Genomic DNA, 114885 nt, shown 5'->3' on the forward strand with positions numbered 1-114885 from the left:
GCGAGAAAATGCCACATGCTCTGAGAAGCTGACGTTAATTGACGATATTACGGTTCACCGAACACACGTTCCACGTGAAAACCGGACAGTGCGTGAAATACACATGCGGTGCGTCAGGCCGGCCAATAATAAACGCGTCACTTTCAAAGAATTCAATTAGTTTTAATATCCCAACGTCGGGCTGTCCCTGTCCACGAAACGTATCGACAGGGTCGAGCTCGAGCGACCGCTCGGGTGCGCCGATCCCGAACCGCATACGCGCTTGCAATCCGACACGGTGTTCCAAACCAGCAATAATCCATTCGCGGCACGGCTGGACAGAAATACTCGCCTTCGATTTATAGCGTCCGCTCGTGGCAGGATCAATGCCGATCGCGTCCGCCCACTCGAGCTCACTCCTTTGCCAACGAGCGTGCTCGAAAAGCTCGCGTCGAGCCGCGTTACGATGCTAGGGCTGAAATTGATGCCGGAAATGAAGTAGCTGTCAACGTTCTAGTAGCTCGCACCGCTCCACTCCAGCGAAGGCCGCTTTCCCAGGGCGCGCTACCGGAAATGTGCACCGGCTGGAACAAAGACAAAGTGGGCCCAGGTTGGACGGTGTTCAATTTCTTCCCCGGGGTCAAAGTTGTCCACATGTCAAACGCCAACGAAGGCTGGGCGCGGCATCCGTTTCAACTCTCGAGGCGTCCGATTTTCCGGCGCTACGCCTCGTGCTCAATCCGTTCGCTTGCCGCTAACCTGTCGAGGGAAGCCATTGGTGTGGGTGTATTTTTTTTTTGCAAAGAGACTAGAAAAAAAACACCCTCATCCCTTCGAGCCGAAAGAACCGGAAGAACAATCATCGACACGCGCTGGTTTCGAGTCCATCAACGGCAGCCAGGTACCGGTACGGGCCAATCTGATTTACAACGCCAGTCTCGTCCGATGGCAATTTATCAGAGGATTTAGTCGCACGAGAAGAGTGCGTGACACTGTTCCGGCTGACTGATGATGGCGATGACGACGTGCTAGCAGCTTTCGACGCCCGGCAAGCCGCAAGGCTCGCACCGTCCGGTTTTGCGCGTTGCGGCACCAAAAGCGCCCATCTTTGGGGGGGTCGGAAATGCGGTCCGATCGAGGGCAGAAGCTCGCGGTCGATAGCAGCGAACCGGTACGAAACTTCTTGACACTTTAACGATAAATAATAAATCGTTTGCGTACGCGCGCGGTAGGCTCTCCTTTGACGACGCATTTGGGACGACGCGTATCGCGGGTTGAGATCCTTGCGGCCAGGCTCGGAAAACGTCACCAGGAACGCAGGAACGAGCGCCGTCATTCCGGCGTACTCGCAGGCGATATGCCAGCGACAGAAAGCAATCACGATCACATAATGACGCGTAATGATATGATATGAAACCGTAATTACGTCAAATCTGTCAATTTATTTTGATTAATGCGACATGCCCGGCGTGGCGTGGGGGTCGTTGCTTCGACAGGAGCCCGCGATTTGCATGCGAAGTTTCGGTCCACGCGGGTTTTCTGCTTCGGGTTCCGGATTTTGCTCTTCTTGCGCTCAATTTCAATTGACGGTGATTATGGGCCGCAATTTGTGTTGCATGGTTCTGTAGCTAAGCTGTACATCCTTTCCCAGGCGGTGTCATATCCTTGCCCGTTGTCTACCAGCAATAGATCCGGCGTGGGAGATGAGGTTCGATCAATTTAAGTCCTCGTGCAGAAAACGACAAGGGAATTGCATGCCCTCACACCCAACGGGTCGTTCTGCTCGATAAGAAAGGGAAGCATTAGTCTTTCCGGGTTGATTGATCCGATTTGCCGATTTTCTACACAAAACCATCGAGTGGTGGGATTTTTATTCTCCTCCCAAAAAAAAAAACATTATTCTGGGGGTGATGGAGGGGTGATAAAACTATTTGTTTAAAATGTGTGGCTCAAACGTTATTCAGAACTGGCGAATTGAAGCGCAAATCAATCTGTTTGTGAAACAATATTCGCCTCGCAGCAAGTAAGTAATACTCCAGCGGGTTGCTAGACGGCCCTGTGATGGGGTGTTCCTTCGAGAACGCATCATTCCAGAATTTAATTCATCTAACACTCTGCTCGTGTTGCGGCGCACACAATATATTCATCCACCGTATGCCCACCACGGTGGCTAAGTGCTATTTCACTTTTCAGTCAATTAATTAAAATTGTCAGACACGTTGCCGGGGCTTCTGTAGCCGATAGGTTTACCATCCCAGCGCTACACTCCACACGTGCCTTCGCGGTGCCAAAGTTAATCCTACCATGCAAACGATCGTTCCGATCCGCAGCGCTGGCCAACATTCCAGGCTGGCTGCCACAAAACGCTTCCCGAGAGCCGAGCAACGGTCCCCGAAGCAATTTCTGTTCCGTTTCGAATTCAATTTTTAATTAAAATTAGAACATGGAGCTGCATGGTGCACCGGTGGTGCAAAACCCCCGTCGGGAAGCGAAGGAAACATATGCTGATGCTTTGTTTTTAACGGTTTTTTTTCTTCTTCCCGCGCCATGATCACTGCAAAATCCTGTGCTCGCGTTGCACGCGAACGCAGGGGACTTGTCAGTGGATACGGTGAGTAATATTTCCCTGGTGCTTCTAGCTGCGAAATGTTTCTGCCCATGCCGAGCTCGTGCTCGACCATCCGGCCACGGGGTGCATCTGTGCAGTAAACCCGAAACCCATAATTATGGTGCGCGAAAAGAGAGGCTGGGAAAGTGAAAACTGTACTGCCACTCACTGGGCCGCCACATTCAACCGGGAGAGCGATAAGGGTGCAGTGGAAAACCGATCCCTACGGCAACTGGTGATGGCGGCGGTGGGATTAGCAAAGACTTTTAATTTTGCAAACAGCTCTTTTACCGCTCGTTTTTTTTTTTATCCCTAAATTGGTGCCTAGCTGCAGCTGGACATAAGTGGCTGAAAAAGGGAGCGTATTCCTGCAGGAAATAATTCTTTTGAAGCGCTCAGGACCGCCAGAGGATAATCACACGTGGAACGTGTGTGTGCAGGAGCATGGCAAGCATTTTGTGCGAAATAAAAAAGCCACAATCAATTTATTTGATCACATCTAGAATGGGTTGATGAAAGTATGAAGAAGGTATAACAATTGCAGCACAATTGACAGTTAATTGATGGACATTATTGCAATAGTTTTATTGGCTGTTTTGTTCGTAAAATGCTTTATTTTCCGAATTCGTGGTAAAATGTGTTTTTATGCAAAATGTGCATAATTAAACGCTATTCATTAACCGTTGAGGTTATACCACGTATAAATGCTGGAGATGAGGAAACGTAAAAATTAAGCGGATATATTAACACGACCATCCACCTTTCCCACGCAACATCATTGACAGATGATGGACATTGACAGCTGATGGAGTCTTGTGGCGATGACATAAATGATGCCTGGTAAAGCCCTCGCAGCTGTTTGTGAACCGATGGCTACCGTTGGTCGAGTGAATTGATGGATATGCTTTTATTTGATTTCCGGTGATGTGCTTTAATTGACGAATACGCTTTGACGGCTCGGTTAAGCGTGATATTTTGTTTGCGTGAAGCTTTCGGTGCGTGAAACAACAGCAGTGGAAATGGAATGTAAATGCAGCTTGCAGTTTCAACGCCACTTTGTTATGCGTTCGACGGATGGATGAGTTGCAAAGACTGAGCAGCTTATCCATTCAAGGATGATTTCTCATGGTAAAGCGCCACAAACAGTTACTCCACACAGCAGTTGGGTGTAATTTAAAGCCGTCCTTCAACAGGCAGTGTGCAATGAAAAGTGATAAACACGCCACCACAAAGCGATGGAAATCATTCCATTCAGCAGCCGGCATTATATCGCGTGCATCTAGCGATCAATTGAACCCCATTCAATTGCCACACCACTGGCCGTACGAAGCAATCTTTCCCGTGAAGAAGAGAACAGATGACAACATCGCACAAAAGCAAAAGTAATTAACTGCCACACGTGTGGAGAAAACCCCGTTTGCATTCCGGAAGCGGCATCAGGCTCGCCGGCACCGGATGCGTCATGCATGTTTATTATATTTCATGAAGCCGCACATGGCCATCAGATGTTGCACCGCAGCCGCCCGAAACGCCGTGATGCCTTCTATCTCCACTTTAACGTTCCACTTGGCACGCTGGAAGCGCACTAACCAGCCACTGGGACCGTTTTGTCGGTTTCACCCTCTGCGAATAGCCATCCGAAGCCGAAAAACCCCCTTTCTGGTGGAGCTGCAACCGCATCCAGCGAGCTGGCTAATAATATTCTTGTCGCGACTGCGACCCGAGAACGGCACAAAGAATCGTTGCCACAATCGACCGGCAACCGGTCCAGGACCGTCATTGTCAGCCTGCGAGCAAGTGAATCCATCATCTCGCTGCTCGCTGATCAATTCTCACGATGATCCATTACCCACGAATTGGATTCGTGCCCGTTTTCGTGGGGTGGTCGGTTCTGGCGGAAAATTGTCTTCTTCCAACCGTCGCTCAGTTTTATGGCGCACGCCTTCGCCCAGAATGGAATAGGATTATTTAGTATCCGCTCTAAGCGTGCCCTTCGGTGGTGCGGGACTTCGACAAAATGACGTGAAGCTCGGTGGCCCAATCTGCGTGGTGAACCGGCGCACCGGCGCTCCGGCACCGGTACCGGTAAGGTTATTCGATATTTACTTGCGAAATTACCGTACTGTGACACTTGCGGCGGCTTACGCGGTCCGTTTCGGTAGGTTCAACGTTCGTTCGTCGCAGGTTTGATAGGCCGTCTGGCAGCTATGGAATGGACGGGGGTCGATTCACATAAAAAGGCACCCCTGGATCGATGAAGGACAGGCAGCTCAGGAAGCGGAGCAAACCCGGCCCAACCTTCCGACACATGCTTACGTAATCGAACGCTTTGCTTGTGTGGGGAGGGGGGTTGGGAGGTTTTGCATGACTTTGCGGACGCTTGGTTTCGATGGCACGCATCAATCATCTCAATAAAAACGGGGGAAAGCCTGACGCTGGGACGATAAAAAGTGGCAGAGAAAAATCCCGCTTCCATCCGGATGGCGTTCCGAAGATTGTCCCGCGGCAAATGGTTCGGGTGATGCAATCGATGGGGTCGCAGGGATGGTGGAAAACCTCCCACTTTAGCCTGGCCAAACGGTCCCGTTGGCGGGGGGGTGTGTTTAATTAATTTTTATTTATCATCAACAGTTGCGCGCGCGTCGCTCGCTAGCGCGATGCAAATATGACGTCTGACGGATCGTGTGGTGCGAAATTGAATCGAACACTCGATTGAGCACTGTTCCAGACATGGGGAGAACCGTGAAACCGGTGCATGCGGTTGTGATGCACCGCAGGATTCGCCGGGGGATGAAATTTAACTGGCTACTTAAGACTGCACCCAGTGCATCACCGCTTGCTGCAGCTGCTCGAAAGCGATGAAGCTGATGATTGGTAAAATATTGTTTTGACACTCCACTCGGTGCGAAGTGTCGATTGCATGTGTGTGTGTGTGTGTGCTGGGAGAGAGAGAGAGAGAGAGAGAGAGAGAGAGAGAGAGAGAACGAGAGAGCAAGCGAGTATGCGACCCAGATGCATTAATCACAATTTATGCGTATGCTGCCGAGCGCCCAGTCCCCAGGTCTCGCGGGTGGACATTCGCTTCGCGTCCTTTAACTCAATTACTGCCCACACTCACACCGAATGTTGGCGGTGTGAGGGTGGTTTCATAATTAAGCCAAACGCTTCTCAGTGTAGCCGGTAAATTAGCACAATAGAACCACACGGTTGACAACGGGCGTTCCGGGAAGCTTAAGGGCGTTTCATTACCATTGATGATGGTGACATCGTTTCGGGCGAAACTCCCCCATTGCGTTCAGCCTGCTTTCTTGACGCGTTTCATCTTAACGACGGGGACGGACGAGAAATAGGGCGAAATACCGCGAACGATCACGAAATATTTACACGGAATCCACGGGAGCGTTTTGTGCTAAATAAACGCAAATAATGGGTTTAATGCTTGTCAGGTCAGCAGCGACTCGAGTTTGCGCTTACATCCAGCACGATGCACCTGCATTCGATGCAGCGAGTTTCCTGAAGTTAACCGATTTGACAGTTCCTTTCTCGACTCGCCGCGGCACAGCAAAACCCAATGCTCCGATCGAATATGAACGCCGCATATAAATCCGCCACATCCGCCAAGCTCAAGTCGTTGGTCGGGGGATGATAATTTACCGTGCAAGTGCACAAGGAACCCCATCGTCGCTGGTGCATAGTGGCCCCCCTCAAGGAGCCGAACGCGTGCGTGTGTGTGTGCAATCCGAGTGGTACACGCGCGCCTTGCGGCATCATTTGTCATGGTGCATGAAACCGTCGCATGGGTTGAAAATTTGCGATGCATTTCCTTATTGCTTTTCAAATGGCTCAAAGGCTACCGTCGATCATTTGGTGCCGTTGAAACGATAAGCCCGGCAAGCGTTGGGTATCGGGCTTCGGTCGGAACGGTGGTGACGATGGATTGATATTACGGAGAGATCCGGTAGCGCATTTTGTTCGCTGATGCAGAAGTCCGCTTCTTGCTGGGCAGCTTGTTTGATTCAGTTCGCGCGCGGTGAGGTTCTTCGTTTGCTGAGCGAGCTGAGTACCGAGTAGTTGTCACGGACCGGCGACAAGTCGGCTGCGATCGGACTAATGCTATTTGCTAATTAAGAACATGCTTCCGCTATGGGAATACGATTTTTGGTGCTGTTTCATGTCTGCTGGTTGGGATGAAAGGTGTGCTAAATCAAATTGTACAGTGATACAGCTCACCAGCCGAATGATATGGGCATCTGAAATGGGGGTTTCGTTCTATGCTTATTTGTTACCGCTACTTTAGTACATTTAATCAACCGAGCTGGCTGTTTTTTTTTGTGTTACATTAAACGGTATTGCCTCCACTTTGACGGTGAGCATTCGAATTCCCATTACATAAGCACTCTCCAGCTGCGGACCTAACATTCCAGCTAGAGCGATCGATGCCAATTAAAATCTGACAGCCGGACAAATTGTGCACGTGCGTTCAAATTCGGCCATCGAGCCCTTTGCAACGGTCAGTGGGCACAAGCAAAAAAGGGTGCGAGGCTAAGCAAAACAACTAAACCCCAACGATCCGCAATGAAACAAGCATTCGCTACCCGTAACGGCTGTAAAATGGAGCGGGCGAACGAAAAGTCGCATTAACCCTTGCCCAAATTAACTTTTGTTCGGAAGGAGCAAACGAAAGAAAGCAAAAAAAAAACACACCAGCCTCTCCACCAAAAAAGCGGAAATGAGACTTTGATTACAATTTTTCCAATCAGATTGAAACCAGCTGAAGGCTGGGGAAAAAAACGCCAGCAAAAAATCGCAGGCAATAGCAACCTCGGCGTTTACCTGTGGAAAGCGCATACCCTGCAGGGAAAAGCCGGGTTTGATTCGGGGAGAAAGTTTCCGCTCGCTAATCAGTGTTGACTCGTGTCGAGCCGGGTGAAATAAGAGATGAAATAAATTCAATGTTTCGAAAATGTGAAGCGGGCGCCGGCGCTCGTGCTCGTGGTGGGTGTGGGGAGACAAAAAAAAACAGCGCGAAGAAAAGCAAACACACGAAAGCAAGAATTACAACCACGAGCCGGAGGAAAATTGCAAATGAAAGGGTTCTGTAATTAATCTGCCGACGTGCCGCTGGCTCCCGAGTGGGGTCGGCTTTCTTTGGGTACCTGAATGGGAAGTCATTTGCGCGATTGGAATTCTTGTGCCGAAAGTTCGGAACCGATAGGCGTATTGTTTTGCCGCTTTTCCGCTGGGTGAAAGGGCAGGGATTTTAATTATGTATTCTAGAGTGGTCGAATGCCAATGCCATCGCAACGAGACCATCAATGCCAGCGCCACTGGGCTGTGTGGGAAACGGTTTGCAAAGAACGTCCTTCAGTGCTGCGTGCTCTATTTCTTTGCCTACAGCGGAGCCTACATGCATCTGGAAGATATTTGCTAACAGTTTCTTACTGTTTCAAAGCGGCTTTCTGTTAGCAAGATGAGGCTCCCTTTTTTACTGCGGCGTGGTACGGAAGGCGATTGAATATTGCCATCAAAATAAAGTGATGATCTATAATTTCCTCCCATTCGTAATGGGCCTACACCATCTTGTAATGATGTGGCAGTTTCGCTATTCGCTTGGTCACGTTCGCTGACTGGGTAGCTTCGTGCCTATGACCCAATGCGCAATAATGCCTGGCTTTTTGTGAGGTTTCTTCCCCCGGCATCTGCGGTCATCGGAGCAGCAGCAGCAGCAGCAGCAGCAAAAAAACAAAAGGGATAGCAACTTCCCAAGCACCACTCGTTGTCCTCGCCCGTGTATACTCATCAACATGCGGAACAAAAAACGATCGTTATCCCTTAGAACAGGCGATGGCATTTCCGGCGCAAAATTCAGCCAATCGATATCTTGCTCCTTCCCTACCGCTGGCGAAGCGCAAACTAAATACGCTCGAGGGTTTTACGGGGCTGTGGCGCAGGTCACGGAATTGATCCCGGATGTCAAGGATGCCATACGACGAGCGGAACAATATCTGAATGCAAGGGAGAAGAAAGCACACGGAATTTCGGGCCCTCGGGCTACACTTTGGATGCCACATTTCGGGAGCAGCCCAAAGGTATCTGGGCCGAAAACAAATAGCTTCCGCACACGCTGGCTTCTTCTTGCTCGTGTGGCGCCAGCGTTTTCGTCATTCAACGCTGGCAAAGAGCGTTTTCGCAAACGGAGCGATTGCAAAATGTTGCTGGCCGCTCGGTTTGCTAGCGGAAAAATATGATTTTCCCACCCCAAACTGTCACGGCGTCCGGGAAAGTAGGTCGCTTGTGTCTCGTGATCGTCGATTTTGCAAAAAAAAAACCAGACGCGTTCTGCGAAACAGCGCGCCTAATGGGATGGGCTCTGGCGCCAGCTAAACGGGGACAAAATGTTAAATGAATCAAATTTACACCAATTATGCGGCCATCACCATTCGTCATCACCAGCGAGCGCGATGTTGCAAAACGGCAACGACCGCCACAACGTGCAGGGGGCTTTAAACCGTGCTCTTTAACCAGTGCTGTGGGTTGATATTGCAGATTACTTTTTTTTTTAAACATTTGTTGCCTGGTGTGGTTGAATAATGCTGCGCACCTGATGCAACGTTGATATTGACTCATGGAATATTTATCGGGCATCACGACATTTATTCACGTGCGCGTAGTATGTAGCTTATTTCCAGTTTACGATGAAAAAAAGGCAATTCGTTTGTTTTTGATATTTACCGTTATTCAGATTAACACAAATCATGAATGCAATCAACTAGAACAAAGAAAACACATTCCAACGCCACTGGTGTAGGAGTCTGAAATTTTACAAACGGGTTGGTAAAAAAGGACAAACATTTTTTGTTTGTTTAATGATGAAGTGCATCTTTGATTCAATTTCATCCCGATTAACAGATTTAAGCTCAATGCTTCTTGGGCTCGTAACGACGACAACATGACGAAAGCTCCACCCACAGCTACATTACTGTCAATCGCGCCTTCGGGGCTTCAGTTGACATCAATCTTAACCGCAAGACCGGTGTTCCGAGTGTCCTCGATTGCACGAGCCGATCCCAGAAACAGCCAGCTGTGGTGTACCGTGCGGCAACCGATCAAACGGAAACGCGACCGTTCACGGCACTTGCTCGCATTATTCCGAGATAGACATCAGCAATTCCAGGAACGGTTCTTTCTAATTTGTTTGTGAGAAACCTGTTTGTAAATAGCGTGGCGTGTTTTATCGGCCGCCCGGCAGCTGACGATAGAAATCATGGTTCCCGCTTCTCAGCCCTTAAAACCTTAGAGGCCATTTAACCTGTCGCGTGACAACCGCACTTCGTGATCGGGGCCCATTTCCCGCGTCGAGTGGTGCTGGGCCTTTCCCCAAGGTCCCAACCAAATCAACCCGTCAAGCTACCAATCCGCGTCATGCTAATGATTTCCTGATTCGATGTGTTTTTTCGGCTTTTCCTCTCGTTACAGGCGATGAGTCACCGGGCGTGCGCGCGGGTCAACCCCATGGAAACGCAACCATCACGCCGACGCGCGCCTGGAACCGCGCAACCAACCAACGGAAACTAACGCGTGGGTCTTCGCCGAAACGCGCCGGGAATTCAAATTTAAACACTCGCGCGCGCGCTAATGGTACCCGGTGCGGTGGTTCCCTTTCTTCTAAACGTGTGTTTTTTTTGTTTTAATTTTCTTTCGGGTGCTTGTTTGCGTTACGGACCATTAGCTGGTCCCCCGTTCGGCAACGGTTGTGAGCACGCGGCCTCCTTTAATTAGCGTGAACTCGGGTTATCCCTCGATTGCGTATCCACGTGCGATCCCCCTTGGGGTCCCTTTGGGGTCCGGTCTCAACACGGTCCCCGGTGGCGAGATGCAACTGGCAGCTGTTCCGATTTTATGGTTCACGACGTCGTTCCGCGATCACCGATCTCGCTTCCGTCGCCGGTGCGATGGATCCCTTGGGCGTGCCCCGCGATAGTGCGATCGTGTCCGTCCGTGGCCGTGGGTAGCTCCTCGCGCATCCTGTCCACCAGACCACCTGCCCGAGCGTGCCCAGGAGCGAGAAAAACGCGATGCGTTCGCTCCAGCGAACGGGCGAACGTGCGGCTAAACTGCGTGCCGGTGTCGGCGTGAGTGCTACCATAAATAAAATTAGAGCATAATCAAGCAGGATCGAAAAGTAACGATCTCGTGCGGTCTGTGTGTGTGTGTGAGTGTGTGCGCTTGAGTGTATTCGCTCCATCGGAGTAGGCCCAAAAAAAAAAGGAGCAAAAGAAAAAGAAAACAGTGAGGCGGAAAAATAGTTCGAGTCGTATCGGAATTTCGAAAGATCAAAGTGCTAAAAGCGGATCGTTCGGATCCCAAAGTGACAAAGGAGTGCGTGTGTGTGTGCATTGGTGAGGTGCGGAGTGTGTGGGCGTTAGAAGCAGGCGAAAAAGAAAAAAAAGAAAGGAAAATGTCACCCCCGGACCGGGATGCGCCCGGGTGCGGCTCGTTAAAATCCGATCCATCACGGTTGAAGATGTATCGATGTCACAAGCGGCTCGATTTACAGCAGCAGCACCACAAATGCAAAAGCTGGCGAAGAACGTTCCGAGCGCACGAGCGTGCGGCCGAGCCGATGCTCACCGTGGCGTCTTCCTGTGGCTTGCGGCTGGTGCAACCCGACCCGGTGCGATCTGACGATCCGCGGCCACGCAGCCGGTTGTGGCTGCCAGGACGCCCGGGCGTCTCGCGACAGCTATTCTGGACCGCGGCGTTGCTCCTGTGCGCGGGATTATGTACAAAAACCGGATGTGACGACACGGAGCAGTTCCAGAAAAACAGTAAGTAGCCGTAGGTGCTCGAGATGCTGGCAGATTCCCAGTTTGTTTTTTCCTTTCACGCTCTCTCTCTCTATCTCTCATTCTCTCTCTTGGGGCTCTTTCATTTCTGCTTTCGTCACCCGAGCCGGAGCAGAGATATTCGAAGAATTCCAATGACACCCGATGGCGTCGGTATTTCGATATAATCGGAAAATTGGATCCCTCTGGGGGGAGCTGTGCGTTGCAGCCGGTTACAGTACGGGCCCGGCGTAAGGACCGACGGTGTCATGTGGGGAAGGATTTATGGGGCTCGATTTAAATGCACACAGCCGCCGCCGGCTCTCCAGTTGCTCCCTGGAATGTGCGGTGCGTGCGTCCGGTCTGCTGGGTTCGCCTAGTTGAGAAATTTCAAACCAAAACCAACGCCCCCAGGGAACACCGAGCGAGTGAAATGCGATGATCCATATCGAGGACATTCCGCAAGCTTTCAATTAAATTGGAACGCGGCCCGCCGAAAAAAAAAAATTGGGAACCCTCGAACAATATCGAGTTGCAAATGTGCCGTTTTCGATGGGATGGGTCTCCAGTTCAGCGTTGTCGCCTTTAGGGGGTTCAGCTCGCTCAAGTTCTGTGTGGATGACATTTGAAAGGAGCGCCCGTAAGGTGACACGGCGTTAAGGCTGAAGGAGGATGCCGACGGGCGACGTCGACCAGCAAATGAATTCGGCACCGCGTCCGTCAGCCAGGCCGACATGTGCCAATGGCAAAGTCATCATTTGATTGATTTGACTGCCATTGATTTTGCCGGGCCCCGGTAGGGTCGGTTTCGTGGAACTTGAAGAGTTTGTTACGATGTTCTATTTTTCCGTTTTCCACCGGGTTGCTTTCCGCAATCAATCTGCTTGCGTGGTGGTGAGCAAAACCACAAAAAGGGCGCACGCACACTAAACATCGGTAAAATCGGGTTTTCTCCCCTTGTAATGGGTTCCCCTGGAGAAACCTTAAGGTCTAGGCGTCCCGGGACCATCGACCCATCGACCGATGCCACAACATTACGGTGCATTATGATGCGAGCACATGCTAATGTGTGTGGAATTAATGACCCTCGCGTTCGATGGTTCGGAAATGTCATTTTTCACTCGCTACTCCATCATCATTCTCCGGGTTTGGCGAAAAATCGCCGACAATACGTTACTCCGGTGCGGCGCGGTGAGACGGTTTCGGATCCGTTGGGTTTTCCCTAATGAATAACCCGAGGGAAAACGCTAGGCTATTCGGCGGAAAGCATATCCGGTTCCGAGAAAATCCCGCTCCAAGGCCGTGACAGCTGTCAAACGCACAGTCCGGCTCTTGCCGTTTGGAGCCACCCGAAAATCAGGCTCCTGTTGAACCGGGAAAGCCGGGAAACCCGGGCACATGAAGCCGTATTCAATCAATCCACCCGAACCGGGCTAATGCGCACCACGCACTTGGTCTTGGTCGGTATTATGCTTCGCGATCTGCTGGTCAGCGCGTGTGTGGTGCTGGTTGTGGGGATTTCGGAACCATAAATATGTAGATTTCAGCTAACGAGGGGCTCCCGTGGTTCGGTTCCACACCGACACACACATTAGTTCGGTGCGGTCTCGGATCCGGGCTCCACATCCGCGGTAGCGGGCATAAATCTCTCGTGCGCTATTTTTGAACCAACTTCCACAACAATTTAACGAGTTTTCGACGTGGCCCGCCCGGGCGTCTTTGTGCCCGCGGAACGGTCTGTGCTCCCGCCATCATCGTGCGTTCAGAATTTCTCGAGAAGCTCCTCGAGGAACCCCACCGGTGTAAACAGTAAATCTTGGATGGTACCTCCGAAGGGATGGTGCCAAAGGGCGGCCAGGACGCGGAATGAGCGAGCGCGCGCCCATCGAGCAGAAAGTTTATGATTTATGCCAACATATGCCGAGTAGCGTGCAAATCTTAACATTGAAATATTTCCCCCCCCCCTTCACACACACACACACCCAGAGCTTGTGGGCCGGCCTTTTGATGACTTCTTTTGCATTCGCTTGGGCTCGAATTCCTGGGCCAGCAGGTGCGGCCCTCACGGCCAGCCTGGGAGCTGCGGAGTGTATTTTGGTCTTTGGGAAAAGTTAAACATCGAGCTCGGGAAAAGGGCCAAAAATCGACCATCGGCCCATGAGTTTGTGTGCCAAGTGCCAAGAAATGGGGCCGCATCGTTTTTGATCTGCCATTCGCGGAAAGACAAATGTTACCTCCTGTGGGTGGGTGTGTGTGGGTGTGTGCGTGGGTGGATGAGTGTGGGAGCAACGGGTGCACGAGCAATGCCATTTCCATTCGCGTTCTACTTACACCCGCGCGGGGAAAGGTTGTGCCGGTTTGTGTGTCTTTGGGAGTGCGGCCTTCACAGTCACACGTTTTGTGACGACCTTTTCCAGCTTCCACAGGGCTGCCCACGGTATGCTACCAATAGCAGTGCATTTTGGTGCAACAATTCGTTCGCCATTCCGCTTTAGTCCCGTTTCCGGAAGGGCCTTTGGTTGGCAGCGTTCTACGGATGCACCGTACAACGAGAAATTTCGCGATGAACTGACGCCATTGCATCGGCCCACCGAAACCGCCGTAAATATGGCCCATTTGTGGGGAGATTGGGTTCTGGCAAGTAGCATATTTCCACGGTTTGGTCCATCGTTCATATCGCTTCTCTTTCCGTGCAAATTTTCCGCACACGGATCGCTTGCGACGAGAGCGCAACAGCACGCTGCGGTGCGAAAGTTTTCCATCCACTTGGTTACCACGGTGACGGGTGGCATAATTTTGGCCGGTCAAAGCAACCATCGAACCAACCAACGGGAGTGGTTGTCGACTAAAAAACAACATCCACACGCCCAGACGATTTCCTTGTTTATCGTCAAGGCTCAGAAAAAAGCTCGATCAATCTGCCATTGAAGGATAGGCCCGCGTGAGCGAATAAAGCAGAGCGAGACAGAGATGTTGCGCACGAGCGAAAACAAAGCGCTTTAGCGCAAAAAAGAGCGAAAGAGAAACCACTGCGCTTGGTAGGTTGGTGTGGAAACTTTTTCCCAGAAAAGGCTATTTTTTCCTGGCAGCAACAGGGCACCGCATGGAAAAACCGCAGAGCACCAGCTTAAATAATGAATGTTGCTTCGGGAGCGTTTGCGAATGGTGTGTGTGTGTAGGTGTGTGTGCGCGCACGGTCGCGAGTTTATATTTTCGCCACTTTCGTGCGATTTTCCCGAGCCGCCTGGTGCCGGTACGGTCGGTGAAATGCCCTCTGTTTTTGCGTTTGATAGCCCGGCGCTTCAGCGAATATATTGGTCGGTTCGGTGGTTTGGCGAGTGGTTTGCGCGCTGGTTGTTTAGCGAGACCGAGGCACGGATGCTGGGCGCATTCAGCGGGAAACGATGCACTGGAAGAAGTTCTGCCGGTCGGGTTGAACGGTAACCGAAACCCGTGCACCCGGGGGTTTTTACGTTATGTTGCAGAGCGCGGGCTCGGGCCACACGGGAAACTGGAACTCGTCGCACGGACGGCTTGTGAGCTATGAATTTCGCATTATGGTTTACTGCGCTGAATTATGATGACACGAAGCTCGCAGTAAACTTATTCCCAACTACCGACCGGAAACCCCTCTCGCAGTGGGTAGTAGTTCGAGCTCAAGTTTAGCTCAGCTTTAAGCACGCTCTTCATCAGCAAGTTAGAGCCCATGTTGAGAGCTGTTCTGGATGCGTTGATGTGCATACAGCAAAAAAACATAAGGCTTTTTCTTCGCAAAAGGTGAACCTGGTGAAAAACTATGAAAAAAAAGCAGGTGTACATGCTCGGAGTGTGAATAATGAGAAATGTGCTTTAATAACACTCGCTTTCTTTGAACTGCCAAGTGAGCGAATTCTTTCATTTCCTTCTAAATGCTGCGCTGCATTCGAAGCACGTGCTCAGTGTCGAGTGCAGACGACGACCATCGACCATGCGGACACTGTGCGGAAAAACGGCACAGCATAAGTAGGTCATAAGTTACTGCACCACTAACTTCATTTGAATATAATAAAAATCTACGGCCTTTCAATGTTTGACTGACTGTGGGTCGGCTCGAATCCTTTGCAGACTTTTTCGCTCATAAATCTCTACACCACCCTCGACCCTGGGGGGGTTTGGCTTTCACGGCTGGCTTCCGGATCGCGCTTGCAGTTTCCGTTGCGCTCGTTCTAGCGGCATCCGGATCCGCCTGCCGGCAAGCAGTCATCTGTGCGTTAGATAATGGTCCCCGGGGCCCGGATGGCCCCGTGGATGGTTGGCCATTATCTTTTCTGCAACCATCCAGTTTCATCGTTTAGCAGAGATCGAGCAAGCGAGCATAGAACCGGTTGGTGTCCCTTGGTTGGTGCATCGGGTCAGAGCAGCACAGACGGCTGGGTTTCACGGACGGCTCGGATAAGCTCGGATCTGATATTTGCCAGCACAAATCAATACCCGTCTGGTGAATCCCGCTCTAGTTTATTATGAAATACTGCCATCGGGAGCTCCAACGCGCACGCTGGAATGCATTAAGCAGCTACGGGTGACTCGCAGCCAAAAGGCACATGGATTCGTGCTACGTCTGTGAAATGAACTCTTTCCACAGAACCGGTTCGCTTGGTTCGCCGGGGACATCAGCTTGGGTGTGTCAATTGTGATCTATGCTTGTTTTGTTTCAGCGTTCGCTAACTGCAATTGAAGCTGCATTTTATGCAAACGGACGACCGCCGGGAGCTCATAAATTTCTATTGTGCTTGCATTTAGATTGCAAGGAAATGTACATTTCTGTCCGAGTAAAACGACGGTACAGCAGCATAATGATATCCCAATCTAAAGGAATCAAATAAAGTATACGAGAGATGTGAGGAATTTGGATGAATGTGCTCTAAAGTGGTCACCTATACCTTCAGCAGGCATTCCAAAATGGATTTCAAATTAACAGGCATTCCAAATATGTTCCTACTTGTGCAGGACCAAGAACTGGAGGCCTTAATAGGTGCAGGCAATAGCACCAGTTCCATGAAATTCTACCAATCAATGTGGTATGAATAAATTCCAACACATCACGGTTGTGTGTATCTCTAATCTATAAAACGCTGTCAACCGAATACTGTTTACGTTTGAACCACACACTTTTTGTTATCATACTAATACTTCCGCTTCGTCGGATCTAGCATGATCTGGACTTTCGATTCACTGGCCCCATTTGAATGCACTGATGATTGCACAAGCGGATTCAATCGCTCTCGTGCATTTCCGATAGGAAAAGTTTGCTATTTCCGGAGGTAATTTGTTTTGCTGCCGCCCGGTACAACCTGAAACAATGTTTTAACTGGTTCGCCGGACGGAAACTCGCCCATATACATTTCCATGCATTCAGCCTTGAGCTGAGGCTCGCTGGGAGAACCACAGCAAATACCAAAGGATACACTCCGGGGTTAACGAGCGTGCGCTACCACATCCAGCGGCACATAAATTAGTTATGAGCTCGAGAGTGAGGCTGCGGTCAGCAGCTCCGGCACCTATGCCCGGTGTAAGTTCCGTAGTTCATGACTTATGCAAAGCAATTCTTGCGCTTTGTCAAGCATTGTATCGGCTTTGTCCGTGCGGGCGGTGAAAGTCGTCCGTTTGCACGTCAATCCATTAGCTTCCATTAGTCGCCCTAATCGTCACGATGGGTTGGTGGCTGGTAAACTTTCGTCTGGCCGTGCATCTTTGAGAGCCGAGTCGAATCCGGTAGCTTGTAAACTCTTACCGTTACTGACGCATAAACAGCGGGGTGTGCTGTTCCGAACGAACGTTCTTTCGAGGAACACAGCTCAAAAGGAACTCCGTTAGGCTCGCAACCGAACGATCGGGTGACTCAAACGTGGTGAAAGTTATCTACGATATGCAAACTAATTTTACGCTCAAATGGCAGAGAGCACGGTTTCACAAGCAAACCCCCGGTCACCGAAGCGTCCTGTAGCGCAGATCAAACGATTCGGCCATTTTGAGGGCGCCCTTCGAGTTCCTTCTCAACAGGCGCCTGTTACCGACCGTAACCCTTGCTAGACCCGGGAGCTAAGCAAACTTTCATCACTTTGTGATATTCGGCCCGCGATAAGACTCGGGCCAAGGTTGGGCAGCTTCATAATAAAATCGACTTGTTTTCCGCTTCAAGATCAAATTGAATCTCCCAGCGTCGGACGCACATGGGCGCTAGAATCGGAAACGAGAATGCGAGCGCACATTCGACCGGCATGGGTGAAATGATGAAGTTAATCGAGAGACCATGGCGGACGATCATGGCACGCTTGCCAGCATTGACCTCACATTGCCAGGCCGAAAGGCATGAGCCACGAAGCCTAAGGGCTTTGATGTCGATTCGTACCATTAATTAAATACATACCTTGCGTGAAGAACTTTTTCCTGTTCCATATTTCAGCGATATGCTGCCTTTTGCCAGCTCACTAGTGGTTGGTTTTGAGCAGTGTTTTGAGCAGTTGTTCATTTGGGGAAAGAAATTTCGGAAATACTTCACGGCACGGCAGATTGGAGCATCTCACACTCACCGGTGATTGAAGACGAGATTGGATTTAGCTGGTCTACCTACCTCACAAAAGCTTTGTTATGGCTTTGCCAAACCCAGTAGTGAGCAAACCCAATGCGTTACTTCCAGCAGCAGAGTCTTAGTGTGGAAGAACAAACAGTAGCTCTAATTTTAATGCCCTGCCACTGCAATGACGGTTCGCTTCATGAACAAATTTCCAGAACGCTGTCGCTATTTGAGTTATACGTTTTCCTGCTGATACTGTTAATTAATTTATTGAAGCCATATTTCTTGGTGCGCACAGTGTAAGCGACGCTTCATCTCAGTCAGCATTAGCGTGCGTAAGGTTCTGCTGAATTTTGCTGCCGTTGAATCTCGGCTGGCACTGCTCGTTAAAGCCGCCGGCTATCTCCGGCTACTCCAGTTCTCGCAACTCTCTTCACGTTCAGGATATGAATTCCAAGAGGTCCTTGGAAAGCTTCAGGCTCGTGTGACGTTTTGTCGTGTTGTCGAGCCAGGGTGAATGATGTGCTGCGTGTTATTCGGTACGTATCATCATCGTCAAGGGGCGAAAGGCCTCCGCTTTGCTTCGAATCGCTCCAAGCGAACATGAATGGTGCCGGTTGGAACATTGCCGTATAGCAGCACGCGTCAGCTGCAGCAGCAACTTTCCAGTGCTATTAACATGATCAAAATGAAACCGTAGCCATTGTTTCTGGGCTCTTTCGAAGTCCTCCTGCCCGGTCCGAGCTTCCACCAACCAACCAAATCTTGCTTCTTTTGTGTGTGTGTTGCTTATTCCTCCCTAGCCCGCTTTCGTGTGTATGTGTGTGGCATTCACAGGCCAGGATCGTCAAGGAGCGATTTATCCGCGTTTTCTCGGATTCGTGTGCGCCTGTGCTCTCCTGTCCCGGTGCCGATGATGAGCACCCTTCAACAATGTTGCACGAGCCGGTGAAACTGCCTGCAATTACATACGCCTGTTGTTGAGAAGTTCGTCCACTTTTCGTCTACGGGCAGCTCGGTCCCGGCCCTGAGAAACGGAACGCTCTTTCATCGTTGTATGTCTGGGGGAACATGTCAAACGGGCTGCACGGGTGCAAAATGAATGTGGATGCGTTTCCGGTGGACAACGTGAAGCCTTTAAATACTGGCTACGGGGCCCTGGGAGCCTGGGTCTGGGAGCTTTGGGAGCTATAACACCGAGGACGCATTTCTCGGGTGTTACCGTAAACTAGCCATGCCAGCTGAGCTGGCTTATTAAGCAACCCGGCCAGGTCTGCTCATGGAAACCTGCTACGCTGCTAGGCCCCCACCGGTGAGGGTGGCGTATTTCACGAGCACGCTTTTCCCCGCTTGTGACACTCCATTAACAAAACGCTCCGAATGTTCACGGCTAGCCGAACTGTAGCGTCGCTGGGCAAGCAACAGGGCTGCTTTCGAGACACCCTAGCATGAGTCCTCCCCACGGAGGAAACCACTTTGAGCAATTTTTTATCGCGCTTAACGAGCCCCCGACGCGCATCCTGACGCGGGCAGGTGGTAGAATGAAACGTGTTGAAGGCTCCCCCACTCGTACTCAAAGTGGGGAAAACTTCCTGCAGGGCAAGGACGGCACGAGATAGGTAGTGACAGAAAAGGGAATATGGAACGAAATGAAAGGAGAGAGAGAAAAAAAATCAAACCAACACACCAACCTTGGCGCGTGGATGGCAGGGAAAAACAAAATGCGGCAAGAAAAACATCAGCACATAAACTAAATTGTTTGTGAAAATTACACGACCGTTTTGTTTAGCTTCATCTTACTTTTTACCGAGCCTCCGCCATCCTCGGCAAATCGGGGAAACCGACACGTCCTGAGAAGGCGGCACTGGTCGGAAGAGTAAGCAGCAAGCGGCGTGAAGAAGAGCGCACACGCCATTCGGTGGAAGCGAGTGAATGAAAATTTCGTCGCCTACTAAGAAAACCTTCCCGACGTGAAGGCACAAAACCTGTCGGCTTGGCAGCGCAAGTGTGCTAGGGCACCGGATTTCCCAGCCGCGCGTAGCTGGAAGGCTGGAAGTGAAAAAAAGAAATGAAGAAAAAAAAAATGCCCACAAACGAGCGAAAGAGTGTTCCGGCAAAAATAACCCCCGGTAGTGGGGTGCCCATTCCAAAGGGGTGCCAGTGCAGAAGGATATCAGGCCGCAAGCAAACGTAGCAGGCGGATCGGAGAAAAAAAAAGCGCACTGAATAATCATCCACCGAAAGGGCGGGATACCCGCGAGCCAAGTTCAAGGGGACAAACGTTCCGTGCCGAGACGGTGATAAAAAGATAAAACCGAAATGAAGCGAAATCTGCGCACCCAGCGGCGTCTCAGAGGTCCTGACGACGCTGGTGAAGACTCCGGGACGCCTGCGGATGCGGTTCCGGCCGGGTACGCGCGCGTGTTCAAACTTCAAACGTGCCCGCGTGTGCCGGTTTTTTGCCTCAAACGGGAACGGGATGCAGGAATTTGCGCTGGAACGGGAATGGAAAATTGGTCGGGCCGCTTCCGGAGGGTTGGGTGGAAAATCTGCGAGCAGAAAGTTTACCGTACAAACCGGATAGCGGGCGGTGCATGGAAACTTCGAAGAATGCGCGACGATATGAACGAACTTTGGTGGGCGTCGGTCGGAAAACTCGCACACTGGCCACTGAAAGTAGCATGGACGCGAGTGAATGGAAGCGTCTACATGTGAGTGAAGCCCGCTAGATTATTGGCTGCATGGGAACATGGGAATTGTTCTTCGGGATCTGGATTTTGAATGCCCTTTTCGCTGCGGACAAATTTCACGGCCGTGGTTTTCGTATCCGCTCGCAGGTAGTGGTACGTATCGTCGCAACGACGCAGGTTTACGTAACAGACCACATTATCTCCGGGCAAACTGTGGGAGCGATTGATGCAGTAGAACACCGCACACGAACGGTCGTTGCCGGACGTAACCACACATCGCGCCTGGCCGTTTAATGGACGATGGATTCTGTTCCGTGGTCGAACACGCTAGAAATCCTCGTTTGCCAGCGAAACCGCTAACGATTGGTTGTGCTTCTTGGCTTTCGATTGTGCTTGCGCAGGGGAATGAGCTCAAACTACGGAACTCCCTTTGGAAGCGTGCTTCGTGAGGTGATTGAGGTATTTCCGATATCACTCTCGCATCAACTTCAAGCTCCCGAAGCTGTTTCAGTCGCATTGATGCGATTGAGTACACGACTCGCTAACAATTATGCTGGATGTTGTAACGTTACTAAACGCTTTATGAAAGGTATTATTCGATCGTTTTTTCGAATGCCTTTGCCAACCATGAACGATGCTGAAACCGATCTGCAATGTTCTGCAAGCAACGTGGAAAGGGTTTGCTTAAGTTGTGGCTGGCCAAGCGGATAACCTTTATGAGCAACGAATTTGAAACTTATTCGCGAGCACTTTCGTACTATTTCTCGAACGATTTTTACGGCACAAAGCTGTACAGGAATACAACCGTTTGTGCAGGAAATGGCCGGCGTTGTTATGATTATAAATTCTACCCTTAGTCCCGATGGAAACCCTGCACTCGCTTAGCTTGGCGCCAGTTTCGTGCAGTTGTGGTTCCCACATTTACGCGGACGCCACAAGAATGTCGACCATCACGGACGGACGGACGGACGGACGGCAGCTTCAAGATGGTGCGAGTGACTCTCTAGCGCACACTGCAACCACCGATGGTTGGTTTGAGCTGCCAGGCAAACGGCCAGATTTTATAGCCGTCCGCAGAAACAACGAGCACAAGTCATTTCTCTCGCTCTCCGCCGGCATGAAGCCAAAGTAAAACAAAGAATTTTCCACCACCCGAATAACGATCCTATTCGCTCCGATCCCGCTCGACGTGACCACGGGCCTGAGGTCAGATCGGGTGGCTTCATGCGCCTGCCTGAAGCTCAAGCGAGTCGTTGCCTTCCATGAATATGACTTGGCGAAAACTCATTGCAAAAGCTATAATTGAACTTATAAAACCTCAACCATTAGACGCCGTGGCCGGTACCCGTGTGGCGCGGCACTCGAGAGGTTCCTGCACTTGAAGCAGGAAGGTACGTTGACCGACTCCGACGGCCATCTGGTGGTTGGGTGACGCTTTAAGAATGTGGACGCTTCCCGAACCACACTTCAATGGCGAGAGCATCGGTTCGGAGATTTTCCATCGATTGCACGTTTGCGTTTTCGCCAGCGTGAACGTCAGAGGCACGCTGCCTCGTAAGCATTTTCGAGTGATTTTAATTGACTCCCTTCGACGGCCAGCACTCGTTGCTGGTTGGAGTTTTATGAGCTCTTGTGTGCGTCTTTCGTGGAAAATCTATCTTCCGACGAAGCACCGAAGCCTGTCTATTCAAATTTACTCACCACACACAGTGGACCGGTGGTTGTTGTGATAAAAGTAGAATCTTTTAATACGACCATTGCCTTGCCAGGGCAGGGCATTATTATTTATTACGCGCTCTGTGCCACGCTCCCGCGCCCCTGGTGCTGGTGGGACAATGCGGCTCGGAAGCGATTCTGAAACTGTGCCGAAGGAGGCGCTGGAGCGTTCGGAAGTTTTCCGACAGCATCCTTTACAATTTCTTGCGAGATTCTTTTCATCGATTGTGTATCGCAGCATCTACCTTGGCAACGCAGGCAGCTGGCCGCTAAGGGGCCGAGCCGGCTTGCCGGGGAAATGTTCAAAAAGCTCAAACTCTACCGCCTGATAGCAGCACGTTGGGGCTTTATAAAACAGCTCGTAACAGCCGGGAGCAGCTTTTGCGCGTTGCACGGAAGCGCCTCTCGAGTTGATCTCGATAACGAGGAATTACTGTTGCCCGTGGAATGATGAACTGGGGGCGAGTGAGCAGCGAGCGGTCCGTAAATCATACCTCGACGTGATGTCGTGCGTAAAGAGGCATAAAAAATAATTACGCCATTCACCAGCAGCGCGCCCCGGTCATTACGCTCGGTCCGAGGCGGCGACCACAGAAAGGGATCACTTTTATGGTCCTGTGGGGTGTTTTATTCCGCGTGTGCTATTTTTTTTTTGCTTGTTTGTTTGTTTGGTTTATTTCAACGTACAGCGCATCCCTAGTGCTTTTCAGTGGAACGAAAAAGTTGGAACGGAAATAGAAAGGATGCAACCGAGCGTGGTGTCAATTGCGAGTCAAAAGTTTGCCTACACAGCAGCACACCACCGGTGGTTCGGGTTGGGGATATGGTTGTTAATTAAGCACGGACGTGATTTAACCGAGTAACGCTTGGACTAGAAGGGCCTTTGCTGCGTGTCATAATGGTGAGTGGGTGAGTTTCTGTTTTTTTTTATTCACCCCTGAGCCACGTGTTTGTGTTACTAACCGGGCGTGTTTTTTATCGCAATCGCAAAGTGTGACGGGAAATACAATTATCGAGGAGAGATTAAAAATGAATCCCGTGTCGTCATGCGTCACCAAAAAGCCCTGGCATTCATTATGCAACTGGGAAATGAAATAAAAAAGTGGATCGTTTATGTTGGTGATCTCTTTTTTTTCTCACTTCCACCATTCGCTACACACTAGGCAACACTTTGCAATCATACTACTTTGTTGATGTTTGTAGCTTGGCGTATTGATTCACTAGAATTTTATTCAACGTGCTGGTTATCATAGACTTCCGGTAATGAGATATGAAGGCACCAAGTTTTACAAATTAGAGCTTTGCTGTGCGACAGCTGTATGGACTGGATCCGGTACTACTGTAAATAAATCAAAAATCATACTACAGGTAGTAGATACAAGAATTTGCCAAATATGTGGTTTGATATTACTAACTCCGTACTTTATGTTCACGCAAAATTTATAAGTTTTCACTAGCTTCAAAGCAGTGTCACACAAGCAGCAGACACAAGAAGTCGTTAAACTATTCCATGGCTCCACTAGACAGGGTGCACTAGCATGAGCCAAGTATATTCGATTTATCCGGAGTGAAAATAAAAAAAATCTTCAAACTTGTCAAACACCTGCATCGTCTCTGATAGCTAGCAATTTTACATATAAGAAAGCAGTAACGAAAATTTTACAAATCAACAAACTAATACAAAGCATACGTTTTCGGTCGACCGACGATTGTAGATTGATATAGCTTCACTGCCAAGAACACCTGAGATCATCGAAGACAATCAACAAGCTAGCAGAAAGGATGTTCTCAAATCATTGCGCCAGAATCTTAAGTACGTGACGGGGATTTAGAAGTGTGTAGAGCCGGTTTTTTTTTTATCATCGTCCTTCACACGACCAAATCCTTTACATGCAATGGTGCACGTTTGAAACGATCCAAACACGACCACGATGGGTGCGACTTATACAAAGGGTGGTGTAGGAGAAAAGCTGGAATTTGTTCATCGAAACTTTCCCTTCGCTCTGTTTGAATTACGCGCAGCGTGTGTAGATGCCTGACAGGGCAGGAATACACGATGCAAGGGCAAAATCGGAGCTGTACAACGAAGGCTCTTCTAGGTACCAACATGATTTGCAGCGAATGACAAAGCTTTTTTGGCGTCTCTATTTTTTCTTCGCACACGCTGTAGCTACACGCTGTAGCTCCATAAACCGTTTGTGAATGCAGCTTTGCACCCGTTCGGCTGTGTGTGCGCGGACATCAGGCGAAGTTGTACATGTTGATCTTGCTAGTTATTAGTTTGCCCCTGGGCTGGTGTTAACGAGTTTGTTGAGAAGTTTTGAGCATGAGCAGAATTATTCGCTACTTTGCCCCAACATGGAGTGGTCTAGCGATTTGAATATGCTCCGGAAATAGCCGAGTACAATTGAAAGAAGTTTGTTATAAACCGTGTTTTTGCCCACCGACCTCGTACGGTTGAATAATTGTGCACGCTCCGCTCCGCTATTTGCACAGCAGTGCTCGAAACTGTCAAGTAACGAGTGCGCACCAAAGGAACCATGAGTGTTTTTTATTGTTCGTACATAAATTCGGTTGGCGCTACCATGCTGGCGAGGATGTTGTCTTTTTTTTTTATACCCATCTGTTGTGGAAAGTTCAGTTGATAAACGGCACAACTTTACGCACCTGCGATCGAATTGAAACTAAAAAAGCAAAGGTTAACGATGGTTTAGTGCTCTGCTATTTCGTGATGTTACAGTAAGAAACTTAACCAGGGCTTGGTACATAAATTGCTGATCATACTTTCTGAAATGTAACACAATTTAGCTGAGCTATACAAAAGGTACCAAGGGGTGCTCTCGAAGATGGCAGTCTATACACCACATTCTTATAAGGAAGAGTCACCGAAGTCCCGTGATTTTAGACGTCTTAAGGCGTAATGATACCTTTCTTGTTAAGCCTGTTTCAATGGTTTCCTGTTAAGTCTATCTTTTATTTGCAAAAGCTTAAATATAATTTTTGAGTACAAGAAGTTGCTGTGAGATTATTGCTGTGTTCAACAACTGCATTATTTTTCAAACACTATTCATGCAAGAAAGACTCTACAATCTGTTGAGTTTGCTATATTCCTGATCACTTCGGCTGGGGCATTAATCTCCGTGGCCTGCGTTTACAGAAATAAACTGAAGTCAACGCACCGTGCTAGCATACGACTGCAGCCGCCGTTGGTCACGCGAGTAACATATGTATATTGTTTTCTGCATTCTCTGCATCCATACCTAAGCAAACGTTCGTTATTCCTTCTTCTTTCACGTGCTGATCAGCGTACTGAATGAATACAACACTCGTCCGTTGCATCCTGGAGCTATTAGCCTCTTAGTTATAATGGCCTCTCGAGCAAATAGGTTGTTTTTCCAGCTGATTTTTTTCTGTGCATTTACTTCTCAATACCTGTCGTTCACGCGCGAAACTGTTGGCTTGGTAGCGATCATTGAGTGCTCGTGTTTTTCGCTTACCTGCACAATCCAACCAATGCAACGGATGGGTTATGCGTTCTCGGAACTCCTGCCCGCTTGGTGCAGAGCGTGAATCAGTCTTTTCCACCAAGCGACATCACACATATCGTAAACATTAGCAACGATGGGGAGGAAAACTGCACACGGGCCACGGTTCATAAACAAGTCCCAAGCAAACGGTTCCACGTAGCTGCGAGGATTATGGTTGCATGCTGGCACCCTCTCGTGAACGAGAAAAATGCATCGGAACCAGAGCACGCCGACCGTCGCAGGAAACAGAACATTAAGTGTATATTTATAGACGTCACAAATGTCTCTCCGTCCTTTTTGCTGTTCGCCTCGCTCAAGTGCCAGTTCGTGCCGTTGCTACATGAGCCACGACTTTTTGCTGTTCTGCCTCACGGTCGTACATGCTTCCGTCGGCTCGGCAAAATTGTCGCCCCGATTGGCTTGTCCGTAGGCCGACCGGGTCTGGTGCCCTGCTTACCAGAACTTCAACCCGGATGCTACAGTACGGGTCAACAGCAGAAGTTTGAAAATTAACCTAGATTACACATTTATGAGTATCAAATTTTGATTGGAGTATTTTTTTTATATTTCTCCACTTTAGGATTATTTTTTAAAAGAAACCTTCTTCAGTCAGAGTCCATTTTTCACTGCAAACTGTTTCCGCTTTCCATTCGACACGATCAACGCAAGTAAACGGCGGTTAAAGGGATGAGAAATGTGTGGCTCTGTCACACTCGTGGAAGGTTTGCTCCTACGAGTAATCGAATCACACGTTCAATGCTCGACACGTTAGGCTAGAGAAGAGAATGTAACCATCCCATCCCGAAAGGATAGTGTGGGGTTAAGACGAACGCTGCCCATCCAGAAGATATTGATAGCCGGTCGCTGCGGGCCGGCGTGAGAGTGAGAAGATATATATTTCAGTTAAGCTGGTGCCCCGGTGATAAAATTTTAATGACGTCGGAAATCAGCAAACTGTGTCTAATATTTATAGGATCAAGGCACATTAATTTAACGATGCAGACCGGTGCCAGCGCAGCGCGTGAGGCTCAGCGGTCGATTCCGCTCGACGTGAAGCGACCGTTGCATAGCTACGAAACCACCCGCCGTAAGGCACGGAAGGCACGGTCGTCGCAGTACCTTTCCATCCAGCCGCCGAGTAATCAATTGCATCAATGAAGAATTCATCGCTCGGTTTTAAGCACCGCTCGTAAAACCGGCCACTTGCCAAAGCGTTGCTTACTCGCCTTCCCAGACGTTCAGAGAGTAGATCGACAGGAGGCTTCACGATTTGTTTGGCCCTAATTGCGAATATACCGAAAAGTTCAAGCAGTTCCAAGGCGTGCGTCGATGCGTCTCATGCTAAACACTCGCACACGGAACACCGAAGCGCTACCTTCATTAGGCGGTGCGTGGTTTGGTGGAGCTGGACGGTTTCGAGCGGAACTTTAATGGGCTCGAATCCTTGCGCTTCACCGGCAGTGCGGTTTGAGTGCAGCAAAGATTTGGATCGGCCACAGGACCGGTCATGGGTTGGGCTTGATTATGGGGGAAAAGTTGAGCACATTTACGGAAAAACCGCTCCACCGCCCATCCGGGGCCGCCCAAAGGCACCGAAGCTCACTTTAATCGATCCTTTATGCTCTCGTCGGTGTCGAGTCTCAAATCTCATTAAGGGCTAAACTTTTGCGTAAATAAATAAAGTTGGACCATCGTGCGGTGCCCGGAATGCCAAACTGAAGCAGCATTGCACAAAATAAATTACTTTCCTGGCGCCCGGACAGCCGAAGCGAGTGTGGGCGGTGGTTCGCAAACCACCAGCGCTGGGTGAACGCGGTGTCGTGAACAAAAATTCACGATTTATCATGGTTTGCGCGTTTGCTGCAGTTTGTCCATGCTTCGGGCTGGATGCACCGCTCGTAGATGTGCAAGATACAGTTTCAGTGGAAATTAATTGTTCCATGCTTCATCTGTCACGGCACCGGAGAAATAAGATTGTGCTTGTGTTTAAATAACGTGTCATTTAATGTGAACGGGCTTAGAGTGGGTTTCAGCCCCGCGTTAATGCAGGACTAATGCGCAATGCGTGAATTTTCAGCGTAATTGTATGCGTAACTGGTAAGCATAATGGTGCCAGCCGTATATCATCCATTTATGCATAAATTTCTTTGAAATGCTCATAACGACACCCACAAGAATGATTGGTATTCGGCGGAAAAACTAGACTCGCATCGCTCTCCTGTAATGTTCCGGCGCTTATTGCTATGTACGAATTTTCGTGATGAGGCGCGGTTTTAATGCCACAGATTCAGATAAATATATGTGTGGTGCCCTTGAACAATGCTCGAGACAATACCGGTGGTACCAAATGCCAACAGCGAACCTTACCGATGCCATCTAAATGCCATCCAAATTGAACCGAGCGTCTACGATCGCCAAACGATACCAACGGCAAAGCAAAACCAGCTAGCTAGCGTAGCAGAGCACCAGAAAGTACAACGATGCTCAAGAAATAAAACGCTCGCCACCATTTACCTCACCCACCGGTGTGGGAATGGAAAACCAAAGCGTTGTGGGAATAATGGAGGCGCCCAGTGCCGGTCACGGTCGGCGAACGGTGCCGAACTGGTGGCGGTGGTGGTAGAGGTGATTACGGAGAAAAAAAGGGCACAAATGAAAACCGTCCACCCGCAGGAGTTTGTGCTTGCCTGCGACGAACGAGAGCCTCCCCGATGCCAACTATCTCATCACACTATCGGTAACTATTTACATAATAAGAGCCTCGAATCAGCATGAGCCGGTGAAGAATACGTCTATGCAAATTGAATTAGTTTCGATGCTATAATATGGCACCCCAGTGGCAACCGAGCTGAATTTGTGAAAAGGCTCAGACTTGACAGCAAAGAACTCAAAGGTGGAGTGTGGGAAGCGAGAAGCCCGTGGCCCAGGGGGTCGGGGTGCCACATGTGAGAGATGGATGGTCCGTGCTGGCATCTTGAGCTGCCAACGCGCAGAAGGGAAGCTATGTATGCATTCATCGTGCGACCGCACGGACGAGCGAACGTGTCACGGTGCCGTGCCGAGACGAGATGAAAACAGATTGGAAAAAAAAAACAGCAGCTTCCTTAACCGCGGAGCGATGCCAGCTGGCAGTGTGGCGGCCGAAGCCGAGCGCGGCAGGATTTTTCCCGCCCTTTTACTCTCGTGAAGAAATCCAGCAATGCAATAGCACCCGAGCGAACCAGAAGCAAACGAAAAAACAAAAAAACGAACAGCTTAACAATGTGCCAGAACAGGAAAGGGCCAAAGAACAAGAACGGCAAAATAGAGCAAAAGACAGAGAGTGAGAAAGAGAGATACATACACATATATACAGAGTAAGAGGAGCGAAACGAAAAGAAGATACACTTGCATGCCGCCGCAGCGTTCGCCAAGAATGGAGGTATGAATGCATTTGCTTAAAAAAGTCACGTCCCAGCACCAGACGCTGTCAGGGAGCTACCGTTGCGCTGAAGGCAGCAGAAAGAAAATGGCAAATTTCGCCGAACCAGCAACAGGAAGACGCCACACCGGAAGTGGCAAAAAAAGAAAAGAGTTCACTCCTTCATTTATTCATTTCTTTTTGCTATTTTCCTCCTCCCGGAGTGTTCCATCTCGCGCGATTCCTGGCAGGAGCACTGTGCAAAATGCATATTCCTCACCGGCGCAAGAAGGATGCTCACCAGCGACATCAAGCTGGGGGCTCTGAGTGCCGCAAACGAGCTCCGGACGGAACTGGGTTGCTTAATTTTACGCTGCCACAGTTTGCTAGCGCACCCTTTCAAGGCTGCATTTTTAGCCGCTCGCTCTGTCCGGTGGCGCTGGCTCCATGGGATAAAAGAAAAGAAAAAGTGGCCCAGCAAGGGCATGATTTGTATCGAAGAAACGCTTGGGTCTGTGAACCACCACCATGGGGCGTTGCGACTTGGAGCGTGAAGTGAAAAGTTGAGATAATTAGCATAGCGCCGTGCAAAATTACTTCGTTGTAATGAAAAATTGCCCGATTTTCATCACACACTCAAGTGGCGAGCGGCACTGAAAGGGATTATTGAAAATTTAAAAAGGCACGCTGTTGCATGATTTTCGACGCTCCCGGAGACAAAATTTTACTCGATGGAAGTACTCTTGACCGTCGTGAGAGTGTTGAGTAAGCTCATCAAATTTGAAGACAAAAAAGACCACAGCCCTTTAGCTCGTGAAATGTTAAACGGAGCTGACAATAATGAAGTGTGCTTTGAAAGCGCATGAAAAAGATGACTTGATCTGGTTGATGATTCGGAGACAGTTTAAATTATACTTCAATAGGGTACCGCCTAAACTGGTAGCTCCAGGAATTTCGAGAATAGATTTAGTTATTCATAGATCCCGTCTGAGCCTCCACCATTCGCAGGACTGACTATCAAGCTACGAGAAATTCCAAGTCGTAAAAAGCCTTAGTATAGCAAGGTAGGCCTTGACCGTACACTGGTTGCCGTGGTGCCAACTAAGAAGAAAAAGCAGAAGTTTCATAGATATTACATGAAATCATAAAAGGAAGAAAAAAAAACATAGGAAAAAACATCCGTGCCGATATTCTATCAAATATAGGATTCTTTGACCCGATGGATGATGGAATGATGGATAATCATAACAGTACCTAGTTATGCTTGGGTAACTTTCTAAACAGGCAACAACATAGCGTATCTGCTGAGTTTTTAGTAAACCATTCTAAGCTTCTCATTTCAATGTCGGATGGAAAACTGGTGTTTTTGTGTGTTGGTGGTTGCAAGAGGAAACGATATTTCCCAGGAGCAACACCACGACCATGAAAGCTGTGTCCATTTTGATTTCAAGAGGCAAATTGCTAGCAGGAAAACAGTTTCACACCGTGTAATAGCTTTTGAGATGGGTGCGGATCTACCGATGTAGCTGATTTTTGTGCCGAATCAGAATGGGGTGGCTTGATTCGGTTGCGCAAAGTTCGGGAAATATTGTATCCTTACGTCAGAAGCTTCCACCTTTCGATTACCTCAGCCACCACTCGGTTTCGAGGTAGGACACAAAAAACTCCCCTACCGGTCCAGCGTCGGGGTGGACCTTCATCAAACAAAATTGACAAGTCATTTAAATTGGTATCACCGGTGTGGAAATGTTCTTGTCAAAAGTTGAAGGATTTTTTGTGTGTGTGCTACAGGCCTACCTTTCGGTGATTTTGCGAGGAACGAAATGGCGGTTGAGATCAGGGTTTGGTCGTGAGATTTATGAATTTTCATACGGGTGATGGCACTTTGACAGGCTGCTTAGGAGGAAAAACGAAGCTAATAAATTCAGTGCCTTATCGGTGCAAAGAACGTGGCAAATAATTAAAAATAGCACTCGAGAGCAACCGGAAAAGGAACCTTTTTCAAGGCTCAATTTTGCACCACATTTTCGTTGATGGGGCAATGAAGGCTGGTTCATCATAAAATAGTAATCTTTTTGTTTTTTTTTTCTTACAACACTTTATTACCTTTTCCAACATAGTTTTTATGTTGCGATTTGCTAGAACTAACTGAAAAGCAAGCGACGGTCAATCCTATGGCTTCACGAGATATGACGCCATACAGAATTTCATTATTTTATTACTTTGGCTTCCATTTGATCTTTCTTGCATCCATCTAATCATCAAACGTGCCTAAAAATATTCAACGCTCTAAGAGGCAGCACACTTCCCAAGCACCGCCCGGCATGTCGAGGTGAAATGTTGAACTGCGCGTTTCCGAGCAGCTGCAGAGTGATCGAGTGCTAAATGGAGCAACCTTCCCGGTTGTCTAATTTTAGTTTTTAAAATACTGCAAACGATTTCTCCGCATGCCCGCGTCTATCGTCCAAAAGTCCAAACCCACCTATCCACCGGTTGAAACGTTGAAATGTGTGTCTCCATTCGAGCGTCCGTTCGGGGCTAAATACGGTGTTGGGTGCCAGAAACGTGCAGTCAAGGCCAATGGAACCAATGCATATGTCCGCGAGTTTTCTTAATTGATTTAGAAAAATAAATATCGCCATGGTTGCGCAGGGAAAAGCGTCGGGCAAGCATGGGGCAATATAGACATCTCGGTGGGTGGTATCTGGATGGTGACGGTAGTAGAACTGGACCGTGTATTCCATCGTGTTCACGGAGGAAAGAGAAACTGCCTCGAAATCGTTGAATCCACGCCACACTGAAAGCGTGAGCAATATTCCATCTGTGAGCAAAACTCCATCCGAATATCTTACAATGTTCTGTAAAATTGCTGAACAACTGAAAACAACACACCCTCTAAAAATCTAGCAGAGGAAGAACATCAATCTGCGTTTCGTTCAAGCACATCTATCATTATCTAACTTGAATCTCGTTAAGCACACCATCGTTCATTACTGTCTTTCCATGATCGCAATGAGTTATTATCCCACATACTCCACCGAACGTTGCAGTGTTTGCAGTTAGCCATCTGTCAGACAGATGAAACACTTGAAAAAATAATCTGGATCCATAAACAATTCCCCTTTCGACGATGTAATAAAAGTCGCATCATGATCGCCAACAGGCGATCGTTAGGCAGATTGATGAGCATCGCCCGCGTGTGTCTGTTTCAATAAAAGGTTACGTAAACATCCAATCGCTCCGATCCGATGGCGCGTTCCTATTCGGTACGACTGCTTCTCGTATCGCATAGCACACAAACACCCAGCCCGTACTTGGCAAACCATCGAGCCAGCCACCTATCGAGCGCATCGGGCGTGTTTATCCTGCCGCTGCTGTGGACGAGGCCCAGTAAATCCCGCAGAGGCCGCAGCGGCCCAAAGGCGGGCGGTAGTAATCTCAGCGTTTTCATCAATCAGATAAGCTTTTCTCTCAATTAATATTTGTTTTGTGGTGTATTTATAAGACTACTGGGACTACCGGCGCTGAAGTCAATGGCTCGGAGCAAAAGTTTGTAAAAAAAAAAATAAAAGAAAATCCACATCTGAAAACGAAACAACAACACATCTAGCGCTGGCCAGCGAAAGAGAGACGGTACGCTTTTGGAAAAGTGTGCGAAGCAAAAGAAGCCCGGTCCGGGCAGAGAGGCAGCGGCCGAATAACTTGTTTACGTTTGGCAAATGTTTCCTTTTTCCGCCAATGATTTCATACTGGGCTTGAGAGGGTGAGAAAAATTTATAGCTCTTGGGAAAATAAAACCGTTTTATTCTCTTTTAGAGCAGTGCTTTGCTCGCCTTTTTTTCTTTTGGTCAGGTCGTACCTAGGAAGGGGCACCGTCCGAGTACCATCGAAATGGCGAATGCCTGTGCGTTGCTTCCGTTTCCCGACACCGACTCCTATTCGGTCCGTCCCGACCGCGATAAGTGCGGGGTCGAATCAGTGCGAGTGGCCGGCCTCGGAAGCCAAAGCCGGGAAAAGTTGTTTATTTCACATTCGACGATTTCTATCGATAACTTAATTTAACTTCACTGATTGAATTCACCAGGGAAGGCGTGTTGGGGCGAAAAGAGGGCAACAAAAAAAAATGGTACATCTAGTAAAACTCGCACATTAAGTTTGATTTCGCTGAGGGTGAGCCCGAAAATCACCCGGGAATCAGCTGAGCGGCAGCAAAAAAAAAAGAACGGCCGATGAATGGATGAAAAATAGCGTGCCAAAAACGATAGAAAAAACACACTCCGGATAGCAGTGAAAATAAGCTGACTTTGCAGAAGCCAACTGCCAGCTGAACCAGCTGAAGTCGGCAGTCAAAGTTGCTAGCAGGAAACTCAATTTTTTCCAGCTCAAACAACTTCATCGCGGTTACACTGCGCATTGGTTGTTGGTCGTTGTTCGCCGTGTCCAGTCCAGAAGCGCCCACGCTCCGGCCAGTGAGAAGAAATGTCCCAGCAACTTTCTCGGCCATGTGCTATTTTTTCGGGCTCTGTTTCGAGGAAAACGAGTTGGCTCACGCGTTCAAGCGTTGGGTTTAAATCCCTGCGAGCGGAAATAAATAAATCAATTTACATCGAACAAACTGCAGTGCACGAAACTTTTACGTGAGCTTTTCGGAATGCAGTGGAAATGAAATGACTTTCTTTGCGTTCACAAACGTTGCTTGATTCAAAAATGTTTATGAAAAAATTTTAAGAGAATACAGACCTCCGCACAACCTGCGCTTGCATATGAATAATATAGCTTATGCTCGTGTTCCATTTGCTCTTGAACAAAGGAAAGGTGTTTTGCAGCAAGAAAATGACAAAACAACCATTCCATACCCAACTTTGTAGCACAGGATTAAAATGCCTTGAATGGGATAGCATTGTATTGCCTTGCATGAGAGGAACTAAATCATCTTTCGAGTTCGCTGATGCAAGACGGTGTCAACGACATATCGTACATGGCAAATCCTTTGTAGTGTTGGCTCCAAACCGTCGATCCAAAGAGTCTCAAACGATAGGTTACGGTCGTAATGCTCCCACAAAAAGCGGCCGCAAGAGCTTCCCTTAGTAGCAGGGGGCTGGTTGTCCTTTTTGTTTTCCCGCAAATCTTCTAGACCGTGTGTTGATCGGGACGAGAGGTATATAAAACAACGATGAAGCGCATATTGCAGCCGTTTCATGCATTTCTGTAGGCAGGGTGTATGGGACATCTCAGCTCTCTTCGTAGCAGAATGCAGGTGTTGATGTTCTAAACCGCCCCTGAAAGAGTGGTTTTATTGGAGCGAATCTTTTGCAACCACAGCAAGCCGAACCCGAATCAGTCTCTTTTATCCAGCTTAATCCGTGCAATGAAAATGCAGATTATTTTCCTGCTCAAACGGGCTTAGAGCCTGTTCTCTTTGTCTGTGTTTTGGTTTCAGTGAACGCTTGGAGAGCTAACCGACGCGATTTCTACTGCTACAGATCTTTCTTTCTTGTCATTACCGCTAGCGTTATGATAATTCATAAGACAATTACGGCAACGGGACGTGTGTCAGAATGAAAAGTTTAAATGACTTCTGTTGTTAGCATAACGTTCTGTCAAATAAAATTGCACAAACAATGTGGATTATTTTGGAAAAAAATTAAGCATGATGGATTGTGAAATAAATATGTACCAAGAGATCAGAACATACAGCCGTCATACTAGTACGTAATGTCCATTAAAAATTATACATCGATCTTGCACCACGCATCTCGAAATACAGGCATGGTTAATACCATATCTACATCAGGCAAGTTTTAGCTACCATTTTATTTAAGAAATTAAACAAAAAAACTAGAAGCAGAGCTAACTGAATTTTACAACCAGCGCATAATTTAATTCATATGTTTCTCCAAGCTGTTAGCGCCCGGATGAAATGGTTAAGAATAGGGACGGCTAAGCTAAAATTGATCGGTGCCATAATTGTAAAATCCGTTTCTCTCCGTTAATCAAGCGCTTGAGCTGTGTCTGCTTTACATCAGCAGCAGCAGCAGCAGCAGAAAAGCCGGCCAAAAGAAAAGCTTGTCTGCAAAATCCCATCCATGCGCTTTCCAACTCTCGGGTCCAATCATGGCCGCCTTTATTAACCACATAAATATGTCTAGCATGTTCGAGACGGAGCCATGTTCGCCATGGATTCATTTCCCTTTTGCTGCACTGAGACAGCGCGACACATGGCAGCGTGGTGTTCCGCATGGGGCGCGTTCTTTATGGAAATCCATTCCCTACCAGTTGACAGTACGTTTCCGGTGCCGACAGAGTGTCAAATGGTTTTCGTATCTCATGCTGCTCATGCTGCTCGTGCCACTGCTCCCAACATCACCGTTTGTCACCATCGTTGCCGTGCTACGCAATCAGCGTCGCTGGCAGGGTGCTATTTTAGATTGAATTTTGTGCACAGCAGTTTGTCCAACAATTTTTTTTTTGGTTCACACCAGCCCTAACCAGAAGCAGATGTAGTCTTCTGCTTGGCTGGTGCCACGAGCACCTCTCGAGCACTCGGCGTACTTATCAGGAATTTGCAAAATTTCAAACACTTGGCACACCAAAAATGGGGATATTTGGGTGTTTTGTTTTATATGTGGAATTCTAGGTTAGCAACTAATTCACAACTTTTTTTTTATTTTCAGGTAAGTCATCGTGCGAGTAGCAGCGTCTTGATGAATGGCCATTACAACACATTACTTTAGTTAATTTTTTTCCACACTTGTAAATATGTGTTTAACATTCCACAAATTACAGCTTTTGTTACTAATCATACTAATCACCTCGATTTGACATAACCATTTTCACCTTTACACAATCGCTCACCAGAAAACTAATGGTTACTTTGTAGATTAAATTTCGGTTCAACCGTTTAATATCAGCTTAATATTTAAGCGGGGATAACGTGTGTGTGTGTATAAGCATATCTTATACGTAAGCTTATTTAATGAACTCTTTCGCTGTTTGGGTTCATAATGAAGCAGAATTTTTAAACAAACATATAATACGACACATTGCAACTCATCATTCATAGTTAGTTTATTATAGGAAAATGGAAAATTGACATCTATCATAAAAAAAAACCAAAATATTGCAAAAATAAAATTAAAACTACCACTTTTTCATGGTTGAGTGATTAAAATTGTAACTTACATTGATTCATTTATAATTAAAAATGCAATTTTAAATCATAGCGTTTCGATATTTTGACTGAAGCGAAAAGTCGTCGAGGAGATGAAAAAAAAAATCGAAAACATGTGTTTACAATGCAGTGTCGCATCACGGATTGCAAACATACCACACGAACCGAAACATGGATTCCGCGAATCATGGATATTTGAAATGCCTTTCCCGCCTGTGAAGCATTTTTGGTTTTGTCATTTCCAGAGAAAAACGCCAACATCAAATGACAGATTTCTGATCGCGTATGTCACTGAAACACTTGGGTGGTCTGCATATCGCGCGATGCGTGAGACCAAATTTTTATCGACTATGGCTACACACCAACGTTCAACCGGTCTTTGTTGCAATAATATTGATTTCCGGGAAGGTAGAATCATAATACAACGCTTATGAAATCAAAGTGATGAACAGATAAACATTCATGAAAGTCTGAAGCAAATTTCATTTGAATTTAGTTTTTGTTACTTTTTTCGTACTACACCAGTAATAGAATCCAACGTTACATCTGTTCCTTAGTTTACTGCATGGATCTTACAATCCTTATGACTCATAAACACAGCACACGGCATTCAGTTGTGTCGAACGGGTTTGCAAAAATGTCTACAACACAGGACAGAATATTAGCATCAACCATTTGAACTGTAATTGTTTTTGATTTCAGGAAAATTTACACCAACTACCGCCACGGTTGACACGAGTACGTACGGCTCTGTAGAAATTATTTTCAAATGTAGTCGAGCTATGTTTAGTTCAGTAGTTTTAGATACTTTCAATGGTTCATTCTATGTTGTTCAATTCGGTGAATATTTTAGTAATCTATTGCTACTACTCATACTTACCATTTACTTCGAAAGTAGCTGATACCGTTTGAAACAGTCTGTTCAGCATGGTGTTAGATTCGTTTCCCTTTCCAAAAACTAGCTTAAAAAATCTAGCAGATTGAGTAATTTGTTTGTTAAAGTCCACAAATAGAGCAACATCCTATGCATAATTTAAATATATAATTTAAACCGGATACCATTAGTTATAATTTTTGAAAAGCTGTTTCCGATGTTTATGGTAATGGTTTTATTTTAAACGTTCATGTTCTCTTTAGGATTTCTTTATTTAAAGCTAAAGATTAACTTCGAATCGCAGCTCATTTGCATGGGGCTATTTCTGTCGAATTGTTCTTGAATTGCTTGCAAATTTGCTTAACGCGTTTGATATGGTATTTTTCACCCACGATCTTGAAACTCTCAGTTTTGGAGAGCACATGCCAACACCACGTGCGGGTCAGTAATGTTGACAGCAAAATAAAAAAAACTCTATGACCCGCGCAAGAAGTGGTGATTCTTCGCATGAAACGGCATGCAACAGAGGATAAACTCTTCCACACCAGCTGTGCTTAAGCCGTTAGGCAAACAGCCGCTGATCGTCTTATCGAAATGTACTTGTGAAAATGTATCCACCGGTGGATTGCGCCAGCCCCCATAGAGTTGCGGACACATGAAAGCACACACATCAGACCAGATGTAAGTGAGGGGCTTTTGTCGAAACCGTGCTCCATTTTTCCCATCCATCCAACCATCCGAGTGGAGCCGCTTGTGTGCTCTACATAATCTTCTAATCCTTTTTTTTACCATTCAACAACAAACAAAAAAATAAGTCCCCACAATATGCTGTCAGTGCTGTGATTTTATGCTCGCTTCCCTTTTCATGAAGCTTCATACGTTTGCAGAATTATTTTTTACAGCCCTGCGGAACACGAACGTGATGGTCCTTTCGTGCATCGTACTTAGGATGGCGAGTTTCCATCAGTTTAACTCCCTCCCAGGACATGGCACGGTTCGTGCAGGCGCTGACGGCTCCGGCTCAAGTCAACCTTTGCCGGTGGGCATTAGTGTGCGCTGGGGCATCTGGGCCCGGGGTCCGTTTCAGCAATGGCCGCAGCAAACCACGACCGGAGCATTTTCCCGACCGGACAAATAACAACAATTTTACGCTTATGTTGCAGCGATTCGTTTTCGTTTTTCGGCGCTTGCCTGTACTCGTGGCTCGTGTAGGGATTTCCCTGTGTGTTTTTTTCTCTCTCCTCTCATTCTATACTTGCTTCACCGTCAATTTTACACACGGCTTGGTCCCGCTTGCAATTTACACACCTGTACGGTCATCTTCAGCTCAAGAGGAAGTCCGACCGAAATGAAGCTGAGGGACGACTCCCGTGGGCTTCTCCGGTCCCGCCCGGCAAGGGCGACCACCAGCTCACCAGCAGCGTGCTTCGGTTGGGATTTATTTTTTACGAGTCTTTCGGGATAATGAGCAAAGTGCTTTCTCCACGTGGCGCCCCACCGGCCGTTGTTTGTGTGTACCCATGGCTTGTGAACACGACGATTGGCGTTACACTAACCACCGGTGGTCTGGAGAGAAATGTGGGCCCCCGGAGCGGTTCACCAAAAAACAGGTGTACGAGGGAGATTAAAAATTAATGAACCGGACTTAGGGACCGCAACACGCTCGCCTACGCAGAAGGCTCCCTCCCCGGCAACCATGTGAGCATATCGACGGCATCGAAATGCGGCGATGTTCGGTGAGGCGAGAACCGCACCTGAACCTGGACTGGTGGACCTAGTGGTTCGGTTGGAAGAAAAGTGGCTTAGTTTTGATACGATAATGTGAGCCGAACCTTTGCGCGCTTGGTTCCATGGGCAGCGATGGGCTATCACACATGTAGTAACTGCGTTTGCAATTATTTGCATTATTTAGTGGTTTTCCCCTCGGTAAGATATGTGGCAGCAGAAAATTGCACTGCCACGCGCGGAAGGTACGACCGGCTGGCGGCGGTGATGGTCGCGTTCGGTTCACGCTTGCACTACTTACGACTAATGCATTTGCGTTGGATTACACGGCCCTACAATCACGGTGGGCTACGTTGCACGCTGAAGCTGGCCAGCTGGCTGGAGATTAATATTTAATGCAATCGGAATGCGGATAGATGGAATTAGTTGTGCTGAGCTGAAATACCACGCCAATGGATTCGATAATGTTAGGCATAATATTTATTACCGTTCATGCTGAATGTACATCACACGAGGGAGATCGGATGGATCTAATCGGAAACGAAAGAGATACAATTACTGTACTATTGAGCCTCATTCCAACACAGCAGCTAGAATAAAGGCTTCAACTGACGAACAAAACATCGCTGATAGTAAAGTACAGTTATAGAGGATGAACATCGTACAGTCAAGAGATAATCGAATATAGTCTAAAACCATAAGCCTTTTTTTTAACATACATTTTGTGTCTTTGAAAGTGTACGTTTTTTTGTAAAAAAATCTTCATCAAACATGCCCTTAACTAACAACTAACTTAATGTGTTCCATTCAACACATACGATGGAATTGAAAAACAAAACTTGTTTGTTTATTTTTCAATGAAAATTTATTATTATTCAAATAATAAAAATAATCTTTAAAGTGTCACCATGTGAAAGGCATTAATAAGTTTCAATGCGTCCAAGTTTGCATGAGTATGTCAATGAGGCATGGGTATGTTACACAGAATAATGTAGCAAAATTCGTTCGCCATAACCTATAATATGTTTTCATTTGAAATTCGATGCGCAAAACCAAACACCTTACCCTTAGAATGCCAACATTGTTAGTTGCTCCATTGAATCTCTCGTAATCGTAGCAATTGCCAACCCCCTCAATTCAGTTCAACAAGCTTTTTATATATTAATTTTTTTACAAAGAATCACTGTTATATTGAACGGAAAATTGAAACCACTTTATTGATTCGCGCATTCCATACATTAGCAAGCAATTGAATGCAGCATGGAAACCAGATACCATTTGACTTGACCAACAATGTTGGCCGCATAATCGGATTGATTCTAAAGTCGCTCGCATCTCTCGTTACCGCTGCGTAGTTCCATTCATGCATTCCGGTACTTCCGCTTTTCTCTGTCATGCATTCTATGTGTGTTTTTTTTTTGTTGTTGCCCATTTTTCTACCTCACCCTCGAATGCTTCTGTTGCATGCAGTGGCGTGTAGCAATTGATGTTTTTTATTCATCCTGTAGCTTCTGTTTTCCTGTCTTGTGTCACTTTTTCACCGGTCTGTTTCTCATCCGACTTTGCATCGATCTGCTCTCACCCACCATGGTTTCCCTGCAGTTCCAGCACGCATTGTATGGGCTGCGATAGATCACGATGCGGAGCTACCGTGCGACATCACGGCACCGGCGGCGCAGGACGGCGTCAAGTTGGTCCTGTGGTTCAAGGATTCCACCGGAATTCCGCTGTACAGCTTGGACTCGCGCAGCGGCGTACCGATCTCGGCCGCCCAGCACTCCACCATCGCGAACGATCTGGGTCAGCGGTTGTTTTTCTCCGTCGGAGCGACGCCAAAGGAGGCCCGCCTGCAGATTCGCAACATCAAAACATCCGACGGGGGCGTCTACCGGTGCCGGGTGGACTACTTCAACTCACCCACGCGAAACTACCGAGTCAATTTGACGCTAGCCGGTAAGATGCCTTCGATTTTAAGTGTTTGAAAGCGTGCCATTCACCGCGACAGGTCGTTGGAAGGCGGAATGCGATGACGGTTTCTAAATTACACGCCTCGTTTCTGGAAAAGCTTGTTAGGAGGGAAAATTTCCAGCTCGCAAATTCTCGGCTAATATTTCTAGCCAACGGGTGGCTCTGGCTCTTCGCATTCGCCACTTGCGCACAGGTTTGGCTTGCTTTGAAACATGATGAAGCCATCGACATCCTTCAATCGATGGGACGCTTTTCTCTCTCTCTCTGGTTTCTCTCGTTCCTGACTAATGTCTCGTGTTTTCACACAGTTCCACCTGAAGAACCACGGATATTCGACGCGCAGGGTAAGGAGATTTCAACCGTCGCTGGACCGTTTCGAGAGGGACACGAGCTTTTTCTTTCCTGCCAAGTATCCGGCGGTAAGTAGCGGCATTCTAAAACTTCCCCGATGAATATTTATGCTACGAAACATCGAACCATCGAAACGTCACGCAGTTGCCGTTCGAGTGCGCAGCGAACTTATGAATCAAATCATCGTATATCACACGCCGATGGCTGTTGTTTGGCTATTGATTGTCACGAGGCAAAACGAGCCAAAGCTGAGCACAGGTTTTAGCTTACCCTGCATCTACTTGTGCCCGTTTTATCCTTGAGACTTTTTGATGGTGATAAATTTGCCCTCGAAAATTTGACTTTTTAAATCCATCCATCGGCCTGTCGTAAATAAAACAACGTATTGAACGATCAATAATCAACGCCTAATAGAATTCCACTAGCTTGGGTGGTAATTGTATGCACCTCTTGTTTCTCGTGTATGAACTGCTTGCAAGTGACTCAATTATATTCGCGACGATAAAAACACTGGCATTGAGATTCGTTTGCAGCGTTTACATACGTTTTTACTGCAAATCAAAAATTCCGATCATATGAAAGCTCTTCCATCTTCCATCAATCCTGTAGAGATGCATATCGATTCGCAGCTGTTTGAAGAATTAAAAGGCAAAAAAAAAGTTCAACTCCACTGGGCGTAAAACATAGGTGTTTGCTTCTAGCCGAGCTCAGCTGTTTGTTATGCTGGTAGCTCTATTTTTTCTCACATCACATCCGTTTAACCACCCAGAACAGTATGTGCTGCGAGGATCCCCGCATGTGGGACAAAAAAAAAGTCAATTTAACTCACGGCCCAGCCTGACCCGGTGCAGCCTTTCAGTTCACCGGCCCAGTTCGGTTCGCCCCGGGGAGAACCGGAGTCAGATTTCCAAAGTACACATCACGAAATCCGAGCCACGGTTTGATCGCAAGCCCTCCAGAGACCAAAAGGGGCAATGTTCAATGCTGGCAGACGGTGAACGGCGAAACGCTCGGAACATCGCAAGGATCCTTGAACCGAGCGCGAGCGAAGAGCCTGTCAACAATTGGCCCTCGGTTGCTCGGTGGTTCGTACTCATTCGGCCCCTGGTAAGCTTCGCCGATTGCTACTTGCTGTTCGAACGGGAAACCACACTAGTTCGCTGGTTCCGCGTTGGTGGTGGTGATAGGATTTTTCACTATTTTATGGCAGCTGACGACCGGAAAGTGGGCTGCTTTTCGCCATCGAAAGTTCACCCGGCCACCGGTCGGTGGGGAAAGCAAAGTAAAATAAAAATAAATAAATTTCCGTAACGGGCTTCCTTTCGGCAATCCGCGCCAATGCCGATGCGATGATGGCGCAATGGCGATGATAGCGCTGATAGCGAAACCGAAGCGAGCCGGGCCATGGCGTGGGCGCTCGTAAAAAGTAACAAAGCATTACCGATCCAGTGCCGGAAGGCACTTTGGTGCCAGCCAGCCGGCGCGTTGATCGAAAGTAAACTGTTTGCATTCGAATTCGGCCCGTGGATTGGTGCAAAGAAAATCCTTTCGTTTACGGCAACCGGAGTGTAAGCAATCGCTTTTCAAGGTTCGCGGAGCGCTTACGGACACGGTGGCCTCGTCCACCTCCTCGGGGCGCGGTGCAGCGTTCGTCATTCGATTGTTCAATCCGTTTATCGTCCGTACGAGGTGGAAGGATTAAAATGTTTCGCCATGGGCGTGGGCGTCCGGTCGAATGTTTGCGATAATGATTTCTTCCGGAAGGAACGCAATCCAAACACGGTTAACGTGCCGTTTGCCATGGGATGTAAAATAATGAAAAAAAAAGAAACCATTTGATACTTTTAGTTGGCAAAAGGTTTTATTTTAAATCTCTTTCGTATTCAGCAAAGCATAGTCATGCCTAAATAGGGGTAATTACCAATCGCTCTGTGTTAACAAATTTTCAAACTAATTCAACGGCCCTCGGCCTGTGATAAGCACTGACTCCACATGAGGAGCTAATTTTCGCTTAAAACTTTGCACGAGATTGGATTTATGTGAAACAATTCCCCATTTCGCGGGCCGCAAAACAAATCCAATTACGTTTTAACGTCGCTGCTGCAGCTCTAAAACGATTGGAGGAGGGCACGGCTCACTCGAAAGTCGCGGTCTTAAACGTGCTCACTTTCTTGTTCGAGTGCGTTCCGTTTTTTTTTGTTGCGTTTCCCATTTAGTTTCAAAGCATTTGATAGCCCACTGAGTGCCCCAACCGGGCGCGGGATGCGTTTCGGCTCGGCTGTTCGGCTGCTCGGCTCAAACTAAAAGTGCCCACTCCTAATCTACGCCGGAATGATGACTGCGGCGCAAAGGATGTTACCCGAAATTGTTGCCACCATCGAAGGGTGCATCATAAAAGCGTCGTTTCGTCGGCTTCATGCTGCAGGAAAAGTACGAATGCCATGTCGCCTGTCTTCGTCGTCGCACACACAGCCACAATCCGGACGCGGGCCACTAAATTGTTCGTTGCGCTGGTTGCGCAGATTCCTGCCAGCGAAAAAGGCCTACCAACGCCCATCCGGTTCCCACTGCAGTGGATCTGCTGCTTGATGTTGTGGACCGGTCGGAAAAACTGGATGTACGAACTTATTCGCTCTAAGTTTTCCTCATCATTGTGGGGGGGGGGGGGGGGGGTTGTTTTTTTTATTGCCACTACCACGCGGCCCTGTAAATAGGCTTATTATTTATTTAGCTGCGCGCTCGCGCACGCTCCCATACCCGGTGAGACGGACGAAAACGAAACGAGGCCGGAAGTGGGAGGCAAAACATCCGATTTCCGTCGCGGGGGTGGGAACTATTTTTGAGCAGAAATTGCGAAGGCGTCTCACCAAGACGGCTGCATGACGGAATGCTGGGTATATGTGCGAAAAACACTTTATATTCATGGCCGCACGGGCGTCACAAAACGGCACGTGGCGCGCTTCCGGTTCTAGCCCATTGGGCAGGAAGCCCGGATGCAGGAAGCAGCGCAACAACAACAAAACTCCTAACACGTAGCAAAAAGGGCTTCGGGGCGTGCGATGAAAGGCATCTGTAGGTGGATGGGTGAAATTTTTCAGAGAACTTTAGAAGACCGCATGCAGTAACCGAGTAGGCGATGATGTTAGTTGAAATGAAACGCATTAGCTTCTGCAGCTTGATTATTGATCTGCAGCTGCAACGACAGTCCAATCGTGTGCATGCGCAAAACCTGCTGCTCTGCAACGTGATTTGAGCCTATTAAAATGTTGCAAAAGTGTATCGAGATTGTATCGTACCTCCCCGTTGGCTCACTGTTTCCTGATTTTCGTTCGTGTGTTTTCCCGAGCAACGATGGAAGAAAAGAAGCCTAGTCACGAGTCAGCGCCAGACGCTTGGGAAACTTACAGGAGGCTACGCTCGCCTACAGCACCCGATGCATAATGGAATCAAACAATTTGAATAAATAATGTCGCCTTTCCTGGTCGCATTTCAGGACGTCCCCCGCCGCGGGTCACGTGGTGGCGAGATGGCGTAGAAATTTCCAGCACCAGCCATCCATCCGCCGTCGAGGGCACCTCAGCCATGGTTAATCAACTATTCATCAGTACCGTCTCGAGGGACTTTTTCGGCTCGAAACTGCAGTGCCGTGCAGCCGGCTCCAAGCTCGTCCCGGCCGTGTCGAAGGAGGTCTCCATCCAAGTACACCGTAAGTAGTATACTTTCCCTGTGTTGCGGAAGGAAACCATTGTCCTCGTTGCGCCCGGAAGCGACCACACCGGCAAATCGATAGGCAAATGAAGCATGATGCCTAAAGCGACTTGTCCCGGTATTTCTCCATTTTCACTTTCTTCCACACATTCTCACTCGCTCTCGCTCTGTCTCTTTCTCTCTCCCACGCGCAGTGAAACCGTTACGAGTGAAAATCATTTCCCCGAACGAGCTGCTGACAGCGGGTCGCCCGATTCCAATTAGATGCGAGGCGTGGGGTTCCTTTCCGGCGGCCAAAATCGTGTGGCTGCTCGATGGCGAACCGCTGCGTAGCGCCGACATCACCGTGCACACGGACAGCAACGTAAGTAGCCGATGGCCGAAAGCCCGTTCGTTCGCTAATTCCCGCCCGGTTCCAGGATTCCAATCTGACCTCCAGCATACTGACCCTTCGCGTGACGGCGGAAAACGATGGGGCCGAGCTGGCGTGCCGGGCTTCCAATGCGTGGTTTTCGGGCGGCACTCTCGAGGACAAGCGCATCATAAGCGTTGCATGTAAGTATGGTTGGTGGCCGATCGGTCGTTTTTGAGAGCGAGCATAAATTTCGCGAGGTGATGAAATCTTTAACGACTTCCGTAAATACCGACCCGCGGTGCCGTTATTTATGCGACGTGCGTTAGCGTGAGAAGTGTTGTGGTGGTGTTTTCTTTTTTGTTGTTGTTCCTGTTGTGTTTGGTCTTCCATTTTCCGACACTCAGGCGCCCTTTCGAGAGCGTGCTTTTCTCCGTCCACAACGAGTCGCAGCACCGAGCTTTCGCTAACTAATCATTCAAAGCAACATACGCCTGGCCGTCCGGAGGATGCGCTTTCCGGGACATGCCGCGGGCTGCACACGCGACAATGTGCCGCTCGGTTACGGATGAAAAATAGTGCATGTTACGATTTATCACTCAGCCCGGAATGCAGCAGCCGTATGACGTTTGCCGCGTCCAACGGGGCACAAGAAGACGAAGCCACCTCGTGGATGCCGCGGGCGCCTGCACAGTGACTTACGACCGCCCATTATTGCAACTCAGCACAAACCGAAGAAATGGCCGTCCATTTCCGGCGTGGTGGTGCGAGCGAGACCGACACGGGATAATGGCGGGCGCATTTTCGCCGGAACCGTGACGCAGTGCTGGTTGAACACGGCGCGAAAGCTAATGGTTTTTGCTTTGACCTTCTGCGGTTGCACATTGATTTACGAGCGCGAGCGGCGAGCTGATACCGATGCATCAACCGATCGGGCTGATGAGCTTTAATCATGTCGTGAATTTGGCACTATGCGCGACCATGCGCGACCAGTGAAAGGGGCTTACGCAACCCGGCACGTGGTGCAATAAAATAATTAAAATTCGATTTTATTGAATTTCCCGCGCGCGCGCGCGCGCGTACGACCGTAATTAAAAGCGTTTAAGGCTAAACTGAACGTAATGAAATTTACTTCCACCGCGCGTCCGGACGGCTATTGCGGTTTCGGGTCAGAATGTGCCCGCAACTTCGAATGTAGTTTATTTAACGCCCGATAAACGGGCGCTTCTCCATTCACGCCTCCTCGACCCATCAGCCGATTTCGGTCGTATTTCCGTCCGCTTTCTATTACGTGGCCCGATAAAATGCCCACACCAAAACCGGCGGGTGCTTATCATCATTATCGGCAATAACACGATCTCCAGTGGCGCTAAAGCCATCAGAGTGAAGCTGACCACCCACTTTTGCGCGCCCAGTGGGCATGGGCGTGGACGGCATATCAATATTTTACGCCACACGCCGTTTCTATTTTCGGTGGCTCATTCATTCGCCCATAAAATGCCGTCCACCGTGTGGAAGTAGTTAATTATTTTCGGTACATTTTCGGCGCCCCTTGCACTCCAGTGGGACCGAGCCGCACCGCTTTGTGGTTGGTCTGTTGGTCCTGTGATGCCTGTGGGCTTTCGAGGGTTGTGGATGGAACGTGCACTGGCCAGCGTGATGTAAGGTTTAGCAGGATAAAGCGTACGCAGTGTCTGACCTGTCGAGGCACAATGACTGGTGCAATTTGGGTCGTGCACGGGGTCCAGCTTGTGGTGAGGAACTAATCCCTTTCCCAATGACGTCATGTTTTAAACAGCTTCCAAATGCAGGATGATGCCACACTGCGCTTAATGGAGCTTTGCGAGTTTTCGTTTTTTTTTTGGTTACTACTGCAGCCGCACATTGATATCTGAGTGGTGTTTTCAACGTTTGCCAGAACACGCGTTGTGCCGTAAACAACTTCAATAGCGAAACAACACCAACTAACCCCGTGACTTTGGCTTAGCTTGTTTCCAACACCTTGGCGGGAAAAAGTTCCACCTTTGACCCGGCATCGGGCTCGATGCAGTTCGACTCAATCATCGTGTTCGCCATGGTTCGACCGGTACGTGGTAAAACCTGTCACAACTAACCGTGTGTCACCGCGAGCTCGAGCACTATCAACGTGGAATTATTTTCCCATTTATACGCCCTCGCTCCGTTCGCACGCGCATCCGAACGCGCATTGCCAGCGCACTAGAGCCTAGAGAGGAATCAACCCGGAAGCCTAGAGAGGATCAACTTTGCGTCCGCGTCCCAGCGCGAGCTAGGAGCTGGCCACGTGTCCTTTAATCATCTGACGAATGGGGCGTGTGCAATGGAACGATAAATTCAATTTTATAGTTTCCCTAATGGTGCCCCGGACGGGACGGAAAACGGTTTCGCTAAATGAAACCAGCAACTAGAAGTTGATTGCCAACCGACCGGGGGGCCGTTAGAGCCAAGGGCAAACGAGCCGGCAAAATGGACGCCAACGCCGAATGTCCTTGGGCGCGAAAGCATCCGACGGGGTCCGCCGACGGGATCGAGTATCATCCGTACCGCACGATTGTGCGAATTAAAATTAACTTTTCACTGCATTGTTTCTATTGCTTATTCTCTTTCTGTCACTCTCTCTCTTTCTCCCTCTCTCTCTCTCATGCGCGCAACCATAACCAGACGAACCCGTCGTGTCGGTGCATCTCTCCAACGAGGATCCGAGCCGGGTGATAACGCGCGCCGAGGGTGAAAACGTTACGCTCAAATGCCGGGCGGATGCGAGACCACCGGTCACTTCCTTTTCCTGGTACAAAAACGTAAGTATTATTGCATTTGCCGCTCGTGCCGCTTTTCAGTGACTTCGTGTGGGGAGGAGGTAGAAGGCTATCCTCGTATCCTAGCATCCACCGGCACCAGCACGGTGGTCACGGAGCACGTTCCAGGAAAGGCAGAACCCGGGGCTTAAAAATATGATGCTCTCGTTGGGAAATCAAGCACCTTCATTAGCTCGGTCACTCGCTACCGCACGGTGGGGTGGCGAATCTTCAGAATCGCTGCGGAAACGTTGCCAGGATACGAACGGAAGCGAAAGCCACATAAGTGTCACTGCCGGTGACAACACGACTGCGCACTGGGTGAACGGACGGAAACGAACGAACAGGAGCTCGGCTCTCACACACAGACCGGCCAATGAAGGGTCAGGCTTCATTCTTCTCATGATCCCCAACCGACCCGGACAAACCGATGCCGTTAACGGCGTCCGGTGGTGACCTCGGCAGGAAAGCAGGAAAGAGCCCTAATGCGACCGCCGGGAGCGGGTTTCCGGAGCCGTGGGTTTCCGGCACGTAATTAAATCATTAATCCCTTATTTCAAACAAATTAATCTTATTACTATCTTTCGCCCCTCGGAGCCATACCAATCCTTCAGATATAATTAGTTTTACTACTACCACCGCAGTCACGGCAAGTCATTGACGAAAGGAGCCATGGTGCCTTTCGCTCATGCCCTCGAGGCTCATACTTCCGGTCGGTGTTTCGCATTGGGTCGAACGAAATCGCCTCCGATGGGGGCTGGCTGTCGGTACTCAATCGCCTTATCGTGCCTGATCGATGGCAAGTCGGTTTGGCTGCATTTTTATTCACACAGCTCCGGATGGCTTAATTAACCAGACAGTAGCCAAGCAGGTCGCACGGAGTAAGGTGTATAAATCCAATTAAAGAGATGCCGGTCATAATTCAATTTGTATAAATAGTGGCCCGCTCACGCCAGCGAGCTCTACGCTGATACGCTAAAAGTGCCGTTTCGATGTGAAGCTTGATTTTGTTTTCCTTTCCAGCCCTCGCGTTTCGCCCCATGCTAAGGTTAGCTCGGTCAGAGAATGGCGGATGAGAAAATCAAGCTTCAATCTAAGGCTTCCCAGCTGGCGTTCTGCCGTTAAAGCTGAACGATACCACCAATAGGACTCACACCAGCCAGCGGCTCGCCGGGACAGAAACGACGCCATTCAACGGCGAGAGTGCATAAAGATGAAGCGATGCTTTTGGAGTTATTGCAGACGATCGCCACACGATAACGGCATCACGTCTTTAAAAGAAGCAGCTGCTGCCACAGAACATTGCACCCGTGATGGATGGCACCGTAAGAGAAGCTTATGGTTACGGTGGGACCACAACCTCGAGCTACCCCGAGAGGAACGATCCCCGGGGTTTGACGATGGCCAAGCTCAATTTAATTATCACCATGCCAGCTCGCTTCTGTCTCTCTTTCTCGGTGTCCGGGAGACTAATGCTGCCGGGGTACAGCGCTGGCACGAACATGGATTTGCTGGCTGTTGACCTGGCTCAAACGGCTTGCATGGCCTCGTATCCGTGGCACGTTCTGCTGGGGCTGAAAAGCTCGAGTTCTAGCAGCATCGGAAAATTCCACGGAATCTCCTGCAAGTGACACTGATATGGCGCCGAACAAGACGGTTGCCGCAGATCAACCGAGTTGTGCTGCGCAACGTTCGGCTCAGCTCGAGAACAGAGAAAGCTTGCCCGGGGAAAACACACCCGTAGGGTGGAATCTTCTTCAGCGTGGCAGGGGTGGTAACAAAAGAAAATTCGAAAAGTTAACCCCTCACAGATGACAGGCCTTATTTTCCGATGACATTCGCGTGGAGGATCTCCAGCCTGCCACAAGATGGCGTCCTGATTTTGTCCAACAAAGCGTCTGTCTACCGTGCTCGATATCTGAATCCTGCGAAAAGGATACGTCACCGCGTCGCTTTCCATTCCATCGTGACCCGCACTCCCATCGACCATCGAATGCGTGCGATTTTCATTGGATGCGAAGATTGCGAACCAATCGGCACTTGGGCTTCCATCCCTAGCGCCATTCGAATGGTATTTTCCACCAGCAACGACACAATCCCTAACCACCCACGTTTCCGTTTTTCCACACGCACACCCACACACCCACCCGAAACCGTCGTCACCGTCGACCGCTCGGCAAAAAGGGGCAGGCAGACGATTCGATGGTTGGAAAGATAAAACTAATTAATTTCCCCTACGATGGCAGGATGTCCCTGCTGTCGGTTTCATCCTTTTCGGTCACCTACCCACCACCGGGATCCATTTCCAATCGCAGCCCACCCAACAATCACCCAAATTGTTCGTGCTCAATGTCAAAGGAATCGTTATTAGCTGCTTCTCGGGCGAGTGATGGCGGTGAAGTGATGTAAAGTTTGCTTGTTTCCTTTCAATTTAGCCGACCGAGGTACGACTAGGAGGCTAACTTTACTCGTGACGCGTGGCGCTCCCTGCCGAATCGATTCCACTTTGACCTACGCGCAAAAAGTTCGGTGCAAACGAGCGTCGCTAAAGTTGCGGTCATCTTTCGCGTTACGGAGCGTTACCGGCAGTACACCGACGGCGGGTTCGGTTTGGGTTTCAAGTTTGCCAATTAACGCAAACGCGATTACTGCCACTTTGGTCAATGATTGTGGCTCGTGCTCGTGCTTTTTTGTTTGAGTCTGATGGCGATGTTCGATGTTTCGCTAGTCGCACAATTGAAGGCATAGTAGGTTTGTTTGACTATTGTATTGATTTCTGCCGTCGGCAATCACTAGCTGTCATGATTTGTACGCTAGATTGCGTCAACCAACACCTCGCTAAGCATCCACTGCCTACTGTGTGACTGCAACTTTTGCTTCAGCGAATTTAACAGCGTTCGTTGAAAGTGCATTGCTCAAACCGCTGCCAGTACATTTGATCGATGATGGGGAGACCCCGACGTCGGATCAAAAAATCAATAGCACCATGGTGTGCAATCGGGATCGTTGGGTTGTTGTAACACATGAGCGTGACAGTTCAATTATAGCTCGATTTTTTACCTTTCTCACACGCTGACCATTGCCAACCCACAACCGAAAGGATCCCTCCAGGCTCTCGTGGCTCACGCCCTAATGGTGGTTTGGTTTGATGGCTCGGGTCGGGTGACGCGTTATCGAAACTCGCACTGAGCGCAGGGAAACGAACAAGCGCATTTTCATCCAAACATGGCAGCTAAAGATTTGTAACAAATGTTCATCTATCGCCGCAACGAGATCTATCATTAGCCAGCCAACCAAGCGAGCGGGGGGGGCTCGATCGATTGGAGTTGTCGTCGTCGCTCTTGTCGGTGCCCAAAAAGGGAAAAGCGAGTACTCTCGCTGTTCCGGTGGGATCAAGGCGCTAATGATGTGCTTGTTCCCGCAATCCCGCTGTCACTTGGTTGCGCACCGACACGTCCTTGCGCGAAAGGGCTTCCGAGTTTTGTCGAGTGCTTTTCGCACGACCATCGACCAAGTACATCCGTATTCCCACGCTTCAGTGGCGCAACCGTGGAGCCTCATTCGTACCTTCGAACCCATTTCCACCCGCACACACTTGATTATGTTCATTTTTTCTTCTTCTTCTCTCTGTGCTTTCTTCCTTTCCCAACGCAGAACATGAGAATGTCCGGAGAAAATGGAGAAACCTTGTACTTGACGCAGCTGGAGCGGGAAAGCGCCGGTTCGTACGCCTGTGCCGCATCAAACACGGAAGGTGAAACGCGCAGTTCATCTTTAACGCTCAAAATACAGTGTAAGTATAGTTCACGGGCGGTGTCGGTAGCGAGATAAACACGTGGCAACGACATTTTAATGAGTGCCAGGCACAGTCGCACGGCACCAGCAGTTGGAAACTGATACGTGCGCGTTAAGTTACGGGAGCGAAAATATGCCCTGCCATGAAAAATAAAATGGGCTGAGCCCATTGAGCCTCGCAGCATGCGGCACAGTTCGTGTGACTCGGCGCTCTTTGGTAAGACGTTTCATTCGGTATGCAAATTTGCTCCAAAACCATATTTACAAGAGCCGCCGGGGCCGTAAATTGAATTACGTATTCATTTTCTCGGTTTTTTTTATTTCTACCTGCCCTCCTCAAGCAGCGGGAAATTAGTTGCTATAACTTGTGATACATTTAAGACAAACTGTTTGACCAGCACCATGTTGCCGCCGGGTGGCCACATCCTTCCACACGACCGAAAACACCTGCAATCTCTCATTACCATCTGACTCATCTTAATTGTGTTGGTCGTATTTTTGCTCCACCCCAGCAAAACCATTACCATAATTGAAAATCCATGAAAATTTAACGTCCCAGGTCCCGTCGTTCGGGCTCGTACCCCCGTGAGAGTGATCCGTGTCGGTGCGGGCGTGGGAGGATAAGCGTACTGGCCGTAAAAATAAAAAAAAAAAAACCGCCCGTAAAATGTTCGATGCTCGATAACCTCGGACCGAACCGGTCGAGAGCCCAAAGATGGCCGGCTACGGGCCGGGCGCGAGTGGAAAAGAAAATCGTTAAACATGCGCGTTTCCCATGGCGCGTCATGGCAGGGATAGTGAGCGAGTGAGACCGGCTGGTGCTTCAATAATTGGAGCCTATTTAAATGTAAATTGTGCCTCCATCGTCAACCAACGAACGCGGTGTGGGGGGGGGGGGAATGGAGCCTCTCGCGGAGGCAACAAAATACATAATTGATTCATGATAACAGGTCCCCCGGTCCTGAAGGTCCTGTGATCTCGTTCCTTCGTCGGCTCGGAATGGCCCGTGGTGTGGGCTCGGTAGCTCGGAAGAGCTTATTAGTTTCAGAAAACGAGTCGTAGAGCTGGAAAGCTATCGCACGCAGTGGAATATGGTGCGAGTTGAAGTTGAAGAGAAAAAACATCTCCATATCGTTGTTAGGCAAAAGAAACGCCTATCCAGGTGCCTATCCGAGCGTCCGCTCCATCCGTCCGTACATGTTTGTTTGCCCGAAATCAAGGGTCTTCTAAATAAATACCACAAGCTCGGGCATAAACATAAACACAAGCCCTTTAGCAGGGCGTTTCAGCGTGTTTCAGCGAGATAAGCAATGTATATTACGCCACAGCTACCGCGTGATGTACCTTAACAATCGTTCTTTTTCGATGCTTTCGCCCAAAAGCGCTTGCCAAAAACCGAACACTAATAAATCTTATTTTTATCACGCACAACAGATTTGTCGGGTTTTCTGTTTGATCAATCATCTAACGCGCTCGCCCATTGCCAATAATCCAGCTGCATTCGGGCCGGCATCGTTGCCGGCGGCGAACGCTGAAACACATTGCACACATCGTCGGGATAATTGAATAAACTGAAAGCCAGCATAAAGCATAACAAACGATAATCATCGAACACTGCGAAGGGCGAGAGCAAGGGACTGCTGCGCAACTTGACGCTGGCGTCTTGCTTTTCATGTGCTATCAGTAACATATCAGCGAAATGGTCACAGCTCGTCGTGGCCGATGGCGGAAGCACTAGGAAAACACCCAGGAAAAAGCGAATGGGGCTCTACTTCTCTGGCTGAGCCGGAGGAAAAAACACCGACACTGCCCATTGCCGTGAATCAAGCTCGAAATGGCTGCGAAGCCGCCGGAACCAAGCCGACGCAGGAACGGCGAAGGCAAACAAACCGGTGAGGCAAATTCCCGCCGGCGATAATCAAGACAAGTTCCGCCAGTATCGTCGGGAGCTTCCGTAAGGACCTTCGCCGCCGTCGTCATCGTCCTTGCTGCCGTTCGTCTACAGTCACTCGGCACTTAGTTGCTTATTCGTTAGTCCCTTCCTGCTCGGTCCGGTTACGGATGGGGGCTCCCAGGGCTAGGCTTTGTCCGCAGGCAGTTCATCCTATCCACCGTCAATGGAGGGTGAAGAAGATAATATTTCCGTTAGGGGACAATTCTTTTTTTTTTAGTTTCTTTCTCCCGGTCGGAACCCAGCATCGCGAGCCGTTTTGCAGACATCGTACCCATCGTAGTCGGCTGGCGACTTATGTGGGGATGTGTGTTTTCGGTCGGTATTGCTTCGCATCCCATCCGAGTGAGACGGCATTCCGCATTGCACACAAAAATACACACAACATTCTGCTTGCTGGGTCGCGCAGATGCCACCGGACGGCATAGTAAAGCTCGATTCAATATACCTACGAGACCGACGGGCCAAGCCAACCGCAACGCAAAAAAATAAAAGGGGCTACTCAAATCTTGCCTTATACATCTCATAAACACTTCGCCCGAACACACACACACTCAGTGCGCCATCGGAGGCGTATAAATGGTTGATATGTTGACCTCCGTACTCGCTTTAAACGGTGCTGGCGGGCGCAAACGTTTCACCTCGCAGGACACCACACGTCCTACCGTCGTGATCGGTTGAATTAGTCTCGGGTGGGGGATAAAAACGTGCTCCCAGATTTGGAGCCACTTTGAAGCCTTGAGAGGAACCCTTGGTGAAAGCAATGGAATTAAAATCTGTGAATAATGAATGAACCGGGGTTCGGGCAGGATTCCACTGGCCGGAATGTGGAGTAGCTTCACCGGGTGGTTCAACCGTCACCCCAGCCCAAAAGGATCGTTTCGTCGCAGTCTCGTTGTGCTTCGGGGCTAGTTTTCCGTACCTTACACACCCACGTTCTTGCTGGGTCGTTACTGGCTGGGTGTACAGCATCAATGCGTCCCACTCGGAGAACCGTCGAACGGAAATAATCTCCCCACGACAAGCTCAGCACGGAAACGGCAAAAACCGGAGACCCCAGCGAGCTGGTACTGAAATAAAGAGACGCCGAGTTTGTTTTGTTTTTGTTTCGACATGTTTAAACAATTCCTTGGAACCGGTAAGCACGAAATGTGGGGCATAAGAATTTCTCCCAACCCGGCAGCGCTGCGAGAGCTCCACCGAGCGCAACCTTTAAAATATTTGTGAAAGGATTTTTCTCCGGCCCACCGCCGACGCAACCCTTTTTCGCCCGAACGACACGGTTCAGAAGTTCGGGTGAGTTTCGTGAGTTCACAGCGCATTGTTGCGACGAAGCCTGAGGCAACGACAAAATGGTTGCCCAACATTTCAAGCATTGCTCCCTCGCACACGGTACCGAATTGCGTGGGTTGTGTACCGTTCCTGATACGTTCGTCGTGCGGTGGTTTCTTTCACTTCACGCGGTAGCCGCCGATTCTGCTGGGATTCTGCTTTATGCGTTTGAAGAGATATACCATTTAACATTGTCGTCTTTGTGCGCGCGCGCGCGCGCTTTGATCCAACGTTTGATCCTCGCTGTTTCATAATCCTATCACTGTAAAACCTCCGTTTCGTGTGAACAAGCGCTAATCGACCGGTCTTACAGCTCTCAATCAAAGCGGCACGGCACTTATCCGGTTTCCACCGGGTTTTCTCCGTATCGTTTCAGTTGCACCACGCTGCAAACCGGGCACGGAGCAAACCTCGGTCGGGTCGCTGAACATGCACTCGCTGCACGTCAAGTGTGAGGTAGAAGCCGACCCACCGGATGGAGTGCGGTTTAGCTGGACGTACAACAACACGCGCAACGTTTCGCCCGTGCTGAACTCTCGCATCAGCTCGCACGGACTCGTCAGCACCATGACCTACCTGCCCCAGTCGGACTCGGAGCTGGTGACGCTGGCCTGCTGGGCGATCAACAATGTCGGCCGGCAAACGGTGCCCTGTCTGATACATATTTTACCCGCAAGTACGTCACGGCCCTGCCCTAAAAAGCGGCCATTTTTTTTCTCTCCAGGAGCTGCACATTTCCAGCGACACCTGCAGGCGCAGGCGACATTGATTAGAACCGAACGCAGCACGTCAGTAGTCCGGGCGGGTGCACAGTGATTGCTAAAATGCGTTCCCACGTTTGCGTACACTCGCATAAAAAAAAGCCACCGAACACGATCAACCCATAAATGAGAAGTGCGAAATCAAATCAACACATCCTCACCGGGCTGGGTAGAATGAAAATAGTGATGCGATAGCAAAGCAATCTCCGTGCACCGGACGGCTATGGACGGGCTTGGTTCACATCTCGCCAGAAGTCTGTCTGTCGCGCGCGGCTTGCGGCAGTTACTAGCAAATATGCTCTATTTCCATGGCTTTTAATTAAAAATGCTGATGTTTGTGTCTTCTCGCATGGTCTTCCGATTTCTTTTCCACGACATCCAACACCGTCTGACCGTGGACACTGGACACCGGATGACCGCTCTCGCTGGTGGATTGATCGAAACGCAGAGATTCCGGACACGCCCCGGAGCTGTGAGCTGCACAACGACACCGTGCTCGAGGTCGTGTGCCTGGCCGGTAGTGACGGTGGACTGCTGCAGTCGTTCTTGCTTGAGGTCGTCGGTGGTGCGGCACCTTCGGCGTACAATCTGGACTACACCCGTGGCCCGCCCACGGAGATCGATAATGAAATTTCCACCATGAACGATCAGGTAATGGCATTTGTTTGTCCGTTTGGCAGCGCTTGGGGAACCTGGCGGCTATTTACCGGGACCGTGTGATGGTGCGCACATGGTAAATATTGTACTGCCGTGCCTACAGTTGATGGTTCTGCTCGATAGCTGGCTATTCGTTGTTGGAGAAACTATCAAGCAATGGTCGTACAAAACACGACATAAAATTTGCCTTTTGAAGTCGTGTGCTAAAAAATACGGTAAAAGTACGAACGCGAATCTGAAATGCTATTTAACAGGATGCTACCCTCGCAAGTAGTTAGATCCAAATCTCATTTGTGTGCTTGCGCGGTTTTTTTGAGCTAGTACAAGGATCTCTATACAAAGAACAACTTCATAAAACGCATAATCAAACGGGGCCCTTACTGTTGCATCCTTAGAGGAATAATTAAACACACCTTCTGCACGACATGGACACAGTTGCTGCTCACGTACCGTTCGTGAGTTATTTGTGTTATAGAACGCAATGGTTTGTTGTTCCTGCTGGCATCCTAAATGCACGGATCGTACAGACGTACAGCACCAACATCAACGCTACCGCTGAAGGATCCACCCATCGAGACCAGTTTCCATGCGCGCCCATCACACGCGGCACCGCCAGAAATGTCACCAATTAAAACTTAATCCCGCTTCGCTTCTGTTTATGTATTTTCGTCCGCAGGCCACATTAGCGCCATTATTTCGTATCCAGGAGCAGGTACCGCAGTTTAAATTGCACAGCTTAGAGCCGGGTCGGGACTATCAGCTGCTGGTGTACGCTGTCAACGCAAAGGGCAAAAGTGATCCACCGTTCGTTATCGATAAAGTGCGCGTCGGCTCGGCACTCGTGCCACCGTACGGTAAGTTTCCACGAGGCCGTTCTCGAAGCACACGCGATTCCGGAGAGCTTTTACAGAGATCCCACTTTAATTATAATCTCTCGGCTGGCTGTAGCTGTAAAACCACCACGGCACCGACGGCAAGTGCTACGCTTCAGTCGTGATCGTACGTGAGCTATCACCAGAATAGTTGTGTAACAGCATTCGAAGCTATGGATGGGCAAACTATCGCTTTTGATAACTGCAAGCACACGAAGCGTGTTCGCTTTTGGACTTGAGCAAGCACCGCAGAGCCGCTTCGGGGTTTATTTACCGTACCTTGTGGTGGTTATATTGCTCGCTTGGTGCACAAAATACTCTTGTCTTTCGTGGAAGAAAAATGTTTGTTAAGTGGAAAATTCGGAAAAGTGGATAAATTACGGGAAATAGTAATTCTCCACTCTGAAGTTTTGCGAGTTTCTCATCCACGCTGACATGAGCATGCGTTAATGTACTCACTTCTTTAGACTGCATTTACCTTCGTGTGGCAACCAACTTCAGAGTATGAATGGTTTCAATTTCATGTTTAGTTTGACACCGGTTTCCCTCGGGCTGACTCTTGAACAAGATACATCATACTTCCGTTAATGTACTTTTTTTTTCGTCAGTCCACAAATTGAAGCTGTTACACAGGCTCCATGACAGCCGGCCGGATTCGTTGTACAATTCCGCACAAGGGAAATGGCTTGTGCTCCCGGCAACTTGATCCGCCGAGTGGAGTGTAAATGATTTTCTCTTCCTTTCGTTGAATCTTCTCCCTCATTACCTTGGCAATGGCCCCGAGTTTCAACGCGTCCTTTCTCGGGTGCTAGATGCGGAAGTATGTGATGGAAAATTTTGATCCCTTTCTTTCCGTTTGGCTCCATTTTCTCTTTTGGGTGTGAGCGATTGTTAGAATCGAGATAAACACACACACACACACACACACACCCGTTCCGCATCCGGTGGAGGGAATCGGTGGATCAACAATGCATTAGAAAAGGCACCGACGAGACCGGGTCCGGGAAAGCCAACGCCCGAAAAAGGGTCCGTATTTTGCATACCCACACGTCATCGACGGCGCAAAACAGGCCGATAGTCCGTTTGCCCGAGCGAAGGAATCAATTTCAGGCCGGCCCTTGCGCTTGCCCTGCATGGCCAGCAACAACAAAAAAAAACGAAAAAGGATTCGGATGCTTTTCACGGGGTAAAATGGCGCGAAGCAAGAAGAAGCCAACAAAACGAGACCAATTCCGTTCCCGAATCGATCGTTCATGGTATAGAATAACCATCAATCTTGTGTTTTCATTTGCGAGTGAAACCCGTGACAGGCGGTGGCCAGTGCCTGTGCTGGCCCGTGACCAGTGGGAATCGACTGCAAAGGCGTAGGGCAGTGTGGTCCTTTTCAAATAACGATCCCGTATGTGCCACCGTGGTTGGCGTGGGAACGGGCATAGGTTCAACTTGTGTTTTTTTTTTCTTCTCCTGTCAGCATTCGCTTTTGGTTTTATTAAGAGATTGAGTAATGGATAGATTAATCGAGAAAATATACCCATTTTCCAGCCCCGGACAGGTGTGCGAGTGCGAGGCAATAAGTTATATTTCTTTTTCCGTGCCGAATCGCCGAGCATCAATCTTTGCGATGCTTCAATGTTATGTGTTATGTTAAGCTGCTTGAACTCCTTTTAGAAAAATGTGAATTTGCAAATAATCTGTTTTTTTTTACGACGTTGTTCTAATAACTCTACCCTGCACTCCACAGTTGATGAAACCATTATCTCGGAAGATCCAACACCGGCGGAAACGTCACACCAGGACAAGCAGAAGCAGCAGTCACAGATGGTTATGTTTGCCGCAGTGGCGGCCGCCGTAGGTGTCATTATATCCTCCATTATCGTTGCCGGATTCGTCGCGATATGCAGGCTCAAGCGACAGAAGCCACCCGAACCACAAGAAGTCCGGAAGCGCATGCGGTAAGCCCTCGTTTCTAGTGTACGATTCAAGCGATCACGAGCGGAAAACCATAATCCTTCAGGGAATGGAACTGATACGACCGCAGCAGAGGAATGTGATAATCGGGAAGCGTTTTTCCATCAAAACCGGTCCTTGAGAAAGGTGCCCAGGCAATGCGGTGGAGGTGTTGATGCAAGTCATCAATTTGAAATGAGGCTCGCTCGAACGACGCACACCACGCCAGACATTTTTTGTGCTGCGTCAGTTATTTTATTGCGAGACGTGTTAAATAAAACGACCATATGCTCTAAACAAGCCGTGATATAACATAAGTTATATATTTTTGGTTCCCTTGGTGATCCTTATAACATAAATCAACGGCGTTACAATCAAAGAATCACATTCAACGGATTGAATTTCATAAGTTTGGCTTTATAATTTATAATTCTTTTCCCGTTTGGATCAACCATTTGCTTCGATCAACCACCTATGAAAAGTATGATTTGAATTCAACAGACCGATAACAAGCTCGGACATCATTTCCTATGAAAATTTGATGCGGGAAGAAAAAAACACCCTCTTTCAAAACCTTTTCTAGCGCCATTACCGATTCAAACTGTAAGCGTTTCAGTGGCGAGAGCAGCCCATTTTGTGGCAGCTCAGTTCTTTTCAACCAGCCCTTCCACTACCACCTAATTTTGCGAATACTTCGAAATCGAATACAGATTCACCGAACCACCGAGCGTTCCTGGAAGCTTGGAACGAAATAATGATATGCGTCATTTTCCGTCTTCCGACTAATCCCAAGGGTTAATGATGCCGACCGTGGTTGGGTCCCGGCGTAAAACGGATCACGTTGGGCCCTGACCATCGGAAACGAACGGTGCACGGTTTTCCCACGGCCACAGCGAACCCATTGGCAGGGGCACAAATAATTCTTCGCTTTTCATTTCCCTATAGAATACGATTCCTTTGCCCACCAACGACCGTAGCTGAAGCGCGTCGATCCGGCGCTTTCAGGGGCCATTAGGCCGTCTGACGAAGGCTTGCGCCGGGCCACCGTCTGGAGACTTGAGCCGGCCGGGCTGGTTTCGGAAAGTGCTTTCTGTTCATCGTTCCAGCGAGAAGATTTCTTCTGCAAAACCGTCCGGCTCTACGTGAAACGGCCTGGGCTACGGTTTCCTCCGCAGAATTTTGCTGCAGTAAGGCGCCATTTTGGGGACAAATGACTTAGATTGTTTAAATTGATAACGTAATTTCTCCGACTTTATGGTTCAATGGTTCAATTGGAACAAGTCAACGAGAAATCCGCCACCCCCGGGGCGCCTATCGCACTCGTCCTTTTTCTCACACCCGAGCATCCTAAACGGTACGGTCGATGCTTTACGAGGGAAGCAAAATGAAATGCCACCTACCGGTTCCGGACGCGCGTATCGAAATCGGGTCGAATCGAGCGGTGTGTCTTTGCTGCGGGAATAATTACTGCGCAGCGGCGCCGTGGCCAAAAAACGATGTCTCCGTCGAAGGAATGACGTGCGGTGGAAGGCTCAACGTGACTTTTGATGGATCTCGTAACAAACACCCACCCACCGAGGGGATGACTGGCTCACTTTGGTACCACCGTTCTGAGCCGGGCTCGTGTGCCCCGGAAAGTGAAATAATTACAAACGGCTCTGCAACCGGTCGCACCGGCCAGAGCGATTGATGATGCGGGAGAAACGGAACGAAACGCTAGCTATCTCGTTACAACAGCACGACGTCGTAATCACCGTAGATCCTAGGGGTCCTTGCATCCTGCACCGTGACAACCCCGGTGTTGATTGTCGCTGGCTTTTCATGGAATGCTCTTTTTCTCTCTTTCTCCTCGCAGACCGGCCCGAACCGATGTGCCATCGATGTACGCCGAGGACGATGTATTCGATGATGAGTATCAGCGCCAGCTGGATGTACGCTGCAGCCGTGCCTCGTCCACCATTAGGAGTAGTCGCTACGTATCGGAAGGATTTGTACAGTATTCACAACCTAGTCTTAATGGTAAGTAAGGGCCCGGCGGTAGCATTTGCGCATGAATTGGGGGATTTGCTGGTTTTTTGAATTTTGAGCAAATTGCTGGATATCGTTAAATCCATCGAGAGGGACAAAAACGAAGCATCGGCGAGTACTCGGGAACATATTTTATGGGCATCAAAACCATTTGCAATGGTTTATTGCACGCGATCGCTTCACAGTAATTTAATAATCCGCTCCTAAATTATTGATTGTACAAAGCTCTCGCTGGTCGCCGCCGCCACCACCAGCAAGATATGTTATTGAACGCAAAGTATCTCATCCCGCGCATGATCAAAACGGTACGTAAATCCACACGGCCGGAACGAATTTGCGTTCCGCATGGTCGATACTTTAAGACCGGGTGCGTGCCTCGCCATAAATAATGCTGCCAGAAGAAGATAAGCATACTTTGGTGGTTCCATTTCGCTCGAGCAAATCATAGGCGGGTTGATATATTATTTAAAAAGGAACTCAATTCTGCCGTGATGACCTGAGGCGCTGGCGCCAGTTGAGGGTCGCCACGGGCTGCACCTAATGTGCCCAGCGTGGTTAGCGTGTGTGCTGCAGATGCTTGAAAGTACCCAATTTTCCCTCCAAACATAATCCCATACTTATGCTTACATCAACCGTAGCCCAACGCTTGCCTCACGACTAGGTCGTTTGCATTGGACTCTTAATCGTTGCCAGAAGGCAGTATTTTTAAATTCGAAACATTTCACTCGTTTGCCTGGTTTTTTCTTTCTCTCTTTCCGTCTCTTTTCTCTCTGTTACTATCTCTTTTTCTCACGCTTTTCGTCTAAATGGCTATCTTTTTTTTTTAAACTCCTTGTGCCACTATGCCGCACCATAAAAGCTCCCATTTCGTGAGCCATCATCAGGGGCTCAAGGTTTCACCAGCGTATCGTATATCTCATGCAGCGATCAGGAAGGACCAGCTAGGACAAGCGAACCAAGAACGGGAAGCGCACAGTTCCCTCCCCGTTCGTAGACACGATTCCCAAAAACCCAGATGATGAATGTGAGTTTTCACTCGTAGGGAAATTTGTGCGTTCTATATTCTCCTTTCCTTTCGGCACGTTTTCGGACCCGTTCGCTGGCACCACCGCTACTACTACTACTACTACTACTCACGACCTCACGGGTACTGCCGGCAGTGGCTTATGCTGTATGCGAGGGTGCATTTGACGCTCGTTCCTATTAATGTGCCGCTTTTCCTTCGATTCAATCAATGACGATTGTATCATATATCAACAAGATGAATGAGGCGATAAACAACCCCTGATGGTATCATCTCGTGCGCTTGTCTAGCTCACTCGCTACCACTTAGAGTGGTGTGGCGTTACCGTCTGCACCCTTCGGCCCCGTGCCACATTAACATCGAATCACATTCGATCGCCAGCCGAGGCAGGATCTGCAAATGCGAGAACCTCCGAGCGGCTTTCACGGCGGTCGTCGGTTGGGCTGTGAACCGACGGAAACATCCGCCCGAGGCCAGATGGAAATGGGAACCAGCACCCATCAAGCATCAACTCTTTAACTTTCTCAACTCTGGTGGAGGATTCTGAGAAAAATATTCATTCCATCGCATTCTATTCGCAATCGAAAAATATTTTCTCACCCATTTGCCATTGCTCATAGCTCTACCGATCGGTTGTGCTAATGTTTTTGGGTGCCTTTCGGTAACATTTTTTTCTTCCTCGATTCCGGAACCGGAAAGTAAAACCGGTACGGCAGCAGTAAGAAATGATTGCCGTTCGGCATCCATCTTCGCTTGGGACTACCCGGCAAATGGAATCCAGATTTGCCATCTCATTTTACTTAATTTCATCCCTATTTCTTCTCTCCGGTCTTCGTCTTGGCTGAAGGAATCCACCCAGGCATCATTCATCGTACGGCAGCCAAGCGAGCTTTACCGTTGCGCGTGTATGTGTGTTGTCGACTGAGGGGCGCTTCCTGGGGCCACCACGGCGCATGGGAAGCGCTGGGACAAACATAAAACAGCCCACACCGGTGCCAGTCGATGGAAGCTTCGCCCACCCGAAGTACGCAAATTCGATTACGTGATGATGATAATCCAAATCAATAAATAAATGAGATTCGAGCCGGCGCCGATGCCGACATCCGCAGACCGACACCGGGCAGGTGTTCGGATTCACCGAACCCATTTTGGCCGGCGCCATTAGTGCGGCATGCTGTCACTTTCCACCTGCTCGGTCGAGTAGGGGAAACGATTCAAGGTATTTTTTCTTCTTCCACGTCACTGTTGCTTTTCCTGCCGGTGACAAAATTATGCGCCCGAGTGGGAAAGTGACTAGATGCGCAATAGACACGATCGATTTTTCGGATACATAGCACTCTCCAAGCGTATCGTGGTTTAAGAGTGTGGAGTTCCATCTGTAGGAATTTTTATGGTGGCATGTCTGCAATATATTCCTTTTTCTTGGTACTCTACTACAAAGAGTCGAGAGTGTTGTCTGGATGAAACCTCGCATATTTGCTTTCCTTTCACTCAGGCAGTATCAATCTGACGCTAGGTCATCGTGTCTGTCCATGAGTGACGGTGTATGAAGTTTATACACGATTTAATGAATCGATCGACTGTTTTCCATTTTATAAGCGTTTTCAATTGAAATGGCTTTAAAAAAAACCATCTTTATGGTTGCTGATGTAAAGCACCAGGCGTCTCCACCAATGAGCCGATGGAGACGCATGGTCCTTCACGCAGTGCTTCGTTCGTACCGATGCCGAATAATTTAGTGGTGGCCCGCAAATGATTACGAGCCAAAAGAGTTGGCTTTTGAGCATGCTGTTGTTTTGCTTTGCTCATCAACCATGATTAATCAAAAGTATAGCAAATATTAGAACTCCTTCACGAAAGCCCGTCTGATTTCCTTCGTGTTGCTTCTTCCTGGTCGTGGCCACCACTATCCACTATCTGAAGCTTACCGTCTCAACGGCAGCCACCCATACGATGGATGAGATTTACCAGCTCCGTAAACACTTCAAAAAATCACATCAAATAAACTTATGCACGGTACGGTGCTTGCAAAACACAAACACCACCACCAGCAACATGCCGCAAAACCTTGCAAAAGCTCCGAATTCACCGAACCCAACCGGTCTCACGAGGCCACCCGGCTTTTGCCGGCAAACGTGACGGACAAATGTGTGCTGGGTTGCGGTGTATGGAAATAGAAAAATTGATGAGCATCCAAAATCTTTCACGCCTTCGCTGCGTTCCCAAAAAAGACAACCACATGCACAAGGCCGTCGAAGGCGTCGACGATGACGATGGCTCAGAAGATTCGCACTAGCAATCAGGACCGGCAAATGGATCCCTTGCTGCTTCGTCGGTGCATGTGGGCGAGTGTCGGGCAGGCTCGGTGGACTCTGGTTTGCGAGCGGCTAAGGTGAAACCCAATCAAACACTGAATCCTAAACAAATTCCCACACTTTCAGGTCGTAACTGGTTTGTTCATATCGGCGGTACTCAGACGGAGTCGTGTACCACTAGGGCGTAGCTATTCGGTTCTATTGTGCAAGCCTTCCATGCCGGCAGCAGCTGTCGATTGGGTGGTCATAAAAATTGTCTACAAAAGTACTTTTGATCTAAGATATCAGAACACGTACATTTTGCAAGCTTTTCTTTCAATGAATATTTCAACCTACATTGATTTAATATTTTTATGTTATTGAAATAGTCATCCTATCTCAAAAAGTGTACAATATATAAAAAAACAATTCCTTACGGTACAATGATGGCCCAATGATTGGTAAAACAAAATAAAATTACACATTTTACATTGCTTACCGTAAGATTATCCACAATTCACAGCAAAAATAGCTACATCACTTTAGCAACCTAAAAACCTACTACACCAAACACAATAGCAAGCGTCCTTGAGCTGTTGTTTTAATACGACCGTAAATGGACCTGCCAGCGAACGGTAGCCTCTCAATATAACCCGTCTTCACAAAACCACGAAAAAGCCTTCACCCAAAAGCGTAATAAGGTACAATCCAACCCACCACTCCCACGGGGTTTCATATGCAAATATGTAATGTGTTTGCCAGATGATTTGGAGCTACGTCGAACCGAAGAACAAACGCTCCGGATCATATTGAGTGTGTCTGGGTTTTCTGTCCGGTCTTAGTCCTGCTCCGGCTACTATTTTCCTCATGCTCATATTCTACCGATACGCACGGGCCCCAATTCTCGTTTGCTCCGAGCCGGCCTTTCGCTAGCAGGTTCGACATCGGCTCGTGCTGTCCATCAGACGCGGGAAAGCCTTAGTGAACCTTTTTTTTTTTCTACACACTCTATTCCGGAAAGAACTTGCTCCATCATCATCTCCGCTAGGCAAGAGATAGACGATGCTGTTGTTATGGTTGGGAGTTTTGTTCTGAACGTTCTTCAACCAGATATCCTTACCTTTCGTATTCCTGTGCGACGCTCAGCCATCGGTTGGCCATCACACGTACGGCATGCGTAAATTTCACACCATGTGCGTCGTTCGATGGGTTCTTTTCCGTTTTCGACGCAAAATTTTATTCGAACGAGGCTCGTGGGGGTTATTAACTTTTTTAACTCTTCTGATCGAAAAGGGTAGTTAAGCAGCGCATGATTTGCATATTTCCGGCACACAATGCGCACAATGGGTTTCGCACGGTAGGGGTGTACATTATCCAATACCGATGGATACAAATAAACCATCGCATACGGTCACTGGAAACCATCAATGAATATTCATAAGAGCTGACGCTTGTCGAAACTGAGCTGACCCGTAACTGGCCACTCAGCTCACCAAGTGGTATCGTAGGCATTTGCATCTGCTCGTATAGGTATGCAGTATAGGTTAATTACTTCTGTTTACATGTCCTTCAACTTCCTGGCGAGCAGTCCAGACATCAAGTAGAACCTCTTTTTCGAATTATAATTGGTACTGGGATTGTAAAACACTGCTTTACTATCTCTCAAGGGGTGTACAAGGAGAAAAAATAGCGCATCTCCGACACCATTTTCAACTTGAAATTTTCAACCTCTCTTCTTTTTTCTCTCGTTTTCCGTTCGGTTGGCTTTTGCTTCGTCTTTGGTTGCATCATTTTATTATAATTTCCAGTTTATATTGCAGATCCCGATCTGATATTGCCACGTGGTGGGGACATCGAGTTCACCACACTATCAGGAGCTTAACATAAGCTGCCAACAGAGGACCGGGCTGCGGCAGAGTAAGGAAATGGAACGCGTAGCGTAAGCTCACGCCACATGCCCATGGAAAGCAGCGCGAGAAATTCGAGGCATATACATATTGCAGCAGCCGAATAATGCAACTTATTATTAATCTAGTAGAGCGAAGAGTACGTTTTTAAACTTTAAAGTAAACAAAAACATTACATCTCACACTCACACGCAACACATGAACACAAACAGGTAGACTAGGCGAGGTGGACAAGCGTAAAATAAAATGAAACAGGATGATGGCAGCGAAGCCGATAAAAACCAAACAAACAAACAAACAAAAAACATACAAATCAAAAGTAGTTAAAGCATACCAAATGAACAAAGCAAATGTAAACCATGTTGATGGTGTACGATCGCCAAGCGGGATCGTATTGCAGAAGGACATATTTTAGTCGTTATGGGCGACAATGCAACTGATTGGAGCGAATTTCACGCGGTGTTCAACCGATGGAGATTCCACTGTAAACATGTCGCATGAAGAGAGTTTATTAGGCAATGTGTGGCGTGAAGAAAACGGTTTAAGTTAGGTTTTAACTTGTAAGTTCATCAAGATGACCTGGAAGTTGCGCGCATTTGTACGAGAAGTGGCTATCAGTTGACTTAGTTTACGTTATTGTATAAAAGCGTTAAGGTTTAGTGCTAATGAAGGCGAGAAGAGTACATCTGTAACGATACACACATCTGTAACGATACACACAACTAGAAGGGCCATGGTTGTTCGAATATAAACTGCAGTCCAGCCGGGTAGTAGCAATTCATAGCAAAGTCATCAACCGGTGACTGTAGACGAGGTTGGGGATTCAACTCAAGATTGCATCTCGAGATTGTGCCATTGCAAAACAAGCGCCCTCTCGTGAGGTGCAAATCGAGGGATTGCTATTTGAATCTACGAGTAATAGGCATTGGCAGGCGATTCCCCGTGAACCCAACACACATACGCCATCGGAAACACGATGATTAGATAAATCACCGGAATTTTAAGGATGTACACAAGGAAACCAAATGATAAAACATGACCACTGATTGACCGTCGCTGCAATACAGCCCGACCACCCGCGGCAGTGTTGATAAGGACACAAGGTATGTGCGAAAAATCGTCAATCCAAACCGAAACCAAAACTATAACGAAGCAAAAAAAAACAGCAGTTTTCGATGGAACAAACTACTAACAATCAAACGAATAAAGCAACCCTACAACTGGATATTTCCGTTTAATGAATACCACCCGTGTTGAGCGAATAGTTTTCCTGGCGTGAAAGTCTTTTCCTTGCATTTACCATCCCGGCACCATGGCATTCTATGCAGAAATTGCAGAAGCAGTAGTAAGTGCCGCTTTTATTACGGTTCCAGATGGGCGGGGAGCCTCGAAAGCGAGAAACCGAAACAGCGTCTTCAGTTACCAACTTACGCGTAAGTACGAACGGAACGACTAGAAAGAAAAGTTGCAGGCCACCCATCCGAAAAAGGGCGTCTTTGTGGCCAGATTCCGGTAGCGCCAAATGTGTGTTCCGTGCGTTTGTTCAATACTTTCACCACACCGGGAGTGTGCTTGCGTTTCGACGGTAGGTATTAAAATGCAAAACACTTGTTTAGGACACTAATCTCAAATCTCGCTTTTTTTATATATTTCGGGCCACAAATAAATACCACACCATCAACGGGGACAAAAGGTTGTTTGCAGATGCCGGTCCCAGTGTCACCAGACGACCGGTTGACGTTAAAGCGAAAGGTCAAAAGTCCTGATCGTTATTGTTCGGCCCGCTAACCGGGGGCTTTCATTTCGGTCCTGCTTCCGGGGGATCCCTTTTGCAGCCACTTCCCGAAGTCCCGAAGCCAAGGACGATCGTAAAGGTGTGTGTCGTAACATTTCCCATTCCACAGTTGCTCCCGGGGGATGCCGTACGGTCGGGATGAATGAACTGGCTCGTAACACCGGTGCCGGTTGGGCTAGGATTTTGCTGACACAACCCCGAACCCCTGTGACCGGAGTACGTTGAGGACTTTATGAAATTTATCACTCTTACCTTTCGTTTTTTTTGGGGAAAACACCACCCCAATGGTGCCCCATGGTACTCGAAATCTGCACTTGAGTGCAGAATGGGAAGCGATGTAACTGCGGAAAATCGTGTTTGATTCTTCGGTCGCAAATTATCAGGGACACTGGGATGGGATGGGTTGCTAAAATTACAACAGCAAAAAAAACACTTAAACATTACAATTACACGCCCAGTCACTAATCTTGCAAAGGAGAGAGAGTAAGAAAAACAGATTAAATTAGCCTCCCCATGGTTCCACGCTGCAGTGGCCGCAATGGAACGTGTAATATCGCGCGTACGAGAAAGGGCATTAAAATTATATTACCCTTCCCGCTCGGGCTGTGCTTTCTTTAGAGCCTGGCTTTCGTTTATAATGGCGCATTTAATAGGGTCGTGCTTTGCCAAGCAAAAGCACCGAATGGGTGTACAGTGAAAGAAGCAAACACAGTGAAGCCTTTGCCAGCATCCGACTGGGCTACATTTGTGCAACCCATAAAGGAGTACGAAGAGTGTGACCATTGCCTGCAGGAGGCCTGCACCGTCGCTCCTTTCCAATGTCAACAAATCTGGCTCGACTTGGTGGAGGCCAAATTATTCCAGCACGGCTGTTTGTGCTGTTAAAACACCTTAATCGGTGCGACCAGGGTGACGTGTTTCACTGGAATTTACAGGAGGAAATGAGGAACGAATGGGGCAAGGTTGAACTCAAAACCGTGACAAAATGTAATAAACGGCAGCGCGAACGAAACTGGACACGGTCGGGATTAATGCAGGGCGCGTTCTAGCGAAAAGATAAATATTTAATTCACCTAAGTGTGATCTCACCGAGTTCATCTTGCGCTATTAGCGCCGTTTTTCCGGCAACGATTACGCTGGTATGAGTTTTTAGTACGCTCGAAAAACATTTCCCGAGAAACGAGGAGCAACTTTTTGTTGCTTAAAAAACTAATTGTTCACGAGTTCCACGAAGAACTGATGTACGGTTTGTTTTCCCAGTAGCAGTGATAGAACAGAGCGTCTAATACGCCGGGTTTTCATTCTGCTGCGACAAACAGCTACCAAAACAGCTAAATCCTAATCGCAAACACTAATGGCGACGTGTGCAATCCGCACTAAGTCCACCCCATGGCGACAGGTAGCCCTGCGAAAAGCAATATTTTTCCCCGAAAATGGCGAATATTGTTTGCGACCCACTTAAGCGCGTGCAACATACCGAGCTCGGGCACTCTCCTAAGCCGTGTGCTGTGGGGAAACGCTGGCTAAACATTTCAGCGATGTCATCCGCCCGTCTGATGGTTTTCCACTTTCAACTTTGCTTGAAACTTTTCACACTAGCTTCCCGCGTGAACGGGTCGTGTTTTTTGTTCAATTTTCGTACACAACGAAACAAGTACAGCGACCGGCTAACCAACACTTGCTTGCGACCGGACGGCCTGGGGGTATTTTGCTGAAGGTTTAAGCCACTGTTCGGATCTTACCAACACCGGCACCAAGCAACCGGAACTAGCAATAAAGGAAGCCGACCAGTAGCGATGGCGGAAAGAGTCTTGACGGGCCGTAAGAAGGACTTCGAGGATTTCCTTCAAACAAAACTTTTGATAAAACGCCTCCCTCTGAACACCGAACGTCTGCAAATTGAAGCAGGACGTCACGATCGAGCGCAATGCAAACAGCTTCGGAGCGAGAGAGAGAGAGAGAGATAAAGAAAGCAGCACATAAAAAAAACAAACTTTCCTTCCGCAGCTTGCTGAACATTTGTCCTTGCGGTTGCCGCCGGTGGTGCACAGCGTGAAAGCAAAGACCGACCGAGCGAACTAGGCTAGGGCCCCGTCATCATCTTCGTCATCGAGCCGAGAGCGCCGCCGGTGATGGACGGAAAAAGCCGGAAACGGAACCTCAAGTGGGCCGTCACTCGGGCAGCATTGTTTACTCACCGTACCTGCCGGGCCCAGCGTTCCGGCGACTAAACAGCACACAACTGCGAAACTGTTAAGCGATAATCCAACGCCTGAAGCTACGGCTGGGGAGGCATTGGTGAGTGAAACAACTAGTAGTGGCGCCCACTTAACGAGTCGCCGTTCCCGGCGTTTGTGCAAAGAGCATTTGCTCCCGGAACCGGATGCTTGACGGCGATCGATTCGCGCTCCTCTGGGAGGTTGCGCACATGAGTGAGCTGGTAAATTTGAGGCAAATGTGCTTCGGCATAAGTAAAAACAACAACATAATCACATTTTCTACGTTTTCTTCTACAAATTTGTGCCATAGTCTGGGAGCGTGGTACACCAAGTGTTCGGCTGAAGGGCAGTGAAAACGGTTCAGGCACGCGAGGGAGTGACGAGCAAGGACATGTTCTTTATGGAGCTACAACTCGTCTATAGCTGCGAGTAGTTGCTATTACGAGCATTTTTGCAAACTCTCCACCTTAAAATTATGGCATTTCTTAAGAATATAAAACCTACGTATTAATTATTAAATCCAGAAAATGATCAAACTGCATGAAACTTTCACAAAAATTTTCAATTTTTCCTTTTATCGAAAACAAACTTGAACGGTTAGCTTCATCTTTGGAAATTTGAACACTCACACCATTCTTTCGATGGTGGTGAGTAAGCAGGTATCCGTTTTTTTTATTCACCACTACCGAGCAATCAGTTGAAGTGTTAAGATTCTAAAAAATGACTTTTTAATTACTTTCTCGAAAAAATAAAAAAAACATGCATAGTGCTATTTTCAGCAATGGCCTCTTATGTTGCTTCTGAATGCACAGTTTCACAAAACATCTTAGCTCTAAACTCCACTCATGAGGTAATGGGTCATACAGGCGGCCGAGCATTAAAATGGGAAAAGATGTTGAAGAAAACAATAGCCACGTGGGGCATTGTGATAATTTGTTAAAATCTCTTTCACACTTTCACCCACTTGCTCGTTGTCGAGTATGCACGCTCAAACAGACCCATCAGGGGTTTTTTTTAGTTTGGCTTTAACTTTTCGCAATGGCTTCAACTTAAATGTCTAAGCGGGAAAAGTTTGTCAAATATTCATGATTTAGGTCAAAATATTTTGGTTGTGGTCATTAACCACCAAAGAAACAGGTATGTTTATTTCAACGTTTCTAGCCTGAATCCTTTAACGTGGGACAAAATATATTCCGCCTATACGAATGAATAGCCATCTTGGAGCAAACATCGAGTTAGTGGTAAATTTGCGCTGCCCTAGCGATAAATCCGACAGCCTCATTAAAAATTTCTCTTTTAACCCTCTAAAAGCATACCGTATATAATGATCAACCCAGCGACTTGGTCCGACAGCGCAGCATTCGAGAGCTCGTATACCTTAAGTCTTATCCTTGACAGGTATTCCATAACTTGCTACACATCACGGCGAGCAGAAAACGCCATTATGAAAGGCCATGAATGGATAGTAAATATAATCAACAAACTGCAAAACAAAGTTGACGGAAACTTTCGCAAGCCGCGAACCGCACAATTGCATCGCATGCTGGCAGGTCTATTGCCGGTGGGTTGCGATTTTACGGTGTTTGGTAACGGCTCAATTTGTTGTAAACGGAATCCTATTTCGACGAACATTCATTTTGAGCAAATTGTTGATGTTTTTGTTCGTGTTCTAGGAAGTGAAACTGCATTTATCTTTAAGCTAATTACAGGCCACGTTTTGTTAATATTTCTTACCAATCATATTTAAAATATTTTTTAAACTAAATGGCATCAGTGCATTTCCGCATGCCGATGTTCTAAACTAATCTTGAACAAAACAACAAAATCGTTGAACTGCTTGTCTCTCCATATTTCTGCTGATCATAGTGAGCGTTGAAAAAAAGTTTCATCTCAGTGCCGCAAACGAGTCTACTGTCAAGTGGAAATAAAAGCATCCTCCATCTCACTCCGTGCTGCTGGCCAAACATCTGCCCGACATCGTCCGACGCGCATACAACTGAAAACTAATTCGTACGAACAATCAGCGTGAACCGACCCGCTACTCTATGTTTACATCCAACACCAACCATTTTACAGCCTCAAAATGAATCCGTTGATTGCACCTAACAATGTTAATGACGGGGTTGCTGAAGGACGATAATCACGGTGCTGGATTCGGTGTGCCCCGTTACTAGCTGGTGGCGACCAGTTTAGCAAGGACAATGCTAATCAGTTCGTACGATTCGGCGGTTTGCCTTTCGCCGCCTGTGCTGTGCATTTTTCGACGAAATGCAGATTAACTTTATTATCCGGCAGGCCTTGGCGTTCGCCTCAAAACGGCCCCAACGACTCGGGCGCTCTTTGGCCCGCGTCTCGGGGCGTTGTTGTCTGATACTTCCGTCGTCTTTCAGATCCTCCAGATCCCGGCGTCGCGTGTTTCGCAGCCGAGCTATTGTGCTGGGGCGTTCAGTTTCCTCCGCATGTACCGCTGGTGCCCACAAATGGTGGAAACGCCATTAGAATGCTGGCTGGATGAATGAATGCCTCGGTGAAGTGCTGACCTTTCATCCGCACCCACTGCGGTGGGCGGCATGCAACCCGACGCCATCGTTTCCATGGTGTTTGCGAACGTGTGGGAAGGGTGGGTGGGTCTAATAGACAAGCGAGAAGAAAAGCTTACCATTATTTCGGACATGAGCAGGGGGAACCGATTTCGTGGAACGGTGTCAACAAACATCAAAGAAATCGAAGGAAAGGACATTTGACGTCCTTTGTTTGCGAGGCCAATGTCTGTAAGTCGCTGTAAGTGGTCGTTGGAAGAGCGGCGATTTTGAAACAGATCTCGGATGCAAGGACGAGAGCCAGTATCACTGGTTAAATCTTTTAATCTCCTATTTATTTACAACAAGGCTACTTGGAGTTTCAATACGACATTACGTGAACAAAATATTTCAAATTTTCTACATATTTCCTATCGCTGTTGTCAATGTTCGTTCCAGGTTAGTGCAGTATTTATATAATTTATAAAGATTGGAAACAAACAAACAAAAAGCACTTCTTATATTAACTAGCTTTTCTTAAGTACTATCATTTTCTTTTAATTCGAATCTTCAACGTGGCCGCTTGCCAGCTACTCATTTAACAACATATCAACTACAATCAAACCCTTCTTATTCCTGCATTCAGCATTTCTGGCGCTTTTTGCTGAAAAACAATTTATTCAGTGTCTTCAGTAACATGTCTTATCACATGCCTTCATATTGTTTCGAAACAGGAACATAGCCCAACGTTTTGCAAACCCATCACAATCAGCAGGAGCAGCAGCTTCGATCGAAGAAGTAGTACAACATTGGAGCAGCAGCAGCAGCAGCAGCAACAGCAACAGCAAGACACGACCGGTGTTGTGACTTTTCCTGAAATGTTGTTCAACCCGTATGTCGAGAGCCAAATATTGATACCCAAGTACTTCTAAAAAGGACGTAACGATCAGCAACTAGTTTTAAATAGGCAGCTCGATCGAAGGACTAGCAAGCGGAAGTCGCGTAGTGAAATAATGATGAACGTAGGTAATTAAATTTTGAAACTTTCTCCTCAATAGAGAATGCTTCCCAGGAAGACCTCCGGAGCTCGGCACCCATGCTGAGCCATTTTGTACACGAACTCGAGTACATACTTTGCCTGGCCATTAATGAAAACAGCAGGAAAACGAGCTCTTATAATTACGAGCAAAGCAGGAAGTAATGAGGCTGGCACATGCCCTCCCGTGTTCGGAGCCTTGCGGGAAAGCGGAAAATGCTCGTAGAGCGTTGGTGCATTTGAACGCGTTCAAATAATATGAACCCAAAAACCGTTGCTCGCTTCTTTGAATTCACCGAACAGGGGGCGAACCCGGCTAACGTCTATCTCATTTAACTCGTGTTCTGGCCACTCGTCCACTCGTCCCTGCCAATTGCTCATCATTTCTGCGGAATTAATGCACCACCTGGCATTTGTAATTAACATTTCGAGAGAGGCTCACTCATGAAAGAGTGGTCTGTTTTATAAGCCATCATTAACTCGAGCACGGGCTTGAGTTGAGAGGAGTAAACTTTTTCATAATTCCATCGAGATCAGTCGAGATCACAGAGCCGATCGGGTGTAATTTTTAATAACTCTCATTCGGAGTTTCCACCATCAATGGCATATCAATGGGGATTTGTGAAATGATTAGGAAACAGTACGTTGCTTTTGCAATTTTTTTTTGCTATACCAGCGTCGTTCAAATTCAAGTACACTCTGTGGCAGCATTCCTTTGATGTGGTGCTGGCACGTGAGCTTTTAAAACGTAATCAAGCTTTTTGCTGCTTTTGCTGGGACCCATGGGAAAATCCCGGTAACGCCAACGGCAAACTTGCATAGCATGTACTTTTTTTTTAAGTTTCATTTCTCCATTGCAAATTGAATCGGAAAAAAAACTCGAGAGGCCCGATGGCATAATTAAGGCGCGTCTATTTGGGTCAAGGACATTCGTAATATGCCTACGGGAGTCGAGTGTTTCTCCGAAACTTGGGCTGCCTTTGGACATTGGGTCCCGAACTAAACCATGGTCCAATGACCTTGAACGAATGACCTTAACAGGCCCATGGGTCCAAACGAATGAGCATCCAAAACGAACATGCAACCGAGCGAACGAACGATCTGCAATCGAAAACACGCTCAGCTTTTTCTCAGTGGCACCAAAATGTGCACACCCTGCTACGGCCGCGAAAGAAACGAAACACGCAAACACGCATGAAGGCTTGGGTTTAATCGGTAATCGGTAAATTCTTATTTTTGCTTATGTCTCTCTGAAGGTACGTCAATGAACGCCGTGCTGCACTCGGCCGATCAGGCCCAAGTCCAGCCCCAACCCAACCGCGGTCGTATATTTACAATCAAACACGCTCAGCATCGGCTCGCAAAGGTCACCGGACAGCGACCGTGATTGGAAGCAGCGCGAACTACTGCACCGCCGCTAGGTAGGAGCTGCCGGACCAGGACCAACCGCAGACCGCTGCCCATCTACTGCGGGAAGGGCACAGGGCTCCGATTGTGCCCCAGCGACCCCAGATTGTGACCGTTGTTGGCCCTCATCTCGCTGCGGCTGCTGCCGGTGTTGCCCAGAAACCGTGGCTGCTGGTTGATGTTGCTGCTGCTGTTGCTGCTGCTGCTGAGCTCGCCGGGATGGCTGAGCGTTATCTTCGGCATCAGGATCTGATGGGTGCTCGAGGGATCGTTGCTGTTGCTGCTGCTGTTGCTGCTGTTGTGCTGACTGGGCTGCTCGTTCAGGGCCTGCGGATAAAGGAGGATCACCGTCAGTGGTGGCGTCCGGGTTAAGCGTGAACGTAACGTAGTAGCGCTTATTGCTATCGAGCTTCTCGGATGGCAGTGTAATGACCTGCTTGCTGTTACCATGCGTCAGCTCCAGGGCGACCTTCCCGCCAGCGCAGCTGCGGTCCGTGGGGTGCGTCAGGATTTTCGGCAAGAAAAAGCTGCCCACCCCCGACGTGCTGGATTTGTACGGCCCAAAACCGAGCTTCGGTATCGTGTGATGGTTCATCATCGGTACTGTGTTTGGGAACGACCGCACAATTAGACCAAACCCAACAGCGGACGGTCGCAGTATACTTACTGTACGCAGCGCAGGGAATTCCCGTGTAGGCGTGCGTCGCATGAAGACATCGGTGCGTTTTGGTTGTGCAGTTGAGAGCACGCTCGTAGCGGCTCACATCCGGGCTGAGCCTTCGTTCGGCCTGCAAATGGCAAAGTGATGATCAATGTTCAATGCATTCTCAAGCCGCACCTGCATGTCACAGGTCGTCCGATTGGTGAATCCAATCACTCCCGCCCCAGTGGAGCTATCGAATAACCATCGTCAGTGAGCCGCGCTCTCGAGATCATCGAGTGTGTGATTGCTGTTTGAAATATTAAGCGGTTCATCACCTACGCGAAAATGTGACTGGTGACCTCGCTCACAGCAGGATCCTGGCGCGTGGGTTATTGTCGCCACCAATTTATGTCCTTGACGTGCCGTTCGTGGCACTTTCCCTCCAGGCTATGGGGAAAGCTGGGTTTTGGGGTTTCATTGGGTAAGTTTACGATCGGCAACTCTGTATCGGTTCTATTTACTCAATATCGTCAAAAGCACACAATCCCAGGACGAGATCATTACGGGTTTTTCTACAAGCAATGGTCGCTTCTACGGCTCCAACGCGTTCCCGCCCTATGCTGGGGATAAAAATAAACCTTTACGATGTCAGTAACAGCACAGCAGCAACCGGGACAAGACCGAACGCCATGACAATTGACATGAAGGCGAAAGCACGAAGAAAGAAAAACGAAAGCCAACCAACAGAAAGCTTCACCCGACTCCCATTCGGTTAGGATTATCACGCCACAAGCTCCCGGCTGGAGCAAACGACAGCGAAAGGTTCAATCTCTGCGACGCGTTACGATGTAATTATGGCGCCAGAAACGAAGGACTTATGAATAAATCTCGTCACCCAACGTCAACGGCCACCGGTGGCGAATCGGTGCCAACGGCCAGGCGCACAAAAATCTATGACTAATGAAGTCCTGCGCGACAAGGACACGTCGAGCAAGGACATTTTACAGTAAAAGCGCACAGTTTGCAGACGCCCGGTTGTTGTTTTTCTTTTGAACCTGCTGTTGGAAAGCACACCCGTACGCGACTCTTTTATGAGCTGGGAAATAAATTTGGCTGACCCAGACAGGCTTCAAACACTTGGTCAGCCACGACCTCACTGGACGTCTATCTCATCTGTGTCTATCTCATAGGTGTCGCTCGGTACTCACCTCGTCGTACACCTCCGAGATGTTCTGGAAGTTGTACGTCTCCTTCTTCTGCAGGCTCTTGAGCGTGTCGTACAGGAACAGCTCAAAATTCCGGAACGAATACTCCGTGTACGGGTAGCGCTTGAGCGTGCTGCCCGTCTCGTAGCCAAGCTCGATCGTAGACTTATGGTAATCGTCGACGGCCCGCTTCACCAGCACCGACTCGTTCACTTTCGTCGACCGTATTTGCAAACTTTTCAGTTCTAACAAGTGTTGGAAAATCTTTCTTTCCATATAATATCTGGGAATAAGAGCGGGCAGTGATGGCGATTGGTAGGGTTTCGGTTGAACATAGTTTTGGTTTTGGTTTTGGTTTTGTTTGTTTTTTTTTTGTTTGGTTTTTTGCAGCGGATTGTTTCGCAGGTTTCGTGGCAGTTGTTCGGTGGTGTATATTATTGTATCGTTGTTGTTTGGCAGAGAGGTTAAATTACGCAACACACAGGTATGTTTCTTTAGTGTCTATAAACGCATACTCAAATCAAGCTACGACTAGCCCTGCTGGCTAACGTTTTCGATGTACAAGCAAAACCCACTCATGGCGGTTAAAAAAGAAACGATGCGAAATGGGGCTTTTTGTGTGGATGCTCGCGGTTGCGCTCGAGAGCTTTTGCTGCAAGCGAACCAAATGTCGAATGAAACGGCACTGATGGGAGCAAAAACGTTGCAAAACATAACAACGAACCGAAATTTAAGAAAAGAAACCTTCGGAGCATAGGCTGTCATTAGTACGGAACTGCAAAGCAGATGGAGAGCGCGCTGGGAAAGCGTTATCGATTCAAATGAACGCTATGAATTATTTGATGAGAACCGACGGGTTCAATATGCACGAGTGTGTTTGAGTAGGAGGATATGGCGCTTCAATGGCATCGGAAAGGATTAGTATTCTCTTTTTGTTTTTGCTTTTTGCTCAAACCAACGGATAAACACCTACTGTTCATTGAGAATTGCACTCTCTTTGCGCCTGAACATGACAATAAGCTAGACATTTATACTTAGCAATACGAGCTGCAATGATTCTGACGGTTTATGAGTTTCACTTGCTTATAGCAGTTCTTTAACAACTACATTTTGTATATTTACTACATCACTAAAGCTACCTCGGTGGTAATATCTACGATCGGTGGGTTGGTTACTCAATTTACCAAATTCTACTTCTAACACCTTAAATAGGTTCCTCATACTAAACATTCTAACAATCGGACATCTTCATCGAAAATCGAAATCTAGTGTCAGGATTAAAAAATGGTTTTTCTTAAGTTTTGCTTTCTCTGCGCAGCAATTTTCAAACACCTCTGAACACTTAGCAAACGGCATTACGGATGGACTACCATTATTCCACTCCACTAAACTGAATACACGCTACTCTACACACGCTACTCTTGGAACTATTTCTAAATGGATGCTTTATGATATATTCAGCTATCTGCTACACACAACTGTCTAGTTGGTACATACAGTGAAAGTAATCGGACACCTCATCATCAGGTTGTACGATCAATAACTTGCTCGGAAAACCCACACGACCGAAACGTTCGGAAATGGATTCCAACTCATCTGCTTGGTCTACTGCTCCTTCACTAATCGTCGCCATCTTCACTATGCTTCTCTTCAACGCTCTACCTTTAATGGACTTTCTCATCTCACAATGCATTCAGTTTTGGTTTCCTTTTTCACCACAATTTACATTTTTTTTCCACAGCATCGGCTTCAAGCAGTTTCTTCTTTTGTTACATCACACGCGCACGCATTCACTCACACGATAATTACTACATAGTAGGCTTTGCTTTTTTTTTGTTTCTGGTAAATAACACAAAGAACATGGAACATGAAAAGCTGTGGATGATCTGACGTTTGAGTATGTTTTCTGTTCAGTGTTCGGTTAGTGTGCTTGCAATCTCACATTACATATGTTTCTGTTTCTCTCTGTTTCTCTCTCCCAACAACTCATCTTCTTGATACTTTTACTTTTTATCTGAAATAACAACACGGGGGAGGGAGGTTCGGCTTCAGAGTTAGGTTTTATCAGGTGTCGCAGAAACGCTACTACTCGAGCAGGCTGGGCAAGGAGCGGGATCATTCGCCAGTAGGAAGGGCATAGGGTCACACATTCACCCACACACACACACACACGCATACATACATGCACAAGTATATCCACACAATCGAAGCAAGGATTCGAGGACCGTGTTCTGTGTGTACAGTGTGAAAGCAAGATGATCTATGCGGATGACCTCTAGCGGAGGGAGCAGAAACTAAACGTACAAGCGTTCAACTCCAACTGCAAGCAAGCTACCCTGACTATGGACGCCGGACGGTTTGCCGGCCTAAGGACCAGTTGGTCGCGGCGATCGCACCTACCTGCGGATGTTGCGATGAATCGACTGTTGCACAGTCGTCATGTTAACTGCGTGTTTGTCTCCTGGTTTGCGGCCTTCAGGACGCGAACTAACAGCACGCTCCTCCACCATCGTGAAGGCGGACCTGCGAGGCAGCGTGGCCGTGTGTGTCGGTCGCTCAAACACCGTCGGTTTACTGCGCATCGCCTGCGGACTCGGCTCAAACCCCGAGTCCTGATCCTTGCTGCTCTGTTGCTCCTCCTGCAGCTCGTCCTCCTTGAGACGGGGCTTCTTCTTGATTTTCTTCTTCTTCTTGTCCTCGTCCTCGGAGCCGTCGAGGCTTACGAAGAACCCGCGCGTTTGATCGACCTTCTGCTGATCCGGTGGCTGCTCTTTAATCTCGCTCGTCGGTTGCTTGGGGCCCGGCTTCGGTTCACCGTCGACGCTCTCCATTTTGGATTCCATCGAACGGCGCAGTTTGGGACGCTCTTTTGGAGGTTCGTGCACTTTCGCCTTCTCGACCGGAGGTTGCACCTGGACGTTATCTACCACCACCACCGGCTCTGGTACCAATGGCGCTGGTGGTGGCTTCGCAGGTGGTTCTTCCACAACCGACGGTTGGTCGGTGTCTTCGCTCGATTTCGAGGGTGAGCTTTCGGTCGATTCAACCTCTGCAGATGGAAGCTTTTGGGGCTCGGGATCAGGTGCTTTATCTGCACCGGTGTCTTCGACTCGCTCATCCGGTTCTATCAGCGGTGGCAGTGATTCTTCCGCGATCAGCGACTCATCGTCCCCCAGTCGGTCTACTTCCAGTGTCTCCAACTTCTGCTCCACCACGGACACCTTCTCCTCAACGGCCTCTACCAGCGGTTCTAAGTGTGGCAGTGGTGCTGGCTGTGGTTTCGGCTCCGTTACGAGCACCGCGTCATGCTTGGAGGGTTTCGGAGGCGGCTCTGCTGGTGGCGGATCCTTCGCCAACGGTGGAGGCGATGGAGGTGGTGCCGGTGGAGGTGGTGTAGGTTCCTCTAAAGGGACGCTCACCTTCTTCGTGCCCTCTTTATCGGACGATTCGGACTTTGAGTGACTCTTGCTGTCGCTCTTAGAGGAGGACTTCAATTTCGCACGATCCTTACGCACGTCAGCTCGTGGACCGGCAGCGGCCGCTTGTTGAGGTGCGACACTTTGCTCCACCACGTGCTCGTCTCGCACTTCTTGGATCGTTTCCGTTGCTGGTTTGCTGGTGACCCGCGGTATCCCCTTTGGTCCGCGTTCTTCTGGCTCGCTTAGACCCTCGACGTCGGAACGCGTTTTGTGCTCGATCGTGTACGTTGCGTCAGTGGCCGCACCATCGTCTTCGGTTGATTTAGACATTGGTTCCGGGACCGGATGGACCTGAGCCTCTGTCGCTATTTCTGTGGAACCGCAAGATTTACCCACCGGTTCCTCTTCGCTCGGTGAGTCCGACTTCTTGGGCGTTTTCGCGAGCTTCGACTTCTTGCCGGTGCCTTTTACTTTTTTCTTCTTCGTCGAGCTGGAATCGGACGATTTGCCCTCGCTTTTCGTGTCCGACTCCTTCCGGATGTTAAACTCGGCCCGCGGTGGTGTCCGTGGGCTCGTTTGATCGTCTAAAAAATCACCCAACCCACCGGAGGGATCATATCCACCAGCACCGAGTGGCCCCTGGCCCGGAAGCCCAAGCAGCGATCCGCGTGCTCCACGATCGGTGGCAAACTTAAGCGGCGAATCGTTCTCCGACGAACCACTGTGCACCTGCTTCAGGATGATCTTGCCACACCGTTCGCCCGGCTTACGCGGACCGGCGTCCTTTTTCTCCGCGTACTTAAACTCATACTCCTTCATCGCGTCCTGCGACTGCTGCAGGTGTTTGGGATCACGCGAGTCCTCACGCTCCCGCTCGTGGCGATCTTTGTGACGATCGCGTGAGTGCGATCGCTTGGAAGAGCACTTTTTGTAGCACTTGTGCTTACGCCTCACATGCTTGCAGCAGCTGTCCGACGATGACGCACTCGTGCTGGCCGACGATGATGAGCTGCTGCTCCGTCGATGCTTTACTGAGCGCTGATCGCTCCGGTGCAGCTCGGCGTTACTGCGCGACCGGCTAATGTCGGCCATACCCTCGCGGTACAGGTACACCGAGTCGCTGCAGCTGCTCGTGCGCCTGCCACGATGGGCACCTTTTCGTTTGTGGCGGCTCTTACGGTGTGCCCGATCGTCCTGCGTTTCACTGTCCGAGTTTGAGTTCAGATACACGATGTATCGCTTGGACGTTTTCAGGTCGATTAGTTCCTCCTTCTCGGTCAGCTTCAGTGGCTCCACGCGATCGATATCGGGCAGCAGTTTCTGCTGACGTCCTGACAGCCGCAGCTTGTTCGCCGGCAACCCACCTTGCATCTGCAGATACTTCGCGGTTGACCGGTACCCCTTGGCCAACGCATAATCGAGTGGTGTCAACGGTGACCCTTTACTAGACGGCCTGTACAACAAATTAACGTCAGCGCCCAACTCCAGCAATAGCTTGCACATATCCACATTGTCATGCCCGGCGGCGATGTGTAGCAGCGTGCGCCCATCGTTGCTGGTCGTGTTGATGTGTTTCGGTTTCATCTGCAGCAACCACTGTACGAGCTGACGCCGACCTGAGCAAGCGGCATCGTGCACTGGAAGATCACCCTTCGCGTTACGCAGCCACAGATTGCCCTTCTTCGCGTGCAGTATCTTAACCGTTTCCATCTGACCCTTGGCGCATCCGCAGTGTGCTGGTGTACGGCCCTTCCGATCTTGCCGATTTGGATCGGCATCCAGCTTGAGCAACAGGGAAGTCGCATCGGCATGGCCCAGTGTGACGGCGTAGTGCAGCGCTGTGCACCCATTCGAGTCGATCTGGTCCGTGTGCGCCCCACACAGGTTGATCAGCGTGTCAATGCACTCGGTGTGGCCGCGTGAAGCTGCACAATGCAGCGCAGTTAGTCCGTCCCTGTGGAAGAAGATCGGAAAAACGGGTGAGCCGACGCACGTGACCTTGGCGTGACCTTCACGCTGCTGCTTACTTGTCGGCACTTTCGACGTGAGCCCCGGCTTTGATCAAAGCCAGCACAGCCTTGGCCGAGCCGGCGGAAGCGGCCCACAGCAGCGGCTGCCTGCCATCCTTGTCCTCTACTTCGACCGAAGTATCCGGATGGTTGAGCAGCGCGTTCAGGATCTCGAGCGCCAGCTTGGCCGAAGCGCGAGCCGACTTACCGTCGTAATTGGCGCCACACATCTGCGCCGCATAGTGCAGCGGACTGCCACCATTGATGTCCGGCGTGGAGACATCAGCTCCTGCCGTCAGCACGGCTCGGAGGGCCTCTACTTCGCCGCACACTGTAAACGCCGGAAAAAGGCCGTTAGTATCCGATGAGGCCTCAGTCAGGCTCGTCAGTGACGGTGGTGTTAAATGCCCTTCACGAACGCATCGGGAACGGTGGCAACGCGGGCGCGTGATATCGATTTAACACCGCTTCCTTCCGTTGCTTCGCGACGTGCTCATTTTCGGCGATATAAATTAGCACCACCCATTTTGCGGGAGGGTGGCTACGAAACCACCAGTAATTCGGGGAACGCACGCGCAGAGTTACCACTGACTTAATCAAATCTCGGAATGCCTTACGGTCGATTTGTGCTTGATGCGCCTCTTTCGAAGGGCCTTTCGTTGGAGCTAATAGATCACCGTCAACCGCAAGGACTCAGGATACTTACCAGTGGCCCAGTGCACGACCGAGTGCCCCTCGTTGTCGAGCGCATTAACATCAGCACCGTTAGCGAGCAGCAGGTTGACGAGCTGCAGATTTCCCTGTATCACCGCCAGATGCAGCGGTGTGAAGCCATCCTCGTCGGCGGACTCAATCAGCTCAGGTGCCACCATGGCGACGCTGGCCGCGGCAGCGATGTCCTGCGCGCTGCTGCAGTAATGTAAGGCACTTTTGTTGCTCCGATCCCGCCGATGAACCGCACTGGGCTGCAAGGAAACGAAACCAATCGTACACCAAATGCCATTAACCGATGCGTGCTACGGAAAATCACACCCACTGTACGAGCTGTACTTCACATCAGGCTAGCACGACAGCACGGAAGCACGGCTACTTTGTCACGTCTTCGAGATCCTCCGGAAGCGTTCCGTATCAAAATCAATCCTCATCGGTGCTTCTACACTGGCCGGCTAGCGGGGCTCTTGCGAAAAGATGCGAAATTCGGCACGAATTTTCACGCGACCACGGCGACACACAAGCACCTACTGTACTGGCTCGGTCCGGAGCGTCGGCATTGCAGTGTTTACTTCTCGCTCACCCGGTGACACTGAGGTACCGAGCTCGCAACGTACCATTTGCTACCCAAAGCCCCGGCGGCCAGCAACCGGCACCGGTGTGGTTACCACCATACGGCGACGTCGTCGAACCTGCCGCCTGTTGTGGCTCTAGGCAACCGTTGCCAAGACACGAGCCGCCTACTAGACGGGGCGACCAGCGTAAACTAATGCCAAGCGTCAAAACAAAGCATACAGGCACAACAAACCAGATCCCTATAGAGCTAGACGTTAGGGGAAGGCCATTGTAACGAGGGTGCGCCGTTTTTCGGGGACGGTTTCACTTTTTTTTTCTCTCTCTCCCAAGCATGTTTTCAACAGCCCTCGCCGCATTGTTGTCGATCCTCCGACAGGTTGTGTGGCATGCGGCACTTGAACGGTGGAGTATGAAAGAATTTTCCAACCAAGCTTATGACATGATCCCATTGTTCAAGGTGCTTTCACAACGGCAATCAGGCCTCGAATGCGGTGGATATGAAATATGCAATGGTTCAAACACCTCCCAGCGGTTCTCAAGCTTTCCACGGCATCATTCGACATTTCGCGGTTCTTTTCTGTGCCCTCGACCTCAAATTCGGTGTCTGCACTCGCTTTTTCCGGTGAGTCTAACCTTCAGCGGTAGTCTGCTGCCAATGGCACGCGTTGGATGGGAAGTGTCCCTATGAATCAACAAAACCGACCTGCACCTAGCAATCGCGTGGGTGTTGCACCACGCAAAAACGGCCCACCTTTGGCTGTGGCCCGAATTCGGCGAGCGCCGTGAATCAGGGGTGCAGTGAATTATTAACGACGCGTTGGTGAACGGGGCCAAAGGTTGCACAGGTTGTGAAGGTTGTGTTGCACCAAGTGCTTGCAGTTGACGTGCATTATTTCCCACTTGCTCGCGTCGGCCGGGAAAATCGAGCGAGCGTTCGGGGGCGCGGTTGTGGCTCATTTTTTGCCTTCGTTCGATCCATCCACCCCGTGCCAGGCCCTTGAACCCACCTTGGGTTGTGCTGGTGCTGCTTTTATTCGGCACAAATCGCATGCCACTGGCATGCACCCAGCGCCATTCAAGCGAAACGATGGATGTGAAGGCTCTCGCACTCGTATCTCGAACGAGCCAATGCCAATCGAATTTCGCTCTCCCCTGAAATGGGATGATTGGTGTTTTCGACGGCATTTGCTCGCATATTCATCATGCAGCGCGTTGAACCGTTCGGGTATGCAGGTGAGTGGTAGCAAAACGATCGCCCGATTGCACCGGCCAGAGGCGACCGGTGCCCGTTTGCCAGTGTATGAAAAATATATGTTAAGTAATTGGTCGGAATCAAGTCAAATGGAGCCATAAATGTGTTTGTCCGATGACCGAAAGCACCGCTTCGCATCGGTAGCTGGGCTTTCGTGGTTGTGGCTTAAAGATTGACTCTACATTAAAGCTACTTGCCACGGTCAGTGGAGAGCTTTTCAGCAGAATATTCAACGCGCACGACGAATATCGAAGGCGCCCGCTACGAGCTGAGCTAAGTTGTTTGCTATCTTCTTTCGCAATGTCGCAGTCAAACGTGGGCCATAAATTTTGAAGCAATAAAACCATCACGATAACACCTCATTTCCTTTTCCCAAGAATCACGCTATCACACGGACGTAGCATGGCGTTTACATCGGCTCATGTAACGGTGACGGTCGCCATGTTAACAGCCTGCCGGCACATCAATGAGTGATGCTTGTTCATCGTCACGCGCGACTCGTGTTAACCGGAACAACTGTTGAGTTATAATGAGAAAACTATTTACGTAGCCTCCCAGCTAGCTGAATGCCTTCCCAATGAACCCAGTTGCGCTTGAAGGCTCGAGCAGAGGCCTAATTGCGACGAGCTGTTCGGCCCGTGCCAACCAAGACACGACCGGATGGACGAAGATGCCTTGATTCAATGGGGATTGCCTTGTCAACTGGGTCATTCATCCTTGTTTACCATCAACAAGAGACCGATTATGCTGGACAGCGTATAATTCAATATGTCTTCTGTGGCCCCCGGGCACGTCCGGTCGTTCGGGAGGCGATCGAAGCCTGACGGTTTGCTAGGTGACAGAAGGAGACCGATCACGCAACATTTCCTCTCATCGCCGGCGGCCATAAATAAATCTTGCCCCGGTGCTCGATTGTGTCCGGGGCTGGGCAGAAAAGAGTGAGCATTTCCGAACGCTTCAAATAATGTCTCAGGGGATAAATGAGATTTCATTCCTCGCCATTTGTCGCTGCGTTCGCTGCGGAACTCCATGGTTTTTCCCGCTGTCTGACCTGTGGACCGTCGTGGAGCAATCGCAGGCAATCAGCTTTTGGGCGAGATTCGAACGCTTGGCGTCTTAAAATCCGTAGCTTGAATGATGGAGCCTGTATTGACGATGACAAAAAATAACATCAAAATGGAGAGAATATTACTAACCAAAGCTGTTTAGCCACTGGTTCGATCGGACTTAGCAGGGCAAAGCTTGAGCCATCAATTAGAAAACATGGCCTAATCTGACGAAAAAAAATGTCGACGATAAATAGTAGCAACGAAGCTTTTTTTTTTTACTAATTCTCCGTTCATTCGGGCTCCAAAGAACAGGAAGCTATATTTAGTTGAAAAAAAAAACCAACAATTCAACAAGCTCAAGGTATGAATCCTTGGCAACTTCATCCCTTTAACGGTTGAATGGGAAAGAAAATTGAAAATTCTTCTCGCTCTCTTGGGTGCTTCCCCTCGCGTCACCTGAAGCGGAAGCCGGAAATAGATAAAATCCCATCAATGTCGCCTGATACTACCAACGAGCGGCCCACAAAACGTCCTCCCTCAAGGGAAAAACCGCACTCAGCCGTGCCTGTGTCCTTCGGGTTTGTTTCCCGAGACTCCGATCTGGGAATCTTTGCCGGCACCGAAGTCAAACAAGTGGTCAAACCCTCGGATGGGTCGGTGACCAGTGGACGGATTGGTGGTGTTTTTATTCTTGCCTGCTCGCTTCGAGGGTTGCAAACATACCCACAGCGCCCACAGTTTCCGGACAGCAACCTCCATCTTTGCTTCAACCATGCAAACCGGACCGCCCTGCACTGAACAGTGCCAATGAGCAACTCGTGCTCTGACCAAAACCGTGTCACCCGAAGCCTTGTGAAGGCTGGTGCCCTGCACGCTTCAGATTAAATGGAAGTTGAAGAAATATGCGCCCACGATCGGTGGCTGGGCGGGATCGAGCGAATCGGCCACCTAAAGGTTGCGTCCGTGCACGAAAACCCGGACCGTCCCTAGACGCACCGGTGAGCCGTGAGTACACTTCAGAGCGACAGACGAACACGTGTCCTTTCTTTGCTGGAAACCTACATTACCGTTTGTCGGACCACGCGACCGAAGGGGGTTTATTCGGAACGGAAAATGACCCAAAACAAGGCTTGTTTTGTCAAGCTCCTAAACCAATTGACATAATGGGTTTCCGGGCGCCATTCGAAACTAACTTTGACTATGCTGGTTTCCCGTTTGCACCGTACCCGAACCCTTCATGCAACACCGGACGCCACAATCTCACGATAGGTGACCAGCTTGACAAACACATGCGCAGGCACTCTCTCGTGCAGTGCCTGTAACAAAGGGCATCTTTGACTATTGGCTCTTGGGTGGTATCGGCCGGTAAAACGTCCGCCCGATGGGGGTCACTCGCAAAAAGGGCTCTGTTTGTTTTATCCCGATTGTATAACGTTATATCGACAGCGTCCGACCCGTCGGTCACCGATATGTGCATGGTTCGTTCTCATCCCATAGCGATGCGATATTTTGCCTCATTTTTTTATGATTAAAAAATATGAATTCAGCGTTTAGAGTTTGTTGATGCAGTCCACAAGAGTTTCATTCGCTATGCATAAGGAGAAGAAACGTTTCCTAAGCGCAAGCAAAGGTACTATCTTTTTGTCCAAAAATATATCATGTCGCAAATCATTTGCTGTCTAGTGCACTATTCTGCTTATGAGACCTTCCGAAAATCAATGAAAATCAGTTCATGAGTCAATATATGGAGACTAGTGGTTGATATTTCTGTTGGAAAATCTCAATTGAGGCAATGATAAAATAACTTTCTATTGAAAAGCTATTTATGGTAGAAAGAAGAATTATGGCATAGATTAGGAAAAAAACAATAAACTCTCTTATTTCTTATCCAATGCAATAGCTTTTCGTTACAACATACGGTACGGTTATTGTTGAAACACAAATCATATTATTCAAATGCCTCTCTAAAATATCCCCGTGAGTAGCAAATATATATATATATAAGAATACTTAAAAATACGCTATGAAGGCGATTGGTTGGCAGAAGGCAATGGTACGTGTAGCTGTTATCTTTGCAGTTATCACCCAACATGACGCTGTAACATCGTTCAGGTTTCGAATACGGTTGACGATTTCATGCGATGGCAGCAACTCCATGCACGGTGCTCTGTGTTTTTTTGCTTTTTCATTGTACTGCAGCTATTCAACCTTGCAAGACGGCACCGTTGAGCAGGAAGCATAAAAGCGGAAGATTATCGATGGAACTCACTGTTGATTGTGTCGAGTGCCTTGGTTCCGTTGGCTCACGGCAACCGCTCGAGTGAAGCATGTATCGTATTGCAAGCACCAGCTCCTTAGATACGGCACGAATCGTGCCGCTTTGATCAGCAAGAAACGGCCATAGGCAAGATGCAAAGATGCAACGACTCGGTACAGAGGCCACCGAGGGTGAAGGATGCTTTTTCGTACGGAATGGAAGGCTCACATCGATCCAACCCGATTATGTTCGCAATCCAGAAATCATCGACAAGTGCACCGACGTACCGGGGCACGATGGAATGGTGGAGAAAATATCTACCAGCACCGGAAGCGAAACGGTAAACGATGTTTGATGTAATCTTTCTATTTGTTGACACACGCACCAGAAGCAGCGTAAGGAAGCAGCCGTTTCCTCGTACGGAAGCACTCCACTTTGTTTGATATTGGGATGAAGTTAACCAATAAACATCATCCTTCCTTGATCCTTTCGCCGTGTAACGCTTCCACGGGTAATATGAACGGTGATGGATTGAATCACACAAACGATAAATACACCAAATTCGCTCAATGTTGAGAGAACACTTGAAATGCTTTGATCCAGAATATATTATTTCATTTCTGATAAAAAAAATGTTGAACAACCGATTAAAACTATAGACTATTTGTTCTCGTAGAAAGTTCCAAAATGCGTTGGCAGTTCCTAAAAAAATGTATCTTGCTTCAATTCGATTTATGACGACTTCTCGTCTAGAGAATAAAATAACCGGCTTCTACTTCAAAGCTTTTCTCAAAACTTAACCTATCGTCGTTGCATAAGACGATCTTACATCAAAGCTATTTTTCGAAACTTAACCTCCATGAATCAATGTGAATAACATCAAACGCTCAAACAGAGTAGTCAACACCTACACATACACTATTCTGGAAGACACTACGATGAGAGCTACTAGGCGCCTCCATCGCCCCCAGACGATGGGTAATGTGAAGCCGAAATAAATTTATTTGATTGATTCACTTTAATCGTACACCCGTAAATGAAAAATAACGGCAGTCGTTCAGTAAGCAGTACCCAAATAATGCCATCGATTGAAACAGATGACAGAAATAAACAACAGTGTGTGCAACAGTTAGCAGGCAGTGTCCTTTTCTTGTTGGAAGTGAGCTATCTCTCTCTCTTTCTTTTTCTTTCTATCTTGCTCTCTCACTCTCTTTCTTTACTGCAAATCACTAAACAACGCCCGTTACATATTGCGGCAGCAGTGGTATGTTCACACCATCGTGTGCGATGTAAAGCTGTTTGATGCGATTCTACACAACACGAACATCTCACCACCGCGAATGATTTCGTGGAACCGATTGCTGCGAACGAGCCTTTGTACGAGTCAACCGGCAAAGAAACTGATCGGGAAATCCAGATTGATGATACCGTTTGTTCGGGAACTGTTGTTCCCGAGTGATTTAATGGGTATTTCACTTATTAAAGTAAGTGACGGAGTTGCCCTCCGAGAATGGGATTAACACTGGAATTTCAGCAAAACTTTCAACGGACCACCATTGAGCAGGAATCGTTTCAAAGGAACCAACCGTAAAAAAGCACCACCGTGACGAATGGTGCGCACTGCTGGCTCAAACCAGCCACCTGGCCCCGAGACGAAGATGAACGGAGAGCGAGCAGCCGTAAAAGGCCGCAAGGAAACGAAACCACCGGCAGAGAGGGATGGGCAAAACAAAATCTCACCTTTTGTCGCAGCTCCTTCAATATATCACCGGTAAGACCCTGCTGGCAGGCGTACATTAGCGATGTACATCCTTCGGATAAACGCTGCTCGCCGGGTTTCGCCCGCTTTGGAGTGTCCTTCTTTGGAAGTGCGCGCGTGTCTCCGGCGGGCTTTTCCTCGGAGCCCGCCCGAGACCGGTGGGTAGTGAGCGGCGGAAGCGCGAAGGTCACGGCAGTCGGGGACGGTGGTTCGGGAGACCCGGGTGACGGGGACGGTGGCTCGACCGTCACCACCAGTACGTCCTCTTTGTCGCCCTGGTCCTTGAATTTGACCGTATGCTTGGTAGACTTTTTCTTCTTCACCTTCACAGGCGATGCCCGGCGGGTTCGGGGTTCAGTTCGTGGCTCCATTTATCGCCCCGGCTGCCCGGAAAGGCACTTTTCATTTTCTTCCACACAGACACCGGCCACAGGAATCGCAAGACGCTCGCCAACGCACCGGTTTCACGGGCACCGGAACTGCCTCTATCCATCGAGCGTGCTCATGAGAGGGATCAGCGAAAATATAATTACCTAAAAGCACCGGTATAATTGTCTTCAAACTGTGTTTCCCGGTCACGTGGGCTATTGATTCGCATCCTCGCGGCGTTGGACCGCGGCACGGTGGTTAACTTCTGCCCGGTGGCTCTATCACTAGAGGGTGATGTTTGTACAAACCTTTACTGCACAAAACGCTACACGTGTTACATCGAGCTAGCTACAGATAATAAATCTACAACCAATCACACACTCTACTGCTACCAAATGTCTAGCAAATCCGTGTATTCGAAACCCCACAAGAGCGATTGCAACTGCGCCATGAAGCAAGCAAATTCCTCTCGCTATATATTGATTGCGATTGCGATTTAAACAAACAAAAAACCATTCCAGCTTGTCCTTGAGTAAGCACATCAATCAACCATTAAAATTCGCACACAACGTACATCAGCGCAAACAAGCTGTGCCACCGCTCGGGTGGCACCCTTTCGCAAGCTATAATTAATACCCTCGCGAGAGTTTACCACTCGCAGTTCCCATCGTATCCAAAAGTCCTGCGGATCGTAACGCAGCAACCCTGCAGCAGTTGGGTAATGCGCAATAGTGCAAGTTGCGCGGTCGATTAACTTCGAGTTTAATTTATCATCATTATCGATGGCGATCAGATACTATTTGAAGCTTTCCTTGGGCTTTCCGAGCTCCATAAAGGACACCAGGATCCTGAGTTCTCACGCTCGTTACCACCGCCGGCCAAGCGCCGCAAGGACCGATGGATTTGTGCTGATGACAGCAGATACACTAGCGCAAGCACAAGGGCTCATTTCGACAGCACTGAAATATGTTACACTTTCCGTGCTCCACTTTCACGTCCCTCGACCGCGAGTGTACATTTCATTACGCGTCAGAATTCGCCCCTGCTAGCGGACGGTGCGCGCGTTGGTTGAGAATGAATAGTGCCGGTTGCACGCGTGCTACATAAATATTGATTCCAGGCCATCATCGCAGACACTGATTAAGAAAGGGAGTCAAGGCTAAGGGGCTTTCGACGGTCCAGGGCCACTGTTCAGCCTGTTCGATGCATCCGATTAGTGGCACCGTTCGGATAGCCCCGTTCACCGGCCATCAAGATGCGAGCGACAAAAGTAAACCTGTGTACCGGCAATTAACCTATATTCAAGTGGAAGTCAACAGGGGCACTCGGGTTGGTCCCGGACCAGGAGAGCGGTTTTGTTTGCTACCGAAAACGGCACCTCGAAACGGTAGTGGTCTGGTTCATTATACGAAGCCGACTGCGAGGTAGCCTAAATAGAAGCTAGGCTATGGTGTCGGGTCGCCCGGATACACCCGGCACTCGGTATCAAACTTGAAACCCGGCCTTCCCGGGCGGATCGGCTCGCTGGTTGGCTCCCCAGGAAGTGATAAATCACTGGAGAGTACACTAATGCTGCTGTTGCCGCCGGAACTGTTGCTGGAGGAGTTTTCTACTGAAGCGAGCGAGTTTCCGCCAACAACACCCAACCGCGCTACGGGACGCTTCGATTTCTGTAGCATCGTTTGGATAAACGCGGCCCACGGAAAGCCCTCTCTAGGCCCCTAAAGGCTTTCCAACGCAACGGGAGACCAATTTACCCATCCGGGAGACCAGACCGGCCCATCCGGCGTTGTTTGAGGATGGTCAAAGATCACAAACTGAACCGCTTCGCTGGTGGATCGAACCGTATAGCCTCGATGCCGGAGCGAATCGGCTACCGAGTACGGTCAGTAATCGATAAAATACATTAATTAATCGATGGACAGATTATATTTGAACCGCAGCTCGGCTATGTTTTTCCACCATGGCTTGCTGACCGGAGTGGCAGCGCCGGCTTTTCCAGCCATTTCCCCTTCGTTTTGGTGTCCCTGAGGACGTTTTGTGCGATTCTGTTTGAACTGGACGGAGCAATGGCGCCTTACTTTGATGCCATGACAATAAGTGCGGGATTCAGGATGTTTGGATCACTATCCTTCCTGTTCCATGGCCCGGCGAGTCGCAACACCGTGGAGTGAATGCAGAAAGTCAATGGAGTTGCGTTTTGTTATCCATTCCCGTAGCTCGATTTGCACTCAAAGCCGGTCTCAATGAGAGAGCAATTTGAAGATGGACTTTCAGAGCCATTACTTGTGCAACGACGTCGGAGGAGACTGGGTTATCGATCTCAATTAGCAAACAATTTGCTCGACTCCGTAGTTTCAACGATTCATTAGCACTACCCATGGTTATGAGAAATTGTTTCCTTCTGCCCGGTGGGAAGAGAAACCTTTGAAGTCATTCGTGCACTTTATAAATTGAAGTAAGGATTTGTTTTGCAAAGATCAATCAACTTAAGAGCAGGGCGTTACAGCTGAATTTCAAGTTAAGGCTTTGGTTCATAAACAATCAGCGAACGAATTGTATCGCATAATGGGTTCTGCTAACCTATATATATATAGTTTTGGATTTTATTCAATGACAACAACCACATGTGCGAAGAAGATTATATAGAAAACTATAAATAAAAGATAAGTGATGTTTTTGTTCAAAATAAAGAAAAAGCTAAAATGGATTGAAAGTACAAAAACATGAAAATTGGTACAAGCTACCTAACATAGTACGAAAGCTGTTAATTATTGCTACACAACTCTGTGCTTACAACCCAGCAAACTAAATTGTTGCCATCTTTATTACCATTTTGTCCAGTGCACTCACTGCACCCAGCGATTGTAAAACATGCTCAGCGATGAGTTTATAAAGAATCTTTAAATCAATGAAATTCCAACGAACCGGATAATCTTTTGGTTCATTTCACTGGAGCATGTTGACGGCAAAAAAAAATCGACTAAATGAAAGAAGTAGCCGGAAATGAATGAAGGCTCCACTGACGGTATACGAGCATGAGAAATACCTAGCGCTGCGAACGATGAGAGCAGCTGCTGACTCAAAGGACGGTACCAGCTTCGCACCAGACTGCCCCATAAATTGTGACGTGTAGTACGAAAAAACTTAAAAGCGAGATCCACCGACCGAACATACTACCGAGGGATGATTTTGCACTCAAAATGAAAATGTTTTCACTTCAGCTCCGAACTACGGCGAAGCAAGATGAAAGCTAAATGTTTCAGGATCGTTACGTGGATGTGTGTGCACTTCCCAACATCTTCATCGTAGGTACATCTTTTCATAGAAGCACTGTGAATCTTTAATAAATTCCAATTATGTTCTGCTCATCGCATTCTTAACTCGAGCAGAGAGGAAAAGCATTTCGGCATAAAAACACACCATTTCGTGTAAGCAGCAAGAGAGCGATTTTTTAAAGGCTAGCGATCGGAGAAGCGTAAGCTAAGAAAAAAAAATCGAAGCTTGGGCTGGAACCACTAAAATAGCTACCTTTAGTGAAGCAATGCACCTAACGGTGGTGCAGTGTGACATAAAAAAAATAACAGAATATCTTACTTCATTGCATGATGATGCTCTGAAAAATCCGTCACAAACTTTCGTGCAGCTCGGAGTCGAGATTCCAACAACTCAGCAAGCACTTAATCGAAAGCGTCTTTTCACAGCTGTGCCCTTTCCGTAAGCGCTGAACGAATAGCATTGCACCGAGACAGCGGCGAAAAAATGCAGCCCAAGTATGGGTATGTTCTTATTTTCAGCCACATAAATCGGCCATATGGTTCTGCATTAACCTTTTGGAAATCCGTATCACGTGTACGCAAGTGAAGCACCATGCGGCAAAGATGAACCTTTGATCTTTGCATAGCTATCGTATACTACATGTGGCTCCTGCTATAAAAATATCCCTGCTATTTTCGACCACATGTAGTGTCTCGTGTATTGTCTTGGAAATAGCATAAAAATCCAATCCATCATTTCAGCTTATTTGTCTATATTTGTATTTACTACCCTCGTCTACTCGCAGGGTTTCCTATTTTTAATATTGATAACTACATTCTGATAGATATAAGACAAATGTTAGACTGACAGTATATGAAACCTTGATAAAACCATTATTAAAAAGTAATTACTACGCAACAACAACAGAACAATGTTATTACGAAAAGCGTTCCCTATCGTAGTGACACCGTAGATGAAAAAAGTTGAAAGCAATTGGATGCGTACTTGGAAATTCGAGAAGCACCAAAGCAGGTTTGCTGGAAGTAATTTCTGCTATAAACGTCAGTGGTCTATCAGTGATACTTTAAAAAAAAAACCTTGCACTAAGAACAACTTACAACTTTATCATCAAGATGATATTTAAAAACATATCCAATCTCAATACACCAAGCCTGTGTTGAGCTTTGCATACACGCACTGTATTTTTCATCAGGTTTGTGTCCACAACCATAACGATACTATGCTATCAAGAGAGAGAGAAGATGAATAATTTATTTCACTTCGAGCTATGCAGCATTGTGAAAAACAAGATGATGAATATTTTCCACCTCCCGTGGCAATTCGAGGTATTCATTCTTGGGTGTATTTGTGTATGTGTGTTATTTTACCTTCTCTTAGTTGAGCTCTTCTATTTCTTTTCCTTCCTCACCTTCTGTCCAGCTTTCACCGAGGTATTTCTCTTTCTGACCCTCTTGCTTATTGTTTCGCATTTTCTTTCGCCACACAACTTGCGTATGATGCTTTAACGTTGCGCGTATTTTTTTCTCTCTCTCCCCCAAAGTCATCAAACAGTTTTGGCACTGGCGCGGCAACACCGGGAAAATTGATGTTGCGAATAACGGAAGCTCGCCGAAAATGTGAAGGATAAAAGTTTTGTCAATTTCATCGAAAAGTTTGGTCCTTCCATCGGGGCCCACTGGCGCTTGGTCGTCTGGTGAGATATTTATCAACAACGCACCTCGAACGCGTGCCATCCGGTGGGCTATTTCATTATCGCTTTATTTTTTTTAGCTTCTCCTTATTCCGGTTCCTTTTCCTCAAGCGCACACATTGACGTCGATGGGAAAATTTTCAGAAACATAATCCAATGAATAACTAAATTCAACTCGGTGAAACAACATTGCTGCCGATGTACCTGAACAGCAAGCAGCGCTGTAAGATTTCGATTTAAAATAACCCCACTTTGTGGAGAAGAGATTGATTTGATTGAAAAAATCAGCGCCATCGGTATAGAGGGATGGAAATTTAAACACTTCATAATTCGGCTGGCAAAAGCGCCTTGAATCGTGCACAGCGGTATACATTGAACGGAATAAATCTTCGCTTTGATTAAAAACGAGACCAAGCAATATTATAGTCTGGAGCTAAGATTTACTACCCTACCCGTACGAGCAGCCGTTCTATGAAATCGCTCCAAACACATGTGCAAAACTTTTCCCCTCCAAGGCTTTGAAGGTAATTTGGCTGAGAGAATCACTACGATTTCGAAACATTTAAGGTGGCTCTAGCAGCCAAACTGAACAGCTGCACATGGGGCATATTATCGAGCCCCAGCAGCCGGTTTGCATATCTGTAAGGCTCTCTTCCCTGCATTGATTATACACTTGGGATGAATAATACATGTTTACAACACGTTGAATAATTATCGGCTTGTTATTTATTGTAGTCCAGAACGGAGCTCCGTGCCGTACCACAAAATGACCCCATAGATGGTGAGCTAGGTTTATTAACATAGAAATTTACTCATAATTCGTGCATGATTGCTGTTCTCCGTTGCCGAATCCCAGAGGCAATTTTCTCACAAATGAGTTAGTAAATCTGTTCCCGTCTCGCAAACAAACGACTCTCGCAGTGTTATGTTTGCGCATATATGGCAATAAATTGCGATACAACCCCTTAGCAAGTGTTGCAAAACTAGTTCCTAAATTCTTTGTAAATAATTGCCACCCATTTTTCAGTGTAACCGGTTGCGTACACACCTTCACCGTGCACCAGTTTTCCAAACAATCCACAACGGGAAACGTATTGCGCGTCATAGTGTGAAGTTTTCAGTACCAAACTCCCAACCGGCTTCGTTATGTGTGCAGTGTTTCGGTTGGGGCGCTTCAATGGAACCGTGCTTGGATACGTTTGATCGGCTGTTTGGCAAGGGCATGGTTGATTTCCCTTCCAAAGCTCCGTGCAAGGACTCCCGTTTCGACTCCCTTATGCCATCCCTCTATGACCCGCCAATAAACGGCAATCGCTTGATGTCGATTCGATATTCCGGAATTTCGTAGCCGTAACGCTGCAGGCCATGGCCGTGCAGTTCCCCTATGGTTCACAACATTCCCCCTGAGCCAGGGTTTGGATATGGCAAACGCGTCCCCGTTAACGTTACCCTGAAATTGTGCGACAACCGTGCCCGTGCTAACTTTTCGTGCCTGCGCTCACTGTTGGCTTCCGTGGGCAATTTTACTCGCTGACAGCTCACCTGCGGCACCTTCGACAACCACGGGAAACAAACGGCTGGTGGCAAGGCAGTGAAGAGAAAAGCGAATAAAAAAAGCAAAACTCACAAACCCCGCTACCACGGGCATCCGAACGAGCGTGATGATTGTGTTTGAATCAATTTCGCCAGGAAATGGTTAGCAACCCTGGAGAAGGCCGCATGAAGCATAAACCATGGCACAAATGCAACGCGCAGAGCGGCACAGGCAGCCAACGTCTGGAAGCAAGTCCGTTTTGGGTGAAAAAATGTCTGGAAAACCCACGGACTGTCGTAGCGGAACTCACTGTTGGAAGCAACAGCGCACCCACGGTATCGGTATGCGGGCCACGACCCACAACGGCAAGGGCTCGTTTGCGGATAATCCACGACCGGTACGCAAATTGCAAATTGAGAAAATTCTTGGTACTTCATCATCCGCCCAAGAAAATCGCGGCGATATTAAATTGGCTTCGAAGCGAAAGCGGGCTGGCCTAGATACGGTGGTTCGGGTGTTCGGGGCGCACCCGGCGTGGAATGGTGTGTGCTGTACACGGCAGGGATGCTTAAAGCCGTCCCATGGCAGACTAGCGGTGTTTGCGGGTGATAATCGTAATTGGCGGTGTTAGTGTTGGTGGTAGAAACCGAGAAACTTGCCTTGCTCACCTGCCGCGGTGGCGATTTGGGGCGCAGATGGAATGAGAAAACCGACCACAAGTGCAAAAGATACGGGCCAGCATGGGAAAACACGCGCCAGCATTACACGGATTCCGGGGGAAAACCCACCAAACACAGTCGAGCGTTTTGCTCTATTTTACTGGTGAATAACGAAAAGAAAAAAGGATAACGATCGCACAAACAAACACACACACATACAGAGAGAGAGGAAAAAGCAAACTCAAAACCGCGAAGAAAATTTATGCCATCCCGAGGAGGCGCCCGGTAGCTAGTAATTGGGTCACCCAAGTGCTGGCAGGACTTGGCCTGGATAGCCAGGAGTCCAGCGAACACTTTGACAGCCGATCGATCACAGCGTCGACGCACGGCCACCCTACGGGACGGGTTTCTTTTCAACGGGTTGCGGCCACGGTATGTACAGAAACAAAAAGGATCCCAACAATTCGTCAGGAAACGATACAACTGGTTGAGCCATTGTCCCTTTCGCATCCACCATCGGTGAAAGTTACAACACTGCAACACTGCAAACACTCGCTCTTTTTTATTTCTCACACATCACACGCTTCACATCATGCCATCAGGGCCATCAAGGCCATCAGGGATAAAATTGTACGGAAAATGCACTCCTGCAAACGGTCCCCATACGAGATGAGCGAAATTGAGCCTTTAATCCTGACGGATCGAGCAGTAAGAGGGGAAAGAAAAATAAAACGTAACTCCTCCAATCCATCGCCGATCACCCACATCGCTCTTATCACTCGTCTAATTCCGCACACTTTCACACGCACTCACAGACACACACACACAAGCGCGCACGCGTCCAGGACACTCACAACGGCCCCGGAAGCACGGTTCGGCGCGCCCGGATCACGGAGGTCCGAAAGTGAAACCCACCCGTCGCCTAGTGGAGCAAACTTTTGACTGACACAATTCGCCGCCGAAGTTCAGCCAGCGACCGACCAGACCCGGCACCGATTCGAGCCCTTCGAAAGCGGAAGCTTCACCTTCAGCTCCTGCCACACCACTGCCGATGGGTGTACGCTCCGGGCGCGGGCTACCTCCACCGGTGAGGCCTTTTTCCTTTTCCGCCCAGCGATGGCGCCGGTTTCGCGGTTCACCGTGGCAATGTGGTGGTACCGCATCGCTACCGGCGCGCCAGTATTGGTACGCGCCCCGAGACCCAATCCACTACAGTGGAGCCGCCCCACTGAACTTAACCTGAAGCCGCAACGGGTGGAAGCCCTAGACAGGATTGAGGCAAAAAAAGAAGAAAACTTTTGCCACCCGGCACCGGCAGCGAAGTTCGCGAAGAGAAAGCGATGGCGCAAAAATCGAACCCCATCGATGGGGGGTTGGCTGAGTGCGCGCCCATCAACCTCGAGCTGCCGGCTGGCCACCATCGACGAAACAGCAAACCCAACCGGAAGCAGGGAGTTTTCCTGCAAGCGGGCACCCTGTAACCGAGGCCACATACCGACACTTTCGCACAGGTGACGGGATTGACAAGTGCGTGCGATCGGGCTCGTTGGAACGGAAGCGCTGGTACGGCATCGGTTTAGGTTGGAGTTGAGTTTCACAAAAGAATCACCCGCCGAGTGTGTGCGGGAAAATATTTGCATAATCTCGTTTGAAGCACCCGGCCGCAAAGGGGCTTTCGGCGTGGTGGTTTTGGGGTGCGAGCGAGTTCTGCAGCCCTTAACCGGCGCTTGGTTTTAATGAAAACACTCCGCAATGGCAGCTTGCGGCCAAGGCATGTGATGCGGCGTTGGGTGGCATTCCCTCCCCAAAAAAAAAAAAAAAAAACAGGGGTTTGCGGGCCTGGGTTTGCAAAAGTAAAGAAGGTCTTCTTTCAAACGAGGTGTAAATATGTTTGTGAAATTTGCTCCAACGAAGTGAAAATTGCATTTTAATGCAGCTGGGGGCTTGGCGCTGGACCCTGGGAGAGCTCGCATTCCGATGGCCGAGACGCCTCGGGGATGGTTGGTTTTCTTCATCCCTTCGGGAAAACAAGAGCGGGCAAATATGTGCCTTTTGACCGAAAAAGGGGGGTGCGTGTGAAAACGCGGTCACTTGCGCGTCAGTTTGTTGGTCAACCGGACCCAAACACTGGTAGCCAGGCAACACGGGCAGTCGGACATTCGACACCGACCAGTCGGCCATTCTGCGCCGATGTGCCCTTCTACACACACACACACAGCCACACAGACACACACGCATACAGGAGGTCCTCGCAGATAAAGCAAGAAAAAGAAAACGCTCCCACTGACCATGAAACCCGTCGCATGCTGTTGGCTACCAGCACACCACGGGCGATGAACGCTTAATGGGTTTTCTGCCGAAGGTGACGGAAAAAAACTGGAATAAATTAAGCCTCGTGTGGCCGTGCAAGTTCGCCTCCTCATCGGCACGGCACGTCGCCACGTTAAAAATAGCACCACGACAATGAAGCTGTACCTAAGATCGAGCCTAAGCCCTTCGGTATTCCGCAATCATTACGCCGGGAAATGACGCACCTAAAATCCGGCACGGGTTGCGCGAGAAAATGGCATGCACGGTGAAATGGTGGGCTCAAAACCGATACCACCAGAGTTCGGATACAACGGTGAAACAACCCCGTCACACGCCTCCTATCGGCGGCTCGTAATGCGCTTAATTTAATTTCTCCTTTGTTATCTCATTTGAGTAATAATCTGAAACCAACTGCGCGCACTTTCATCTTCCACGCCCACGGTAAAGCAACTCGCGGCTCGAGTTGTGCAAACCCAACCGAACAACCAGCAATCGCTACCTATTGTTGCTTTAATTGCTTTCCGGACCATCGAGTGTTGGCGGAAAGCGCCGGCAATTACAGCTGCCTGTGTTGGCGCGCGCGCGTGCATTTGCATTTTTGGAAGTGACACCGCGTGGAGGAAACAATAATTTTCTGCTCATGACTATAAATTGAATTTTCCGAAAACGGACAGCTTATGAGTGCGCGTTGCAATTGACCTCGTTGGTTTTGTTTTTTTTTGTTTATTTTTTCTGCAGATTCGCCACACACAGCTGCAGCTACCATTTCACTCGGTGGTAGGTTTATTTTTCCCACCACACAGAGTCTGGCCAGTGCAGGTGGTGTCTGCTGTCTGCGTTGCGCCCAGAAATGTGATTCAAAAAACGGAAACTAAATTTTACAACACAATGCACCGTGTTCCGTGCCGCACTGCAGACACCACCCAAATATTCGCCAAATGGTCAAATTTCCGGGAGTCTTTGCAGGGCGGTCGCTGCCATCGTGCACCATGCAACCGAGCGTTGCGTTTTGATAAGCATTTCAAAGGTCCCTTGGCACTCTAACAAACCCTCAGTATCTGCGCTCAGTCAGCGTCAGTCAGCCAGTGCTGACCGATCGACAGGCGCCCAGTAATGCCGCTCAAAGGGCCGACCAGTGAAATATGGTTCAAGGTTGCACATTAATCTTGCTTGTAGCTTCCACGGCGAGACCGACAGTCACCGTTTGCCAGCAAGGCAACACCCCTCATGGTTTACTCATGGTGGCTCGTAGTGCTGCTTCGGACAACCGGGTGCGCCCACTCCGTGTCCTTCCGAAACACTCGCTTTGGGTGTGTAGGGGGGGGGTGGCAGGATTTTCCCAAATTATTCGACCAACAGCATGGAGTCAGTGTTTAACGAACGATAAAATAAATATCCGCTCGCACAGATTCAACAGTGTCCGCCACGAAAACGGGACCAAACCACCACCAGAAGGTGTTCTCCCACGAAGGTACTGCCCCCGGGGGGGTGGCCCAGCGGGCGAATGGCATTGGTCTGCTTGGCCTGGGTATCGCTTGTGGCCCTGCCGGACAGCTCACGGAAATCAAAATGGAGGTTTCCCTCGGTCCTTCAGCGCCAGATTCAGGTTGAGGTCGAACGGATGCAGCTACGAGGGCGACCACGCCGTTGGTGGCGAGTGCTTCCAATCTAACCACCGGTTGGTGCTTACGACAGGCAGTACGAGCTGGTGCCACTGGTCCTTGTGGCAGCATTGAGCAAGCGACGAATGACTGATTCGAGGTTGGAGGCTAATGAACGTGTGCTTCCATTGGGTACGATGTGTTTTCGTATCCAACAACTAGCAGTACAGCTTCTTGAAGGACTCGAGCAGCGGTAACATAGAAGCGATTTCGAACCATCAGTACATTACGAACAACACGGTTATAATGGCAAATTTGTGTGCTTTTAAGTGCCAACACAAACGGTTTATGAAATTGAAACAGAATTTTCATTCAGCAGTATAATTGGGCATACGTGGTACGGCGGCACGTCGTTACATCGTAATTCTACACAAATGAGGAAAGCTTAATCGTTATGGTAACAAATCCAAATCAGGGGAGTCTTTTATACACTGCTAAAACTCAACAAACGAGCTTCAATTGACAACGTATTTTGTGCGCTTAAATTGCTGCATGATGTTGACACCAGCTTCAAGCCCACGTATACCAGGTTACCAGGTTCACACGGGTTTACCTTTTTTATACGGTTGCAATCGGCCAAATTTCCTCCCAATCACGTCGCACTCTGCGGCGGGACAATGGGTATCGTTTTCGTTAACGAAAAACAAAAAAACAATAGAATGAACGAAATAACAGCACCTGTATCGAGAGGGTGGAATAAATTTGGCAACCCGATTCGGAGGCAATTTTTTCTCTATTATCAGTTAGGGCGTAGGAAGTTGCCGCCCTCATCGTCGAACCCACTGCCATCCACTGGGTTGTGTTGTTCACCACGCCCGGGATGGCGCTGTTGAATCGAAGAAGGGCTTAGCTCATGGATCGCGAACCGAAACGTGCTAATGATGGCCTTGTAAATCGTTTACGCCAAAACTGATAGCTAGCAAAACGTGCCAAGGTTAGGATAGGCGATTCACTGCGCAAAGTCAGCCGTAACCGGGCCAGTCAACTAGGGGTGGTTGGGAAAATTGAATACGATGTCAGCAGAAACTGCTAATGCCGATAACGCGCGCTCGTAAAGCAGTAGTAGCGCGGGGAAGAATGTTAAACAACTTTTTCGAAGAAGAGTACCGCATCGAAGCGTTGTTAATTTCAGAATAATAAACCGATTCCTCGCTTCACCCAGATCACACGACATAAACAGTTTCCTGGAGTTTGCCCGAAAAATACCCCCGAAGCGGTGTGAAAAATACCCCCGAAGCGATAAATGGAGCTATAGCGGTTTTAGAAATTTATAATTTTTCATATTTGCACAACTCTCTAGTCAACAAATGTTCACTTGGCTATGAATATATATTCAAATTCGCTTCATCGCTTCAATCATTGCTTCACTGCACGAGCTTGAAACGAATCGAAAATCCGACAAATAACCCCAGGTCCCCAACAACCTGAGGACTACCCAAATCCTTCATCCTTAAGCCGGCAAAAGCGTGATGGAGGCGCGCAACCACCCAGCAATAAAATGATTAATCACCATAATTTTTCATTTCAGCAAAATATTTGCCTTTTGCCCGCACCGTACCCTCCGGTCGGTGCTCAATGTCACACGAATGATGAATGGCATTCCGCTGCAGCGAAGCACTACTGCCCACGCCGAATGGAACACTCGCGAAGCCACAGCTTCTTTCGTGGCCCTGACTTCCGGCATGGGTCTGCGATCGTTTAATAAATGTTTGTTAATGCCCACCAGACGCCGGCGGAAAACGTCAACAGGCCCGAATGCCGAGACTGGGCACTTGTTTGATTTTTAACCCCAAAAGTGTGTCCACGTCCGTGGCAGGTTCGCTGGAGCAGGGAAAAATCTTTGCAAAAATGTCACGGCCAGCCATTCTCATGCCATTCATCATACGGCCGTTCCGAACATCAATTTGCCCCGTTGGAAAATCACTCGCACACCCGCCGAATTCACGCTCTGCCACAGAAATGTTGCGAAAATGGGACGATCCAAAGATGACGAGGAATGTAAATCTACCTTACCGGTGGAACGCCTTACATTTTTTCACCGCTTTTTAACGCTGTAAATTTCACAGAGCCACCGGGCTTCATCCCTAGCTCAAGAATGATGTATTTTTATTGACCCATTCAAGGACTACGCTTCATTAGATAGCATCGTGCCGCCGACGTCCTCGAGATTCATTTCAACACCCTTCCAGAGGTCGAAGCCTTCCAAGCCTTCGGTCGGCTAGCATTGACCCAATTCCTTCGTCTTACGGCGCCATAAAATGCCGACACGGATGTGGCCAACATCGCTGGCATCTGGCACGGCAGGAAGGCATAATTGACCGCTCTCCCTTTCCCGCTTGCATCCGGTCCAAACCAACGCCCTTCCGCCTGCAGGCCCGGAAAGGCACGGGATGGTAATTTGAATGTTTCCGTTCATCATTTTATTTCCTTCCCCGATCTAGCACTCGCCGGCCGTGATTTGCTTTTTCATTGGTCAAGAGCACCGCTGACGGCGATCCGAGAAAATTCCACTCCCTTCGGTCACCCTCGCTGGGACGACCCACCTTCACAGTGTGATTATCATCTTTATAATGCCTGGGACCGCGCTTGGTGAACAGCCTAGACACTTGAAATGAGGGGAGCTTTGGCTCGAGCTGAAGGTCAATTATGCTGTCACATGCAAGCCCCAGATCAAGGGGTAGCCCGTGACCGGGCTGGCAAGATGAATGGGGCAGTAGAGTTTCGTTTAAATCACGCCCCACGGAAGGTCATCCTTGTTATTACGGGCGGATTTTCCCGCACGGAAGATACGCCGGACCGAAAACTGTAGCAACTTCCGAACGCGATGAAACTCTAAGAGGGAAGCGACAAAAAATTATATCCCAACACCAAGCGCAACCTTCCGCTGGCTAGCGTCAATTTAAATCCCCTTTTTTCCAACCGGATCGCGTTCAAGCCAGCGACACCTTCACCCGAGTAGCCACGGTGTACGCAAGGCCTACTGTGCCACTCAATGCCTAAGAGCACTTTCCGGCGAATGGCGGAGAGAAAATAGCGATTAACAATCAAAGCCAACCGAATGGAGAAACCGGCACGTTGCAGGACGATCGCACGCACAAATCATCACAATTCGCCCGCTTACGTTCACCGGAAAAGCGTTCCCAGAAAGCGCTTCGTCTTAAATACCCACGTCGCATCCATGTGCAAATACGAGACCACGAATCCACGTGAGTTCGTGCCCGTTTGCCGTTCGCAGAAGTACCTCCTTCACATGGCGCACGTGTCACCAGCTGCTTTTGCTTTGCTGCGTTGCGCTTCTACGAACTCGATGGTGCTGAAATGGTTCGCAGATACTCGCTTGCCGGTTGAGCGCATGTTTCATTTCCATCAACGGCTTTTTTTTTCGTTCGATGAAATTCATACGCAACGTTTATTGCGCGTCGTTTAAGGGCTTCACGCGTCACGGTCTTTAAAACCAGCCCAAATAGCTTCCCAAAATGGCTGCCAGTGGGAAACTTTGAACGAGTTTCCATTGAACACGCTTTCATACCGATCCATTTTAAACGAATAATTTGTGCTGTTTCCATGGCTGTTGTGCACATGACTATCATTAGCAACTGTAGAATGAAACAGGTACGGAATTTGGAGATTTTAAGAAAAAAATGGAAGTCGAAATGGACGTTCACCGCATCCAGCCTATGGCAGAGTGTTCTGCGAAGTATTCGCCCATGGCATGGCATGTTTTCCGAAGCAACAGTCGGAATCGATTCGACTGGCTCCAGGTGCCTAACGGTGTGCAACCGATTCATCACCAAGCGCTGGATGCCACCGTTCAGTTCAGTTCGATCCATGCGGATCCTTGCCTCGGCCGTGCCACTACGAGTCCTCGCCACATCCACGGGCTATTATTACTGCGTTATCTCGACGCCCACATTGCCGCAAGCATTTTATCGCGGCATTTCCGCTCGCAGTCATAAATCAAACAGGTCGCTCTTTTGCACCCCACTCCACGCCATTTGCAGTCCGCTGCGCGCGAATGCCACCCTTGCCCAAGGTCCTGCGAACCCTAAACCCACCACCCACTATGCGCCTCGTGTCGCGTCCATCAAGCGGATGGGATGATATTTCGGTTTCGAGGTGGTTTTTTTTTTCTTCTTTCAATGCTGTGCTGCTCGTTTAGCCGAATTCCCTGTACGAATCGAGAATCGGCGTCAATGGAGGAACATCCGGTCGATGGAGCACTCGCAGGAACAACACCGGAAATCGAAAGGATATGAAAAGTCGGATAAACTGGCAGGCAATGGCATTCCACAAACACCATATCGCTCGAACAGCACAGGTTTGAGAACAGCCTTAAAGCTGCTAATGTGACGCGATTGAACACCAAAATAGCGCGTTTTGCGCCCACATTTGTGATTCAAGGGTCCACGAAGGGTCATACAAAAAAAACGTATCAAATGAAAGTTAATCACCGGGAAAGTTAAACCTTTTGTTAGTCACCACATTTTGCATAAAAAGTAAAATATACCTCTCACGACGCAACCTCCCTTTCAGGCGGTTTAATCAATGCTGAACGCTTTAAGCTGAGCTTAATATGCACCAAAAAAAGGGATGGCTTCTAGCCTTCATGGGTTGAGATGGTTCAACAAACGTAAAAAAACGCCTGAAACTCGCCACGGTCGTTGCTGAGGGGTAATTGCTTAATTTCTTTGTGAATGGCTCATTTTTTGCGAGTCCAAAAAACGGACTCAACCCTTCAAAGTGAGCCAACCTGCGCTTGTGCGTGCCGCTGCTTCAGTCCGTGCGTGCTACGGGCACCGGTGAGATGGGAAAATAAAATCAATCGACCCTAAAACATGCAAATGTGTCTCTCACTCGCTAGTTTGCAGCCACGTTGAGGGCTTCATCATTCCCTCGAGTGGAGGCGCACCGTGATGAAATACGCAGATAAGTTCTCGCCTCTTTCTCGGTGCGAGGTGGCTTCGGCTTCAAGACGGCATACTCAGGCAGAGAAATAACAATTTTATAATCACCCCCTACGAGCGCCGCCACGAGTGGCATCCCACTCAAAGGCATTGCATGACAAACGCAACATGTTTCGGCACGATAGCATTCCGGGCATCGGTCGCTCGTCGGGTGAGAAGTGATGGGTAGGTCGTAAAACGGGCCATGCTGTAAAGTGGCGCCCGCCAGTAGTGAACGAAATTCCCAGCACAGAGGGGCAGACAAAAAAATGAGGACTTCTTTACCTCCCACGTACGGACCGGAAGTGACAATGAGAGTAAAACGTTCCGATTCATTCCACTTCAAAGTGTGGTGTAAATTGATGCGTGCAGCGTTTTCGCCCCAGGCTCGTCCTTTTTCGGTTGATAAATGGTTCCGACTTTTATGCATTAAAGCATGCTCGCACAGTCACACGCACGGGTGTACACATACTTGGGGCAGACCGGCCGGAAATGGGAAAACCCCGTCCTAGGAAACGGCGCCACCCGGAGCGCCCGATGCGACCCGTGAGTAGCAGTAAAGGTAATCGTAAAGATTGCCGAATGATGATGCCGGGTGTCGATTTGTCTTTATTGCTCACCGGAACGGTTACACTCGATCATATGCGATGGAAATTTGATTTCGTTCACTGGCGCCAACCTGGCGCGCGTGGAAAGAAGGCACAAAATAACGAAGAAGAAGAAGAAAAAAGCACATCGTCCTCTTTTTACGGTGCATCGTTACTGCCATCCTTCGTACCATAAACGTTACATTTATGAGATATGCCTGCTAACCTTGTGCCAAAGAGCTTTCCCTGTAAAGGGAGACCCTTGCGGGGAAGCATGCAGCGCGAGTGTGACATTTAAATTGAAGAATCTTATGCATTAAACGGCATTATGTCTGGAGGTGGCCATTGTTTCTAGCAGCTAGAAATTAAATTTTGTCAAATAAATTGTGACAACGCGAGAAAAATGCCATACACGTTCGAGAACAAAGCAATCAAATGGGCTTGATGGGTTACAACATCCTCAAACGCCATCCGCGCAAGCGTTTATGAGAAACGTTAAAATTATATTAAGCTTCGCTCACAAATTTTGAATGTTTCTAAGGAGCGATAACATTCTACTGAATCCATGGTATTGAAGGATTCTTAAACAGCTGGATGCAGAAGAACATTCTATTACCGATGAACTAAATTCACCATTCGCCTTATCAATGTTGTTTTCTTTAAAAAAAACTACCGAAAAATATCTACCAAACAGCGATTATTCCAGTCTTCTACCACCAATTTGGCTTTACTAATCATGCATTCTACCCCAAATCGATTCCAAAAAGCTGGTGATCACCAGAACAAACACACATCGAACGAGTTGTTGTGACGCTCGTTTCGTTTACAATCCGATAATCAGTGAACGTACTTACCCGAAACAAGCGCTGCGGGCTACGATACATGCCGATGGAAAGTCCTGCAGGATTTGGTGGCACCACAGCTTACGTGCGTATTAAAATAATTTAATTCCAATCACCGTTCCTTCACTGCCAGTTGCCTGCTGAATGCCCCACTAGTGACTGACTTCGTTGCAACTATTTCCTACGGCTGTGTGGCTTCAAAACTGCACTCTGTTAATCCGAGGTGTATTCCAGCTAACCATATCACCATGGTGTCCGTGCGTTGTGACAGAAAAGATCGTTTGATTCTTGTTTTCCGATGTAAACGGCCACACTGACGAACAGCTCACAGCAGTTTGTGAATTCCAATGCCTACTGTGTCAACCGCACACCACGCTAGGAGTGCAGGCTGTGCTTTGCGAACCGGTCAGCGTCCTGATTAAAACTAAACTACCATCGTCCAGATCCTGGGGCACCGTTGGCACCTCAACTTACGCGTTGTTCGACGCGAGCGTTGGTCGCGGTCCGAGGTGACAGTCAATCGACTCGGGTGGTCTTGAAACAAAAATCACGATCAACCGCCCATGCTCAGCACGTGTTTCAAGACGGCGCGAAGGAAAGAAACGGCTATAGCAACCCTTTTGTAGATGGGTGATCCTGGCCGAGGTTGCCACCGCCAAAGTCGTGCGTCCAGTCGGACTGGGCAGTCGGAGCCACTCCGACAAACCTTCGCTGGAGGTCAATCGCAAGGTGGGTGGGATCGCCGGCTAAAAACCGAGCGCTCTCTATCGGCTCAAGGATAATTGCAGCTCTTATTTGCTTTAACACCACCTGGTGGCGTCGGGTCGTCGAGTCGAGTGGAACAAGTGGCTGATGGAAGGTCCTGGCAGTAGTACTCAGAGTCGTAACTGCTTTGTCGGCACTATGGGAATTTGAGGGGCAAATCATTCGAATGCAGCTGTCGACGGAGAAGTGTACTTTTAAATAGTTAATAGCTGCTTATAACAAAACATTACTCAGTTTGAGTATGTTTTCAATAGATATCTTAGTTGATTTTAAATCATTTAGTTCGAATATTCGTCATGTGAGTTAAAATTCTTTTACAAAGCATAATTAGCTTTTCATATAGAGCTTTATCCAATCATATGGCATTGTGCTTACATAATAGTATCAGCTGATATTAAACTAAAAGACAAATGTTACAGAAGATGTATATGCATTTAATGCTTGTTTTATTAGATTCTTAACTTGTTTGTTAAATCCTTTTTCCAGCACTCGTTATGACCACTATCACAATATTGTTCTCATTCCGCTAGCCATCGGGAAATGTAAACCCGCGCGTGTTCGAATCACGCCTTCTAACTCCATACTCTCCACATTTTTGTTTCACTTTAGGCCTCTCTTTTTTCCATACTATTTTTTTCCTTCTCACGCCGTGAAGTTCGGCTGCAAACCCCTTGACCGCAAAGGGGTTTGGATTCACGGTTAACACGAGTACCACCGGACGATTAACGGAGCCTTCCTTCGCACGTTATGCTGTTCGGTAGCGTCAAATAGTTCAGCATGCCGCAAAATCAAGGATAAGCGCTCGATGCCGCCCGCACGCTCACCGGCACGAGCGAGGGTCGCCCGTACTCGGATGACCCCGTCGAGGACCCCCGGCACTGGGTGATATCCTCGAGAAACACACCCGTTCGACCGACCCAACCAACGGGGTGGTGATGGAGGCGAGCAACAAATAATGCGACCATAACTCAAAATGAATCACCATTTATATTCGGTGTATCCTTGATAAGACGAAGGTTTATCGGTTGGCTGCCTGCGGCTCGAACACGTCACCCAGTGAGCCGTGGGTCGCCACCATCGCTTGAACAACAAAAAAAAACGCAAAAACAAATGAAAATAAAACTTGAAGGACCTGCGTGGTTTTCTCACTTTTACTTTCTACATCCGGTTCGGTCCTGTCCCAGGCCAGCACCCACAGACGCACCCACAGGAAGTTACGCCCAACGACCCTTTCGAGACTGCCCCGAGACATCCCGTCTCCCACAGCCACCGCAATCGTAAGACGAAGCACGAGACGGTGAAATAAATTAAAATTACTCGCTCCAACCAACATTCATGGTCATCCTTTTCTTGCCCGGGTTTGCTTAGTTTCCAATGTCCGCGTGGGAGTGATGAAAAAGACCGCGCGAGCGCACTGCCACGCGAAAACCCTCGTTTTTGGTGGCGCCCCGTGAAGGTGCGAAAATTAGCACTTTTTAAATGCGAACAAATTAATCACTCCCGAGTGGGGCATGATTTATTCGATTTAACCGGTATCACGCGCCACGCGAATGCGCTTTTCCCCGCCACCCGGTGGCGGAGTTGAATCCTGTGTGTGTGCTTTTTTTTTTTTAATGATAAATGTACAGATCCTCGCGTCCTCGAAATGTTTCCACTTTTTACCGTGCTTTTCATCTCGCGCCGTCGGTGTGCTACCCTTCGTGTAGGGGTGCCTTTTTTCCGCGACCGCTTGCATCCACGGAGACGGAATAACACAGGTGGACAGGTTGACGAGGGAACGTCAGGTTGGCTTGTCTGGGGCTTGAGCTGTGCCTTTTTTTTTGTCTGCTCCGCTTACCAAGCGCCGCTTAGCAAGACTGAGCACACAGGTAAGCGCAGGTTGCGGTGCTTTCACGTAGGATGTCAGAGTTGGATATGACACGCCGCCGCATCGGCCTGACAGCGCCAAGAGGAAACAATTAATTTTGGAATTTTTCATTTTTCGCAACGTCGCGTTTCAAGCCGTCCCTCTCTTGGGGAGTGAAATTGTAACACACGTGGAATGAAACGTGTCTGTTGGTTAGGCATGCTGCTCTCATATGTAGCTCACTTTTCAGCATACACAAACAAAAATTCCTTTTGCATCCTAGCGCATCCTTGCTGTGCGAAATGTTCCCATCAACATGCTTCGTCGTCATCGTAGTTTTGACATCTTCCAAAGTCGTGATAACCAGCCCGTGGGCAGCATTCAAACCGGGCGCTCATATACATGCCAGATTAACATCCTTCAATCGTTCTAATCGTCTTATGAAGTCAATGAGGCCACTCGTAGCTCGTGCTCGCATGGAAAAGGTTATCTTCAGCTGGATGACCTCTCTCTATCTCTCTCTCTTGCTGACTGGAACGGTTCGTACATAAACGTCAGCGTCCCTTGCGTTATTCTATCGCTCGCATATGACGGTTAAGCTTCGGTCGTTTTAATCGTGATTGTTAATTTATGATCGCTACTAAAGCTGTGGTGGGTGCGGCCGGAACCCTTAATTCTCCCGCAAAAACCGCAAGAAGTGTTTATTAGGGTTCTCCCGGTTTTCTTAGCTTTAATTGCACAAAGCTCGGCCAAACGGGGCAAAACGGAAAGTGTGCCATCCGAGCGGTGGCGTCGTCATTTGCCTCGAGGGTCACACATAAACTTATGACGATCGTTCAACTTATTACATCTTGTCGGAAGCAGCGCGACGGGCCGTACCAGTGCTCGCGGGTACGATTATTACGGGGCGCACCGTTTACCTTCAAACAAACGCTTACCCTTACGGGAGCTGGTAGAAGATGATGGAAACTTGAAAAACATTTCCAAACCCTCACCTCTCATCCGTTCGGGCGCCAGTTCGAGAAAGAAAAATACACACACACACACAAATTATCAAGCAGCAACTGGGTTAAGGACAACAACGCCGGCCAACTTCGCCCCTTCACTAAAACGCGACGCCCTTACGCTCCCCTAAATTACCCTCCACATCCGGTCGGTACGGACTTCCAAAGCGGATGGAATCACGCCACCGCTCCTCGAGCTCTCGGGACATCTTGGCTCTCCTGAACCGAAGCCGGAGCTTTCCCGAGCCGAGTGCCTCCTCGACGGGGCCGAACGGGGCGAATTCTTATGCAACATGATTACACTCAACGATAAGCTGGAGCACAAATGAATTGCTCGACTTACCTCTATCCCACAGCTTTGTTGATATTCATTAGCGCACCGGTGAGCATCGTTTCCGTCCGTGTGTTTCGAGCTGACCGGTGCCGATCAGAATCGCGCGGTTTGCATTAGTCGGACGGCGGGCATGCATTCCAGCCGGGTCGTCCAAAAGCAAAGCAGGTCAAGTTTACAATTCGGTCGAGTCACACCGACCGGATGAGGTCACCGCCGAAACATCGAAAGCACGAAAGGGGCTCATGAATATATGCATACACTTCGCCGCGACGCGCAGGCATTAACAGGCCCGGCACACCAGTGTGTCCTGGTCGAAAGCCGTCGATTCCCCACAAGATAGCCGGACGCACGGAATGGCATTCTTATCGCTGACAGCGTTGTCTTCATACGCTTGTTGAGTCGTGTTTCGTTACGCCGAAAGGCTCGCCACGCGTCACGGCCACCGGAAGTGGATGGGTGGAAATGAATTTGACCGGCCACGTCCGTCCCACGGCCGAGGAAATCACGATCGTTCGACACGCTTGTGGCTACGTGAGAAAATGAAGAAGTGCGGCCATTACCGGCACCGTTCGCACGCCACCTCAGTTCAAGGGCACCTGGTCAACAGTTTCCGCGCCAGCCAAGTGGCAGCTACTTCCTTCCTGTGGGCCTTCGCTAACGAGCCGTCAGTGCTTGTTCGAAGCTTCGTTTCGTCGGAAGCTCCATCGCACAAATTGTAACAACTCAAGTGTTGATTTATTGCATTGTGCGTTACAATAAACTTTAATAACAGCCAACATTGCTCGGTTCCAATGCGTTAACCCATCCGAGCCCGGTTGTTCGTGCTGGTCAGGAATGAATTTGGGTCAATGTTACTAACGCACCGGACCCTCGGCCCAGTTGGCATTGGATTCCTTCCTCCAGTATTGCTTATTCCAGCCACTCGCCTGCTCTCCCTGGCTGCCGTTTCGCGTTAGATCCATTTATTAAGATTGGCGCTTGTTTATAAGTTGCCTCCCCAAGAGTGGAATGAGCAAGGACTCAACCAGCTGCCGATGGCAAGGACAAACCGACGTTCAACACCTGCCTTCCCGATGCACACTCCAAACATTAGACAGTTATCGGAGCAGTGCAATCTCTTTCCACCGGTCAAACGCGGTCTATCCGTCGATTCATACGACGTGTCTAACTGGCTTGCGATCCGGAAGTTCCTGCCTACAAGGGGGGCGTACGCTTTTCCAGCCGTTCGTTTGAACTACCACCGTCACCACAATAGCGCGATTTCGTGGATAGATGGCATTAACATTGAGAAACGCTCCACCGCATTCGCATATCGTGCCATTTATGTGGTGATTTCGATCAGATTGTACCGCACCGATACCGGCTATGGTGTGGTGTTGAAATGCGTACGAATTATGAATCGAACAAGCAGGGCGCTAAGTGCGCCCCATGCGTTGTAGATTGCGAGGCGAATTCCAAGGTGCTCCTTGGTGATCCAAGCCCCAATGGGGATTTAAATGTTGCTACCTCTCTTTCCTGTTCGGACTTTCCGCTTCAAGGCTTCCTTCTGTCTGTCATATAATTTGTTTCAGATCAAATCTCATCGATTGGTGATCATAAAACCATAAACATGAACGATGTCCAACCTGTTGGATTGATGCTTTTTCCATAACGCTAACGCAGAGATGAAATCCAAAAGTGCTTAAAGTTTATTGACTCTGCCATTTGTCTAATGCTGCTGGGCCTTGGTTTTGTGGCGAAAATCTGAACAAAGCGGACCATAAAATTAATCATCCGTCTTTTTTTTTTGCTGCCAACGCCGGAAGCGTTGCTGCCATTTTTATGGTATTATGTTTTTCGCAGCTATTCGCCTTTAGTCCGCATTATGCTTTCAAATCAGTGGTGATTCTATAGCGATAATAAATTTATTTGGATTCTCGGTCATAGCTCAATCCTAGTTAAACCATGAATATCGACGGAACAAAAACAGCATAAGAAATAATGATTAGGTAGCTCATACACATTATTGGTTTTCTTTTACTTTTTCATTTACTTTATTGTATTCCATGCACGGGCTTGCGTTCACTTTTCACCAACTGTTGAACAGATAACAAATTAAACACAACCATCGAGTATGTAAAGCTGAATCTCGCTACCGGAAATGTATCCGTGAAAACGAACGAAACGTACAAAAACTACAAGATTCATATCTCAAACACCAGGCGTCTCCATCGCCAGACATATAATGATGGTGCTCTAGCTTACGGCTTGGCACCAGATTGGCGGTGAAACTAAGTGTAAAACCATGCTCTCCATCAGTCACCATCGAAATAATCACCTTCCAGTGCGTTACCCTTGGTGGTTCGGTTCGCGAAATACCCACGGTGGTTAGTTCGACT

At 48.6% G+C, this 114885-nt stretch overlaps 2 protein-coding genes across 3 annotated transcripts; one reads left to right on the forward strand and one right to left on the reverse strand.

Moving 5' to 3' along the window:
• Positions 1 to 10112: 10112 nt before the first annotated feature.
• Positions 10113 to 68048, forward strand: LOC128721649 (nephrin). Of its 2 annotated transcripts, none has more exons than XM_053815422.1 (15): positions 10113 to 11415; positions 37172 to 37207; positions 40671 to 41021; positions 41345 to 41455; positions 44881 to 45093; positions 45290 to 45459; positions 45515 to 45650; positions 48127 to 48263; positions 51915 to 52053; positions 55715 to 56014; positions 56548 to 56750; positions 57433 to 57610; positions 59370 to 59580; positions 61431 to 61594; positions 66730 to 68048. In XM_053815422.1, the coding sequence occupies exons 1-15, from the start codon at positions 11046 to 11048 to the stop codon at positions 66801 to 66803; spliced, it is 2793 nt and encodes a 930-aa protein (XP_053671397.1). In that variant the 5' UTR covers positions 10113 to 11045; the 3' UTR covers positions 66804 to 68048. The 2 variants fall into 2 exon arrangements, with proteins under 2 accessions (XP_053671397.1, XP_053671398.1); XM_053815423.1 differs by having other exon boundaries at positions 66742 to 68048.
• A 7766-nt stretch (positions 68049 to 75814) lies between these two features.
• LOC128720096 (ankyrin repeat domain-containing protein 12) lies at positions 75815 to 91055 on the reverse strand. The gene is made up of 7 exons (XM_053813745.1): positions 90666 to 91055; positions 83787 to 84045; positions 83099 to 83411; positions 80053 to 83025; positions 77656 to 77935; positions 76472 to 76592; positions 75815 to 76407 (listed from the first exon to the last, which is right to left on the reverse strand). Exons 1-7 carry the CDS (start codon positions 91053 to 91055, stop codon positions 75815 to 75817), a joined length of 4929 nt encoding a protein of 1642 aa, XP_053669720.1.
• Between the last annotated feature and the right edge of the window lie 23830 nt (positions 91056 to 114885).

Source organism: Anopheles nili, chromosome 2, assembly GCF_943737925.1.
Source record: "Anopheles nili chromosome 2, idAnoNiliSN_F5_01, whole genome shotgun sequence".
NCBI lineage: Eukaryota > Metazoa > Arthropoda > Insecta > Diptera > Culicidae > Anopheles > Anopheles nili.

Excerpts from the sequence above, each read along its gene's own strand:
- LOC128721649 (XM_053815422.1), top strand. The coding sequence starts at position 11,046 with ATGTCACCCCCGGACCGGGATGCGCCCGGGTGCGGCTCGTTAAAATCC. Across the intron at positions 45,460-45,514 it reads CCGTGCACACGGACAGCAAC|GATTCCAATCTGACCTCCAG; the intron begins GTAAGTAGCCGA and ends GCCCGGTTCCAG. Across the intron at positions 48,264-51,914 it reads CCTTTTCCTGGTACAAAAAC|AACATGAGAATGTCCGGAGA; the intron begins GTAAGTATTATT and ends TTCCCAACGCAG.
- LOC128720096 (XM_053813745.1), bottom strand. The coding sequence starts at position 91,055 with ATGGAGCCACGAACTGAACCCCGAACCCGCCGGGCATCGCCTGTGAAG. Across the intron at positions 77,936-80,052 it reads ATTCATCGCAACATCCGCAG|ATATTATATGGAAAGAAAGA; the intron begins GTAGGTGCGATC and ends TCTTATTCCCAG. Across the intron at positions 76,593-77,655 it reads TCTCGGAGGTGTACGACGAG|GCCGAACGAAGGCTCAGCCC; the intron begins GTGAGTACCGAG and ends TGCCATTTGCAG.